The 111161-nt window shown below is 55.3% G+C and overlaps 6 protein-coding genes across 11 annotated transcripts; 5 read left to right on the forward strand and 1 right to left on the reverse strand.

The window, feature by feature from the left end:
* The first annotated feature begins 1562 nt into the window (after positions 1 to 1562).
* ZBTB7B (zinc finger and BTB domain containing 7B) lies at positions 1563 to 17458 on the forward strand. The gene is made up of 4 exons (XM_032651495.1): positions 1563 to 1589; positions 1764 to 1864; positions 13599 to 14765; positions 15157 to 17458. The coding sequence occupies exons 1-4, from the start codon at positions 1563 to 1565 to the stop codon at positions 15620 to 15622; spliced, it is 1761 nt and encodes a 586-aa protein (XP_032507386.1). The 3' UTR covers positions 15623 to 17458.
* Positions 16089 to 29311, reverse strand: DCST2 (DC-STAMP domain containing 2). The gene is given in 17 exon segments (XM_032628408.1): positions 16089 to 17559; positions 17562 to 17618; positions 17621 to 17697; positions 20732 to 20872; positions 20978 to 21071; positions 21432 to 21559; positions 22889 to 23019; positions 23665 to 23765; positions 23896 to 24063; positions 25529 to 25693; positions 26432 to 26589; positions 26767 to 26980; positions 27472 to 27537; positions 27864 to 28061; positions 28302 to 28403; positions 28697 to 28867; positions 29044 to 29311. Coding segments are annotated over 17 exon segments (2316 nt in total). The 3' UTR covers positions 16089 to 17482.
* Positions 29312 to 29619: 308 nt separating this feature from the next.
* DCST1 (DC-STAMP domain containing 1) lies at positions 29620 to 44669 on the forward strand. Of its 2 annotated transcripts, XM_032647451.1 has the most exons (16): positions 29620 to 29680; positions 30041 to 30166; positions 30452 to 30526; positions 34722 to 34850; positions 35197 to 35336; positions 36090 to 36306; positions 36408 to 36551; positions 37201 to 37322; positions 37675 to 37832; positions 39904 to 40003; positions 40129 to 40224; positions 40363 to 40489; positions 40877 to 40993; positions 41478 to 41620; positions 41742 to 41855; positions 44357 to 44669. In XM_032647451.1, exons 1-16 carry the CDS (start codon positions 29620 to 29622, stop codon positions 44609 to 44611), a joined length of 2124 nt encoding a protein of 707 aa, XP_032503342.1. In that variant the 3' UTR covers positions 44612 to 44669. The 2 variants fall into 2 exon arrangements, with proteins under 2 accessions (XP_032503342.1, XP_032503352.1); XM_032647461.1 differs by lacking the exon at positions 30452 to 30526.
* A 344-nt stretch (positions 44670 to 45013) lies between these two features.
* ADAM15 (ADAM metallopeptidase domain 15) lies at positions 45014 to 55326 on the forward strand. 3 transcript variants are annotated; one of them, XM_032605836.1, is made up of 23 exons: positions 45030 to 45212; positions 46398 to 46504; positions 47142 to 47218; positions 47622 to 47700; positions 47877 to 47953; positions 48044 to 48236; positions 49012 to 49077; positions 49159 to 49227; positions 49305 to 49474; positions 49626 to 49710; positions 50162 to 50310; positions 50395 to 50569; positions 50817 to 50909; positions 51039 to 51343; positions 51431 to 51632; positions 51898 to 51975; positions 52428 to 52500; positions 52706 to 52844; positions 53250 to 53319; positions 53966 to 54040; positions 54451 to 54522; positions 54789 to 54913; positions 55003 to 55326. In XM_032605836.1, the coding sequence occupies exons 1-23, from the start codon at positions 45134 to 45136 to the stop codon at positions 55043 to 55045; spliced, it is 2601 nt and encodes an 866-aa protein (XP_032461727.1). In that variant the 5' UTR covers positions 45030 to 45133; the 3' UTR covers positions 55046 to 55326. The 3 variants fall into 3 exon arrangements, with proteins under 3 accessions (XP_032461745.1, XP_032461727.1, XP_032461737.1); XM_032605846.1 differs by having other exon boundaries at positions 53969 to 54040; XM_032605854.1 differs by lacking the exons at positions 53966 to 54040; positions 54451 to 54522 and having other exon boundaries at positions 45014 to 45212.
* A 1104-nt stretch (positions 55327 to 56430) lies between these two features.
* On the forward strand, positions 56431 to 60632 carry EFNA4 (ephrin A4). Of its 3 annotated transcripts, none has more exons than XM_032613744.1 (4): positions 56431 to 56620; positions 58753 to 59048; positions 59450 to 59518; positions 59911 to 60632. In XM_032613744.1, exons 1-4 carry the CDS (start codon positions 56508 to 56510, stop codon positions 60045 to 60047), a joined length of 615 nt encoding a protein of 204 aa, XP_032469635.1. In that variant the 5' UTR covers positions 56431 to 56507; the 3' UTR covers positions 60048 to 60632. The 3 variants fall into 3 exon arrangements, with proteins under 3 accessions (XP_032469635.1, XP_032469652.1, XP_032469642.1); XM_032613761.1 differs by having other exon boundaries at positions 60054 to 60632; XM_032613751.1 differs by having other exon boundaries at positions 59453 to 59518.
* An 8953-nt stretch (positions 60633 to 69585) lies between these two features.
* Positions 69586 to 78237, forward strand: EFNA3 (ephrin A3). The gene is made up of 5 exons (XM_032613729.1): positions 69586 to 69713; positions 75779 to 76092; positions 76561 to 76626; positions 76817 to 76894; positions 77107 to 78237. Exons 1-5 carry the CDS (start codon positions 69586 to 69588, stop codon positions 77235 to 77237), a joined length of 717 nt encoding a protein of 238 aa, XP_032469620.1. The 3' UTR covers positions 77238 to 78237.
* The last annotated feature ends 32924 nt before the right edge of the window (positions 78238 to 111161 follow it).

Raw genomic sequence — 111161 nt, forward strand, 5'->3', positions numbered from 1 at the left:
CGAGGCTGAGTCACGGCCGGAGGGAGAGAGAGGGAGGGACCGGGACTCCGCCCCTCCCCCTGCTCGGGGATCCCGGGTCAGCCCGGGTGAGGGCCAGGGCCCCCCTGGCGCCGCCTATTGTGGTCCAACAGGTTGAGCTGGTGTCCCGCGGAGCCACCTGCTGGAAAGGGAGGGAGGCCCTCTGCGGAGGGGGCTGGGGTTGGAGAAAGCAAGTTCGACCCGGTTCGGCCCGGCCGGCCTCGGGGAGCGGAACCTGACCCGCCGGAGCCGGATTTGAATCAGTTTTACACTAGTGGGAGGGGCTCTTTGGGGTACGTAGCGCCGCAGGCCCAGTTGGAAGCGTCCCAAACAGGCTACCTTCCTCAGTTGGGGGGCACTTAAGTACGTATCCTGATCCGCCCCCCCCCCCAAATCCACATACACATCGTAAAACACTCAGACCCCTCTCGCCTCCCAGGTCTCTGAGCGAACCCAAGTCCAGAGGTCCCTCCTTCGCGGAGACTCAGTTTCTCCACTTCGGGAACAGCGGGATGGAGGCGGGGAGCAGGAGCGTGAGCGTTCCTCCCCCTCCCCCTTCACGGACCTGGCCCCTCCCCTCCGACAATGCCAAGGCCGCATCGGGCACCGGCTGGAGCGCAGAGGCTGCTTGCCCAGGGCGCCGTTCCCTCCCCGCGAGGCGCCGTCACGCGTGGGGAGGGACGCAGGGTGCCCGCACCCTCAATTCCCCCGCCTCCAAGGGGTGGGGTGGGGCGTAGGAGCTGGAGTTGATGGCCGGGTGGCTCCCCTCCCCCTACCTCCAGGGGCCCTGACCTGATTATAGCCCCTCACGGGACCCCCCTCCCTCAATCCCCTAAGTCCCCGCCTCGCCCCCACCTAGTGTATCTTTAACCTCCTAATACCCTTCCCTCCCGAGGTGCTGACCCTACGGAAGCCCCTCTTGTAGGAGTGCGAGCCCTTGATGGGGGTGCTCGGTTCCCCGGCCGCTGCGGACACTGCCCCCTCCTCTTCCCCTCCTCCAGGTTTCAGGCCAGCCCCTCGGCTCCGCCCCCTCCCTGGCCGAACGCAGGGAGGGACCCACTTGGGATGGGCGGGTGTTCAGGCCAATGGGCGGGCCGGGAGGTGGAGTGCAGGGGGCGGGACGGAGGAGCGGCGGAGGGCTGGATGGGGGTCGGGGGCGGAGCTCGAGTTAAGGTGGACTGGGAGAGATAGGGGCTAGAGAAAGAGAGAGAGAGAGAGACGGAGAGGGAGAGGGAGAGGAGGAGGAGGAAAGGGACCGCGGCAGGTGAAGGGAGAAAGAGAGAGAGAAGGAAAGAAGGAGGGAAAAGAGGAGGGTGGGAAAAGCTGAGAAAGCAAAGTAAGAGCTTGGACTAAGAGAGCGAAAAAGGAGGGAGGGATCCATCTGCGCCCTGCAGAGACTGGCTGGACCAAGGGGTTGAAGTTTATGTCCTTATTGGGCGGAGGGAGGGGGCCTGGGGGGGCGGGTGAAAAACCAGGAAGTGACAGAGGGTGTTGCTAAGGGTTGGGAGGGGGAGTTTGGGGGGTGGCAGGGGGCGGGGGGAGGGATGGGGGGAAAGCAAGCAGGAGGACAGGTGAGACAGCAGGACAGGTGAGGCGGGCCCTGAGGGGGGGGGCGGGTGGGAGCCAGGTGAATGTACGGTTCTCGGCGGCCGGGGGGGGGCGGGCGGCAGGAGGAGGCAGAGGGCTGCGGAGGAGGAGCCCCCCAGCAGAGAGCAGCGAGCCACTGACCGCGGCCTTCTGACCAGGACCGGAGCAGGGCCCCAAGCCCCCGGGCCTGGCGGGGGACGCGCTTCTCCCCACACCCGGAGCCTCAGCAGCTCCAGCCAGCGGACCCAAAGGCAGAGAGGTGAGTGTACCCCACTTTTGTCTCCTGGCTAGAGGTCCCCCATACTCGAGACTGCTGCAGTGTCCTTCGTCCGTCCTGTAAGTGGGACCCCCCCCCACACACACACACGCACGCAGACCAGATTCCCACCACTCCCCTTCCCTGTGCCTTCCCAACACTCCGGGTCTTTGGAATTGATTTTAACTGGGAGGAAAGGTAGAGAAGGAACTACAGCCGCCCCCAACCCAGGGCGGAGGGTCCCCAGAAACTTTCTCTGCACTTCTGGGATCAGACAGACTGGCGGCTCCGGGATGGAGAGAGGGTGAGGCGGCGCTGAGCGCTCCCCCAGTCTCCTTCGTGACTTTAGGGGGAGACCCCCGACCCGTCCGAGTAGAGGGAATGGAAACGCTGACGGATTCTAACTAGGACAACGCTCCCCCCCCAACTCCGCGCCCCCTGGCGCGGTGGGTTGGACCCGGGCCAATTGCATGGGGGGTGGGGGGAGCACAGGAGGAGCCGCGGCTTGGGGGAAAGTTACCGGCTGGACTATTCGGTTTCTTGCGCTTCCAGAGTCGCGCTCTCTCGCTGGTAGTGGGACTCAGCGACAACCTTCGAGCGAATGTAGAACGACCCCTCTCTCCGCCTCCCCTCAATCCCACTCTCTTCGTTCAGGCTCCAGTACCGCCGCCACCTTTTCAAAGCCAGCTCCGGCCCCCAGAGCCCAAGAGCGAGGGTGGGCGACTGGGAAGAATTCTACCTACTACCCGTCCCCCCACAGGCGCCGGCGCACCTGCCCCTACCCGGAGTGGGGGTCGCTACTGTGTTGTTGTAGAACCTACTCTGAGCGCCGCTGGTAGAGGGCTGCCATTCAAAGGGGTGGGGGGCGCTGCTTTCAATTTCCAGCTTTCTTTCTCTCCTCCCACCCCACCCCAAGTAAGAGAGCGACGTGTCCCGGCCAGAGCGAGGGGGGGCCGGGAGTGGGGGGGGCGGCGTGGGCAGCGGGTTGTGCCCGGACACGTGCCTGCCCAGGCGCCCCGGCCCTGCTGGTGTTTGGAGAGAGGGCGGGTCCCCTGCCCCCCGCCCCGCACAACCCCCACGTATCAAAGGGCGGCTGAGACGTGGTGAGACCTCGGGGCGCCCTGGGGGGCGGGGGGCGGGGAGTCTGGGTCCGGAGCAGGGGAGGGGCAGAGGCGCGGGTGCTAGCTGACCCACAGGAAACGAGCGCTGCTGACCTAGTTTGGGACACCGGAAGTGGGTGCTGGGGAGAGGGGGAGACCAGCAGGCTGTCCTGGCTTCCGGGCCAGGTGGAGGGCGTTCTTGAATTGACCCCCACCCGAGTGCCTTGGAGACCCCTAGCTGCAGCTGAGAATGGGAATGAGTCAGCGCAGCTATTCCGCCTTCCCCCAACTTATTCTTGGAGGAGGGAGACAGTTTATCAAGGGGCAGGGGGAGCCAGATTGGGCAGTGAGGGGTTAAACCAGGATGGGAACTCTGTTTCCTGAGGGTGCATGTGTATAGGGGGGTGAGCCTTGATGATTATGGGGTTGCCTTCTGCTCCCCACACACACACCAACTGGTTTGGTCACCCCTGTACCCTCCTGGCACTGCTGGGAGAGCTGGCATGGAGTGGGCATCAGGTTGGGAGGGGACAGTGGGCATATGGAGTGTTGTGCTGGGCTGGAGAGGGACATATTTGTGACTGAGTTTGGGTAACATTTAGTGTTCCTCCTCAGTGGTGACTGGGGAGAAGGGCAGGGGGCTCCCCCTGGAGCAGCTGATGAAACAAGAAGAAATCTCTGTCAGTGCCTCCTGTCCCTGGCCCTCGGGACCCCGGCTCCCCCAGCGTGCCTCTGTTACATGGTTGCTGTGGGCACCACACAGCCTGCTGGCACCCCCAGACACTGTCCCCTCCCTTGGGTACCACACCCCCCAACCTTAGCACAGGGGTGAAGAAGGGGTTAATACCACCCGAAGGGGGCTCTGGGGAAGAAAGAAGGCAGTGCCCACTAGGCTCAGGTGTCAAGGAGAGAGGCCTGCTCTAATGGGGTACTCTCATCACTGCTCAGCTCTGGCTGACATGGACCCCAGGGACTGGGAGACAGGTGCTGACCTCTTCCCCCTTCCCCATGGTGCCCCCTGGCACCCAGGGCCCCCAGCTCCTCCTTGGCCTAGTGCCTGCCCAGGGAGGGCGAGGCGGGCAGCGGGGGCTGGGCTAACAATGCACCATCGGGCCCTTTGTGTGCTTGCACTTGGCACCCTGGGGAAGGGTGGGGGAGGGGGCCCAGCGGGCATGGGGGGCGGAGCGCCTCTGGGGTGGGGACAGTGAAGGCTGGGGGAGAAAAGCAGAGAATGAAAGCAGGTGGGGAGGAAAGGGAAGTAGGTCAGATAGGGTGCTGGCCCCTCATTCCAAGTCAAGGCCTAGAGAACCAGCCCCTGATCCTATGGCTGCCCAGATGGCATCATGCTGCCTGTGGCACAGCCTAGTACTGGGCATTTGGGGTCAGAAGTCACTGCCCAGGGGACTGGTCAGATGGAGGAGGCCTGGCCTGGTACTGCCCCCTTCTTGGTGGCTAAGAGACCCAGTTCTGGCCTAAGGCCGAGGTCCCAAGACGGGTAGTGAATGGGCTCCAGGCAGGGCACTGCCCTCTGGTAGAAGCCTCTGGGCCTGCTTCAGGGCTTCCTGCCTCCAGCCTGCTTGGTTCCCTGACCTTCCGAGAGTTAAGACTGCCCTGCCACCAGGCCTTGGGACCTATGCCTGTTTTGGCTTAGGACTGAAGAGGAGGGTGGGGGAGGAAGGTGGGGAAAAGCAGACGGATAGGACCCTGGCATGGGGTGTGCCTGCCCTGGCCTCTTCCCCCTCCTTCTGCTGAGTAAACTCGTGAGTAAACTTGACGTTTTGCCCGGACAGTTTGAAGTTGCCTCGCCGCCCCCCCCCTCCACCAGTCCTGCCAACACACAGGCGGCCAGGCGCCAAGGCGGGCCTGGGGGACTGGGGGGAAGGGGTAAGAGCTACTGTTGCCCACCATCAAAGGTCTTGGAGAGGCAAGAATGACCCACCACCCAGCTAGACCCAGGTCTTGGCAAGAGTCTTGGCTGGGGCCTATAAGCATCTGTCCCAGAACCTTGGGGAGCCCAGGGAAAGTGGCCTGGAAGCAGAGCCTCTGCCCACTTCTGACCTCCACCCCCACTAAGAGAGGGCACCCAGCTGCCATCTGGTCCCCTGAGTTGCCACCGTTAATGTTCACAGGCTGCCTGGCACAAGGGGAAGAGCTACCTTTAGCAAATTCCACAGGGACACTGGAAAGGGCTGCCTTCTTCATTCTGTCCCACAGCCTGGGATGGGTGGGAGGCTGGTGGCCTTCCTTGGCATCTTAGCCCTCTCTTCACTGAGGCCTCCCAGTTGCCATGGCCTCAGCCCTAGAGGATGGCATCCTCATTTGCCAGCACAATTCCTTGACCTCACACCTGGGCCTAACCCCATACATGTCTCCTTCCACCATACCCATCAGGCCTGGCCCTAGCCTCCCCCAACCCCTTCCTCTTCCTGCTAGCATCCTAGAACCTAGTCAGCTTTCAGAGCTCTCCAGCCAGCAGATACCTGTGCCAGATCCAGGAGTTGAGGGTGCCCTAGACAAAAGAGGGCTGGTGGCAGGTAAACGGAGCCAGTGACCCCCACAAACACACCAGTCTACTGTTACTTGACATCACTAATTCCTCTTATGCCTCCCCAGACCACCAGAATGGTGCGGAGGCCCAGCAGGGGGAAATGCCTTCCCAGTCCTTGCTGAGCCTCGGAGTGGGGCTCCACCAGGCCCTTGCTTTCGACCTCATGTCTCTGGCTTCAGTTTCCTTCCTGTTTCCACCACTCCCCCCAACTCCTCCCCACCCATATGCCCCTTTCAACAGACATCCTCTCCTCCTTCCTTCCTCCTTTCCTCCCCCTTTGCCTGGGAGGGGGTCCTCTCCCCCCACCATGGACCTCCTGCCTTGTACCTCTTCTAAACACAGTCCCCTTGGAGATTCATAACCAAGTCCTCTGCTCTGCCCTCCCCACCCCATCAGCAAGGCTCTGGGGAAGAGGAGAGCACTGGGCTTCTCAAGGGAACTACAGCTCCCAAGGTACATGCAAAGCAATTGTGGTGCATACTGGGAGTTGTAGTCCTCCTTGATCTCTCAATTTGGTTAAGTCTGGAAATTTTTCTGGATGGGGCTAAAAGTGGACTGGGATGATTTGGAATGTGGGGACCCTCTGCATCCCCCCACCTTGTCCTCACCATCTTGTTCCCACATGACACCATGTACCCATGATTGACATCCATCCCCCCAGCTGAGACATGCTACCCATTCTCACCTGAGGGCCCCACCCAAGAGATGCCCACACCCTGCCCTGCTGCCCCTGGCAGGGGTGAAATGGAGGGGCCCCATGAACTCCCTCCCTGCCCCCTGCCCTCTAGGCTGGTTCCCTCCCTTTATGGGGATCAAAGGGCAGAGAGCAGCCCCGCCCCACTCCCTCACAGGCTGCAGGCACTAGGGCACTCAGGAATATCAGGGACTTTGGTGCCCAAGCAAATGCTTGGGCAGGGGGAATGCCGGGAGGCTGGCGCCTGGTGGCAGGGAGAGACACTGGCCCCCACCTTGGGGAGTAGAGCCTTCAATAACTGCTCATCAAGCTGGCCATAGCCCCCTGGGCTCTCTTTGTGTAGGCCCTAACCCGTGAGCTGCCTCTTGAGGAGATGGCTTGAGAACAGGGTCTTGTGCCTTATCTGTAGGACCTAAGGGCCTGGGCCCGCCTAGCTGGCACCAAGGCACAGGGGTAACCCTCCCCCACCCGAGGCCCACAGTTGGCATGGGGCGCTGGGAGCCAGGGGGGTAGGAGGGAGAGGAGGGCAGGACTGCCAGCATCCTGGTGGGTAGGTGCCAACCGGGCCGGGAGCTGGTGAGGGGCAGCAGGCCAGCGGCATTGAGCCAGCAGCTGTTGGGGGGAAAGGGGAGGGGATATTTTAGGGGGCATTTCTGTGGTGCCCCCTCCCAGCCCAGTAGGACTTGGGATGGCCTAGTGTCTGGGGGACCTAGGGCACACCTCGTTCCAGGAATAAGAGACCCCAGAAGCTGTTTAAGTGGAACTTTGTGGCCCACCCATCTCTGGGCTCAGAGCCCTCCTGAGTTACCCCTCAGGCCCAGGCGGGTCCCACCCAACCAGCCAGGGTGGCAGCAGCTTACGCAAGGGGTGGGGCTAGCTGCTTCCCAGCAGATGCCCCCTCCCGGCTCCTTCCTCTTTCGGTGCCCACAGCTCCCCGCATCTGTCCACCCCCCTCAGGCCAGCTCTGTCCCCCTGATCCTCTTGGCCATTGGGGGCTGGCACAAGTGCTGCCCCCTGGCCTGGTTGGCAGGGGTTGGTGCCCGGGCAAGGAACTGTGGTATGTGAGTGGGTTTGGGGTGAGGCATGGGGAGGGCGGGGTGCTGCCTTGCCCAGCCCCTGAGGGCCCCAGCCCAGTACAGAGTGGGGAGAATTCGGCCAGCTCCCAGGGGTGCTGAGGGACATACTGGGGTCTGGAGGGCCTCCCTGTGTTCCCCTATTATACCATATGCCCTGAGGGGCTAGGACCTAGGCACCTGTCACCCCTGGCACTGCCTGTCCAGGGTTCCCCTCCTCCCGCTTCTGGCCACTGCTGCCTCCTGTCCCCTCCCCTCCCTTCTTCCTTCTCCTGGTCCCACCTCCAGCAGCCTCTCCCATTGCTCCTCCTCACCTCTGTCCTCCTGGACTGTCCCAGCTCCTACCTTTCCTACTGCTCACCTTTTTCCCCTTTTAGGACTGAGAAAGGACGGGCCAGGGTGGATACAGCTGGGGCTTCGGGCACCACAGGCAGAGACTCTAGGCCCTCTCCCACGCTGCCAGGCCTCTGGTAACCCCTCCCTCCATCTGGGGGGAGGGGGACAGCACCCAGAGGGTTAAGGCTGTAGGGGGGAGGGGCTGGGCCAAGTCGTGGGCGGCCCCTTTGAAGGAGGGAGCTGGAGCGGGGAACAGCCACCCTACCTCCCCCCCCAGCCCGGCCCTCCCCCACCCCTCCCAACCTGCTCCCCCCAGGGGCCAAGAGGAGTTGCCGGCAAGGCCCCTCAGCGTTCAGGTGAGTAGGCCACACTCTGGCTTGGGAGATCAGGCCCCAGGGGAGGCTTGGAGGCCTAGAATTGGCCAAGGGTCAGAGAAGGACTGAAAAACAGGCTAGGGAGAGGGTGTCTGAACTTCACAGGGGGCAGTTTAGTAACTGAGGGGCTGAGGAGCTGGAGCGTGGGGAAGCTTCTGTGTCTGGGGGACCCAGGAGGACAGGAGAGCAGAAGAAGGGGCCTACGGGAGCCGAGGGGTTGCTGGGCCAGGACAGGAGGTTGGACAGGCTGGCAGGGAGCCGGGCTCCGGGGATCGGGCCGGGGTGTCCTCTGGGGCTGGGGGGCTCAGGTTTCTGCTGGCGGCTTGGCAGGTGTGGGGTTACCAGCCGGCTCGGTTACCCAGCCGGAGACGCTTAGACTGGGGGGAGGGGGTGGGCACAGGGCAGACCCTGGCACCTGTGTGGTCTCCTCAGGCCCTAAGGGTATCTGGCACTTGCTCCGGCAGACCCCCGCTGGGAACCCTGATGACCAGGGTCTGTCCAAGTGCACAGTTTGCCTGGCCTAGGGTGGGCAGCCTCTGGGGAAAGTCCAGCAGCTCCAGGGCTGAAATTCTGACGGGCAGAGAGGCCTAGGCTGTCCCCACTCACCCCCACCCGACATCCGCTCTCACTGTACCACCCCCTCCCATCTTCCCCAACTGTCCCCCAAAGTTTGGCCCTGTGCTTCATCCAAAATGGGGCCGTGGGTACCTTAAATGTGACCATCTCATGGCAAGACCAGGCCTTGGAGGGCAGGCTGGCATCTTGATTTAATTCCTCTGCCCCTCTCCACACTGCGCCTGCCTGGGGAGAAGAGAAAGGGATGCTCAGAGCAAGATGAAATGGAGGAAGTGAGGAGGCTGAGCGAGAGAACCAAAAGGGAAAAGAAAGGAGAGGTAGGGATGATTCCTCGGAGGCCTGCGGACATAGACGCGGTAGAGAGGAAGCGGGAGCCTCGCAAGGGCTGAAGGAAGAAAGCAAAGGATGAGTCGCGGAGAGGGGAGACAAGGGTCCCGAGAAGGCGGTAAGGGGACAGGAAGAGGCCAAGAAAAGGGGCCAAGAGTGGAGAGGGCCTTGTTCCCAAAGGACAAGAGGGGAAGGCTGGGGAAAGACGGAGTTGCCCCCATTCCTTCCTCCGCCATCTTTTATCTCCCTCAGATTTACCCTGATGCGGCCTGAGAGGCTGTGGACTAGGCAGTTGTCATGGAAAGAAAATGTGGGGGGAAATTGAGGTCTCCCTCCTGTCAGGAGCTAAGCACCAGGAATTGGGGATTTTGAGGGAGGAGAGGCTTAACCCCCACGGCACCGGGAAGCAGCCAACTCCCCTTGCCTCCTTCCCCCTTCGTGGCTTGCGGTCTCTCTTCCCCGCCTCGGCCCCCAGGAAGTGTGAGTGCTGGGGGTGGTGAGGTTAGGAGGGGGAAGCGGCCTATGGGGGATGGGGAAGGCATGTACTAGCTTGGAGGGGCTGGGGTGGAGAGGGAAGGGCTCCATAAATGCCTAGGGCATCCCTGGGCCAAGGGCCTCTCCTTCAAAGCCATTCCAATCCTCAAGGGGATTCACCTCAACCCCTCACCCTGACTTCCCAACTGGGCAGGCCAGATGGCTTCAGCCCCTGGGCCTCAGAGGCCCTAAGAAGGGGTGAGAGAAGCTGGGGAACTAGGATTCCTGGGTCCCTGAGGACTTTGGACTGGCTGTCCTATTTCCCCACCCCCCTGGTCCAGCCACAGGCCAAAGCCCTGGCTTCGTGCAAACTTAGCTCCAAAAAAACAGGAAGAGAACCTGAGGCTGGAGTTGGGGTGGGGGTTGGAGGGGGGCAGAAAGGAGAAAGAAGTAAGGGGGAAGGGTGGCCGGCTAAGGTGGGAAGAGTGTCAGGCCTCTCCATCACCCTGGCAGGAGGTGTCACAGCCTGGTCCTCAACCTCCCTCACCCCACGTTGCTACACCTGGAGAGGACTGGCCAGGTCCCTCTCAGGCTCTCTGGCAGAGCCGAGAGGTGGGGGCCTCCAGGTCTGAGGAGGGGTGGCTCTGTGTGCCTGTGTCTCAGGCCCATATCTATTTTCTCCGCCGCTAATCCTGTTTCCGCCTGCTGCCCCCCACACTAAGCCTTACTCCCCTAATCCCCAGGGTGTAGGGAAGTGGGGCCAGCTTTATTCAGCTGCCCTGTTCAGGGCCTCATATCCCAGCTCTTCAGCTGGCTCGAGCCGGCAGTGTTGGCCCTGGTGCCCCCAGCCCTGCACTGGACACTGCTGGAGGTCAGCACCTGGAAAGAGTTCCAGCCTCCTTTTCCTTCCCATGCCAGGGCCAGTGCCCTCTACCTTTTGGTTTCTTGGTGATGGACACACCTTGGCAGGTGCCCTTGGGCACTGAGGGGTAGGTGATAGGGGCTCCCCCCTTTGCCCCCTCCCACCTTTCTAACCCCAAAGTCTTCCCCCCACCAAAGATGGGGCAAGCTTGACTCAGGGCCCAGTTTCAAGAGAGCTGCCCACCCGCTTGGCCGGTCTAGCAGGCCTGACAGTGAGGGGAGCCTGGGGGGTGGTGGGAAAGTGGGGAGAGATGGGGTGGGGCCCCCAGTTCTTCCCCCTACCAGGCAAACAGACCAAACAGACCTTGCCTGGCTCCCTGGCACAGCTGCCCCCCCAGCCACCACACACGCCCATGCCCACAAGGTCTTAGCAAGAGGGGGCATGCCAGGCTGGGTGGGGACACTTATGGGCGTCGGGGGGCTGGGCCCTCTGGGATACAGAGGTGGGAAGGGTGCCCAAGGTGGGGTGGGCATCCTGGCACCAGTGCCCCACCCTGGCAGAAAGAAGGGGGAAGCCTCCACCCCAGCAACCCCTCCCAGATGATGGGGCTAGGAGTATCCCCTTGGCCTGGTTGGCACCAGCCTAGTTCCAGGTGGCACCTAAGTTAGCATGGGTGCCAGAGCCCTGGGTAAGGGCTAGGGGAGTTTCCCAGAAGCTAGAGAACCATGTGAACACCTCCCCTTTCCACGTGTGTCCTCTGCCTCTCCCTTCCTTTATTGGTACCTCGTGGCCACAGGGTTAGGCCCAACGGGTTAAACACCCACCCCTGCCGGAGCCCTGAGTGAGTTGCATCGTGAACCAGCCAGAGCCTGTGACCTGACAGCGGGGTCAGCCAATCAGCGCACCCGCCACACCAAGTTGCCTCGGAGACGGCCCTGGGGTGGGAGAAGGGAGGCGGGCTTAGCAGCGGGAATGGGTGGGGTGTGGAGGGAAGGAGGGAGAGGGATGGGGTTAGCCACGTGCCTGCGGGTGCCCAGCTCCGGGCCAATGGACATCGAGGACAGCCCCACCCATCCCCCTCAGGAGGGACAGGATTTGCTTGGTCCCAGGAGGGAGCCCACTGCTGCCTGAGTGGCCACTGCTGCTGCCCACCCGATTTTGTTTGTTTCTAAGTCCTGGGGCCATTTGCCTCTTGTACTATTTGTAAAGTACAGGTAGGAGAACCAAAGGAAACTGGGAGTGCTCCCAGACTGCTTGGCCCCTAGGGAGAGAAGTGATTTGGAGACTTAAGGTGGGAAGGGGTGGGCTATCTAAGGGTGTCTGGCTGTGGCTTATGAGCCACATGGGTGCTGCTCACTCATGGCTTCCGCGCAGGCGTTCTGGTGCTGGGACAGGGAGGCAGGCAGAAACAATGCAGTTCTTGTGTCCTCAAGAGGAAACCTGTAGCCCTTGACTCCTCCAACCCCCCCTCCCAAAATCTTCCCTGTCAATGGCCAACACTGAGCAGCTGTTGGGAGTGGCAGAGAAGACACTGACAAAATGTCAGTGGGACTTGCCCTAAGGATCATCTAGGTCAGTCTTTAATTTTACAGATGAGGAAACAGGCCTCCTCAGGAAAGGAAGTGACTGGTCCAAGGTCATATAGCTAGTAGTAACCTGACTTCCTGGGGTGATTTGAGGGAGGGAGACAGACTTGTTTCCCAGCAGAGACCATCTGTGTAGTGGAATCTGCCTCTAGGTGAGGCCTTGTTTCTCCTTGCCAAGGCCAGAACATTTATTGAGCCCCTACTGTGTGTGTTAAGGCGTTGTGCCACCCACGGTCTCATTTAACCTTCACCACAGCCCTAGGAGTCAGGTGGAATGATCCCATATTAGAGATGAGGAAAGAGGTCCAGAGATTAAATCACTTGTTTAAGGTCACAGAGCTAATCAGCCGCAGACTGAGGATTCAAACTCAAGCCTGGATGACTCCAGAGCCCAGCTCTTTCCAGGCCCCAACTCTGTCTCCAGTTGCTCCAGACCCACCAAATGTCAGGGCTGAAGGGCTGAACCCATGGGGCATCCATTCCCAGCCCCTCCTTGTACAGTGAGGAAATTGAAGCACAGAGAGAAATGACTTGCCCAAGGTCATTCAGCAAGATAGCAGCAGAATACTTATAAAGATGTTAAAAAATAATAATAAATAAATATTAATGGTATGGTTAAAAAAAAGATAGTAGCAGAGCCAGGACTTAAAGCAGATCTCCCCACTTCCAGGCCAGACTCCCTCTACTACCCCACCCCTCCCCTCCCCTCCACCAGCCTCGGGATTGCTGGCAGCTCTGCACCTTCTGTGGCTCTGCCTTGGAGGGGAAAGCATAGAGGATGAAAGATGGTCCTCTGGAGAGGGGGTACTCTCCTGACTGGATGGGAATGGGGACGGAGAGGTGGTGGTGGTAGCCCAGTGGGGGAGGGGTGGGACTGGAACTTGGCCTATTGGCAGTGGGAGAGGGGGCGGGGACGATGCTTATCGGTGCGGGGCAGGAAGCACCCGCGCCAGCCAGCGACACCCCAGCAAAGGGTGGCTGCTCCTTGGCCCCATGGGGGAGGGGAGGATGTGGGGGGAGGGATGCTGGGAGCTGTGTTTCCCTTTTGGCCTCTAGAAGGGGGGATCTAGAAGGGGAGATGAACTTTTAGTGGATGGGTCAGGAGGAGGAGGAGGGTGCTGGGAAGCCACCTCTCAGGTTTGCATAGTGTTTTACTGTACACCAAATGCTTTAGGGAGATAACATAAGTTAAAGCACCTGACCTTGCCTTGAACAGTCCTTGGCGCAATGTGAATCTGAACTCTCTCATTGGCCTCTCTCTGGGCTGAGAGGAGGTTCCATCACAAAGGCTGTTACCCCACTTTTCAGATGACTGAGGCTGGCTGCCAGAGCCACCCAGAGTCCTTCAGCCAATTCTTCATGAAGCCTGAACCAGAACCCAGGCATCCTTTCTCCCAGTCCAGTGCTTCTTCCAAAGGGATGGGGAATGGGGCAGGTGAAGCAGACGGGTCTCTAAGAAAGGCCAGAAAGGCAGGGCTCCTGCTCTCACAGAGGCAGAATAGTGCACAGTGCTTAGGAACACGGACTCTGGGCCCATCGCCTGGCTTTGAACCTCTTCTGCACTTAACATAGAAAGTCGCTTCACCTGTCTGCACCTCAGGTTCCTGTCTGTGAAATGAATGATAACTGTTACTTTAGAAGGTTGTGGAAGATGAAGTGGGTGTAAAGTACTTAGAAGACCGTCTAAGTAGTCTGTAGTCACCTGGCCAACTTTGGTATATATCCCTTCCCTGGACCACCTTGCAGGGCTGAGCGCTCTTAACCTCCCTCTCTACTTGACTCTGCAGGAGAAGATGGGAGCCCGAGGACGACCTGATCGGGATTCCATTCCCAGACCACAGCAGTGAGCTCCTGAGCTGCCTCAATGAGCAGCGCCAGCTGGGCCACCTATGTGACCTCACCATCCGGACACAGGGCCTTGAATACCGCACCCACCGGGCTGTGCTGGCTGCCTGCAGCCACTACTTCAAGAAGCTCTTCACTGAGGGCGGTGGCGGGGCGGTCCTGAGCGCTGGGGGCGGCGGGGCGGCTGCCGGGGGAGCAGGGGCCGGCGTGTGTGAGCTGGACTTTGTGGGGCCGGAGGCACTGGGTGCCCTGCTCGAGTTTGCCTATACAGCCACACTGACCACCAGCAGCGCCAACATGCCGGCAGTGCTCCAGGCTGCGCGGCTGCTGGAGATCCCGTGTGTCATCGCTGCCTGCATGGAGATTCTGCAGGGGAGCGGACTAGAAGCTCCCAGCCCTGACGAGGACGACTGTGAGCGAGCTCGCCAGTACCTGGAGGCCTTCGCCACAGCCACAGCTTCAGCCTCGGGAGTTCCCAACGGTGAAGACAGCCCTCCACAGGTGCCCCTCCCACCGCCGCCGCCGCCGCCCCCTCGGCCTGTTGCCCGCCGCAGCCGCAAGCCACGAAAAGCTTTCCTGCAGACCAAGGGGGCCCGGGCAAACCACCTAGTGCCTGAAGTGCCCACAGCGCCCACCCATCCCTTGACCTACGAGGAGGAGGAGGAGGCGGCAGGCAGAGTGGGCAGCAGCGGGGGCAGTAGGCTGGGGGACAGCTACAGCCCTCCCACAGGGACTGCCTCACCCCGTGAGGGGCCCCTGAGCTATGAGGCCTATGAGGGTGAGGAAGAAGAGGAGGAGCTGGCATATCCCCCGGCCTATGGGCTGGCGCAGGGTGGCGGGCCCCCGCTGTCCCCAGAGGAGCTGGGCTCAGATGAGGATGCCATCGATCCTGACCTGATGGCCTACCTGAGTTCCCTACACCAGGACACCCTGGCACCAGGCCTAGATGGCCAGGACAAGCTAGTGCGCAAACGCCGCTCCCAGATGCCCCAGGAGTGCCCGGTCTGCCACAAGATCATCCACGGGGCTGGCAAACTGCCACGCCACATGAGGACCCATACTGGTGAGAAGCCCTTCGCCTGTGAAGTCTGCGGTGTCCGTTTCACCCGGTGAGCACCAGTGGGGAAGGGGTGCAGCAGGGGCCATGTCGAGGGGGAGGGAGGAAGGGATTATGAGACCCGAGGTATGGAGGCAGGTGATCCTGGAGGGACTGGGGTGGTGATGCCCAGGGTGAGGAGAGAGACCAGATGAGGGAGACCAGGAGAAAGAAAGTCAAGGGAGGTAGGTCTGGGGCATGAAAGATGTGGCTGTGCTGGAGGCAGAGTGGGTGATGGCCGGGCCCAGTTAAGCTGCAGGCACGTCAGCAAGGGTCTCCTGGGGCAGTAATAGGGAAATGAATGGTGGGGGACGGGAGTGGGACGAGGCCTGGGAACCCGGCCAGGATGACCCAGGGATCGCATCCTGAACCGTTTCCTTGCCCCTCCCCCTTGCCTGTGCCAGGAATGACAAGCTGAAGATCCACATGAGGAAGCACACAGGAGAGCGCCCCTACTCATGCTCGCACTGCCCAGCCCGCTTCCTGCACAGCTATGACCTCAAGAACCACATGCACCTGCACACAGGGGACCGGCCCTATGAGTGCCACCTGTGCCACAAGGCTTTCGCCAAGGAGGACCACTTGCAGCGCCACCTCAAAGGCCAGAACTGCCTGGAGGTGCGCACCCGGCGGCGCCGCAAGGACGATGCGCCCCCTCACTACCCCCTGCCCTCTGCCGCCACCCCGACCCCTGCTGGCCTCGACCTCTCCAATGGCCACTTGGACAACTTCCGACTCTCTCTGGCTCGATTCTGGGAGGAGCCAGCCCCTACTGGGCCCCCAGTCTCCACCCCGGGGCCCCCTGATGACGATGAGGAGGAGGGGGCACCCACCACACCTCAGGCTGAAGGTGCCATGGAGTCCTCTTAAAGAGGGACGAGTGGCCGAGCTGGAGCAGCACGGGGCCGGGACGCCCATGCTGAGCAGCGGGAGTGTGCAGCAGACGGCGCTGGGGTCCGGGCACTGAGCCTCCCTGGCATCGGAAATTGGGCCCTTCCCTCAGAGCTCTCATTCCAGTTCCAAGCTGAGAAGGTTTTGGGGCAGAGGCTCCCCAGATTGGGGTGCTCTCCCAAGGAGTGATACATACGATATTATGTATATATTTACAGCTCCATTGTAAAGGTGGGGTCCCTGTCCCCAGCTGCTCCTGGGGAGTAGAAGCAATAATGTATTTCTGATTTGTGGGGTCCCTCTTCGGCTATGCGGGTTTCTAGGGGGTGGGGGGCTTGGGACCAAAGCCTTGCCCTGCCCCCATGCCCCTTGGGGTTTTGGCTGTGTAAGGGGGTGAAGGACTGCCCCTCCCTTTCGAGACCCCTCCTTCCTGGTTTCTGTTCCCTTTTCCTGGCAGTGAATTATGCAAAGGGGGGCGGCAAAGGAAGGGTAAGTGGGGGAAAGCAAGGTAGAAGCTTGAAAGACTGGGGGACTGGGCCTGTAAGGAAGGAGCCATCCTAGTCCCCCTCCGCCCTGCTCCCAGCGCTGAGTCATGGGGTCCTGGAGAAGGGGGCGGGGTGGCCTGATTGGTTCGCCCGCCCCTGGGGGCAGCGGGAGGGGCCCCGCCCAACTACGGGAGCTGCTGCTGGTTCTCCTCCCCTCCCCTCCCCTCCCGAGTCGCTGGGCAGGGAATGTCTTGTTCCCGCCGCTCCCTCCCCGGGGCCAGAGGGCAGGGCGGGCCGGGCGGTGGCCTACCCTCTTCTCCTCCTCCCCGCCCAGGTGCAAGCCGGAGCCGCCGACACTGCTGCCGCCCCTGACTCACGCCGCCCCCGGGCTGGCGCGGTGCAGGGTGTGGGACCGGGTGAGGGGTTGGGGGCAGCCTTGCGGAGAACGGGCGAGCCGGCGCCATCTGGCGGCTGTGCCCTGCGCGGGCGAGCGCCCCTGGCGGCCACTTCCAGCGAGCCGTCTTCTCTCAGCCTCCACCACCCCAGCTGGTGAGCGGCGCCCCCTTGCCAAGGCCGGGGCAAATAGCTTCTTGCTTGGCCGCAAGGAAGGTGGGCTGCGGACCTGTGGGAAAGGGATCCTTTCCCCAGACCCTTGCCAGCTGGGCTTCCTTTTGGGTCGGGGAGAGTAATCCCCTCACTCTACCCTTAGGATTGAATCCACCCCCGGTCTGTACATAGCCTTTTCTGTTGGTCTTATTGAAATCTAGTTTCAGATTTTTAACTACCCAATTATGCTGGGGGTGGGGGTATCTCCTCCCCACCTTCCTTGCTGGGTGCTGGACCCTATTCTGCCTGGGCTCTGCCTTGCACTATTTACCCTCCCTGGCCTGGCGGCTCTTCCCCTTCCTTAAACGGGGCAGGTTCAGGGGCCCGGTGCTCTCCCGCCCCCCCCATGCACCCCCATGCCCATTTGCACAGCTGCCCAGGTACCCCCAATAGTGGGGGGGGGTCACAGGGAGGGGGTAGCGGGACCAGTCCTTGTATCTATTTAAAAAGTGATGATGTAATATATTGGGGTAGGGGGAGGTCGGGTTGCCCTGGGCCTCGTCTTAGCATTTCAGGTGATGGGAGAGCCCAGGGCTGAGGAGACCTGGGGCCTAGCCCCAGGGAGTGAGGACAATGTGGCCTCCCCCCTCCCCCCTTGCGGCTTCTCCACTCAGTGCCTTACGGGGTGGGGGGGAGGCAATCCCCCCTCTCCTGTTCCCCTCCCCTTGCCCTGCCCCCCCACCTCGGGTGTAAGTGACAGGAAGAAATAATAATTTAAGATTCACACTTGTGTCCACCTTTGGTTTCTTTATTTTGGAGATAGGTGGGAGGGATGGGGAGGAGAGGGAAATGAGAGACAGAGGGACTGGGGTTCTGAAGCAGGGAAGGGGCTGCTTTGGGGGCAGAGGATTTCTGAGGTGGTCAGGAGGGCTGAGGGGGCATGGTATGCTGACAGACTGGGCCTCACGTGGGCGCTGCTACCTGTGCCTCCTCTTCCAAGGCCCCTTTTCCTCATCCAGGTCACTAGCGAGGAGAGGAAGGGGGGTGGCCCAGTCACCAACATTCTGTTTTCACAGGTGCATTCCTGCCTCCTGCCCCTGCCCCATCTGTTCAGATTTGGCTTCTGTTATCTACCAGCCACTGCTGCTCTCACAGGCCCCCCCCCCCCCCCCCCCCCCGCCCCAAGGCAAACCAGCTCATGGCTGTAGATAGCTTCTGATTTTAGGCTGAGAGATGAGTGGGCAGCGATTTGCCCAAGGTCATGTGGGTAGTAAGGGCAGAACCAGCAGTGACCTTGGGAATAATAGCTGCTCAAGGCTCAAGCTATCCTCTCTGGCGACCCAGCTTTTAACTTCACTGAGCCCTCTGGAACCTCAAAAAATAAAACTTTGCTTCCCCTTCAACCCCTCAACTCATTACTACTTCCAGTGCCCCATTTGCCCTGGAATGTGACCACTGGAAAGTTTTCTTTGCAGTCCTCCCGAGTGGAGGTTGCTTGCCTTTCTCAAACTCGGCAGGCCTGTGGCGTATTGCAAAGCCCCTGGCTGCCATGGCAGCTACACCCCTGGCCTGCGGCTCTCCCCAGGCCTCGCAGACACCCTGCCATACCCATCCAGGTGTTGGTACCAGACTTGGGCTGTTGGCAAGGCCCAGCCGCCTCCTCACTAGTGGGTGGACTCTTCCAACACTCTGGCCTTTCAGTCCTCAACCTCCTTGGCCATAAAGACCTTCACCTCTGCTCCCACTCGGACCTCACCCTCAACCTTGGCCACTCTCTTCATTTATCCCCGAATTCTTCCCAGGCATGGCCCATCCTCAGTGTCCCTCCTGGCCTCTGCTCTAACACCCCCATCGAGACATAGACCTAGGACTGCCCCCTGGGGTCTCAGTACCTTCTCTTCCCCAAAGTCAGTCATCTCAGACACTCTTGACTAAAGACACCCCAATTCTCTCCCCATCTTATCCTCCTGACCTGACCAGAAAAAACCTTCAACCCTGGAATCCTGTTCATGGCTACCACATTTGCTCGAAAAAAACCGCATAACCAAGCGTGCTGGAGTCGGTCATTACACGTTATGGTTTTCAACTTCATCTGAGCCTGTAATGCTACCTGGAAATCTCTTAACCTCCCCCGCTGGCTCCTTTGCACAGTCCCCAAGGCAGATATTTCAGCCTCCACCACCCACTCCTTGAAACTTTTATTCCACTCCCAGACCCCTTCTTTGCTGTCTTAGCAGGTGTGCTTGCCTCCTACCCCCGCCCCCCACCCTCCCTGAGAAGAGCAAGGCCACCAGACTGGAGCAGGCTCGGCTCTGCTCAGAGGAACATACCCTCTCCCCTCCTGCCTCAGGCGAGCCCGCTCCTATTTGAGGCCACCCTGTTCACCTGGCCTTAGATCCCATCTCTCTGGCATCCCTCTCTCTTCAGCGCTCTCTTTTTCACCTCTGAAATGCTCAAATCTCCCTATACTTGGATAAAGAAAAATCCTTTAGGTTCCCTTCAAGCTATTCTTTTGCGGTACGCGGGCCTCTCACTGCTGTGGCCTCTCCCGTTGCGGAGCACAGGCTCCGGACGCGCAGGCTCAGCGGCCATGGCTCACGGGCCCAGCCGCTCCGCGGGATGTGGGATCTTCCCGGACCGGGGCACGAACCCGTGTCCCCTGCATCGGCAGGCGGACTCTCAACCACTGCGCCACCAGGGAAGCCCCAAGCTACTCTTTTGTTCTATGAAGATAACTCCCTCCTCTTTACCATCAAGCTTCCTTTTTTTTAACTACAGCAGGTATATTAAAAAGAAAAAGAATTCTCAGACTTCTTGCAACAGTGACACAGAGCTGCATACCACATTTCTGTTTCTGAGTCTTCTCTACCAGTCACCGCCCCTCAACCCATTAAGACTGGTGTTGGCCTTCCCCACACCATGAGAAATGTTCCCACAAGCCACACCAAGGATCTCTCAACTGCCAAATTCAATGGCCAATCTTCAGGCTTCATCCTGCTTGATCATCTCACAGCGTTTGATATGCTTGGCTCTCTGTTCCTGAGCCTCTCTCCTCCTTGGCTTGTGATTGAGCCCCTCAGAGTTCTGTCCCTGTCCCCTACTCTCCTGCCCTGCCCTCTGCCAGGGTGATCTAGCTCATCCTCTCTCTTACAGTCTCTAAGTCAACACCCGCCACCACCACCACCAAAAGACACCTCTGGCCCAGAGCCCTGCCCTTTTCTAACTGTCCCCTGGGCATCTCCCGCTGGATTCCCTACAGATACCTCAAAGGTCTCGAACTGGGCCATTCCTCTTTCTGCAGAACCTGTTTCTCCTCCTGCCTGTGTAACACCGCCCAGTCCCAAGCATAAACTCCCTGTCATTCTCAGCACCTCAATCCTGAGGCCATCACCAACTTTTCCTGAGATAAGACAGCCTCCTCTCTGGTCTCCCTGTTCCTGCCCAGCCTCCATTCTGCCTCCTTAGCTTACTGTCCTAAAAGACAAATATGATTATATCACTCTCTGACTGAGGATCTTCAGATGGCAAAGTGAGGCCCTCTCCCACCTCTCCCTGCCTCATCTCCCAGCATGCTCTGCGGTCTCCACCCGGCCACACATACACATCTCCCTTAGCTCCGCCCACCCCAGAGCACCCACGCACCTCCTAAATGTCTCACGTTCTCCAAACTCACACAAAAGCCTCGCCCTGGAATGCTCTCCTCCACTCCTCAGCCTAACAAACCCCCAGGGTGCCCCCAAACCCACCTCTTTTTTCACTTCTTCTATGAAGCCTTCATTAATATCTCCCCATCCCAAATTGGTTGTTCTGTCCTCTGTGCTGCCCAGAGCCTGCTTCACTCCTTGATCGGGGCGCTCTCCACATTTGTCACTGATCTATTTGATGTCACTCTCCCCCACCATTTGGTGGGCTCCTCCAGGGCAAGCCTCCCTTCCCTCCCCTCCCATTACCTCCATCTCCAGCTCTAGCAGAGCACCAGGCACCCAAGAAGCCCTTGGTAAATGTGACAGAACATCTTAGGCCTCCCAGGCCCCAACTCCTTCAGCTTTCTGCTCACCTGAGTTCGGAGCTGGAATCCGATAAGAGGGGCCTGCCCAGCGTTTCTTGGAGCCATTGCTGCAGTAACACTTCCTGCTCAGGACCCTTTCTGCGAGCTGCCGCCAGCCATAGGCGGGGGCCGTCCTCATCACTGGAGTCCCTGGAGAAGCCTCCCGTCTCAGTAGCCCACAGAGGTCCTGGGGGAGGGGTGGCTGCTCCCACTGCCCCCACAGACTCCGGCCACCCCATGTCACTGGAGACTCACAGCTCCAGGTCCAGCTCCTCCTGGTAGGAGAGGGGAGACGCACACACGGAGCAGGTGTTGTCCAGGAGGCGAAAGCAGGTGAGACAGAAGAGACCTGGAGAGGCCCGGAGGAAAGGAGGTAAACTTGTACCCCCGCAACCACTGTGCTCCCCAGCTTTCAACCCTTGCCTCCCCGACCCCACCCTTGGGAGGACCATCCTCATCAAGCGGTGCACACTAGGGAGTTGCTGCAACGCCACTTGCATATAAATTCTATTTGCACCGGAGGATTAAGGCTCACAGAGAAAATGAGCTACCTGAGGGTTCTGTGTAAATGAGGACATGCATAGTAATGAAGGGAGGGGTACAAAAGGTAAGGTACAGGAGAAGTCCATAAAAGAAGGACAACAGCTGATTGTCATATGCAAATGTGGTGAGTCCCAGAAGGGAGAGGCATACTCCCCAGAAGTCTCACCTCGGCAGCCCGGGGTACTGCAGGACACCGAATTCTCTGTGTCCCCCTTATCCTGGGGCTGCCCGCAGCCCAGGCAGTAGGCCTGGTGCTGCCTAGAGTGGCTGATAAACGGAGCCAGGCAGGAGCACCTGAGGAGAGGGGTCCCAGACACTAAGCAGGCCAGCCCAATATATCCAGACAAAAATGTAATTCAAAAAGATACATACACCCCTGGGACTTCCCTGGTGGCGCAGTGGTTAAGAATCTGCCTGCCAGTGCAGGGGACATGGGTTCGAGCCCTGGTCTGGGAAGATCCCACATGCCATGGAGCAACTAAGCTGGTGTGTCACAACTACTGAGACTGTGCTCTAGAGCCCGTGAGCCACAACTACTGAGCCTGCAAGCCACAACTACTGAAGCCTGCGCGCCTAGAGCCCCTGCTCCACAACAAGAGAAGCCACAGCAATGAGAAGCTCGCACACTGCAGCAAAGAGTAGCCCCCACTCGCCGCAACTAGAGAAAGCCTGTGTGCAGCAATGAAGACCCAATGTAGCCAAAAATTAATTAATTAATTTAAAAGATACATACACCTCTATGTTCATAGCAGCACTATTCACAATAGCCAAGACATGGAAACAACCTAAATTTCCAAGGACAGATGAATGGATAAAGAAGATGTGGTACATATATACAATGGAATACTACTCAGCCATAAAAAAGAATGAAATAATGCCATTTGCAGCAATATGGATGGACTTAGACATTATCATACTAAGTGAAGTAAGTCAGAAAGAGAAATACTATGTGATATGGCTTATACATGATATCTAAAATATGACACAAATGAACTTTTATGAAACAGAAACAGACTCACAGACATGTGGTTGCCAAAGGGGAGGGGGGTGAGGGAGGGATGGAGTGGGAGTTTGGGGTTAGCAGATGCAAACTATTATATATAGAATGGATAAACAACCAGGTCCTACTGTATAGCACAGGGAACTATATTCAATGTCCTGTGTTAAACCATAAAGGAAAAGAACATATATTAAAAAAGAGTTTATGTGTGTGTGTGGCTGAATCACTTTGCTATACAGCAGAAATTAACACAACATTGTAAATCAACTATATTTCAATTTTAAAATTAATTAATTTTTTAGAAAAAGCAGGCCAGCCCAGCCAGCATAACTAACACTTGTCTTCTCTAGCACCACCCTCCAAACCAAGGGTAGCGCTTCCTGTAGGCAAACCTCCATCCCTCTGACTATAGCAACAACATCTCTGCTTCCTGTCCTCCTCCTTTCACTCCCCACCCCTAAGAATTCTCATCCGCAATCCATTCATGCATGAATGCCATGGAATGAGCACTGTCTTCAAACAAACCTCTGGACACCTAGGAAGGACAGTGATCCATTCTGACCTCTGGCTCTTTTTCTACCCCCTCTCACTCCACTTCATATAAGGAAGGACAGTGGGCTCACCGCCTGGCCAGCACCTGGAGGACACTCATGTGGCCCTGGTCAGCTGCCCGTCTCCTCACCGATCGGTGCAGGGCAGGCAAAAGCTTGGTTCGGCGGCTCAGAAGTACATTGTAGAGGTAGGAGATCCTCTCCTGCTGGAGGGGAGGTCAAGGAAGGGGTCCCCTTGATCTTGTTTCTTCTACCCGGAATGCCCTCTGCTCCCGCCTCACTCCCTACCTTTGCCTTCTGTCCAACTCCTATGAATCCCTCTAGGCTTGGCTCAATGCCCCTTCCTGGGGGAAGACTTTGGGACTTTCCTAGGTGGATTCACCCATTCCCTACTCTGGATTTCCATAGCACTTTATTCATTCCTTAATAAAAACACTTTTTTCATTGTAACATCTGGTTAAAAGACTGTCCGGCCTGCCTCAAGACTGTGTCTGGTTCACCTTGGCATCCTTGAGGCCAGCACGGTAACTGGCATACGGTAGATGCTCAGTGAGTGAGACATAAATGAGTAAACAAATGGTGAGTTTCCATTCACACCTCAACATGTTAATATGGCTCCTGTCCCACCAGGGTTTTAACAAAACTTTGGAGGCAAGCTTTGTCTCAGAAAGCCTTGCCCCAAGAGGCACCATTTCTGCCATCTGCAGTCCAGATCATTTGCTTTGGGGTTCAACCAGAGGAGAGAGAGCTGGGCTGCTGAAGACCTCTTAACTCCCCCAAACCAAGACAGACAGCCATGAGCTTAGCAGCCTGGGGAGGGGGGCAGGAACTGGCCACGGACCCCTCACCTGCTCCCGGGATGGGTAGTAGGAGGCACAGATGACCCGCCGCAGGCGACTGACATAGCTGCCGAACAAAGTGACGAAGAAGCACAGGCCATACATGACACCTGGGGGCACAGCAGACACAGTAAGCCACTGCTGGAGGGCACGAGGTGCCAGCCACGCTCACCCTCAGCAGTCTGTGCCTCCTTCCCTGAATGGTGTCTATTCCCCCAGTGCCCTCAGGGGTGTGGATACCGATGACTATGTAACCAGTGGTGTTGGGCTCCGAGGGACGCAGGAGGCAGCGCTGGGACAAGATGGTGATGTTGCCTTGCTGCAGGACATCAAATGCCGACACCAGGTCGCGGTAAATCTTCCCAGTAGAGCCAGTGCCTTCCACAGTTATGGATATTAGCACAGGGCCTGGCACCAAGACACTGTGTGAGGGATGCTCTTGGCAGCTGCCCACTCCACCATGCCGGAAAGGCCATACTTTCTGGAGGGTGGAGAGTGGACAGTGCAGGGCATAGAGATGGCCCCCAGGCCCTCAGCCAGGGGCCTTGGACACCCTAGGCACTCTCATGGTGCCCTGGGGCTTAACATCAGCCCTTGGCACCTGGGACTGGCTCCATGGTCCAGAGCTGGCTGGCACTGGTGCCTGGTCTGCCTTCCCAGGCTACCAGATTTGAAATGACCTTAATGGTGAGTGAGTCCATCCCCTGACTCTGTGACCACCCAGAAGCATTTATTTTAAAGCATTTGCCTGGGGGAGGAAAGGATTGGGAGTTTGGGATTAGCAGATGCAAACTATTATATATAGAATGGATAAACAAGGTCCTACTGTATAGCACTGGGAACTATATTCAATATCCTGGGATAAACCATAATGGAAAAGAATAGGAAAAATAATATATATATTATGCATAACTGAATCACTTTTCTGTACAGCAGAAATTAACACAACATTGTAAGTCAACTATACTTCAATAAAATTAAAAATTAAAATTGAAAAGAAGTATTTGCTCAGCATTGACTGTGTAGCGGGTACTGAACTAAGTGTTTTATGCATTGTTTTTGGGTTCTTTTGTTTTTTGTTTTTTTTTGGCTGCATTGGGTCTTCGTTGCTGCGTGTGGGCTTTCTCTAGTTGCAGCGAGCGTGGGCTACTCTTCGTTGCGGTGCGCGGGCTTCTCATTGCGGTGGCTTCTCTTTGTTGTGGAGCACGGGCTCTAGGCGCGCGGGCTTCAGTAGTTGTGGCATGTGGGCTCAGTAGTTGTGGCTTGTGGGCTCTAGAGTGCAGGCTCAGTAGTTGTGGCGCACAGGCTTAGTTGCTCTGCGGCACATGGATCTTCCCAGACCAAGGCTCGAATTCATGTCCCCTGCGCTGGCAGGCGGACTCTCAACCACTGTGCCACCAGGGAAGTCCCATGTTCTGGGTATTTTTTTTTTTAACTTTTTCTGTTGGGCCTCTGGTATACAGGATTAGATTAATTCTATTCTGTGGTTTGTGGCACACACTCAGTCAAAGGTCCACCAGCCACTTAGCACATGTGGTCTCATTTACTCCTTACAGCCACCCAGAGAGGTTGCTACCATGATTGTGTCATAGTTCAGATGAGGAAACTGAAGGTCTGGGAGGTTCAGCAAGGTTGCTCAAGGTCACCACCTGGTAAAGGACACTACTGAGATTTGAACCCAGGCCAGTCTGACTTTAGAGCTTGTGTTTTTAGCTATTCTGTTATGGTATAATCTTGAACTGGACACAGGGGTTACCAGGCAGAGGATAGAGCTGGAGGAGTGGCAATGCCAGGGGCTGGTAAGTATGAGTGACATGGGGACATTCAGGCAATCCCCCAGGACTGAGGAAGCTAAGGAGGTTCAGGCACTCACTGCGGGCCACGATCTCCCCCTGCAGCTGGTACCGGGCCAGGTCCAGGACCCAGAAGATGGCATAGTCCAAGAAGACCAGGAGGAAAATGAGGAGGAGGTGCCGGATTAGGTGGAAGGTTGCTATGATGTAGAAAATCTGCTCCCACTGGGACAAGAAGATGGAGCCTGGGTAGGGGAGAGCTGGTCAGGACGACGCTCCCCAGTTTTCCCACCCACCAGAACCCAGCTCCTACAGAGATATCCCTCCTGGAGGCAGCTCCTGCCCCTGATCAAGCTGGAGCCTGTCTGCTCATCTGGAAGATGTAGAAGCTGTGAGGACCCCTGGGCAAAGGTGGGAAGCACTCTTTGTGGGCAGGGGCACCGTGGCTAGAGGTGCGGGTCTAGCATCTCTACCTGGGCCTGGTGGCCTATTTCCAGTCTCTAGGAATCCTCTCTCCTGAGGCATCCTTGATACCTTTACCTGGCCCCCCACTTCACAGACAGCACTGCCCACCCCGCCCAGCTGCATCACCTCCATATCAGCAGAGGCACACTTCCTGCTCGCCACCCTGCCCCCCACCAAAAGCCTCCCCAACTTCACTTCCCTTGCTCCATATCCACTCCCTACCCATCCTTCCCTCTGTCCTGACATCCAGGGTGCTCCCAGAAGCATCATCTTCCCCTTCTCTCTCTGTCTGCATGCTCTGAGGGACCCTACTTTCCCTTTTCAGACTGAGGGCTCCCCAAAGACAGGGTTGTGTCTCCCCCCAGCCGGAAATTTCCATCAGCTCTGGCCTGTCTCCCCTACCTCTTGTCCTGCCCTGAGCCTGGCCTGTGCATGGCACTCCTGGGCAGGGCAGTAGGGTTGGGGGAATCCCTGGCCTCCCTTAAGGGTCCCTGTCTCCGGGTCCTCAGGGCCCTCACCCGGCTGGATGTAGTGTCTGGCCTCACGGGCACTGAGTGGCAGCACCGTGGGCAATCCCGCCATGGAGCGGACATTATCCATGCGCAGGAATCGGCTGGTGATGTAGAAGTTGTCGAAACTGTCCCAGTTCAGGTAGCGGTACCGGTAACACAGGGCTCTGGTGGGCCACACGTGAGGCCCCTAAGCACCCCCCGACCAGACCCCCCAGGGCAGGGCACCCGCCCCCGCCCCCAACCCTGCCCCCAAACTCCAGCCTCCCAGGATGCCATGGGCATGGGCTGGCCCCCCAGCAGCCCTAGCTCTCCGCCCTCACACCCGTCTTCCATCCCCTCACTGGAGGTAGAGAAACACGAGCAGCAGAGGCGTGGTGTAGCCCATCAGAGCCAGGGCCTCTCGGACGCGGTACAGCTTCATGCCGACAGCTTCGTGGAGGTCCAGAGCCACCTGGGACAGGCTCCGAGAGGCATTGAGATCCACAGAGAAGTGGTGGGTGGCTGTCATGTTGAACTCGAACTCGTGACGCACCTGGTTAATCAACCTCCTCACGGCTGAGGTGCGCGGGTCCAGGGGAGAGGCAAGCAAGGAGAGTTAGGACGGGGTCGGGCTGCGCTCGGGAGGGGCCCGGTCAGCCCAGGGGTCCCACGGCTCACAGGCCGGCCGGGAACCCTCAATGTTGGGACCTACAGTGGACTGAGGAGGGGACAAAGTCTCCACAGTCTATGCCCCTGCCGCTGCCTGCCTAGCACCAGCCTTACGTCTCCACAACGAACATCTCAACGACCTGCTGCGGGGGCAGGGGACCCTGCTTCTCTCCCCAGCTCCCGCTCTCAAGTCAGGCTTTGAGGAAGCACCTCCTCTTCTCTGGGCCCCAATTTCCTAATCTGTACAGCATGGACACTGGCCTGGGTAACCTCTTGAGGTCCTTTCCTGCATTTTCATTCATGGTCTGGGAGCACTCCTGGGCTGGCACATCCTGGGAGGAGGGAGGGAGACCTCTCAGGAGCAGCACATGCAGCAGGGCCACGAGGGGATCACTCACGGGTGACGATGCTCTCACGCAGGAAGGTTTGGATGTACCCGGGGATGATGCAGAAAACCTGGGCCACTGAGAGCCGAGACCGAGTGTCAGCAGGGGCAGAGACACACAGCCTGCCTCTCCCACCTCCAGGGACCTTGCTCTCACAGGGCGCCCTGACTTTTCACTCTTCCTACTAGCCTCCACACTGGCTCAAAACATTTTGGCTTCTCCTTATTACCCCACCCTCTACATTGGTTCCTCCCTATCTGCCCCCACCCGATCCCACAAAGGGCGCATCATCCTTATTGGTCCTGTATTTATTGCCCCCCATTGGGCCCCTGGGCCCACCCTCCCACCTGACCCCTACATTTGCCGGGCCCCCAATCCTGCCGGCGAGCCCCTGGCTCTCTCACCACTGGCAAGTCCACAGAGCATCAGCTTGAAGGGCATGAGCACAAAACACAGGTGGTAGGCTTGTGGTATGACCTGCATGCAGCTGTCCTTGGCGTCATCGAAGACCCGAGCACACTTCAAGTAAGGGTTGCCCAGCTCCGAGTTGCACACATCGCCGATGTGCAGGAGCCAGTACCACACGTTGCGCAGGGCCCTGGCTGGGGATGGCTGCGGGGCTGGTACCCAGGAGTCCTGCAGCACCTTCTCGGGGGGTGGGTGGGGAACACCAGGACAGCACCCAGAGCTGGAGAGGCTCATGGTCAGGGGCCTGGCTGTGCTATATCCAGTGGGAAATAGTCAACACCCAGGCGGGGCCCAAAAAGTCCTGGACGGGGTGTGAGGGTGAGGAGACTGGGTGAATTTTGACCCTCCACAAACAGACATGTTAATGTACTGACCTATGTGCTTCACGCCATCCATGATCGACCGGAAGAACTTTCGGACCTGGTCAGCCACCTCCTTGGCCTTCTGAGCAATGGCTTTAATCTTGTTCAGGGCACCTGAGAGGTGGGGGCAGGGGTACTGTTGGAACTCCTCTGGGGGCTGGTTCTCACCATTGCCATGGAGTAGGGAGTGGAGGGGGCCTGCCACTCGGGAAATGGGCAGCCTGGATGCTTGGGTCTGGGAAATAGTTCATCTGGCGGTGGAGCAGGCCAGAGAGCGAGGGTCAGGGGGTCTAACAGGGTGCTTTGAGGTTAGGACCCAGGACCAATGGAGAGGAATGAAGCCAGAGGACTGTAGAATGTGCAGGATGAGGGGGAACTTGTGGGTCTGTGGAGATGGGCGGCCTTACTGACGAGGGGCTGCCTGGCCCTCTCCAGCACTTCAGCGGTCTGGTTCAGGGCCAGTTCTGCCCCACAGGCCACAGCCTCGCTGGCCCGGGTGAAGTTGCGCAGGGTGTTGGCACAAGGCCCTTGCAATACCAACCCAAAGGTAACCACCAATAGCAGTGTCCGGCCCTGCTCTGGGGAGAGAGCTCCCTCAGAACCAGGCCCCCAGCCTGACACATGGCGGCATATACCATACAAGTGCCTTATAGAAGCCTTGAGAGTACTTCCCTCAACCGCCCTCTCCCTCAAGATCCCTCCTGCCCCAGCCCCTGCCCCAGGGCCCACCCCTTCCACTGGGTGCCAAGCTTACTGGAGAAGGCCTGGGGCAGCAACAGGAGGACGGTGACTCGGACCTGGCGGGAGAATCCCATGCCCAGACTAAGGAAGGTGGCCAAAGTGAGGGTGCCCACCAGGCAGCCCCAGGGGTTGTGCCCTTCCACCAGCAGCTCCAGGAGCCCATAGGCTGTGGCCAAGGACAAGCCCAGGATAAAGGCCCCCGTGCTGCGGACCACGGCCCGCGCCATGCTCGGCTCCTCTGCCCCCAAGGGGTGCACAGCATCCTTCATGACTTTGGGCATGGCTGCGGAGACTAAACGTTTCCCTGTCTCCAGGAGACGCCCACCAGGTTCTGTGGCTCTTAAAGGCCCTAGAATTTCTCACCGAATTCTAAGGTTCCGGAGGGCTTTTGCTATATCTTGGAATTCTTTATCCAGTTGCAAAGGGATAGGTACGTCTCTAATCTCCACATTTCACGGCACAGGGATTCAAAGACACAGACCCCAGACAGGCTGTGGGTGAGGCGGTGGAGACAGAAGCAGAACCTCTCGTCCAAGGACATCTTCGAGGAGACTTCTGGGATGAGAGAGGGTTCATCCAGAGCACACTTATGGCCATCAGACCTCATCAGAACGGAGCAAAAGGGCAAAAAAGGAAACTACCCCACACCAGTGAGTCAGTCACCAGAGACCCCAACCCTTCCCAGTGACTCCCAGCGGCTCCCAGCCCCCACTCCTCTCACCCAATCTCTCCTCCAGGACCCCAGCACCTTCCCCCACTTTGGGGTCCCCCAGCCTCCACCCCCTCATCCAGTGCCCTCCTCCGGGCTAGCCCTTTCTTCTTCTCTAGCTCATGTCTGCCCCATTTCCCCAGGGTCCCTCATCCTCCTTCAGGATCCCCCAAGTTCCTGCCACCCTCATCCGGGTTCCCCCAGCCTCTACCCCGCTGCAAGCCCCTAAACCTAATGAATCACGCCCCAGCAGGAAGAGTAGTATGTTGGCCTTGTTGGGCTAAACTCTTCGACCCTTCAGCGGTGCAGAGGTTCCTGAGCTGGGGGCTGCCCGTCTCCTGTAGCCGATTCCTGTGGCGCCAGCGGGGCGAGTTTCCGGTTAGTGCTCTCCTGCTGGGGGCAGGCGCCGGGGGGCTCCTGGCCATAGGTGAGTACAGGGCAGACGTCAGGGATGGGGCCCATCTTTTTTTTTTTTTGCGGTACGCGGACCTCTCACTGTCGTGGCCTCTCCCGTTGCGGAGCACAGGCTCCGGACGCGCAGGCTCAGCGGCCATGGCTCACAGGCCCAGCCGCTCCGCGGCATGTGGGATCTTCCCAGACCGGGGCACGAACCCGTGTCCCCTGCATCGGCAGGTGGACTCTCAACCACTGCACCACCAGGGAAGCCGTAGGGCCCCATCTTTTGACCTTTGGCTTCACCCTGTATCCTTAGGTCTCTTTCAGCTCCTGGTGAACCCTATGAACATCTATGAAGATCAGAAGATGGTGACGTTGTACAGCTTGGTGGGTTAGTGCCGGGCTAGGGACAGGGACACAGCCCAGCTCTGGGTGCACTTGTTTCTTCCGTTCCCAAGTGTCCCTTGTAGCCCCAGCCTTGTTTTGGCCTTTGAGAGGAGGGAAGAGGCCCCCAGTCTACAGAAGAAGACACAGTCCTTGCCCACTAGAGTCTCCCCAATGTGAGGGACTCCCTATTACCCCCATGATATGGTCCAAACCCCACGACCATTCATAATCCCCATCTCTCCTGACCTCTCTGGTCTTGTTTCCTGCTGCTCCTGATACATTCGATTCATTCACTCATTCATTCATTTAGCACTAACTGAGCACTTGCTAAGGATTCAGCAGTGGACAAGGTTGACAAACACCCAGCACTTTTTAAAAAAATGTCACACTCCTAGAGCTTATAATATATATAACACATATTACACACACATACATACATTGTAATATATAGTGCATACTTGTATATATACATGTGCAGTGACAGCTACAATATAAATCTAATGATTTCTTTTTTTTATAATGATTTCTTTTTTTTTTCTAATTGACATATAGTTGCTGTACAATATTATGTTAGTTTCAGGTGTACTACACAGTGATTTGACATTTTCAGACATTATGAAATGATCACTGTGATAGGTCTAGGAACCATCTGTCCTTGTATAAAGTTACTACAATATTATTGGCCATGTTCTTTTTTTAATTGAAGTACAGTTAATTTACAATGTTATATTAGTTTCAGCTGTACAGCACATTGATTCAATATCTTTATAGGTTATACTCCATTTAAAGTTATTATAAAATATTGGCCATATTTTGGTCAATAAGGATATTGACCAAATTCTTTATGCTATATATTATACCCCTGTGACTTATTTATTACATAGCTGGAATTTTGTACCTCTTAATTCCCTTCAACTACTTCCCCCCTCCCCAACCCCACACCTGCACACCCAGCTCTTTGAGAGTTTACGTTCTCTTTCAAGTTTACATTCTAGTGGAGAGAGTTAGACAACACATGAACAAGAAATAAACAAGAGCATTTCTGATGGTGACAAGTGTTATGAAAAAAGTAAACCAGGGGGATGTGATAGAAAGAGATTGGGAGCTAGCTTGAGTAGTCAGGGAAGGCTTCTCAGAGAAGGTGACATTTGATTGGAGACCTCGTATCAGGAGGTGTTGAGCCACAAGAACAGAAAACCCACCTAAAAGTGGTTTAACCATAGAGGGAGTTTATCATCTCATATAACAAGTTTCAAGGTAGAGTGGTTTTGGAGTTTGGATAATTCAGCAGCTCAGTAAACCCACCAAGACCCAGCTTGCTTTTGACTTTTTTCTCTGCAGTCTTTGGTCTGTACATCATTCCTCTTCGGGTCATGAAATGGCTGCAGCAAATCCAGGCATCACATCCTCATACAGGAGTGTCAAAAGAGCAGAACATTCCTTCCTCATGTCTCTTATAAGAACAAAGAAAACTTCCCATAACCCCCCAGCCAACTTCCCCCACACCTCTTTGGTCAGAGCGACAGCACGTGACCCTTCCTAACACTGTCCCAGGCAAGGGGCTCCGACATGGCATCATCCCCGGTTCACTGAATGATCTACCTCTATGGGATACCAACAGGAAACTACTTTTTCCCTGACCACTGTATTCCAACCTTTCTCCCACTGATGACCTCTCACACAGACCCTTAGCTTTCTGGTGATTTTAATCTAGAAGACCTAGTCCTGCTTCAGTAATTATGACTGTTTTTAGGGTTTAAGAGGTCCAATCCAGTCTACGTCAAGATTTCAATCTCACGTCCATTCTCAAACATCTTCCCTCCTTACCGCCCCCTTGCCCCGCAGCTCAGGCCTGATCCCTGGCGTGAGGTCCCGCGGTGGAGAAGGGGGCACGGCCTGCTCACTCACTGTTTTTCTCCACTTCCTTCCCCTTCTGGTTCTTCTGATGTCAGAAAGGGGATTAGAAGAATTAGAGGAAAAGGGACAAAAGTCTGAAGTCATCGATACTGCTTGAATTCCACCGCCTCTGTGTGGCGAGTGCTCACATCCTGGCTGTCTCGGGGGCCCATTCATGGTCCCGCTGGAGGCTCTGTGTGGACCGCACAGTGCCCAGTTCCCTGCTGAGGGCAGTTCTCTTTGACAGACTTCGAATGAAGCTCCCTGTAGCTCCTACAGGCCACCTGCAGCCTCTTACCTTTAGATGCCTCCACCCAAGCAGGCAGAGGGTTCCCATCCCAGAGGCTTGAGGCCTGCTGCCCTCCACACGTCTGCTTGTCCCAGAGGAAATGCACACATCCTTGCCCTGCCAAACTGGGAAAGCAGGGCCCCTTGCAGCTGCCCCCTCCCCTGTCATGATGAGAAGCGAGTACCACTCTCCATGTTCATGTTTCCCTGACACTCCCGGGAGGCCCTGCTGAGCACGTCTGTGAACTCTCCTCCCTCTCTGTGCTCCGGTGACAGCCCTGGGGTGGCCCTGCCAGGCTCTGCAGCTCAGCGGGCGTCCAGCTGGGAGGGATAGGCCGGGTTCCCCTTCTTGCAGCACCAGCTTCAGAAGGGTTCTCTTGGAGTCTGTCACTGGGCATGAGGAAGTGAACACCCATCCTCTCCTCAGACTCTCCTCCCATGTCTGCCTACTCTAACCACTTCTCTCTACATTCAGAGAACTCAGATTTCTGGTGTTGCCTTTGTATAGACTGGTTGGGGTAGAGGGGTGAAGAACCAGTTTTGCTCTTTCGGTAAAGCCCAGACTGGGATCAGCAAGCTCCATGGGGCTCTCTTTAGAATGTAGAGCAACGCTTGGTCAACAATCGTCCTCAGAATGTAGGACAACTATTTATCCACTATCGTCCTCAGCTTGAGTCTTGGCCAAAAGGCTGGTGGAGCCGGCCAGGTGAAGACTCTAGGAGGACGAGTGCTCCTGGCAGGGGGAACAGCGAGGGCAAAGACCTGAGAGGAGGAATGAGCTTGGCAAGTTCTAGGAACAGCAGTAGGCCAGCGTGGGCGGACATGGTGGGCAAAGGGCTGAGTAGCATGAGATCACTTCAGAAGGTAGTCAGGGGCCAGATCACGAGAGTCGGTCGGCCGTGTTAGGAGAGTCTGGATTTGTTCCCAAGTGAGATGGAAAGTCACTGCATGGTTTCAAGCGGAAAAGGGACATGATCGGATTTCATTTTTACAAGATCCCTCTGGCTGCCTTGTGATAATTGAAGTTTAGGTTAGCAAGAGAGGAGCTAGGGGACTAGTTAGTCCCAGTGAGAGACGCTGGGGACTCTATGAGGGCAGTGCAGATGGAGGGAAGAGTCAGGACTTGGGATTTGCTTTGGCGATCCTTGGGAGAACGCTCTATCCGCACAGGAACCTTCTAGGTTCCCTGACCAGTTTATGCTGTTCCTTTGGCCTGGAATGCCTAACAACACTTACTCATCTTCCAGGCCCAGCTGACACATCACCTCCTTTGTCCAGCCTTCCCAGCCCCACCCACCCCCCAGAAATACCCGCTCCCTCCTTGGCTCCCACAGCTCTGTATAAGCACCTCCCTGTGCATTTAGCACTTGTTGTTGCAGTCATTTGTTTACCCATCTGTCTCTCTCCCTGGATTACGAGCTTCAAGGAGCTCACTGTCTCCCTGCAGAGACCACAGGGAGACACATGTGAAACTGCTAAAACATACCAGGAGGTACACGATTAAGGGCTAAAATTAGGGACCGAGATGGTGAGTGCTGTAGGTGTCAGAGCACGGGGAATATTGAGGTGGCTGTGGCCTCTCTTCTCACTGCTCTGAGCACCAGTGCCTGTTTCCAGAATTTTTCTCTTGCTCTCTCTTCTCCCTCAGTACCTAGGGTTAGTGTGAATCCAGCCTGGAAAAGGGAAGTGTTGGCCCCCTTCCCTAACACAAACCCACACACTCATACACACAGCAAGTCAATCACCAACCATGGCTTTTCAATCTCTAGCCATCTCTCCAAGCCCTTCCACAGGCTGCCACACAGTCGAACTCCGTAAATGGTTCTTCAACAAATGAATGAATGAGTGGTCTAGAAGGCCTATCAGAGTCAGTGTAAATGGGACAAGGGCAGTACAGTGATGGTTCTAGAAGGGAGTTGTGCGGGGCGGGGGGGCGGGGGGCGGTGTGTGCTCTGCTAAACCTGGTGGTTTAGCGTCCTGACTCTGCTTCGCCACCTCCTGGGCTCTCCTGACAGGCTTGGGGGCCATAGGCTGGGGTACCTCCCCTCACATCCGCTGCGCCAGCCTCCTGCTAGTACCCAAGATGCTGGGCAAGGAGGGCCGGCTCTTTGTGCTGGGATACGCCTTGGCCGCCATCTATGAGGGTGAGTGTGTGCCCCTGGGTACCAGTTAGTGACACTGAAGCAGTGACCCTGGGTGGGCCATCCATTGAGAGCCAGGCCTGGTGAAGGAGAAAGAGTGGGGGTCTAATCTCAGCTGTTCCAACTTGCTGTGTGTCCCTGAGAGAGTTCCTCCACATCTCTGGGCCACCTTAGTTTACACAGAGAAAAAAATCAGGGGTTGAATGAGATGACCTCTCACCAGCTTCTGAGCCCCATCAGTGTACAGTTCTAGAAGGTGGTCACTGCCCGCAGAGCAGGAGCTAGGGATGGGCTGAAGAAAGTTAATTGGCTCTAGAGGGAGATAATCTACCAGGGCATCTTCCCCCAGGACCAGTGGCCAACCTGCGGCACAACCTCAATGAGGTGATAGCATCGCTCGGCTGCACTGTGGAACTGCAGATCAACAACACCCGCTCGGCTTGGCGCGTCTCCACAGCCCCGCTGCGGGCAGTGTTCAAGGACCTGCTGGTCAGGACCCTACACAGGCAGGGCCTAGGGGTCCCTCTCCCCGCAGGGCCTAGATGACCTGAGCTGGGACCCTGGACTTACAGTTTCCCAATGGGGGCGGTACTGGCATTTTTTGGCAGAACTGTTCCCAAACATTGCAGGATGTGCCCTGGTCCCTGGACACTCAATGCCAGGAGAGCCCCCGCCCGCAGCCACTGGGACACACCACACACACACTTCCAAACACCTGAGTAGGTGGTACTCTGTGCAGATGAGCTAGAATGTCAGGAAACTGGGGGCCCTGGCCTTGAGGAGTTTGGAAACTTTGAGGATCAGGGGATGAGGGAATTGGGTACTGGAATTGGGTACTGGAGATTAGAAGAATTGGAAAGTTGAGGAGTGGGGGAGAGAAGGGCTGAGGGGCTTGGGAGTCGGGGACATTGAGATGGCACAGTGGCCTGAGAGGTTAGTGATGAGGGGTGAAGTCCAAGGACCTGGGGAGCCCTTCCTTGACTAATCAGGACCTGGGATGAGAGGCCTCAGGAAGAGCTGGGAGCCTGGGGTGTAAGCGGAGCAGAGGCACCTGGGGAGGAGAGAGGGCTCCCAAGCACTACGAACAGTGGACTGTTTGAGGCGAGAGTCCATCTCTGGGCCTAGGTTCCCTATAGGCTTGAGGTAAGAGCCCAAAGCTTGGCTAACAGGGGAATAACAGGCTGTCTGGCAGCAGAAGCTCTAAGCTCGCATGCCTGACCCCTTTCCTCCCTCCGACCCCAGAGCAGCAAAGAGTCATTGAAAGCCAAGACTCAGAACATCACCAACTCCTTTGAGGAACTGGATGCCCAGGTGAACAGTGAGAGTGGATATGCGCCCGAGGATGCCGAGGGCTCGGAGGAGACAGCCCCAGGCAGAGAGACCCTCCGCGCCTCAGCCTTCAGACACCACCTCTCTACACAGAAGATGTATGAGCTGAAGACCAAGCTGCGTTGCTCCCGTGAGGGGGATCCCTGGGCAGGGTAGGGAGGGGAGGGCCGCCGGGCCAGGGCTCCGGGTCAGGGTGTGGGGACCTCAGACCCACATTGCCCCTTCCCGCAGATGTGGTGAACAAGGCCATGCTAAACTGCCGCCGCTGGTTTGACCAAAAGCACAGAGAGTGCATTCAACGCATCTGGGTCCCACTGCTCAGCCACCTGCTCTGCCTGCCCATGAAGTTCAAGTTCTTCTGTGGCGTTGCCAAGGGTCAGCATAGTGGCAGGAGGGAGGGGAGCAGCAGGGCTAGGGATCTGAGTCCTTGGGGACCACTGGGTAGGTGTAGGGCAGGAAGGCATTCAGGAGGGGAGGCTTTTGGCTCTGAGGACACAGCATCCTCAGGGTCCAGCCCTTCCAACTGACCAGCTTTGTGACTCAGGTGAGTTTACAGCAAGGCTCTCAGCTTCGTCTCTTCATCTGAAAGATGGACATAATGATAGTACTCATGCCATTAGGGGTTTTGAGGATTTAAGGGGATAATACATGTAAAGCAGGTAACAGAGCTGGCCCACAGAGGAATTGCTCTATTAAGTATCGGCTATCATAATTAGTTAGTGTTTGGTATGGTTATAGACAGGTGAAAAAAATGGAGGAAAGAATTCAAGGAGAGTGAAGAGGGGAAAGACTCAGGCGGGGACTTTCAGTAGTTAGGACTCCGCACTCCCACTGCCAAGGACCCAGGTTCAATCCCTGGTGGGAGAACTAAGATTCCACAAGCCACATAGTGCGGAAAAAGAAAGAAAGAAAGAAAGAAAGTCATGGGCAGAGAGACAAAAAAGCAGCATGAAGAGGATCACGGGAAGAGAGGACTGGAGGCCGGGCCCAGGGAGGCCCCTAACATGGCCCCCCTGTCCACCAGTGATGGAAGTTTGGTGCCGTAGTCGCATCCCAGTGGAAGGCAACTTTGGGCAGACCTATGACTCCCTCAACCAGTCTATTCGCGGCCTGGAGGGGGAATTTTCAGCCACTATTCACCTCAAGGTAGGAGAGGGGCAGTGTGAGGGTGGGGGGCACAGGGAACAGGGCGTGAGGAAAAGAGCAAGGGAGCCGGCACAGGAGGGAGGTGGCTGGCTGTGAGGGAGGGGGAAGAGACGAGGAGTGGTGCTGGGATTGTGTGACAGGAGAGGGAGGGTGCCGACCTGCCTTTGGATGGGTGGTCGGCCAGGTGTGAGGAGGTGTCAGCTCATACAGGTCGACAAACAGAAGGCAGCGGCAACTCCTAAAGGTCCTGGGAAGAGCTGGGGACAGGAGTGGGGCATCAGGGGAGAGAAGCCACAGAGAGGCTGGGAGGCTGGGTCTGGGCCTCTGAGTCGGCACCCGGGCCGTCCACCAGGAAGAGAAGCGGGCTGGGGTGCTGGGCCTCAACACGAGCTGGGAACACGTGAGCACCGAGGTGCGGGACTACGTGAGACGCCAGGAGGCCCGGCTTGAGTGGATCCTGGGGCTGCTGCACGTGCTGCTCTCCTGCACCTTCCTGTTCGTCCTCCACGCGTGAGTCCTGACCTCCACCCAGATGCCCCTTCCTCCGCTCTGGATTGGAGCCCTGCCCTGAGGGAGGCCCTAAGAACAGAGCTGCAGGGCCCTCCTCCGACTCTGAATGTGAATGTTCTTGCGCCTTTAACTTTGCCTTTTTATAGAGCTGGGATCGCTGTTTACCCAAAGGTAAGGGAAATGTGGACATTTTGTCAGAAGAAACAGTTACCCATGTTCCCACCACCTTAATAGGGCGACCGTCTTCATTCATCTACCTCCTTCCGGCCTTTATCCCAACGCTGACTTTTTTTTTTTTCCACTTTTAGCTTTGACTTTTGATTTTTTTTCTTGCCCTTCATATTCCCCTTGGCTCTGACTTTGTGCCATTTTTATCGTCCAACTCTGCTTTCATTTTCTCCCGCCCGCTGCGTTGGCTGCTACTTTCCCTCCATTTGGACCAAAGTCCTCAACCCCACCCAGCCTGGCGTCCAGCTGGGCTGCCCGGAGCCTCACTCGGCTTCCCTGCTGACCTCTGGACCCTTTATTTCCTGTCTCCACCCCCAAATGCCTGAGATGGGCAGTGGCTGGGCAAGGGCGGCCAAAGGGGCGCCTGCTCTCTCTGCCCCTGTTTGTGGGGCTTAGAGTGACAGCAGGTGAGTGGTTATGTGTGTGCCCAGGGCCCTGTGGGACGACGAAGATCAATGAGCCATATTCCTGCCTTCAAGAAACTCAGAGTCTGGGGGAGGCAGGCGAGGCACCCACAAAACAGAGATGGTTCAAGGGCTGTACTATGGACTGGCTCTCGGGACTGGTATGGGAGCTGAGGAGGGGCCCCTGCAAGGGCCATAACTGGGCTTCAAAAGGCTGCAGATGGGGAGCTACGGTCAAGAAGAGGAAAGGTGTTCTCTTGGACCAGGAATCTGGCATTTGTGGGATGTGGAATGCAGAGGCTGGGGTTGAGGACTGGGCTGAAGTGGGCATGGCCAGAACAGTCTGGAAATCCCTGCAGGAGGGCCCTGAACTGCCCCACAGTTGCAAGGTTGCAGGGTGGACTGGGACAGCCTGGAGGCAGGGAGGCCAAAGTGGGTCAGAGATTAGGGAGCCTGAGTGGAGTGGGGCGTGGCAGGAAGTTGGCCTAAGATGGAGGGAGGTAGGGGGAAGGTGCAGCAGGTCTCAGAGCCAGCTTGGGGAGGGAAGGAAGGAGGCACAGAGTCAAAAGCCACTTCCAGGTTTTCAACCTGGGTGAGGTCACTCACTGAAGGGGCTGAGCTGGCTGAGGGGCGGAGACCAGACTCAGGAGGCCCAGGCCCAACAGTGCTAGGTCTCTCCACAAGGGGGCGCCCACAGTCTTTCTTTGCATTTATAGTTACTTCTGAAGGCAAAGATGTGGATTTTTACAGGGTCCCAGAACCAACAGCATTGGGACTTATGTTTCACAGTTTACAGAGCTTATTTAATGTACTTATACAGTTTTAAACACATTTCCAACAATTAACATTTTTTCCTCAGGAAACTGAGTCATTATGTGGGACTTTGGGAGATACACAGAGGAGAGTTACATTTGCATGGGCACACACACGCACACACGGAAAACATCGCCTTATGCAAGGGTGTGTCAGAGGAGAAGGGAAATGATGCCTGAGACAAGTTTTGCTTGAAGTGACCTCCGGGAGATGTTTTGAGGGCTCGGCCAAGAGGCAGGGCCTTGAGAGGTGAACGTGGGAGTCAATGGATCAGGTGATTTCTGCAACCTCGAGGGGTTTCCTTGTCTCCGTTCCTTTGCTCCTGCTGTTTCTTCTGCTTGATATTCATCCTGAAAGTTCCATGCCTGGGAAACCTTCCCCTACCTCCCAGGCACACGCATGCACTTACACGACGCTCCCTCCCCTCCTCACCTCTGTTATGTCTCATCAGTGTGTATGTGCATGTCTTTCACTGGACCGTGGACTGCTGGAGGGCAGGGCAGAGCCTTCTTCTAGGACGCAGATGGTGCTCGGTGCATGCTGGGTGGCCAGCTGACTGTGCGTCAGGGAAGCCCATGGTTGGGGGTGGGTGAACCTGGAGGCGATGGAGACACCCTCATCCACAGGTGCTTCTCCTATGTGGACAGCTATAATGGGGACATCCGCTTCGACAACATCTACATCAGCACCTACTTCTGTCAGATCGATGAACGCAGGAAGAAGCTGGTGAGTGGGCACGGCCCTGCCCAAGGGTGCTCTGCTCTGTGCCCTGTGTGGCTTCACGCTCCAGGAGGGCAGAGGGGAAAGGGAGAGGGCGCTCAGTGCTCTCACCGTGTGGGCGTTTTTCCCAGGGCAAGCAGACTCTGCTGCCGCTCCGCAGCGCTGAGAAGAAAACCGTCATCTTCCCCTGGGACCCCACTCTCCAGGCCACAGAAATGAGAAATGTGGTGAGGATGGCACGGAGGGGAGGCCCCTGGATCCTACTAGAGGCAGGATCTGCAGGAGGGAGGGCAAAGGCGTCAGAGGGGACTCCATGCCAGGGCCAAAGGCGCTGCCCAGCTCTGACCCTCCTGCTCCCTGGGCAGATGAGGGAGCTCATGGAGACACTGCCGGTGCTGCTGCTGCTACTACTGCTGTGTGGCCTGGACTGGGCTCTCTACTCCATCTTCGACACCATCCGCCACCACTCCTTCGTGCAGTACTCCTTCCGCAGTGAGCCCGGTCCCCACTCCAGGCTCCAGGCCCAAGAGACACCCCCCTGGAGAACTCCCACCCTTGTGCAGACACCCCTCCCCAATTCTTCCAATTTCGTCACCTCCTTCTGCATCTCGCCCCCCCCCCCCGTCCTCCTTAGGGTCAAATATCAGCCCTGCAACCTGACAGCTATCACTGGGGCCCTCTGTTTCCACCCCCCTTTATATCTACCCAAAGGAGGAATTAGTACTCAGTGAAGGGAGGGAAAGTCCTGGGCAGTTGAGAAGTATTTGTATGCCTTGACCTCTCCCCTACATCCAGTCCCCAACCTGCCCCATCCCCTTAACTCCAACTCTTTCCTGACTCCCCGCCCCACACACACCACGTCCCCTATCCTGGCTTCAGGCAGTCATAAACTGGAGGTGAAAGTCGGGGGGGACTCCATGCTTGCCCGGCTTCTTCGGAATACCATCGGAGCCCTGAACACCTCCTCGGAGACGGTGGTGGAATCCAACAACATGCGTGAGTGATGCTGAAAGTTTGGATCAGAGGAATTGAGGGCTGGGAGGGCCAGGGTCTTTCCAAGACAAAGAGTTGGGGGACTGGGCCTTGGCTGTGGCAGGATGGGGGTTGGCGTGCTTGCATTGGAGAAATTAAACTAGGGAACATCAGGTCAGGCTTGAAGAGTTGGAGGATGACAGACTTGGGTCAGAAGAGTCTGAGGTCTGGGGCTTTGGGGCCAGATGGTCCCAGCCCTCTGGAGCAGTGCTGTTTAACAGAACTTTCTGCCGTGATGGAAAATTTCTACATCTGTGCCAAGTTGAGCAAATAGCCTCATGGGCCTAGTGGCTGTAGTACCGACAGCACAGCTCTGCAGGGTGAGGGGCAGGCAGGAGGAGAACAGGGTAATCAGAGATTTAACCCACACCCCACTGGCATGGGGAATTCAACCCAGAGCCGCGGCCAGTCCTGGCCAGACCCCTGACAGGCCTGCCTCCTCTGCCAGCCTGCCTGCCCCAGCCCGTGCCCCTGAGTACCAGGGCCTATTTGAGGGCTGCACTACCAAGCGGCCTGCTAGTGTGTCTCTGCCTGCTCCAAGCTTTCAGCTACCGGCTCCGGAGGGTCATCGTAGCCTTCTACTTCCCCAAGGTGCGCCTCACCCCGCCCTCTCCACCCCTGCATGCACAAACACACCAGCCTGAGCCCAGTTCCCCACAAGCCCCATCTTTGGGGAATGTCTTACTCCTCTGTACTGTCTCCCTGGCCCCAGCGTGAGAAGAAGCGGATCCTTTTCCTCTACAACGATCTCCTGAGGAAGAGAGCAGCCTTCACCCAACTGAGGAGGGCCACCATCGTGAGGCGGGCGCGACAGCAGAGGGCTCCTGTAAGTCCAGGCCTGTGCCCCTGGCTGGGTCTGAGAACTGAGGGGGAGAGGCATCTCCCCTCAGTCCACCCAGCCCCCACCAAGGCCCCAGGCCTACTGATGCTCAGTGAGTTCTGATGGGATGCATGCCAAGGGCCCTGGTCATCCAGCTCCTGGAGGTCAAGGCTGTGTCCATCTCTGTGTCTCAGGATTCAGCCCAGCCTGAGATCCTAAGTGGACCATTGGGGAGCAGGCAGAAAAGGGGAATCAGATTTGATACCATCAGGTCAAAGGAGAGCAAGAGCGGTTCCTCAGAAACAAGGGACCCAAGACAAAGCCACAGGTTCTTCTGAGAGGGCTTCAGACCAGAACCTCAGTGCAGTCCCATCGGTGGGTGGGGTGGGAGATTGGTGGATGAGGGGAAGCAGGTGGGCTGGGGATCAGGGAGGCTTCATGAAGGGGCACGCAGTGTACAGAAAGGGCACACCGTGGGAAGAAGCAGGCTCCAGCCCACACTACCTCATTAAGCTGTGTGACCTTGGCCACGGTCTTCACTGGACCTCAGTTTTCCCTCTGAAGAATGGGGAGTTTGGACAGATCTGTAAGGCCTGCTCACTAAAGATCAGTAATAGAGTGGTGGTCAGGTGTGGGGCTCTGGTGCCAGAGAGCCTGGGTTTGAATCCTGGCTCCTACCCTTATTACCATGACAATTGTGTGATCTTGAACACACATAAATGCTGAGCCTTGGTTTTTCCCTTCTGTAAAATGGAGTTAACTACTCCGTCTAGTTGTAGTAAGGATTAAATGAGTTTCACTGTCACATAGCAAATTCTGTACGCATGTTAGTTGTCACTGTGTGATCCTAGGCAAGTGATCACCTCTCCAAGCATCAGTTTTCTTGCCTGAAAAAGAGATGATAACAACAATATCTGCCTTACGTGGTTATTGTTTGAATTGAGTTAATTTACTTACAGTTTCTTGGTACAGTGCCCAATACAATTTAAAAAGCAAGTGGCAGTCACTCTTATTTAATCAGCACTAACAAAGCTCATAAAAGTGAGAGACTGTGTTTGCTTAACTTTTTCCTCCCGTGCCTAGATCCCTCAACTCCCATGACACACAGCAGGGGCTGAATGAATGTCTGATGAAAAAATAAACATATTACAGGATGAGGTGAGCTCCATGTCCTTCTATTCCACCATCTTGATCCAGCCTCCTAAGAAACTCACTGAAAATGAACATACTATGATTCCATGACCAGATCATGGAGTTAACTGGATTTTGATGGGTAGGTGGAAATGTGAAGGGCATTCATTCCAAGCTAAGGGAACAGAATGTGCAAAGACTCAGAGTCCAAAGGGAATGCCAAGTGCCAGAGCTAGTCTAAGGAGAAACTGGCACAGAGGATGCAAAGTTCAGGGAGGGGTAAGTTGGAGCAGAGGCTAGAGAGAGACCAGACTGTGGAAGGCTCAGAAGGCCAAGCCCAGGAGTTCTGCCTTTGTTTGGCAGGTAGTGGAGCCCCTGGAGTTTCTTTCTTTCTTTTTTATTTTTTAATATTCATTTATTTATTTGGCTGCGCCAAATAAATAAATGGCTCTTAGTTGAGGCACACAGGATCTTCGTTGCAGCATGCAGGATCTTTAGTTGCGGCATGTGGGATCTAATTCCCTGACCAGGGATTGAACCTGGGCCCCCTGCATTGGGAGCATGGAGTCTTAGCCACTGGACCACCAGGGAAGTCCCAACCCCTGGAGTTCCTTTTTTTTTTTTTTAATATGTATTTATTTATTTGGCTGCTCTGGGTCTTAGTTGCAGCACACGGAATCCCTATTGCTGCCTGCGGGATTTTCTTTGCGGCATGCGGGATCTTTTAGTTGCAGCACGCAGGCTCTTAGTTGTGGCATGTGGGATCTAGTTCCCTGACCAGAGATCAAACCTGGGCCCCCTGCGTCAGAAGCACGGAGTCTTAACCACTGGACCACCAGGGAAGTGCCCCCTGGAGTTTCTTGAGCAAAGAGCATCTGGTAAGGTGGCCTGAGAATTCCTGGCAATTGTGTGGAGAGAGGGTGGGAGAGCGAGAGAGCATAATGAGCCAGGCTTGTGATTTGGAATCAGGGTACCTGCGTCCAGGCAGGTTTGATTGTTCAGTCTGTGCCTTTGGGGAAGTCACTTAACATTTATGAGATTCATCTTTCTCATCTGTAAAGTGGGGGGGAACACAATAGTTATAGTCTTATCTGTCCTACTCACTTCTCAGCCCCACGGTGAGAATCAAATAAGGCGTTTATGGTAACGTGATGCTGGTAGTTGCTGTTACTGGCTGGGACAGAATCGAGGCTTCATCCTCCCACTCTCCATCACGGAGGGAGGGAGGCTCTCTAGGACCCACTTGCATAGCACCCTCGCCCTCCAGGGGTCTGCTTTGCCCAATCTAGCTTCCTCCAACATGTGGGCATAGTCAGGCCTTGAGACTTCAGACAAGAAGCGCTAACAGGCTCTAAACCCCCCTTGCCTCCCAACAGCGCCGCCACTTGGCGGACATCCTGCACCGCCGCTGCCTGCCCCTCTTGCGCCCCTGGCTGCGCAGGCGATGCGTGGTGTGCCAGGCACCCGAGACGCCCGAGTCCTACGTGTGCCCTACGCCGGATTGCGAGGCAGTGTACTGCCGGTCGTGCTGGAACGACATGCGGCAGCGGTGCCCGGTCTGCACACCCCGCGAGGAGCTCTCCTCCTCCGCCTACAGCGACAGCAACGACGATGCTACCTACGCGGAGTGAAGAGGCGTCCTGCTGGCTCTCCCACCCGCTCCTTCCTGTTTAATAAAATGCTTTGTACACGCCTGCTGCCCGCGCTTCGCAGGGGTCCGGTACGGGAGGGTGAGCCGGGCAATCGGGAGAACTGGCCCGCCTGATCCGACAGAGCGGGGCGGCTGACTTGAGGGCAGTGAAGCTGCTAGGAAGGCGTCGGGACCCAGGGCCGGGTGGAGGCGCGGCTCCCAAGGCGGTCGGACCGGGCCTCGGCTCCTATTTTGCACAGTAGCCGGGAAGCCGCTGTGCAGATCAGCGCTGGCCGTGCGGGAGTCGGAGTCATGGGCTAGGTCCACGCCTCTTTGGGACCCGGCGCGCGGTGGGGGCGGGGCCTTCCGAGGGCGGAGCCTGGCTCTGGGGGGTGGGAGGGGGCGGGGCGGGGCCTGGTGGCTGCGCCGAGCCGCTAGGTGAGCGAAGCAGACCCGGCAGCCGCGGCTCCTCGGCACTCCGCCCAGCACCTGCTGCCCTCGCCCGACCCCGGGCGCCGCTGCCATGCGGCTGGCGCTGCTCTGGGCCCTGGGGCTCCTGGGGGCGGGCAGCCCTCTGCCCTCCCGGCCGCTCCCAGATATAGGTGAGTACCCTGCCAGCAGTGGGCCGGGGGGCGGACTGGGAGGACGCGCAGGGAAGTCGGGAAGCACTGGGGTCCTGGGGTCGGCCGGAGACCCCAACCAGAGTGCAGCCCGCCCTGGTCGGCTGTCCTGGGCCGAGGGCCCAGAGACTGGGCGATGGAGTGGGAAGGGAAGGAGGAGGGATGCCGGCGCCCCCTACTCTGTCATCCTCTGCGCAGTCCCCGCGGACACTTTCAGGCTCCGGGACCAGGCACCGCAGGGCCTGGCCCAGCGCCCCCTCAGGATCGCGGTAGAGGGTCTCTGCTCCCCAGGACTGATGTCTTCGCTCCTCTGGGGCCTAGCTGACCGTTCCACCCGGTGCCAGGGCGCCGAGTAGGCACGTCTCCTAGGGTTTGGCGAAGAGGATACTTCCTGGCCCCCATCCCAGACCTGAGCGGCCAGGCACCCCTCACCCTGGTGCTGATGCCACCAGAAAGCTGGCTGAACGGGAGGGGGCCCGGGAGGAGCCAGGAGTGGGGAGAATTGGCCAGGAAAGAGGCTGGGACACCAACTCCTCCTTGGAACTTTCACTTCCCGCTGCTGTCTTGGGCTGGGGGCCGAGAGGGCAGGCGGGGGTGGAGTGTCCGGAGGAGAGAGGGCCATTGTGGGGATGGGGGGCGGACTCCGGGAGGAAGCGGAGGCTGTGGGGAGCGGGTGTGCCTAACTGGGCATGAGGGGTATTTAGGGAGGGGGGTGTTTGCAATGTTCACCCAGAAATGGGCGTTCCCGGCATCTCTGATGTGAGGAAAGGGAGGGTGAGTGGGCACCGGGCCACAAGTCTTCGCCCAGTCCTGAGAGGGGGCGTTCCTGGGCGGAGGTGGTTGGGAGCGGGTAGGAACAGGCGGAGGGTCCCTGTGAGAACCTGGGATGGGCCTGAGGGGGACAGGGGGGGCCACAGACTGGGCAAACTGAACTTCTTTCTTTGGGGACTTGTGGATGGGTTGGTGGGATGAAAGGGAAAAATTGGAGAGAAGCCCCCGCCCCCTCCCTCTAGTATTCTTTAAGTCCCAGCATGCAATGCAGGGGTCCTTCAAGCAGAGAAGGGCCTTGATGTGCTGGGAGCCAGGTGGGTCAGAGGGCACCAGCCACCCCCAGCCGTGGTGCTGATTCTCTCAGCACTCTCTTGGGGTGTCCTGGGAACCTTGCAGGTGGCACTGAGGAGAAGCAGGCAAGGCCAGAGAGGGCCCTGAATGGGTCTTCGGAGCCCCAGATCCTTCAGGACAACCTCACGCTCAGCCTAGCAGAGGCACTTCAGGTGAGCCTCTCTCTCCCCTCGAATAAAGAAATACACCCGCACCACCCACCACCCTGAATAATCAGGTGTCTCCAGGCAAAGACTGGCTGAGGAGTGGGTGAATGGACCTCATGGTAGCATGGCCATTCCAGGTCTGGCTGCCTCTCCCTCCGCACCCCAGCACCTGGCTTCACTTATCTCGCTCTCCCCACTGCACACACTTCTGTCTGCCTCAGCCCCACCCAACCCTTCCATCTCCACTGGGAAATTCTGAGGCCAAACTTGCTTTCTTGGTCTCATGTTGTCAGCTTTTTCAGTGGGGAGACTTGGAGAGGGTCAGGGCCTCACCAAACACCCTCCCCTCCCAATTCTAAAGCTGAGTCAGAGGAAGGGCTGGGGCCTGCACTGGGTCCTCCATGATGCTTCCTCTCTGGGCAGGAAGCCGAGAAGGGGCGGCTTGGATACCTTCCTTGACCTCCCCACACAACCCCCCAGAACAATACCCCAGGCCAGGCAGGGCTTCCTGGCCCCTCCCTCAGGATCCCCCCACCAATGATCTAATCATTGGTACTCTCCTAAGGGCCTGAGGTTTTCTGGTTAGAGAAGATAGGAGTTTCAGACAGGGCCAGGGAGGTGACATGCCCTCTGGTGCCCACAGACCAGTCTGCCTGAGGCTTTGCGGATCAAATTGGAGTTGGATGGTGAGAGTCACATCCTGGAGCTGCTACAGAATAGGTAATAATGATAGTGGTAACATTAACAATAACATGGCTAACAACTTATATAGCATCCACGATGTACCAGGTACTAAGAGCTTGAACTCATTAAATCCTCATAACAACTCTATAAGGTAGATACTATGATGTATTATTATCGGCCTCATATATGAAGAAGTCAAGGCACAGAGAGGTTAAATAACTCTCCCAAGGTCACATAGCTAGTGGGTGGTGAAAACTAGATTGGAACCCAGATAGCCTGACAGAGTTTGTGGCCCAACGACCATACTCTGCCGTCTCCAGGGGAAGCAGGAAGCTTGCAGGGATTGCCCAGCCCCCAGCCACCCCTCTACCGCCTCCAGGTCTCAGGCTGTGACTGCACCACCCTGGGAGCACTGCCCTCCTTCTTCTTCATTCCACAGGGAGCTAGTCTCAGGCCGTCCAACCCTGGTGTGGTACCAGCCTGATGGCACCCGGGTGGTCAGTGAGGGACACACTCTGGTGAGTCAGGTCATCTTGTGCCCTGTTTCTGGCCCGAGGGAAGAAGGAGAGGGGCGACTGGAAGGTGCCATCCCTGGAGAATGGGAGGACACTGCCTATCCTCACCCACAGGCTAGCCTCCTGGGCTCAAACCTTGGCCTGGCCTTCCAGTTGGCACTCATGTTTCTCTGCTGTAGGAGAACTGCTGCTACCATGGAAAAGTGCAGGGCCACGCCGACTCCTGGGTCTCTGTCTGCACCTGCTCCGGGCTCAGGTACAAGGGGTCAATTCCACGAAGGTGGAGAGAGTGAGCGTAAACGAGGCATGGAGCTGAAAAGTTTTGACTTCCTGCATCTTTGCATAGGGGCTTGGTGATCCTGTCCCCAGAGAGAAGCTACTCCCTGGAGCTGGGGCCTGGGGACCTCCAGGGTCCCCCTGTTATCTCCCGGCTCCAAGACCTCCTCCTGCCAGGCCACACTTGTGCCCTGAGCTGGCCTGCATCTGTGCCCACTCAGGCTCCACCAGAGCAGCCCCTGGGACAGCGTCACCTTCTCCGGGTGAGGATGAATGGCAGGAGGGCTGGGCTTCTGTTGTCCCCAGGGCTGGCCCCCGGGCCCTCAGAGCTATTTGTTCACAGTAACAACTGCTCCTGCTAATGGAGCAACTTCCCAGTACCAGGCACTTTGTGAACATTATCTCCTTTACTGATCCCAGCAACCCTGGGAGGTAGGTGCCATCTGTAGCTCTATTTTAGTGAGAAAAGTGGCTCAGAGAGGTTAAGTGACTTGGCCAAGGCCATTCAACTAATAAATGGTATATCCAGGGTTTGGATGCAGGTACTTGACTCAAACTCCTCATCTGTCTTATGATCCAAATGCAGAGAGCTCTCACTGGGATATAGCAAATACATAGTTACTGATCATAAAGCAATAAGAAGCCAATTTCCTAATTTATTCAATGGGGATAATAAAACTACTTACCTTATAAGATTACTGTGAAGATTAAATAAATCTATATACATACATATATATATGTAAATGCTTAGAACTCTGCCTGGCATACGTTAAGTATTTGATGGTGTTGGCTGTTATTCTTTTTTAATTTGGAAAAAGCACTGAATTTGAAGCCGGAAAAGCAGGGCCCTACTCCCAGCTTCTAAACCTCTTCTTTGTCTATCTTGGGCAAGTCCCTGGCCTCTCAGGTTCTCTGTAAAATGGGCTCTTCACTCTCTTGTCTGACCACACAGTGGTTGTGGACACAGCCTGGTCAGCCCTACGCGGCTGCTGGTGGGGTGTGGTGGGTGTGTCTGATGCGCCTTCCTCTTGTCCACAGTGGAGGCGGGACGTGGTGACAGAGACCAAGATTGTTGAGCTGGTGATTGTGGCTGACCGTTCCGAGGTGAGCCTGCTGACCCCTGCAAGTCCTCCCCGACCTCTGCCTGCCCTGCTGCCTTTCACGGTCACCTCTCTTGACCCACAGGTCCAGAGGTACCGGGACTTCCAGAACCTGCTGAACCGCACCCTGGAAGTGGCCCTCCTCCTGGACACAGTGAGTATGGGATCCAGCAGCGTCCTTATGGCCCCCGACCATGGGAACCCCTCTCCTGAGCCCCACTTCTCTTTCAGTTCTTCAGGCCTCTGAATGTCCGGGTGGCGCTCGTGGGCCTGGAGGCCTGGACCCAGCGTGACCTGATAGAGATAAGCCAGCACCCAGGTGTCACACTAGACAGCTTCCTCCGCTGGCGCCGGACAGACCTGCTGCCTCGGTTGCCCCACGACAGTGCCCAGCTGGTGACGTAAGACCCACCAGGCTCAGCCAGCGGGGCCCAGCTCTGCTCCAGCCCTGCCCCGGCCTGGCAAATTTCACATCCCAGCTCCCTACCTGAGGCCCTGAAGCTCCGGCCACCTTGGCTTTGGGGCCTAACCTTCGCCCTCTCAATCCCGCAGTGCCACTTCATTCTCCGGGCCCATGGTGGGCATGGCCATTCAGAACTCCATCTGTTCTCCTGAATTCTCAGGAGGTGTGAACATGGTGAGCTATTTCCACGTCTCCTCCCCATTCCCGTTCAGCTCCTCCCAAATGCGGTACCATGTATCTGCTGAAACCCCCAGCAAAGTTACCAACCCCAAAGCTGAGGGTATAGAGGGCCAGGGTGCATGACGTGGCCTCTGCTGTCAGGATACCCTCCGCCTGTGGCCCGCCCATTCGTGTCTTCACCTATGAGCTCTTCCCATTTCTTGGGGGCGGAGGAGGTAGCTGAGGCCCAAAGAACAAAGGTGCTCTCCCAGGGCCATATAGTTACAGAGGGGTAACAGAGGTGAGCTAGAACCCGGGTTTCCTGCCACCCAGGCCTGGGCTCTTCTACTTTAGAAGCACTTAAGGAGGGAGGCGGTGCTTGCTCAGTGCCCAAGAGGTCAGATGAGGAGAGAAGAGGAGCAGTCAGGCTGGTGCTGGACCTGGGGTATCCCCTCCCCAATGACAGGACCACTCCACAAGCATCCTGGGAGTCGCCTCCTCAATAGCCCACGAGTTGGGCCACAGCCTAGGCCTGGGCCATGACTCACCTGGGAATAGCTGCCCCTGTCCAGGTCCAGCCCCAGCCAAGAGCTGCATCATGGAGGCCTCAACAGAGTGAGTAACTGCAGGATGGAGAGGGCGGGGGGCAGGGGGCAGGGAGCCGTCCGCAGCCCCAACCTTCCTTGCCGCCATCGCCAGCTTCCTGCCAGGCCTGAACTTCAGCAACTGCAGCCGACAGGCCCTGGAAAAAGCCCTCCTGGGTGGGATGGGCAGCTGCCTCTTTGAACGGCTCTCCGGTCTGCCCTCTACGGCCAGTGTCTGCGGAAATATGTTGGTGGAGCCCGGCGAGCAGTGTGACTGTGGCTTCCCAGATGTGAGCCCCTCACCCAGAGCCTTGCCCCACTCACTTCTGTGCCCTCACCCTGGCTCATCAGCCATCTCCAAGCCTCAGGAACCCCTCTCCCCACCTCCCCGTCTGCGGGGACTGCACATAGATTGTTGGGCTCTGGTCTTCATTCGCTGTGTGCATCCTTTTGGGTTCAGGCTCTGGGAGGGGGTTAGGGCATGCTCTCAGGCCCAGCCTGCTCTGACACTCGGCCCCTCTGTGCCCTTGCCCATAGGACTGCACTGATCCTTGCTGTGATTACTTCACCTGCCAGCTGAGGCCAGGGGCACAGTGCGCGTCCGATGGACTCTGTTGTCAAAATTGCCAGGTGGGCACAGACTGGACTGGCCGCCCAGAGCCCACCTGCCAAGGGCCAGTGTGGAAAAGGTCATTCTGACTCCCAGGGCCTGGCTGGATTGGCCCAGCACCCACATTGATGCTTACCCACCCTCCACAGCTGCGCCCGGCCAGCTGGCAGTGCCGCTCTACCAGAGGTGACTGCGACTTGCCCGAGTTCTGCCCAGGAGACAGCTCCCAGTGCCCCCCTGATGTCAGCCTGGGGGACGGTGAGCCGTGTGCTGGTGGACAGGCTGTGTGCATGCAAGGACGCTGTACCTCCTATGCCCAGCAGTGCCAGGCTCTCTGGGGGCCTGGGGCCCAGCCCGCCGCGCCACTTTGCCTCCTTACTGCCAACACTCGGGGGGACGCCTTTGGGAGCTGTGGGCGCAGCCCCGATGGCAGCTATGTGTCCTGTGCCCCTAGGTAAGTGAGGGAACCTGGCTCCTCCTCTGGGTTTGTGGGAGTCTTGGCTCTGCCCCCACTTACCCTACACCTCCTCCCTAACCCCAGAGATGCCGTTTGTGGGCAGCTCCAGTGCCAGGGAGGGAGGGCCCAGCCTCTGCTGGGCTCAGCCCGGGATCTTCACTGGGAGATGCTGGAAGCCAACGGGACCCAGCTGGAACTGAACTGTAGCTGGGTACACCTGGACCTGGGCAACGACGTGGCCCAGCCCCTGATGACTCTGCCTGGCACAGCCTGTGGCCCCGGCCTGGTGAGCAGCCTAGGCGGGCAGCACCAGGTGGGGAGGGATATCTGGATGCTGCAGGCAGCGCCCAGGCTTCACTAGCCACCGGTGAAGAAGGTGCAGGCTCCGGGGGGAGTTCAGATTCTCACTTCAGATGGAGCAGAGTCCCGTCATCCTCTGAGCCTTGGTTTCCCCATCTGTAAAAGCGGGGTGGGCTTCGTTTGTGTTGGCCTCCCAGTGCCAGTAAAGCTCCTGAGAAGGTGATCTTTGCTCTTCTCTCGCCATCGGGCAGGTGTGCGTCGACCATCAATGCCAACCGGTGGAGATCCTGGGGACACAGGAATGTCGAAGCAAATGCCATGGGCATGGGGTGAGTTGGCATGGGGGGAGATGAAAGGGGAGCAGGGAGCCTCTGGGAAGGAAGAGAATGGTGGGCTTTGGAAACAGACACACCTGGGTTCTAATCCATGCTCTACCACATCTTAACTGTTGGATCCGGGGCAGGTTATTAACCTCTCTGAGCTCAGCTTCCTCCTCTAACTAACGGGCATAATAATAGTACCCACTTCCTGGGGGCACATGAGATGAGTATGGAAGCTTCTAGCACAGTGCCTGGCAGATAGAAGGCACTCACAATGTGAGTTCAATCTAATTTTCTCTGGCCCAGATAAAGAGTCTCTCTCTCCAGAACGCTGGCGCCCTCCACACTATCATTCTCAGCACGCCTTCCAGTTGCGGACATCTGAGACCTTGCAAAGCTGGGGACAGGGAAACACGGCCCCAGAGGGCACAGCTCCTCACTGTTCAACCTGTACCTCCTAGGTCTGCGACAGCAACAGACGCTGCCACTGTGAGGAGGGTTGGGCGCCCCCAGACTGCACCACCCACATCAGAGGTAGCATGAGGTGGGGGACAGGGGCAGCTGAGACGGCATCCTTCACCGCCCCTCTTTTTCTGACCCCTACGCTGCCGATTCCCTGCCTCTGTGTGACCCCTGACCCCTTCACCTTCTCTGATCACCTGACCTCCCTGCCCCCCCACCTCTTCCTGGGTGTAGAGTTCTTAGCCCTGCCCACCTTCAAACCTGCCTTTACCCACAGCAACCAGCTCCCTGACCACAGGGCTGCCCCTCAGCCTCCTGTTGTTGCTGGTCCTGGTGCTGCTTGGTGCCAGCTACTGGCACCGTGCCCGCCTGCGCCAGAGACTCTGCCAGCTTAAGGGACCCAGCTGCCAATACAGGTACCAGCCTCCCCACTACTAGCTTTCTCCACATCTCTGTTAAGGACAACAGCTCTGGAACCCCACCCCCGCCCTTGGGCAGCCCCTGACACCTGATTCTGAACCCAAGCCCCCCAGACCACACCCCACACACATCTCCCTTCCCTACATGTGCCCCATAACCCTTCACCTCACATGTAGACCCAAGTGGGGAAGCTGGGGTGCTAGGATCATTTCTCTCCAGGAGCCCCAGTGCTGAAGTGGGGCCCTCCCTCAGGCTGATCAGCTTCCCCTTCCCACTTCTGATTTGGCCTACACCGTGCTCCAAGGGGCCACAAAGGGTTAACCCCACTCAAAGGCTGCAAATGGGTGGAGAACAGGGTCTGAGGCTGGGCCCTCTCTCTCCTTGCCTTTCTCCATGTTCAGGGCAGCCCAGTCTGGTCCCCCTGAACGCCCAGGACCCCCGCAGAGGGCTCTGCTGATGCCAGGTGCCAAGGTAAGTCTGCATGCCAGAGGAGAGAGGGACCAGTCCTGGCCAGGCATCCAGCTTGGGCCCTGGTGGGGGGCGGGTATTGAAGGCTCTAGACTCAGAGAAAGACTTGCATTGCCCAGGAGTCAGTCAGAGGAGTCAGGGCCAGCCCTCCCCTCCCGTCCCCTGGCTGCAGGCTGAGAAGCAGGGTCCAGCCTGGACTGGGGAGGGGCAGTCACCTAGAGGAGGGAGTGCTGTGCTCTTTGCGCTGGCCTAGCCAGTGGCTTTGAAAGGTGGGTCTACCTGTGCTCCCAGCAGTGATGTCCCCTGGAGGGCATGAGGGGGTGGTGCTCAGAGTGGCCTTCAGTGTGCCAGGACCTGATGAGGCCCTGGTCGCCATGTGTAGAAGGGCTGGTGAGTGCCCCTGCCCTGAGCCCTCTGGATCTGATGACAGAAGTGTGTGTGTGGAGGTGGTCTGCACACCCACTCCACCACTTGTCACCCCCTCTGCATGAAACTGAATAACCGCATGCACAGCCCCACTGCCCCCGGGGCCCTGGCTGCCCATCCCTGAGCACTAACACCTCTCTGCCCACATCTGTCTCTCTGCTCCCTCTCCCCCCACCCCACCCCCCGCCCCCACTCTGCCTGTCCGCTCCTCCTGCTCTTTCAGCAGGCTAGTGCTCTTGGCTTCCCGGCCCCTCCCTCCAGGCCGCTGCCTCCTGACCCTGTGCCCAAGAGACTCCAGGTAAATCTGGGCCAGCCCCTACCCTGGCCCAGGGCAGGTGGGAGGCTTGGTGCCCAACTGCAGTTCTCCTCCCTGTTCCCTGCCAGTGGCGCTTTTCACTAGGGGACCAGGGTGCCCCTCAGCCTTCAGACACTCCCCAGAAGTAGCAAAGGGTGAGCCTCCTGCCTTGGTTTCTACCACCATCTGGTGGTCAGTGGTGGGACTGCAGTCTGCCGGGGACACCACAGGTGACCCACACCTTTCTCCCCTAAGGCATCTACTGGCATGCACTCAAGCCCCATTGCGCATGCCCCCGTTCTCTCCTGCCCCCTGGCTGACTTTGCATGTTGACCTGAACCCCTCGGGAGACCCACTGCATGCCCACTGCTCCTGGCTGTTCTCTCACAGTCACTGCCCCTCTCTCTGTTCAGGCTGAGCTGGCTGACCGACCCAATCCCCCCACCCGCCCTCTGCCCGCTGACCCGGTGGTGAGGTACCCGAAGGTAACAGTTGGGGGAGAGAAGGGCACAGCCTCTCCCCCCACCCAGGGCTGTGGTGCTGGTAGCCTTGGCAGTGGTGCTGGTAGTAAGATGCCCCCTGTGACTAAGGGCACATACCCCAGTGGCATCTTTAATGGTGACAGGTTTGTTTGCAGACAAAGGTGTCCTCTGGTGCCGCCCCTCAAGCTGGTATTCCCCAGCACCAGTGTGTGGGAGGTGGGCAACATGATACCCCCTCCCAAGCTGGCCTCCTGCCTTCTCTCTCTCAGTCTCAGGGGCCCACCAAGCCTCCACCCCCGAGAAAACCACTGCCTACTGACCCTCAGGGCCAGCACCCTTCGGCTGACCTGCCTGGCCCTGGAGCTGGAATCCTGCCCTCAGTGGTACCCTCCAGGTAGGGGAGGAGGGGCGCTGAGGATGGGCTCGTGGGGCGAGTAGTCTGGGGGGACCTCTGACCTTTTTTCTCGGCCTCCCACACCCCAGGCCTGCGCCGCCGCCCCCAGCAGTGTCCTCGCTCTACCTCTGACCTCTCCTGAGGTTCCGCTGCCTCCAACCTGGACTTAGGACTTCAACAGGCAGACCCCTGGAGTCCCTTGCGGTGACCGAAGGAGCTGGGGCCTGGACACTACGGAACAGGAGTCTTAAAACACTGACACCAGGCACTTCCACTTGCTGTCGAGCAGCACCCTGGGGACCCGCCCACGCAGTGGCATCTTGGGGTTGGGGAGTGTCTGGGAGCTGGACGGAGCTGAGGGAGGTGCGCACAGCCTGTCTCTGCAGAACTGCAATAAAAGTGAGGTCTTGGGAGCGCGCCTCAAAGTTTGTCTGCTTAGGGAAGGAGGGTCTCCCCTGTCGCGATTCCAGATCTGGCCGCCAGGAGACGCTGCTCCTCAGATGAAGACAGGATAGGGAGGGCGAGAGCCCCAGGCTGGGTCAGCGAGTGTCCCTGGGATGCTCGCGGCTTGTTTCTGCCCAGTCTGGGATGACCTTCTGCACAATCCAGTACCACAAAGGGCGCTGTACGCCCTCTGCCACCCCCAGTAGCCAAGTTCTCGCCCCCAACGCTGCGCGGCCCCTTGGCGGCGACCATCGACAAACCGGCCAAGCTGTTGGACTCGTTGTCCCCACCCTCCGACCAGCAGCTGGGAAAAATGGAACTGGCTGGCGTTCTCAGAGCCCCGGAGCCGGGGCGGGGCGCGGCGGTGGCTCCCACGATTCCAAGGCCGCGCACCTGCCTCTCCCCTCCCCCACCCCACCTAAGGGTTCGGGAACAGAAGTGCTTTGTATGGGCCGCAACCACCTCATTACTTCGTCTTTGAGACTATGGCCTTCGTTCGCCGAGAACGAAGGTGTGGGGCGGAAAGGGACAGGGCCCAACCCCAAGGTGGACATCGAGCTCGCCATCTGAGGTTCTGTAAAGGGGGGGTGGGGGTGAAGGGGTGGTCCCAGGAGGTGATTTGTCCCTTCCCCTCGCTATATCCCTAGATGTGCAAAGAAAAAGGAGCAATGGTGCCTAAGATGGCTGGACAAATTCGTGGATCCTCTCCCGTGCCTCACTTGCCTCTTTCTGGGCAAAAGGCGTGGGCCCATATTTAAATCTTCCAAAGATTTAATAAGGCTTTCTACCCTGTACCAATACAGACACGAAAGACACGACCTCCCTAAAACAACTCCTAGACAGTGGAATACGTCCCTCCTCGCCGCCCCCTTGAAACGCAGTCTAGCCTCAGCAAGACCTTGCCTAAACTGGCGCGCGCGCTACAGCGCACAGAAGGTTAACAAGAGTTGGCTTTGAATGAAGAGGCGGAGACGCGCCCACATTGGTGGAAAGTTATCCAGGGGCGTGGCCTGTGAGTCTCAGCACCCCACCCCCCTTCCCGCAAGTCCCCCCCACCCCCACCCCCCGCACTTTGTACCTTTCTCGGCGCGACTGTGAAGCGGGACGGGCCGGGCCCGCCCGGGCCAGAGCAGACCAGACCCCGGGGGCGATGCGGCTGCAGCCCCTGCTGCGGACTGTCCTCTGGGCCGCGCTCCTCAGCTCCCCTCTGCGAGGAGGCTGTGGCCTCCGCCACGAGGTCTACTGGAACTCCAGTAACCCCAGGTAGCAGGGCTGAAACCTGCGGGCTCCGAGCCGGGCCTGCGCGCTCCCGGGCCGGGCGCGCGCCCGACACTCGCACTGTGCGCGGCGCCGCCTAGACCCGGCCGCGCGCCGGGGCTCCTTTGTTTGAGGCGGCGGGGGAGGAGGGAGGGGCGAGGCGTGCTCGGGGTCCCCCACCCCTGCCCGCACGCGTTGGGGGCCGAGAGGGGGACCCCAGCCCCGAAGGCAGTCGGTGGGGTCTCGGAGCCGGCAGCCCGCACCCGAGAGACCTCGGCCTGCACTCCGAGCCCCGCCCCTCTCGCTTCTCTCTTGGTGATCGCCAGCCTCCCAACGGCCCGAGCTGGAGCCGGCGGACTTGCGGCGGGGCGGGGGGGGGGGGGGGGGGGGGGCTTTACTCTTGTGAAAGAAGGTTACTCTCCTGCTCGCTTGGCCTTCCCTTTGGTGCTACTCTTTCTCCTGATCTCATTCTGTAACTCTGCTTTCATCTCGTCATTATTAGTCCTATTTCTGTGCAGTCTCGGCCCTGCCCTTCTAGCTGAATCACCTTTAGGCAAGTCGTTTGACCTCCCTAACCTCAGTTATCGCATCTGTAAAATGGGCTAATAACGCCTAGTACCCTGGGAAGTCAGGCGGACTAACCGAGGTCATGTGTGTGAAAGAGGTGCAGGCTGCACAGATATAAACTATTATTTATTTCTCTCTCCTGAGCTGCCTGCCTTTGAATGTCGATATTTTTTCCTGTTTCCATCCTCCTCCCCAATTCTCCCTGCCTCCCTCTGCTTTCTCCATCTGTTTTTCTTTCTGATTTTCACTTAAGGCAATCTGTGACACCGTTTGCTCACTCACATTTATTAAGCGTGTACTCTGTGCCGGGATCTGTGCTAGGGTGCTGGGGGTTAGGGATAAGACCTAGGCTCTGCCCTCTGGGAGCCCAAAGAACCCCTGGGCCAGCAAGCTTCGGGACAGGTCATTACAATACCAATGCTGTGTGATAAGAGCTATTGTTGTCCTCCAACTCTGAATTCCTCACTCTCTGTTCTAGACCTGTGCTTCTGCATCACTTGGAGGTTTTGTTAAAAATTCAGGTTGCTAGCCCCTAAGCCTGAGGTTTCTGGCTCCTTCATTCAATCCACAAATATTTGTGGAGCGCTGTCCTTGTGCAAGACACTTTTCCAGGCACTGGGGATGCCGTGGAACAAAATGTACAAAGGCCCAGCTTGTGTTCCAGTAGGTCTGAGCTGAGCCCAGGAATCTGCATTTCTAATCAGAACTCCAGATGCAGGTGATCTTAAGACCACCCATAGAGAGACAGTTGGGGGCCTTTCATAAGTCAAGCTGGACTCTCTGTATGGTGGGGATGCGGGGGGTGGGGGAGTGATTCATACTCTATTTGATGCTGGAGGGGGACAGCATGTCCCAGGTTTTCCCACCTGTACTGGCTCCCCCAGGCAGGTGGAAGGGAGTCCTGAGGAGGCCAAAGATTGGGGGATATGTGGAGGGGGCCCCCCTCTTCGTATGGCACTTGATTGTCCTGGCCAAAAAAAAAAAGGGAGGTTCCCACTATCCACTCCCTCATTTTTTTTTTTTTTTTTACTATGGCATTCTTTTCAGCATTGAATTGAGGTCTTAAAAGGCAAGCCTTCCTCTTTATGCACCTGTTAATGAGGATACTGTTCCCAGGCTCCATCTCTAGTCTGTGACTGCTCTGTGGGCCCAGATCTGTGCCCCTTGCCTCTGTTCCCCAGCTTCTTCACAGCAGCCCTCCACCTAACATTTATCAAGCACAGGTGCTATACCAGGCTCTGTCTTGAGCACTAGGGCTAGATAGGTGGGTGGCAGCTCCCACCCAAAAGCTAGGCTGTGGTGAGTGGCCTTGTCACATTTGGGCTATGTGGTTATAGGCACTGCAGTCCCTTAACCTCTCTGAACCTGTGAATCGGTTACCTCATCCTTTTCTTGTACTCTGTCTCTCAAGAGGTGTCAGTCTGGAGAACTCAGGCCTTCCTAAGCTGCTCCCTCCCCAGCAGGTGGGGGATTGGCTGGAGGGGACCATTGGGAAGGGGTATTTCTGACCCTCGTGCCGCAGGTGTGCCATGCCGTGAGCCCCTCCGCCCTCACCTACCTTATGCCTGCAGGCTGCTTCGAGGAGACGCCGTGGTGGAGCTGGGCCTCAAGGATTACCTAGACATCTTCTGCCCACACTATGAGGGTCCAGGGCCCCCTGAGGGCCCTGAGACATTTGCGTTATACATGGTGGACTGGCCAGGCTATGAGGCCTGCCGGGCCGAGGGGCCGGGTGCATTCAAGCGCTGGGAGTGCTCCCTGCCTTTCGCTCCCTTTGGCCCTGTTCGATTCTCAGAGAAGATTCAGCGCTTCACGCCCTTCTCCCTTGGCTTCGAATTCTTGCCTGGAGAGACCTACTACTACATCTGTGAGTGAAGATGGGCACACTGGCTGCCTCCTGGGGAAGGTGGGGAGGGGTATGGGGCTACCTGCCATTGCTAGCAGTCAAGGCAGAGATCCTGAGGGGTGGGGGAATGAGAGGACTGGGAAGGAAGGCTAGGCCTAGGAGGGGGGAGTGGACAGGGGGCCTGAGTCCAGGACCAAGTAGGGGGACATCTAGAGTGAACCAATAGAGAGGAGGGGAAAGGAAGAGGAGCCAGGAAAGAGGACATGAGTAGGGTCACAGATGGGCCCCTAGATGTGGCCCCAAAATAAGGAAAAGCTTTCCAGGGAACTGGAGAGAAAAGAAGCTGGGAGGGTTTGAAACGCAGTCTGAGGCATGCAAACTAGCCTGTGCTAACTTCTTCCTCCCAATTTCCCACCACCCAGCAGTGCCAACTCCGGAGAGTCCTGGCCAGTGCTTGAGGCTCCAGGTGTCTGTCTGCTGCAAGGAGGACAGTGAGTGGGTTGGGGCAGGGGAGCAACCCTTCTGGCTAGTGTGGGGCCCTCAGGAATGAGGGGAGGAGTGGGAAGAATCTGGGAGCATCAAACTCTGAGGAACCTCTCCCCCCCCCCCATTTAGCCTGTGGGAGCCTCCCCTACACAAAGGGAATGGCATCTCCAGGGGCAAGGCTGTCCAAGGCCTTAGCTGAACTGGTGGTCTCTAATGGCAACTGGGAGGAGACTTGGAAGTTGGGGCTTAGAGATGATGAGGTGGTAGATTATGGGAAGGGATTGGCCAGTTCGGGAGACCCCTTAGAAAGGGGTGGGAGTGAACAGGTAATGGGGAGAGCAGGAAGGAGGCTGCTGAAGCAGGAGGACCCATCAGTGCTACCCCCTCCCCCTCACAGAGCCTGAGTCAGCCCATCCTGTTGGGAGCCCTGGAGAGAGTGGCACGTCAGGGTGGCAAGGGGGGGCCACTCCCAGCCCCCTCTGTCTCTTGCTGCTGCTGCTGCTCCCAATTCTGCGTCTCCTGAGAGTTCTCTGAGCCAAGCGGACCCTTCCTGCCACCCCCAGGAACCAGAGCCCTCCCAAGACTCCCCGGAGGAGGGCCCCTGCCCCCTACCTGAGCTGGGAGGGCCAAGCCAGACAGACAAGATGGAATAGTGATGGGGGAGGTCAGAGGGTCTGGGGTGACCCTTCCAGGTGCCGGCCTCCTCATCACAGGCTGAAGACGAGCTGCAGGGGAGCTGCAGACAGCCCTGGGCACCCTGGAACAGAGGCAAGACAAACATAGGGTCTCTGTCAGCTGCTTTGATATTCTCATCCCATCCCCCAGGAAGACTGGGATTTGATGGGATCGGATCCTTGAGCCTGCTGGGGGCCAAGGCCGAAGACCTGGGGACAGGTGATTGCTGGACCAGGTCAAGCAGGAAGCCCAGGCTTGCCATCTGTGCCCAGTGCCCTGTGGGCCTCTTCCCTGGGGCAGCACCTTTCCTCCCCAGGGGGTCACCCACTTGTCTTCTGTGAAGACGGACTTGCCATGAGGTCGAATTTCATGCCAATTTGTATTTTTATAAGTGTCTGGACCAAGCCTTCAATAAACCACCCATCTTTTTGTTGCTTTCCCCAACCTACTGCCCTCTGCCTCCTTCCCTGACACGGCGGTGGGGGGGGGGGGGGTGCAGGACGGGGACTCCCTGCAGCCTCTGCTCTCAGCTTGGCTTGGCCTGACCTCCCTGCCAGCTGTGCCCAGACCATCCATGCCAGGCCTCAGTAGGCACCCTCTGGGCAGTGTGGGGTGGGTGCCAGCAGCAGCTGTGGAGCTTGGCACCCTCTACCACCTCCCTAGCTGGCTTCCTGTGCTGGGGAGGGGACAGGTGCTCCTGATAGCCCACCCACTTGGGGCACTGCGGAAGCTGTGGTAGCACCAAGCAGGGCCTTGGGGCAAAAGCAAGGAGTAGTAGAAAGACAGCACCTGGGTTTCAGAATGCCTGGGTCCCTGAGAGCTGGGCGTCCCTCCCCCTCCCCAAGGGCAGTCTGGGCGGTGCCTGGCCTAGAACTGGGAAGGTGGGGTCAGATCAAAGCCTCCTTCCCCAGCGGCCTCTTTGTTCTTCGCTTTTATAAGGAGGAGGAGGTGGGGCCGAGGAGGGAGGGCCCCCTTTGCTCTCAGCCTCACTCTGTCTCTTCCACCTCAGGCAGGCAGAGGTGGCAAGGCTATGATCCACCCCAAGACTAACCGGGGTCCTCTTTCTGAACGGTGTCCTGGGTGCAGCCAGGGAAGTGGTGCCCCTTCCCCCGAAGCTATGCTCTACCCGCCCCGGTGCCCCACAGTCTGCACTGGCACCATGCCGGCCCGCCTGGCACCCAGCCAACGATCGATAGGTGGATGTTGTGCTGATTAGCTCGGCGGGGCTGCGGCGGCTAGAGGCGGCGTGTGAACATGCGCGGGGAGGGGAGGGGCGCCGCGGAGGGTGCTGGGGGTCCAGAGACTGACAGACCAGACCGAAGTGCTGGAGACTGCGAACCGCTGCCCCACCCCCTTGCACACCTGGGTCGGACCCCGGTCCCTCTGGGTTGGTTCCATTGCTCTGGCTGAGGCCTGGGATGAAGGACAGCGCCGCGGACGGAGCATGCATGAGTGGACCCTCCCGCCCCCCATTCAAGGCCACTTTCATAAAATGCCATGTCTGTAGGTACGTGTGCCTGCGTGTCAGGGCCCTCACCCCAAAACAAGATCCTTAGCGGGGGCGAGGGGCTGGAGTGGAGAGGGTGAAGTCTGAGCTGAAGCATGAACTATGGGCTCGGTCTTCTGGTCCTGAGTTCGAGTTCAGCCTCTACTGTCATCCAGGAGGGTGTCTATATGTCGCCTTGGAAACCGACTGTACTGCTACCTCCGCCCCTCTCCAGTGAAAGCAGAGGCGGCGCAGGCCGGGGATGACTGGTTAGCCTGGCGCTGAGGACCGTGCGGGTCACATCCTGCCCCCAGCGGCCCCAGACATGCTCTCTTCGCGGACCAAGCCGGGCCCGCTCGCTCCCGAGTCTGTGGCCGGCGCGCGGATCCGCCGCTCATAACGCATGTCCGAAAGAGACGCGGGGCCCAGTCGGCTTTCCCCGGCACTCAGACACACGCCCTCACTCTCAGGCAGACGCGCGCACTTGACACAGACACACACCCTCGCCGGCCGCCTAAGCTCCCTGCAGGTGTTAAGGGTGGACACCTGGGCAGCCACGCGCTTGGCCTCGGGGCCGGGGTATGGGGGGCGGTGAAAACTCAGGCCCGCCGGCCGCAGGCCTCAAGCCAGCCCCTCCCTACACTCACTTTCCTTACAGCCTGGGCCCTGTGCGGACGACTGTTTCAGTCCTGGGGCGCGTTTCCAGCGAGGGCGAAGTCCGCTCATGGGACCTAGACGGGCTGAAGGCTCTGGGCCCTACCCATCAGAAGTCCTCGAGGCGTGTTCCGGGGCCCGGTTCCAGGAGGCTGGGAGACCTGCAGGTTTGGGGGAGTCACCGATCTCCCCAAAGCTCAGCGGCGCTAGATGGCCAAGGGTGGGGCCCTCAATTTGCTGGGCCTGCCCTGGTCTTTTCGGAACGATGCAAAAACTCCCCTCATCTTTGCATCACGCTATCTTGCTGTCCCGAGAACCTGAGAGCCCGAGTCTCCGACCTGGATCCTGCTCCGCACTTTCTGGGGTTGCAAGTCTTTCCCTAGAGGCTAAATCCTGGAGTTTTGGTCTTTTTATGTGACCCCACCCTCTTTTCTTCTTCCCTTTCATTAATCCCTTCCTTCCTTTCCTTATTCATTCATACAGCAAACTGTGAGCTCCCAGCGCGTCCTTCTTTCAGTCGGCCACACCAGCTGGGGTCGTCGGGGGATCCCCAGCGGTGACGCAGTTGGAGAAGGGCACTCTGGCTTCCAAATAACCAATAGAATCCCGGGGCCTGGGGCATGAGGTCACCAGTGGTGATGCCCATTGGTTCAGGCCTGGACGTGGAGGGGGTCCCCATAGCAACCGACGGTGCGTCCGAGCGTAACCTGGAGAGTGGTCTTTGCTTGTGCTTCAACGGCAGCTTGGGTGGTGCTTGGGATGGGGGCGGGGAGGCGAGGATGGAGCCCTGTTTCCCAGGTCCTGCAGTCCTAGCCCAGCCAAGCTCTTATTTTTCTTGAGATCATCTTTCTCATTCAAAGTAATGGGCAGTGCCACTTAACCCAGGAAGGTTAGGAGGGGAGTATTGGCAACAGCGTTGGGGTCCCGGGTATGGAGCTGATGCCACCCGGAATGTTAATTATGAGCTCCTCGCTTTCATCTGCATATCGTCTGCATCTCATTTGCATTCTCTTCATTTAAGGTCAAATTGGGCAGACATCTCCACATCCCCAGCTCTGCTGCCTGTCTGTATCCCAAATCTATCCCTTAGTGGCTCTCTAATCTACCTCTCAGTTGTCCAGTTCCTTACCCCACCTCTCCTCCCAGCCTCCGGTCTCTCCATGGGTGGGAAGGGGCACAGCCTAGCGAAAGGAGAAAGGATAAGAAGGCCGCCTCTCCCTCTGGATGTTTGGTGACAGATGGGGAGGGCTGGTCTGTACTGCCTAGAGACTAAATTGGCAAAGCAAGTGGTTGGGGGAGGTGCCCCGGGCTGAGATGAGGGTCTCCAGGGCCAAATCACCCACATGCCCGACAGGGTACTGGAACTAGGGATGCCTGCTTCCAGCAAGGGGTAGGCCTGCCCACCTGTCTGGCGCCAGGGCAGCTTCCTTCCTCCAATTAAGCACTAATGAGGTGTCATTAACCCTTACCTTTCCTGCCAGCCCTCAGGTGGTACTCAGATTCATGGGCTCGCACTGAGCAAAGAAGGAGAAAGGAGGGACTTTGAGGAAGCTAAGAGGCAGTAGGGTCAGGGGACCAGCAGACAAGAAGGTGGGACCAGAGGCCTGAGTAGCATGCAGTGGTTATGCTCTGTGTGCTTCTGAGGGATTCTAGGCATGGGTGTCTCACTATCTGAATGCATTTATTCTTCTGTTCATCAATTCAACAATTACTTATTAAGCACCTCACCTATTCCTATTAACTAAATACCAGGCTGCATGCTAGATGCTGAGGATATACACTTGCATAAGACAGGATCTCTTCCCTTAAGGAATCTTCAGATTACTCTAGAAGACAAACTGGCCAGCAAATAATTACAATACCAAGTGCAAATGCAGTTATGGAACAGTGCAGAAAGTGCTATGGGAGCACAGGGAAGATGGACTGTCAAAGACTTGGGTTTTGAAGGACAAAGTTTATGGCATGGAGGAGTGGTGTAGGACTAACCATGCTTGTGTGTTTGACTCAGTGTATGGGCCCATGTTTAGCTGTGTTTTCAGTACTGCCGGTGTCTGCCCTCCCAGAGCTGTATGTTTTGCATCTGTGTGTACGTGTGTGAGTGTGTATGTGTGTCTGGATTTTCTGTGTCTGGAATCCCTTCTCCCGAACACACATTGTGGTTTTATTACAGATCAGTGTTTGCTGTGCAGCTCTGGTGGAGATTAGCCTGAACCTGCCCAGCCCAGGGGAGGGGAAGTGGAGAACTGATGTTGGCTCTTTGGGAAGAGGTGGACAGGCATCATTTTCACACCTCGGGGCCCAGACCCTTGACACCCCAAGTAGCAGCAGGCTAGCCAAGGGAGGCAAGGGCTGGGCTACGGCCTAGGGTGTGCCCAGGCCATGGTCCCCCCTGCCCCTGGCTCCTCACAGGAGATGTGGGGGTTACAGCCACCACTCCCCACCAAGATCTCAGGCCCCCTCCCCCAGCCTGTTCCTCTTCTGTCTGTGGAGGAACAGGCCGGCTCAGGCCTGCCTGCTGGCTCTCTCCCACTGGGACCGGATCCTTTCCAGGGGACACGAGAGGGCTGGGGAATGCTCAGGCCTAGTGGGAGGCCCCAGGTACTCCACCCTGGCCCTGTGCAGCTCTCTCCAGCCTGGATTCTCCCCACCCACTCTGGGGTGCCACTTCTCTGAGTTTTGCCCAGACATAGCCATCTTTGTCAGGGAAGCGCTCAACCAATAGGCAGAGGGTAGGGGCTAGGGCTCTGGCAGTGAAGACTGGCCTGGGGACAGGTGGGGTGAGGAGATTGTGATGCTACTCAGAGACTCTACCCCAATTCCTTCTGTCCCTTTGCAGCCACTTGCTAGAAAGCTAAATTTCGGTGGCAGGAAAGAGAAGAGACTGTGGATCTAAGGAGAGTTTTAGGGGTTAAGGAGAAGCTCTGGGTCTGAGAAGAAGGTCAAGGACCCCTCCTTTCACACTGCCAAGGATGTGAGCTTCTTTTTGGCTGTAACTTCTCCTCCCCCTCATTCTATCTAATCTTTTCCTATCCCATCCCTACTCCCCAAGCCCAAGGTCACCTCTCCCAACCATGATAGCTATTAAGAGAAGTTTGGAGATGGGGAGGAACAAATGAAAAAGAGAGTCTGAAGCTAGTTTAGGTGGGCAGACCCCAGGATAATAATGATGGTGAGACCTCCATCAATCAAGCACCTTGTGGGTCCTAAATTCTGTGCTAAGTGCTTCCCAGACATGGATCTTAATCCTCATAACAGCCAACTCATTATCCCCATTTTACAGATGAGGAAACAGTCTCAGAGAAGTGAGGTGACTAGCACAGCCAGTGAACGGTGGAAATGGAATTCGAACCGAAGCCCATCCTGTTAACTGCCAAGCCCAACTGCCTCCCTCTCAGCTTTTCTAGAAGCACATTCAGAGGATCCACACGCACCTCCATTGTAACACCCCAGAGAAGCCTCTCCATTTCAGGCTTCTGAGCTTGCTGGCCTCATTCGAGGGATCAGGGCATGACTAGAATCAGAGGTTATGACACCTTAACCCCACCCACCAAGCCCTGCATTCTAATTTCCTGTGTCCTGGACCACACATCAATGCATCACGTTCCCTGCTGTCAGTGATGTGTGTGGTTCCATGTCAACTCATGGACATCAGAGCACCATGTAGCCATGCTGACACACACATCACACTTGGAAGTCAGAAGATACGTACATTGCCCTCCTTGTTGGCACCCAGGGTCCCGTGTTAGGACCACGCCAACAGGCTGCCTGCACTGAGGCACACACATGGGCCCTGGGCAAGGTGCGGAACCTGTGAATATTTCATGTCTGGAACTGGCAGCTGCCTCTCCCGCTCACATGCATGCCTGATCCTCCCTCTCACAGGCTCCGTGTTTATTTGTTTAATGAATTATTTATCCATGGCCCCCCCTCTTCCGTCCTGGCCTCCCCCTCCCCCAGGCCCTAGTCTCCATGATTTATTGAACACAGCTCGGCTCTGTGGTTGCCACCCGATGTCCCGGGAGCTGCCTTGGGCCACACAGCCTGAGTACTCCCTCTGCCCTTGACCTGTTCAGCTCCCTGCCTCCTTGGCCCCAGGGGGAGGGGTGGGTGGGGTAAGGCACCACATTCAGAGAACTCTCAAGGGCCTGACTCAGTGCCCCTGGAAAGAACATGGCAGCCAGCAGCATACTGGCAAGCCTGAGGGTCAGAGGGAAATGTAGGCAGAGCCTGCAGGAGAGGAGAAAGAGGCCTGAGGCCCTAGAGAAAGAGGATCAGCCCCATGGAGAGAACCCCAGCTTCCACAGAGGCCCTCACTCTGCAGAGAGGTGTCAAGCAGGGCCCAGGCCTTAGAGTGTTTCAAACTATAGATTGTAACTGATTAAGGGTGATACAATCAAGGAATTAATTTTCTGGGTCTTAACGAGCTTTATACTTTATTTAATAAATTTTTAAGAATAGAACAGAAGAAAAATATGAGTGCATCTTCTGTAATACGGGTAAGTATTGCTTCATGAAACATTATTTCAGTTATATGTGAATGTGTGTGCGTCTGTGTGTGTGTGTATGTGTGTACTGTATTGCAAATGCAAAATATACATCTTATTGTGAGTCACAGTCAGGAAAGATTTGAGTCACTATTATAAACTGAGGCCCTAGGCCCCATTGATGGAGGCCTGGGTCCTTCCATGACCCAGATGCCACAGAAAGAGGCTTAGGCCTCAGATCCGGTTCCAGGCCTGTAGACAGTGGCCCGGATCTTTCTTACACACAGAGACCCAAACCCTAGAGAAGTCCAGACCCCATGAATAGAAGCCTATTGACAGGCCTAAGCATTACAGCTGGAAGCACATATCCTATAGTCAGAACTGCCACATACGGGTGTGCGGTTTGTGCCTGGCACAAAGGAGCCACCCAAGAAGTAGTAGAGGCCATCAGCCCAAGCTCCCTCACTAAGATAGAGAGACACCTCCCACAGAAGGAAGCAGCACCTTTGTTTTTGCACAAAGGCACTGCTTGCCAAGAGATGAACCCTAAGGACTGGGTCTGCATAGAGGGGTGGTTTTTCTAATTCACCCAAAAGCCCAAATCAGCCAGCACCTAATTTAGATAGGGGCCCAGATAGACAGAGCACCATATCCCAGAGACAGAGGCCTAGGCTCTATAGAGAGTGTCTCAGAACTTAAAAACCAGAGGCTTAGACCCCATAGAGAGACCTGCTTAAATCCTGGAGAGAGAGCTCCAAACTGCAGAGAAAAGAACTCAGTTATTATTGAGCAGGGGTTGAGGGGGAGCATGCTAGATTCTAAAGAGGAGTATCTGAGCCCTACAGAAAAGGGCCTAAATTGTTAAGTGGGACCCAGATTCTATAAACAGGGCTTCTAAAATGGAATTTAAAGTCCTAGGCCAAACCAGCAAGCTCCCACTCCCCATGAATACGGGCAGCCTCTCTGCCAACTGTGGGCCCAACAGAGAGAAGCCTCCCTTTGCAGAGCAGGGATGTGGGTAGGCAGGGAGGAGGCTGGGATTTGTGGCACCTGGAGTAGGCAGGTCAGCATCATTTGGGTGAAACAAATCTCCCTGGGGATGAGGAGTCTGGGGGGAGGAAGAGCTGTTTGCAATGTCCCCCATTCCCACCCCAAGGGGCCTAATTTATTTTCTGGCTTCTGAGAAGAGAGAGGAGATCTCCTGGGGTGAAGAGGAGCCCAGAGAGGACAGAGCCTGCTCTTGCCTGGCAGCAGCTAGGCACAGGGCTTTTTCTCGTTGGCACTGCCCCTCCCCCAAACCCAGCATCTGAGGCCAAATTGTGGTCAGGATCCCTTTCCCGCCAACAATAGCAGATAAAGAGTGCCTGTATGTCCTCTCTCCTGCAGTAAGAAGAAAAGGGCATCATGCCTGTCACCCTGGGCACAGGTGGTTGGATTGGTTTCTGAGAGTCTGGTCTGAGACCTGGTCCTCCTGATCACGCTTAATCTGAGCCTCTCCAAAAAAGGGGATGAGGGGTGGATACCCCCTAGGTCCGGATTCTAGACCCTTTCCCTCAACTTCTACTTCATAGGAAAAGAGAGAAGAGGAGAGGGCAGAGCTGAGTGTGTGTCAGAGTGTGTGCATGGTCTTGTGTGTGAGTCACTGTGTGTGTGTCTGGTGTGTGCTCCTAAATCTATGTGTACCTAATCCCTGTGTTTCTGCAGATCTCTAGTTGTCTGATAGTACCTTTACCTGTGTGTGTCTCCGAAGGGTTATCTGTGTGTGTGTGTGTATGTCTGTATCAAACACCTGTGTTTCTATGTTCTCTGCCTCTGGGCGTCTGTGCCTTTTCTCCTGAATGTGTGAGTGCCACTGTGAGGACGGTGACTATGGTGAGAGCTGGAATACAAGGTGCTCTGCCTGCTGCCCTCTTGTTAGCATCTGTAAGAGTAGGAGTGAGAATGCCTGGGGACACCACTGGCTGCGCTGGGAGGGGGCTCTGGTTGAGTGTGAGTCAAGAATCCTTTGTAGGTGTCCTAGGGAAGCCTGTTTTGCTCTAGCTGACTCCTTGGTCCCTCCTCTGCCTTGGGCCCTGGACTGCCGAAGGCCCTTCCAGCACCCAGTATCGACATTCTTGGGGGCTGAGCTACTCTACACTACCTCCAAGAAAAATAAGCCGCCTGCTCAGCTGGGGGCTTCAGGTCAACAGCTGTCAGGTCCTAGGTGGCAGCTGAGGGCTTCTCAGCCACCCTCTAGAACCCACTTGACTCCTCATGCACATGGGAAGAGGGGCATAAAGGGAGCAAAGGACCAGACTGTTCAGAAGGGAGGGGGGCCTAGTTCTACTTATTAAGGGGTCCTGGACCCCCAGCTTCTTTTCAAGTCTCCTTCGCCCCATCCCAGAAATGAATGTTCACAGGAGATCAAGATCCCTGTCTTGGCCTCCCTAATTCTTCTCCTGGGAACTCCAGATTGGGGAGCTGAAGGCCCAGGGCCGGCGGTAGCAAATTAAACCTAAGAGTGAGGGGTGAGTAGCGCTCCGGTTGTTCCCGAGGGGGCAGCACGGTCCTCACCTCCCACGCGCCGCGCGCGCTCCGGTCCCGAGCGGGGCGGGGCCTGGCGGGAGCGCGCCAGGGGCGGGGCTTCAGGGGCGCGCCCGGGAGGGCGGAGGGAAGGGCTGGGGGCGTGGCCTAAGGCTCTGGGGCCGGCTGCGGCGGCAGCAGGGAGCTGGGAAAGCAAGAAGCCGGGAGCGCGGGGCTCAGTCGGGGGGCGGCGGCGGCGGCGGCTCCGGGGATGGCGGCGGCTCCGCTGCTGCTGCTGCTGCTGCTTGTGCCCGTGCCGCTGCTGCCGCTGCTGGCCCAAGGGCCCGGGGGGGCGCTGGGAAACCGGCATGCGGTGTACTGGAACAGCTCCAACCAGCAGTGAGTCGGGGGCCCAGGGAGCCCATGCGTCCCGCGTCAGTGAGAGGGGGAGGCCTGGGAAGTCCTGGGGGAACCTGGGGTGGGAGTCCTGGGAGACCATAGCTGGGGACTAGGAGGCGAGGAAGAGGGGGAAACACTCTGTAGGCATCTATGACACTCGGGGGGTGTCTGAAAGAGGCTGTTAAGGTATAGTAACCAGGGCTTGGGCCGTGCTGAGGAGGCTGCTCGGGGACACCCCACCCTACCTTGACTTCTCTCCACACCCGCCTCTGGAATAGCTTACCCCCACTCGACAGTCCCCCCATCTTCCTCTCCTTCGGCCGGGCTGGGGTTTGGGAGTACCAGTGTGCTGGGAATAGGCCGCCGCACTTGGGGGACCCAGGGATGACCTGTTTTCAGCCGTGAGGGTTTCAAGGGGTTCTATGACTCCTGCTTTTAAAAGTGGAGTCCAGAGCTGAGGCAAGGAGTCCGACCAAGCACCTCCTCAGAACGAAGGCGAATGGGTTGCCCTGGTTGTATGGATAAGCCCGGTTGGGGTGAGCTGGGGCTGGGCCGCCAAGTTGGGGGGCTCTGGAGGTGCTGCTTGGATAGGATGGGAACGTGGGGTACCGGCAAAAGGGAGGGAGGCAAGGAGATGGCGTGTCACACACGCACACACACGCCCGGGCTGGGGACGGCGTGTGGCTCCAAGAGTGAGCGGGCGTGCGCGGCTGTCAGTGTGCGTGTGTGTCTGAGTGTGTGATTTGTGTGTCTGCGTCGGCGATTGTCTGGGGGTGGGAGCGGGCGACGGGTCGGGGAGGGGGCTGCGGTCGCTGTCCGCGTGGCCGGCCGCTTCTGAGCTAGGGTGGCTGGCCGCGGTCTGGGCGGGTGTCAGGGCGGCCGTGTGGTTTCCCGGGGTGTGTGAAGAAGCGGCTGGGTGCCGGCTGCGGGGCCAGGTCCTCATTCTCCGCAGTCCTTGCTGCCCTTGTCTTCTCCTCCCCGCCGAGCCGCCGTGTGTATCACCCCGGCCGCCTCCGTGTGTGTCTGTGTGTGTGTGTGTGGAGGGGGGGAATCCCTGGGGACACGGGGGTCACTGTCACACCTACCCAGGCGGCGGCGGTGGCACTGTTTCTGGCTCCCCACTCCAGGGGGCGACTCGGGAGCAAATGGCGAGGCCCACGGGAGGGGACTGAGAAGGCCGGGCGGCCGCGACCCCCAACCTCCCTGGGGAGGGAGTGCCGCTCGCCGCTCCGCTCTTTGTTGTTTGGGGCTCTGCGCCTCCCCCTCTCTCTCTCCTCGCGCCCGGAGTGTCAGACTGGGGGTGGGGATGAGCCAGCGACGCCCCCCTCTCGCTTCCCATGGAAACCTCGGGGGTGGGGATACGGCCCGTCCCCCCCGGACCGGGACTCGGAGAAATCCGAGGGGCACTGGGGGCTGACTCCCCTGCTCAGTCTAGCTCGTCTCCCTCCCCCAGACTCACACGTCCGCCCCCCGCCCCGCTAGAGTCTGGCGGGGGGCGGGAAGCAGAGAGCGCGCAGGTGAGGGGCCCCTGGTTCCCCATCACCGTCAGGGCACCCTCATATTCTTAGGAGAAGCCGGAGCCAGGGGGATGCGGGAATGGCGGGGGGGGGGAGAGGGATGTTGTCAATCATGTTCCCCTCCCCTCATACACCTGGGCGCAGGTGAAAGCCTTGGGAGGGGGTGGGGAGCCCAGGTTCCGAGAGCCTCCTTTCTGTCTTCCCCGCTCCCCCACAGGTCTGGACCGGCAGAGATGGGAGGGGGCGCGCACCGGGCCGGGAGGCCGCCGCCGCCCCCGCCTCGCTTCCTCCGCCTTTGTTGCCGCTGTGCCCGGGCTCCCCAGCTCCCTCACTGCGGCAGCCGCGGCCCCATAAATCGTGAGAGCGACGTGCTCCGGGGCCGGGAGTGGAGAGGGCCAGGGAGCTGGGGGCGGGGCCGGGCCGAGCCACAGGCTCCCGCGCCCCCTCCCCCAGGTCACGTGAGCTGGGCTCCTGGCTCCCACCCCTCGCCACTTGCCGAGGGTCTCTGCCCCTTGGGATCATGTGGAGAGGGTCTGCGACCCCGCCTTCTGGGGGTCACGTGGGAGTGTACTGGTGGAAATTGTGCGCTGGTCTCTTTGACAGACCTGGGGGCAGTGCCCTGCACAGCGACCGTGATCTCGCTTCCTATCTCCCACTCGGCCCCTCCGTTTGGTCCTCTGGAATAGGCGAGATCTGTTCCCAGCCTGCCCAGAAACTAGGGATTGGGCGAACTGTACTGGAGGAAAGCGTGAGAGTGTGAGGTCGAGGGGTCCCCTGAGCCCGGAATCGAATGGGGTGTCGGGATTGGCCAATGGCCAAATATATGCGCCCAGGCCCGTGTTCCATTTCTTTGCAGAAGTGTGCAAAGGTGCTGGTCTTCACCCCTATCTCAAGAAGTGTACGGAACATCTTTCTCTAGCTGTCTCCCTACCTGTCTCTTTATCTCTGAAATGTTTCTGTTGCTTATCTCTCTTTCATTCATATATTTATTGAACAAATATTTATTGAGGCTATACTACCTCCCTGTTGGTCTTTCTCTCTCTCTCTTTTCTCTCTGTCACCGAGTCTCTGCCCTGAACCTCTTCCCCGTCCCTGATATTCTGCTTTGCGTCTCTCCGTCTCCGTCTTTGCTGTCTGTGGGCCTCTCTGGAGCGGCCTCTACGTCTCTCCCTTTCTCCAAGCCTCTCTCCTGTCTCATTCTCTTCCCTCTCTCTCTCGGTTTCTGGATCCCTCTCTTTCGCTGTGTCTCACTCCCTTTCCCCTCTCAGTGAATCCGGTTTCTGTTCATCCCCCTCTCGGTGTGCGTCTCCCCCTCTCTCCATTTCTATGTGTCTCGCTTTCAGCGGGTTTCTCGCGCTTCTCCGCCGCTGCAGATCAATAAACCTTCGCCGCCGCCGCCGCCGCCGCCGCTGCCGCTGTCGCAGGGAGGAGGGGCGGGGATATGGGGCGCGCTGATTTTCTCCCATCCGACGCCGTCCGGAGAAGCCCAGGGCCCAGTCCCGGGCTGGCAAGACCCAGTGCGGTGGGGCGCAGAGGCCCGAGGCGCCGGAGGGGTGAGGGGGTGTCAGCGTGCACGCGCCGCCCCGCGAGCGTTCTCTCCAGTCACCCACCCAAGCCCGGGTGCGCGGACCCCACGCCGCACACACGTGGTCAGGCCTAGTCGGCTAGGGTGAGTGGCGCGCAGCCTCGGGGGCGCGCGCTAGAGAGAAGGAGAACCGGGGTCCGCTGTCTTTATCCCTCCTCCACTTCCTTAGCTCTGCATCCTGGCGTCTGGGGTGGGGGCAGGGATTTAACAAGTTCAGCTCTCTGGGGATCCTTTGCCTACTCCCTGGTCCGTTAGACACCCTGTTTACCTGCCCCTAATTGCCCCAGGGGGAGAGGTTTGCTCCTTCCCCACTCCCCCGCCGCCCACCCCACCAGGCTCGAGCAGGTAGGGCACTGAAGGAGTGAAAGTGAGGGGTGGGAATGGGCACCGGGGGCGGTGAGAGCCGGGAGAAATGAAACAGGGTGAGGGGGCACCCCCTCCAGGTGGGGTGTGTTGACACGCCTTTCTGGAGGAGAAATGGGAGGCTAGGAGGGGATGAAGTGAGGAAGAATAGAGAACTGTTTGAAGGGGCAGACATGACCCAGCCCCCAGATCCCAGCCTATCCTCTTCTCCCGTGGGGCGGGGGGTGGGGTGTGGCTCTAGGTTAGAGAGGTGCGGCCCTGGAGGGGGGGTGAGCTGTGGCGCTAAGCCGGGGCCTAGAGGCACCTCCCTCTTCAGTGCCAAGGCTGGGAGGATGACAGATTCAATTAAAGCGCCCAAGCCAAGCAGACACCTCAAGTCTCCCAGGGGGTGTGGCTCGGGATTCCTGGCACCCAGCCCTTTGCCCCCTGTCCACCAGCTACCAACTGGGCACAGTCATTCCACAAGCAGTTCTTTCTCCCACATGCCCAGCTTGGGGAGGGAGGTGCATTTCAGGGGCTGTTCCACTCAGCCCAGGGATGGGAAAGAGGTGGCTCCTCTTCAGTTGTGGTCGCCCAGCAACCTTTGTATAAGGCTACTCCCCTCTGCGTTAAGGAAACTGAGGTACCTGTAGGGATAGCTCTGGCTTTGGCTTCCTCTCTGCTAGAGCAGGGTGTGTTGTGGAGGAACTGGGCAGTGCCCTAGGGAGGCGCTGCTTCAGAGGAGGGCTGGAAACCCGGGCGAAGCTAATGGACAGAGGCCCCAGTGTGCCTGTGCAGCTGCTCCAGGCCTGGCACTGGTGGCCCCCTCCTCAAAGCCTGTGGAGAAAACAGTAGACTTTGGGCTTGGGGATAGAGAGGCAAACCTGGGGTGGTGGCTGGGAGCTAGGCCTGGTCTAACCCGTTTTCCTGCTCCCAGTGCCCCAGGCAGAGACTCCTGCCCACCTGAGTGCCAGGGCCAAGGAGGGGCCAGAGTGACCCATCACTCCCATGGGAACCGAGTGGGGCTGGTGGCATTCCTGATGATTCAGGGAGGCTGTGCCCATTCTTACTGGGGTGCTCAAGCACCAGCTCTTACCTGTCTGCCCTACTGCTAGGCTTGGAAGGGAGTATCTGCGGAGCGGGTGGCACAGGCAAGGCCAAGGAAGTAAGGTGAGGTGAAGAGGGACTCTCAAGGCCCCATGCCATCCAAAGGCCTCCAAGCTCGTTTCCCTAATGGATCTAATTACTGTTTGTGGAACTGGAAGGTGCCTGGCGACATGGGGAGTGAGTCTCTCCCCTCAGGGAGTTCCAGGGACCAGGGACCCCAGTGGTTTGATATTTTGCCAAGTACCCCATGCCTTCCTGTGTCCACCACACTCCCCTCTCACTGCCAAGATGTGTGCATTCTTATGCTAAGGAAATTAGGGGAAACTCCTGCCTACTTCTCTGAGTTTCTTTCTCCATTCAGATGTTTCTCCCATCCCCACACCACTCAGTACCACCATGGAGAACAGTAACACCAACATTTTGATGGTAACTAGCAAGGCAGGTGGGGATTACAAGGGACCCAGCATCTGCTTCTCTGCTCATAGAAGGATCAGGGAAGTAAGAGGCACAGCCATCTTGTCTGGGCACTATGCCCACTACTCTTCCCAGCATCACCATCACCTGGGGCGTTGGCGTCCAGGTTGAGGAGGGAGGTGTATAGAGACAGAAGTTTTGGCTGGTTGGCGTGACACCACACGGAGCCTTGGTGTTGAGTCCCTTAGCTCCCTGACCTATTGTGTCACGTTATTGGGGACCTAATTGTCTGTGGCCTCAGGGTGGAGGTCAGTGGGACTCAAGGTACAGAGGCCAGTCATACCGTAGAGAGAGCAAGTGCCAGTGTGTGTGTGTATGGAAAGAGCAGGAAGAGAGCTTGCGATTGCTGGGGTCAACCAATACTGGCATGCCAGTCCAGCACACATATCACCTACTTTTTCTATGTGTATGCCGCCTATGAGTGGGCGGTGAACATATTTGTGTGTGTGCCATAGAAATTGTGCATGTATATGCATGAAGCCTCCATACATGCGTCTGTGAGGGCAGGTCCTGTCCGACTCGCCTTTGGGGCCGACTGGCAGCAGCAGGAAAGCATGCTGGGAGAGGCGATGGAGAGCGCGCATCCCTCGAAGGGATCCCTCCCACTTTCACACTTCCATTCCTTCTATCCTTCCTCCCTACTAGTGAATTATGGGGGATGGACAGAGGAAATCCGGGCCTGGGTCTGGGAGTCGCTGGGGCCTGCGCCGTTTCTGTGGTAACCAAAGCATACGTTCCCTTCTTCCCTCCACCCTTCTCCCCCGCCTCTTTTCCTTCTGAGGCCGGCAGGGCTTCCCTGTGCCTTTGCTACCCTCTGGTGGCCACCATGAGAAGGGCAGAACAAGGAGTGGGCCTGGAAGGATAGTTGGGGGACTGGCGGCACTAGGGCCCTGGGGACAGAGACAGGGACTGAGAAGGGAGGAAGCTCAGAAGAAAAACCGGGAGGCTCCGAGGACCCTGGGGAAGGTCTGCGGAGCGGTGAGGTGGAAACTGGGTTGGCTTTGGGTTTGTTCTCTCTGACCCGCTTCCTCTCCCCACAGCCTGCGGCGAGAGGGCTACACAGTGCAGGTGAATGTGAACGATTATCTGGATATTTACTGCCCGCACTACAACAGCTCAGGGGTGGGCCCGGGGGCGGGGCCAGGGCCCGGAGGCGGGGCGGAGCAGTACGTGCTGTATATGGTGAGCCGGGCAGGCTACCGCACCTGCAACGCCAGCCAAGGCTTCAAGCGCTGGGAGTGCAACCGACCGCACGCTCCCCACAGCCCCATCAAGTTCTCGGAGAAGTTCCAGCGCTACAGCGCCTTCTCTCTGGGCTACGAGTTCCACGCGGGCCACGAGTACTACTACATCTGTAAGTGACGGCCAGGCGGCGGACCAGGGCGGTACCTAAGAGTGCCAGGGGGTGGAGTCCCGAGGGGCCGGCGGCGGGCCAACGCTGCAAGGCACTAGGTCTCCGTCGCTTGGAGTGATACCTCGGGATGAGGCGTGGGGGCTGGGGCCTCAGGGTTCCAGCTCAGAGTCTTGAGGCTAAGAAAGAGGTTAGTGGCATTCCGAACTTTGGGTCGCAGAGTCACTGTTTCTGTGAGGGCCATTTCTGGGCCGGGACCTCAGGGGTCATTGTTTCTTGAGGGATGGGACCCAAAGGGCTTCTAGGGCTGACGGCGGAGCCACCACGACCAATGCGCAAAGGGTGGAGGAGGTACTGAAGGACACTGCCCAAGAGGGGCAGTTTGGAGGGGGTGAAAAGGAGAGTTTCTGAGCGAGGAGGGCACGGGGTGTAAATCTGGAGAAAGCCACTCAGGCCCAATCTCTTCCCCAGCCACGCCCACCCACAATCTGCACTGGAAGTGTCTGAGGATGAAGGTGTTCGTCTGCTGCGCCTCCAGTGAGTATAATAGGCTCCCAGCCGCGACCCCATTGTCGGCTCCCCTGCTTTGGGGCTCCCCTGGCTTCCTGGGGGTGGGGGCGGAGGGCACAGGCGAGGGGGACTCGCTCCTCAGCTGTAACAGGGGGAGGGGATCCTGGCCCTGACTATCCCCTCCTCTCTCCCCCACCCCGCACCCCCCCCCCCGCAGCATCGCACTCCGGGGAGAAGCCGGTCCCCACTCTCCCCCAGTTCACCATGGGCCCCAATGTGAAGATCAACGTGCTGGGTGAGTCTGCGCAGCGCCCTCTGGTGGCCACTGCTGGATCCGCAGCCCCCTCCCCGGTGCCTGCTCATCTTGCATGTCTTTCCTGGGGTCACCGATCTTTACCACCCCCGTGGGTGGTCACGTCCCCCGCTCCACTGCTGCTGCCGCTGCCGCGTGCCCCGCCCCAGCACTCAGCACAGCTCTCACCAGTCTGTCTATTCATCTATCCACAGAAGACTTTGAGGGAGAGAACCCCCAGGTGCCCAAGCTTGAGAAGAGCATCAGCGGGACCAGCCCCAAGCGGGAACACCTGCCCCTGGCGGTGGGCATCGCCTTCTTCCTTATGACACTCTTGGCCTCCTAGCTCTGCCCCCTCCCTTGGCAGGGAGAGATGGAGTGGGACTGGGACAGAGCAGGGAGGCTTTGGCCTCTCCAAGGGAAGCCTAGCCTTGGGGCCTAGACCCCTCCTCTGATGGCTGGAAGTGGGGTCTGCACCATACATCTGTGCCCACCCCTTCTGCCCCCTCCCCACCAAGTAGGGCACTGTAGTGGACCAGGCACAGGGACAACCAAGGGTTCCAAGTGGCCTTGTGGCTCTGGTAATGTTTGGTACCAAACCCGGGGGGCCATAAGGGGCAGTGTTCAGGACTCCCTGCCCCCTGGTACCTTTCTCTGACCCCTGGTGCCCTCCCCCCTTGTCCCCCCCGAGAGAGAGACAAATGTGCCCCAGAGAGAGCAAATCGAAGTGTGGGAGACACCCCCAATCACTCTCTTCCAGGGGCAGAACATGGGGAGGGGACTGGATGGGCGAAGGGGTGGCACCGCCTGCTGCCCCCTTCCCCTGTTTACAGCAATAAGCACGTCCTTCTCCCCCTACTCCCACTCCCAGGACTGTGGTTTGGATTGACTCCAAGTTTACAAGTAGACACCCCTGGGGGGGCCGTCAGTGGACAAGGGTGACAAGGGGTGGGCATTGGGGTGCCAGGCAGGCATGTACAGACTCTATATCTCTATATATAATGTACAGATGGACAGAATCCCTCCCCCTCCTTAACCCCCTGACCTTCCTTGACATCCCCTTCCAGCTTCAGACCCCTTCCCCACCAGGCTAGGCCCCCCACTGGGGGACCACCTGGCCCCTCTTTTGTCTTCTGTGAAGACAGGACCTATGCAACGCACAGACACTTTTGGAGACCGTGAGACAACAACGCCCCTCTCCCCTCCAGCCCTGAGCGGGGACCCAGCTCCCAGGACCTTGCCCTGCCCATCCTCTGTGGTCCCCACCCATTCTCCTGGGCCTTTTTCAAGTGCTTTGGCTGTGACTTTCATACTCTGCTCTTAGTCTAAAAAAATAAACTGGAGATGAAAATAACTGAGTGTGTGTAATTTCCAGGGGCCATCACTCTTCTGTACACTGGTTAAATAAACCCCACAGATCACAGGGCCTGGGGAGGGGACAGGACTCTAGGGCCAAAGGGTCAACTGAACACCTTATTCTGTGGCTCATCTCCCCTAAGGAGGCAGCTCTGAGTGGAGGGAGCAACAAGGGCTTCTGAGCATGGCATGGCAACCTCTCTGAGCCTCAGTCAGAAAATTTAGGTTATAATACACCTCTCACAGGGTTGGTGTAAAGATTAAATGGCAGAGGGAGTATAAGGCTCAATCAGTGATGGTTTTCTCCTTTTCTTCCCATTCCATTCTGTAACCAGAAGTTCTTGACAGGGGTCTATGGATTTCAGGGGGGTGTGAACCTAGATAGGAAAAAATTATATCTTTATTTTCACTCGCCTGTAACTGAAATTTAACATTCTCCTATGTACTTGGGCAATAAGCCACAGTGGTGGGCTTCCCTGGTGGCTCAGTGGTTAAGAATTCACCTGCCAATGCAGGGGACACAGGTTTGAGCCCTGGTCAGGGAAGATCCCACATGCCACGGAGCAACTAAGCCCGTGTGCCACAACTACTGAGCCTGTGCTCTAGAGCCCCTGAGCCACAACTACTGAGCCCACGTGCCACAACTACTGAAGCGTACGCTCCTAGAGCCCCAGCTCTTCAACAAGAGAAACTACCGCAATGAGAAGCCTGCGCACCGCAACAAAGAGTAGCCCCCGCTCACCGCAACTAGAGAAAGCCCGCGCGCAGCAATGAAGACCCAACACAGACAAAATTAATAAATAAATTAATTAATTAAAAAACAATGTGAAGGTAAAACAAAAGTTTAAAAAAAAAAATAGCCACAGTAGTTTTAAGGGCGCCTGTGACTTTGTAACAGACACAGATGTGTTCAGACTGCGTTATAGTTTTTGAAGATATCTCAAAATATCATTTACTCTCATCACTACTTTGAAATAACCGTGGTTGTTAGATCTTGTTTTTAATGTGTTAATAAAGAAACATATATATTACTATACCAAAAAATGTAAATGTTTTGATAACTGTGTTTCAATATAATTGGTTTCCTTTATAATCCTTTGTAATTTTATTTCTTTCATTTAAAACATTATGGCCAAAAGGCTGAGAGTTTGCGGGTGCTGTAGCCGCACATAACAACAGCACCCGACATCCATCAGGAGAGTGAGGGGACAGAAGGAAGAAGACGTGACAGTGGCTGAAGCCGTCAAAGGTCACAGCCCCACCTAAGCCCATTGAGGTCAGGGTTGTACAGGTGGGCACTTCAGGAGGGTGGTGAGGGGTTGCTGATAAGGGCCAAGATCTATCCAGGCTTCCCTTGCCCAGCCAAGCTCCCTGGCCCACGGAGGGGGTGCCTTTTTCCTCATTGCCAAGCAGTGACTCCAGCCCAACCAGGGCACTGTGTGGGCAGGCTGGGTCCTGTGTGAGTGCCCCTCCTGTGTGCCCTGTGGCTCTTGCCAGCTGCACTGTGAGTCTCTGAGCAGCAGGGACTGTGTCTTCTCCCGCTCTGTACTCATAAAACATGGGAAACGGAATTTCGACCAGACCGTGGAGGGTGGGTAGGTTTCCCACTGGCAGAGCTGGGAGGAGTGGGGGTGGGAGGGCAGGTGTGGAAAGGATCAGGGGTAGCCAGTGCACTAGTCCGAGGCTCCCTACGTGGAGACAGGACTTGAAAAGGTAGGCTCATCGATCTAGTCATTCATGGATTCAATCGACATTTATTTATTTTTTTTTTTTTTTCAATCGACATTTATTGAGCGCCTGCTGAGTGCCAGGCCCTAACCTGGGTACTGGGGATACAAAGAAGACAGTCTCTAGCCTCGGATAAGCTCATAATTTCGCATGTGTTGATATGTGATGAGGAATCAGTGACACACACACATATGGCAATGTAACCAGGTGTAACACGGGTAAATGCCAGGAAGCTATAGGAACATGGGGGAAAAAAAATCACACTCTAGCCTGGGGACGTAGGAGGAGGAGGTACACATAGCTGGGGCCCTACTAGGCAGTCTTGAGGGCCTTGAAGGCTGAGGAGTGTGGGCTTGTCCCAGAAAGGAGCCCAGGCTGCAGGCTCCCTCCAACCCCAGGGCTACGTGGGGTAGGAGCTGGCAGGCTGGGATGGGGAGGATCTAGTGGGTTCAAAAATCCAAGAATGGGCGGCTTCCCTGGTGGCGCAGTGGTTGAGAGTCTGCCTGCCGATGCAGGGGACACGGGTTCGTGCCCCGGTCCGGGAAGATCCCACATGTCGTAGAGCGGCTGGGCCCGTGAGCCATGGCCGCTGAGCCTGCGCATACAGATCCTGTGCTCCGCAACGGGAGAGGCCACAGCAGTGAGAGGCCCGCGTACCACAAAAAAAAAAAAAAAAAAATCCAAGAATGAGAAGGCTGCAAGAAGGCCAGGCATTTGGGAGCAGGAACTAGAGCAAGCCAGCTTCCGTTCACTGAGCACCTACTACGTGCCAGGCACTGTGCCCAGTGCTTTACATGCATTGTGTGCATCGTGCCCTTGAAAGCCTTACTACCCCAATAGCACAGATAGGAAAACTTGAGGGCCTAAGAGGCTATGTCCCTCAAGGCTGACATTCAAAATGGGTCTGTCTGTCGCTGTATTCTGACCATTGGACCCTGCACCACCACCTGGAACCCTTTCCCACAAATTCTGATTGCCTCCTGTCATCCCCTGCATCAGAGTCACTCAGAGTTTTTGGAGAAAGACATCAAAGGACTTCAGCTCTGGATTGGGGGAGCCAGTCCAAACCCCGCATTTTACATATGTGAAAACCGAGGCTCAGAGAGAGCAAGTGACCTGCCCACAGTCACTTAGATGTCCATGGCAGAGCCAGGACTGGAACTCAGGTTTCCTGAGCCCCCATTTTTTCCTATCATATTGTGATGCCCCAGAAGGGAAGATCTGCACCTTCCCAGGAATTGGAGACTGGTCTTTGAAACCCCTTAATCCCCCACAAGCAGGGATTAAGGAGGAAGCACGACTCACTTCAAAGATCTCTTTTCATTTCCCCTGAGGCTGGGGCTTCAGGAAGTTCTGGGGTGCTGCTGGGATCCCCCTCAGGGAAGGCTTTAGTTCCCAGAGCACGTGAGATGGAGTGGGGTGAGGGCTCAGCATTTAGATGCACAGAAGACATGGCCCTGAGCCCGCCTGGCACAGGGCCTCTGCCTTGTGGCACCAAAATCTGCATAGACCAGGGTGTCCTGGCCAAGGCAGAGGTGAGATGATGCCAGTGGTGGGCCTGAGGGCAAGGGCTGGAGGTGCGAATGAGGGCAGGGGTGGCAGGAAAGGAGGAAGGGAGCCTACGATCCAGACTCAATACCTGTTGATGGAGAGGATAAAGCAGGGGAGGAGTGCACAGAACCAAATAGAACAGTTTGGGATATGGGACTGAGCAAGATGCTGGGGGGAGGGGGGCAGAGAGCACCAGGGCAACAGCAGGGCATGGGAAAGCCAGGCTAAGCCACCTTCTTCCTGCTGCCACATCCCAGCACCTGGGACGCCCCTAGAATCTGCTGATGGCTGCCAGATGGTGCCCCAGGACCTGACATTCTGCTAGTGTCCTGTCCCCACCCCAAAGGACAGGGCCCTGAGGCCAGGGAAGTTCAATTCAGTGAGCTGTGCCAGCTCCAGACTGGCAAATCCAGCTCCACATGGCAGCGTGCCCACGCTGAGCAGGGTCCTCTTCCTCCTTGTTCTCTTGTCCTGGCCGCCTCCACAAGGGCCTCGAGAGGGTTCATATCAACACATGCTGGAATTCCCAGAGGGTCCTCATAGGGACATCCCAGGACACAGCCAGACAGAGACTCTCACATGGCCCCTTCCTTCCTGCCCTCCCCAGGGTGAAAAACTGCAGCCACAACAAACAACTCAGAACAGATTTTGGCTGGTGGAGTGAAGTTCAGAGCCAGCCGCTTCCTCCCCTTCTGGACACGAGGTCAGCAGGGCCGTTTGCAATCCAGGCTGGGTTCAAAGCCTTGTGCCCTGGGTTGGGGGCCTGCAAGGGTGGGTGCTGGCCCTTGAGGGGAGCAGGGGGCTGTGCTGGAGGATGCTTTAGGCTCAGCCTGTTCTGGAGCCTGGGGCAGAGTGGAGACATCCCAGTCCATCCTCCATCTCAGAACTTCTCTGACCCCTTACCCCCTTCTCTCCCTCCCTTCAGTTCTAGATGCTATGGGGCTGAGAGTGGACTTGGGCCAAGTCCACACCTGTCCAGCTTAGAGCTACTCAGCCCCAAAGCCTTACGCAGTCTCCCTTGCCATCCTTGTTCTGCCTTATTGGCAAACCCAGGAGCATGGGCTGAGCTGGGGGGACATGGGTCATGGGGTTAGATGTGGTGGTGACATGGGCTGGGATGGGACAGAGATTGAAATGGAGGGACATGAGCTAGGACCAGGAGACATGGACTTGGATGGGGGGAAACAGGTGTGGATGAAGGACATGAGCTAGGTGGGGGGGGGTGAGGGCTAGCATGAGGGACAGAGGTGGGAAGTGGTGGGGACACATAGGCTGGGTAGCTCAGCCCCTGGATGACACACTGGCAAGTGTGGTGCTGACACAGGGAACAGCCCAGATGTGCTGGGGCCAGGCCAGACAGGACACTTTGGGCCCAGAGCAGGAAGAGCAGCTGCAAGCAGAACCCAGAGATGCTGGCCTGAGATCTGAGCCAGGGAAGCCTGGCCTCTGGCTTAAACAGAGGTTGGGGGGAGCGGGGACAGATACAGCCCCTCCTCCAGAGGGTCAGCGTCACACGCTTGGCTTTCACCACAGCACCTGGCCGGGGTTAATTACAGGGCTGTCGCCAAGCCTGGCTATAAGAGGGTGGACGAACCGGCCTGGGGACCTGCGAGAGCTCAGCTCAAGTGGCTTGGGGTCCCCCAACCTGCCCCTGAGAGGCTGGTGTTGGCCAGGGGACGCTTCGGCTTCACATTCGCACTCACGCACAATTTTGCACACTTCAGTTCACACCCGGGCATATAACCTCACAACCTTGCAACCCATGCATTCAATCAAATTCCCTGCTCTGAGATGGGGTGGGGGAGGGGAATGACAACCCTGAAGGGGCCTCAGAAAGGAAGGCAGGGGCTTTGTTTACACAGCTGAAGTGGAAGGGTTCTCCCTGGGCCAAGGGAGCAGCTCAGGCAGCAGGGGCCCACCGGCAACCCCTGCCCCTGCAGCCGCCCCGCGGGCAGGCCCCTGACACACACCCCTTCGCCACTTCCACACACATTCCGGCGTGCATGCTCAACACACTTCAAAGCCACACTCCCACCCTTCACGGGCACCAGGCACACACAGGAAGGTCACACTGTCTAACACACTCAACAAACAAGAGCCCACACACAGGTGGAGGGGCTTACAGGCACCCAAGCCACACTTGCACCCAGGTTCACACAGGGTGACACGCTTGAGGACTGGCATCCGACAGATGACAGTTGCCAACACAGACCACGCTGACGGTCCCAACTAAACAAACAGTGTTTCCTGCCCGGAAGGGCAGCAGCCAAACCGGCTGGACAAAGTCTGGAGTCCAGGAAAATCTAGGGGAGGGAGTGGGTGGGGTGTGGGAGAGAGCAGTGCCACATTCACGCCCTCTGGAACCTACAGGTTCCTAGGACCCCAAGGATATGCCCAGACACAGGGCGAGGCAGGGGCTTCTCACCCACGTCCATACGTACACAGAGACATGAGTCCACACTGGCATTAGACACAGATGCCCACCGCAATTCCTCCCAGGGGCCCTGAACAACCCTCCCACTCCTGTCATATGCTGATCAATAAGGAGAAAACAATGAAAGGGACCCCTCTCTGCACACCACGGACACGCCTTCACACACACGCACCAGACCCTGAGCCTGGGGTAGGGACCCGGGGAGAGACCAACAGAGCCTGCCCCGCTCTTTGTGGGCCATGTCCCCACACCTACCACCCTGGGCACCAGCACTGCCCACTCTGGGCACAGACCCCCCTAGACCCAGCCCTGGGCCTGGAGGGTGATCCTGGCACCCCTCTGTGTCCTGAGGCCTGTCACCTGGGGGCTCTTCTAGGCCTGCCAGCACCTGGTCTGACCCCTAGAAAGGGCTCACAACGTGCCTTGGGAGCATTCTTCACTCCTCGAGGGCTAAGCACGCCCCATGTCCTGTGCTAAGCCCTGGGTGTACGACCCAGAGCGAAAGGGCCACTTGGCTGGGCCTGTGGGCAGGGCCACCAGGGACGGCTTTTGGAGAGATGAGAGGCTTGAGGGACGGGTGGTGGATTGCCAGCTAGCGTGTGGGAGTTGGCTGGCGCACTAGGAGGGAAGACAGGCCCGGCAGAGGGGGCGGCTGACCAAAAGGGGAGAGGCTGTTATGTTTATGTTTCATAGCATAAGCAGTCACAAAAACATTCACACTCGCAGCAGAGCACATCCTTTTCACACAGTGCACCTTCATGCACACACACACACACACACACACACACACACACAAACCCCTCGGGCACAAGTCTGCGGTCCCATTCCCTCCCGGACTACCCTGCCGGCGCCGCTCCCACAGTCTCTGTGTGCATGGCGCCCCCTAGAGGTTCTCTCGCACATCTGCGTCCGCGCTGAGGGGCCGCCTATCGTGCGTGGGTGTTCGCCGTGACACCCGCAGCGAAGGAGCCTCTTCTCCTGGGACAGGTGGCTGGGCAGCTGGGAGCATCGGAGCAGCCCGTGAGCCTCCCGGCGCTGGGGACAGCGGGGAAGCCAGGGAGACTGTAGCCGCTCGGGGCCTCAGAAGCGGCAGGTTCTCTTGTAGCCAAGAGCACGTAAGCAGAAGCCTGAGTTAAAAATAGGCTGGATTTCCTGCCAGAAGGTGGCAGAAGAGGAAGCGCTTTTCTGACAGTATTTATTCTGTCCTAAACACCCGGAGGCTCTGTGGGACATCCCTCCCCCACCCCGTGCCCCCTCCCACCCCTCTGGTCTGAGGAACCCAACCCAAACGCTCAGTTTTTAGAGCGGGCAGCCAACATGCCCCTGTGGATGCTTGTGACAGTGACTCCATTTTTTGTCTCCTTTATTATCTTATTAAGCTATACTTTTAAACGTGTGTGTGTGTGTGTGTGTGTGTGTGTGTGTGTGTGTGTGTGGTTCCATAAGATTACAGAATGTATCTTTAATTTATCATAGACTATATTCTTCAAGTAATATGATACCACTTATAGTGTAAGCACCTTACTTGGTCTATTTCCCACCTCCTAGCCTCTGTGCTACTGTTGTCCTGCATTTTATTTCTACATATCCCATAAATCCCACACATATGACTATTTTTGTTTTAATCCCTCCACTATCATTTAAAGAGAATTTTACAATAAGAAAATAGTCTCTATGTTTACCCATATATTTACCATTTCTGGTGCTCTTCATTCCTTTGTGTAGATGGAGATTTCCATCTGGTATCGTTTTTCTTCGGCTTGAAATTTTTTCTTATAGTGCAGGTCTGCTGGTAATGAATTCCTTCAGCTTTTGAATGTCTGAAGCATCTCCATTTCATCTTCAGTTTAGAAAGACATCTCCACTGAATTCTAGGTTGACAGCTTTATCATTTAGTACTTTAAAGACGTTGCTCCACTGTCTTCAGGCTTGCGTTGTTTCTGACGAGAAGTCTGCTTCTCTTTTTCCTCTTTACTTAACATGGTTTTTGCACTGGCTGCTCTTAAGATTTCCTGTTCATCACTGATGTTCAACAGTGATTAAGGCAGATTATGATGTGCTTTCATATTTCTCGTGGGTTTGTTGAGCTTCTTGGATATATGTGTTTATAGTTTTCATCAAAAACACAAAGTCTTGGGCTTCCCTGCTGGCGCAGTGGTTGAGAGTCCGCCTGCCAATGCAGGGGACACGGGCTCGTGCCCCGGTCCGGGAAGATCCTACATGCCGCGGAGCGGCTGGGCCCGTGAGCCATGGCCGCTGAGCCTGCACATACGGATCCTGTGCTCCGCAACGGGAGAGGCCGCAACAGTGAGAGGCCCGTGTACCGCAAAAAAACCCCCCAAAAAACAAAGTCTTTTGGCCATTATTTCTTCACATATTTTTCTGTCACCCCTCTCCCCACCTTTCTGGTTCTCCAAACAGGTATATATGCTGCTTGATATTATTCCAGAGCTCACTGATTACTGCTACTACTACGGATACATCCTCCTCCTCTCCCTTTTCTTCTTCTGTTTTTTTCCTCTCTGTGTTTCATTTTAGCTTTCTATTGCTAAGTCTTCAAGTTCACCCAGCTGTTTTCTGCAGTGTCTAATCTGCTTTTAATCCCATCCAGTATATTTTTCATCCCAGGCACTGTAATTTTCAATTCTAGAAGGTCAATTGCTGTCTTATCTTACATCTTTCACATCTATCCTTATCATGTTCCTGTGTTTCTTTATCTTCCCGAACATATGAAACATATTCATAATAGCTGTTTAAAATCCTTTGTCTACTAATTCTATCATTTGTGTCATTTCTGGATCTGTTTCGATTGGTTGATTTTTCTCATTTTGGGTCGTATTTTCCTGCTTTTTTTCGTGTGTGGTAGTTATCGGTTGGATGCCAGACCCTGTGAATTTTATGTTGTTTGGTGCTGGCCTTTTTTTTTTAATTGCTTTGAATATTTTTGAGCCTTGTTCAGGGACACAGTTAAGTTACTTGGAAGTAGACTGATCTTTTAAAACTTGCTTTTAAGTGCCATTCGGCAAGACCAAAACAGCCTTTCATTTGGGGCTAATTTGGTCTGGCCACTGAGACAATACTTTTCTGAGGATGCTACTTGATGCCCATGTATTAGCCAGGAACAGGGAAAGTTTAATATAAGGAATTATTGGAACTTCCCTGGTGGTCCAATGGATAAGAATCCACCTTCCAATGCAGGGAACACTGGTTCGATCCCTGGTTGGGTAGCCAGGATCCCACATGCTGCAGGGCAACTAAGTCTGCGCACCACAGCTACTGAGCCCACATGCTCTGGAGCTCGCACCACAACTAGAGAGAAGCCTGTGCGTGGCAACGAGGAGCCCGTGTGCTGCGAGGAAAGATCCCGCGTGCCGCGACTAAGGCCTGACACAGCCAAAAATAAATAAGTGGATTTTTGTTTTGGTTTGGTTTGGTTTGGTTTGGGTTTTTTTGCAGTACATGGGCCTCTCACTGCTGCGGCCTCTCCTGCCGCGGAGCACAAGTTCCGGACGCGCAGGCCCAGCGGCCACGGCTCACGGGCCCAGCTGCTCTGCAGCACGTGGGACCCTCCCGGACCGGGGCACGAACCCACCTCCCCCGCATCGGCAGGCGGACTCCCAACCACTGCGCCACCAGGGAAGCCCAATAAATTTTTTTTTTTAAAAAGAATTATTAACCGTAACAAGAGATTGGTCCGTAAGAGATAAACAGAACTCTAAAGGCATATAGGAATAGCAGATATTCAGCCACTACTTCTAGGGCTGAGAAGGACAAGCCCTCCCCCAGCTGCATCTGAGAAGCTGTGTATGCTACAGAAACCTGTGGAGAGAGCACACCAGAATCCAGAAGGAAAACTTCTTCCTCCTGCAATGTCTCTGCAGCATCCTCCTTTAACAAAGCCTAAAATCATGCCCATAATGTTTAGTGGTGATCATTTTGTACTGTATAGAAATATAAAACCACTGTATTATGTACCAGGAATTAACTTAGTGTTGTAGGTCAATATACTTCAAAAACAAACAAACAGACTCGTAGAAAAAGAGATCAGATTTGTGGTTACCAGAGGTGGGGGTGAGGGGAGGGGGAATTGGATGAAGGCAGTCAAAAGTTACAAACTTCCAGTTATAAGATAAATAAGTCCTAGGGATGTAATGTACAACATGATTAATCTAACTAACACTGCTGTGTGTTATATGTGAAAGTTGTTAAGAGAGCAAATCCTAAGAGTTCTCATCACAAGGAAAAATATTTTTTCTTTTTCTTTTAGTTTGTATCTGTATGAGATGATCGATGTCCACTAAACTTACTGTGGCAATCATTTCATAATGTATGTAAGTCAAATCATTATGCTGTACACCTTAAACTTATACAGTGCTGTATGTCAATTATATCTCAATAAAACAGGAAGAAAAAATAATTTTAAAGTAACAAAAATATTTAAAGAGCTCATCTCCATTTTCACAGAGCAGGAAATGAGGAATCAATTTATTTTATTTTATTTATTTATTTTTGGCTGTGTTGGGTCTTCATTACTGTGCGTGGGCTTTCTATAGTTGCAGCGAGCAGAGGCTACTCTTCGTGGTGGTGCACGGGCTTCCCATTGAGGTGGTTTCTCTTGTTGCGGAGCATGGGCTCTAGGCGTGCAGGCTTCAGTAGTTGTGGCACGCGGGCTCAGTAGTTGTGGCTCGCGGGCTCTAGAGCACAGGCTCAATAGTTGTGGCGCACAGGCTTAGTTGCTCTGCAGGATGTGGGATCTTCCCGGACCAGGGCTCGAACCCACGTCCGCTGCAACGGCAGGCGGATTCTTAACCACAGCGCCATCAAGGAAGCCGCTGAGGAATCAATTTAGAGCTGAGAGGCAATAAATTAATAACCGGCACAGAGTGATAACTGTTAGGAGGTCTTTCTACTTTGGTTGGTGAGACTATAACTGAGCAGGACCCTCTGGGGCCTTCCCAGGACAGACCCCCACCATGTCCTCCACCTGCCTCTTGTTTGTAGAAAAACGTCAGACTCCTAGGCCTTCTCCGAGTTCCAAAGAATAAATTTAATCAGAGAAGTGAGGAAATGTAGAAACAAAGGAAAACAGTCAAGTAAGACCAAATAATAATAGTTTAACCATTAAATAAAATCAAGGACTTTTAGTTCCTCCTCAAGGGCTACAGACAATACTCTGAGCCATACCCTTTGAGCTGTTTTGTAGATAATGAAACGCCCACAGGTAGAAGAAGTTAATTGTATGCTGCCCCAGACTGGTTGGAACCAGAAGGTTGATGATGTTGACTCTGGATTACCTCATCACCAACCAATCAGAAGAATGTCCACCAGCTGATCACATACCCTACAACCCCCCTCCCTTACCCTGTCTTTGAAAACCTTTCTCTGAATGCCACCCAGGAGTTCAGGTCTTTTAAGAACTTGCTGCCTGGACTCCTTGCTTGGCACCCTGCAATAAAAACTCCACCCTCCTTCACCACAACTTGGTGTCAATAGATTGGCTTTACTTCGACCAGGCAAGCAGACCCAAGTTTGGTTTGGTAACAGGAACACAAAGTATTCCTGGAGTTGTCTAAGCTCTGAGGAATGCCTCCTTTCCCATGGTTCTTGCCCTACATGTGTACACTGCTCAGCACACAACTGAACACCTGGAGGGGACGCTCTGCAGATCTCCAGAATTCTGTCTCCGTGCAGCTCTCTCCTCTTCAGTGCCCTGACCTGTGAACTGCCCACCTTGGCCTCCCCAGACCCCCGGCTCCCTCTCCTCAACTCCGGGAGATCACCAGGCTCAGCCTGGGTGACCCTCTCTACACCACTGCCTGGAAATTCTCTTCAGGCAGTAATCTTGGGAAATCTTAGAGCTCACTTTGTTATTTTCCTCCCTCTCAGGGATCACTGTTCTGTTCTGCCTGTTGTCCAATGTCTGAATATCATTGTTTCATAGAGTCTGTCCATTTGTTTAGTTGTTTAATGCAGGAGGGTAGAGGATGGTCCCTATTACTCCATCATGGACGGAATTAGAAGTTGGCCTATGATTGGAAGAGACTTTCCTGCAAACATGACTTTGTTTGCTTTTTAAAAAGCCCTTGGGTGCAGTGGTTAAGAATCCGCTTGCCAATGCAGGGGACACGGGTTCGAGCCCTGGTCTGGGAAGATCCCACGTGCCGCGAAGCTACTGAGCCTGCGTGCCACAACTACTGAGACTGCGTGCCACAACTACTGAAGCCTGTGTGTCTAGAGCCCATACTCTGCAACGAGGGAAGATACCACAATGAGAAACCCGCGCACCGCAACAAAGAGTAGCCCCCACTTGACGCAACTAGAGAAAGCCCATGCGCAGCAATGAAGACCCAATGCAGCCAAAAATAATTAATTAATTAATTTGTTAAAAAAAAGACCTGTTGGGTCTTCTTCAGTCTTTTAACCCCTTCTGGCTGCAATAACTAGCATAAACACTCCTGTGTATCACATTCCATTATATCCCTCTATTGAAAAGGGGGAGGCTTTATATTGTAATGTATATACCACCCCCTTTTAATTGTATATAATTAATTTTGTTTTATCACAGGAATGCATTACATAGTTTAGAAAGTCAAATAGGACTAAATAACTTTGATGAAAAACAATAACCCCTGCCACACCCTTCCCCAACTCCCAATCCCCATTCCCAGAGGCAACCACACTCAAACTTTCTTTGCTTCTTTTATATTTACCTTCATATTTCGAAACAATCTGATTTAGCTGGTACTGCTGTTGTTATTTCTTTCTTTCTATTTTTTTTATTTTAGACTTTATCTATGACTTCCTCTTATGGAAGGTATTTAGTTCTCTATGTTCTACCCCTCAATGCACAAACACACACACTTTGCTTCTACCTTCCCAATATAGTCAAATCCAAATTTTTGGTAAATTCAATATTTAGATAGTTATGAAACTGTAATAATTATTCAGAATTGAGCCTTGTAATATACTATGATCCATTCTAGAATTTGCTTCAAAAACTTTTTATTTTCTTTGTAGTTAATAATTATCTGGAAAGACCAACAACCCAATAGAGAAATGGCCAAAGAATATGAATATTTCACAGAAAAGAAAGGCAAATGGCTCTTAAATGTTTAAAGAGGGCTTCCCTGGTGGTGCAGTGGTTGAGAGTCCGCCTGACGATGCAGGGGACGCGGGTTCGTGCCCCGGTCTGGGAAGATCCCACATGCCGCGGAGCGGCTGGGCCCGTGAGCCATGGCCGCTGAGCCTGCGCGTCCGGAGCCTGCCTGTGCTCCTTGACGGGAGAGGCCGCGACAGTGAGAGGCCCGCGTACCGCAAAAAAAAAAAAAAAAAAAAAAAAAAAAAAAACTATATTGAGGTAGCATTTCTCATTTATCAGCTTGGCAAAAATCCAAAACTTTATAACACAGTCTGTGGATGAGGCTTCAGGGAACAGGCGTTTTCATATATTGCCAGTGGGAAGGCAAAACAGTGTAACTCACATGGAGCGGGATTTGGAGATATCAATCAAAATTACAAATGCATTTACCCTTTCACCCAGCAGTCTCACTTCAGGAAATTGGTCCTGCAGCTATATCTGCAGACATTTGAAACAAAGTATGTATACAGTTACTCACTGTGGCATTCATTTACAACAGTAAAGTATTGGGGAAAAAAGTGTCTTTCTATAGAGAACTGGTCTAATAAATTACTGTACATCCACACAGTGGAGCACTAAGCCACTTGATAAAAGAATGAGGAAACTCTCCGTGGAAAGATCTCCAGGATATAATGGAAAACGAAAACAGCAAAGTGTAGAACAATGTATAGAGAATATTTTTAAAAATAAGATAGTCTATTCATATTTACTCATACCTTATGGAAAAAACACTGGAACATAACAATGTGAATATAATTAACACTACTGAACTGTACACTTAAAAATGATTATGATGTGGGACTTCCCTGGAAGTCCAGTGGTTAAGACTCTGCGCTTCCGTGCAGGGGGTACGGGTTCGATCCCTGGTTGGGGAACTAGGATCCCACATGCGGTGCAGTGTGGCCAAAAAAAAAAAGATTATGGTGGTAGATTTTGTTATGTCTTTTTTACCACAACTTAAAAAAAAGAAAAATCATTGGAAGTGTCCATGAGAAACTAACATAATATGGTTGCCTATTTGGGAGGAGACAGGGTACGTGGAGTCAGTTATTTTGCTTTTTATATCATTTTGATTTTTCAACCATGTGAATGTATTACCAATTCAAAAATGAATTTAAAATTAAAATATTTCCTGGACTATTTTATTTATTTGTTTTCTTTTCCTGATTACTAATTTATCCCCAAACTCTCTGATCGATCCTTCCTCTCAATGCGGTCAAACTCATCAATAGCTCGGCAGTGCCCTTTTCCTTGGAGACAATCTTCCAGGAGTCATTCACTCCTTTGCTCTAATCTGGGTTGGTTGGTCTTTAGTTCTTTTGCACAGCTGCCACCTTGGAGCTCCTCTTCTTCAACAGTCTGGGAATTCCCTTCCCCTTTATCCTGTGTTAGAGTCCTGTTTCCTGGATCCCATGTCGCATCCTCTGTGTTTACTTCTCCTTTGTGGACATATTTCCAAGAACTTCCTGAGAAACATTTGCTTTCTTTTGTGTGTTTGAGTGACTTGTAGTGCTCTTTATCCTAACCCCATCCTTCATTGCTAGTTTGGTTGGGGTAGAATCATAGGTTGGAAAACGTTTTCCCTCAGGACATCAAGGCCTCCTAGTTTCTAGCGTTGCTACTGAGAAGTCTAAGACTAAACCGATTCCTGATCCTTTGTGTGAATGCAAATCTTTATCACTCTCATTCTAAAATTTTGGTTCTTAGAAAGTTTCTAGCATCATTTCTTTTTTTTTTTTTTTTTTATCTTATTTTATTTTTGGCTGCACTGGCTCTTCATTGCTGCACACGAGGCTTTCTCTAGTGGCAGTGAGAGGGGACTACTCTTCCTTGCCATGCCCGGGTGGCTTCTCTAGTTGCGGAACACAGACTCTAGGTGCACAATCTTCAGTAGTTGTGGCTCGTGGGTTCCAGAGTGCAGACTCAGTAGTTGTGGCACTCAGGCTCAGTAGTTGTGGCTCACGGGCTTAGTTGTTCTGCGGCATGTGGGATCTTCCCAGACCAGGGCTCAAACCCATGTCTCCTGCATTGGCAGGCGGATTCTCAACAACTGCGCCACCAGGGAAGCCCTCTAGTATTATTTCTTTGATATTTTCCTCCCATCTCCTTTCTCGTATTAGTTGGATGTTCAGTCTCCTGGGTTGTTTCTCTAATTTTTATATTTCCTCCCCTATTCCCCAACACTTTGTTTTCTTCTGCTTTCTTAGAGACTTCCTCAGCTAAACTATTCATTCCTTTGGTTAATTGTTTTTACTAACGTATGTCTAATTTCTGATTAATTAAATGTCTAATTGCTTTTTAACATAATCTTTTTATTTCATGAATCCTCTTACCTCTCTAAAACTGTCAGTTACCATTTTTTTAAAAGATTTCTTCTACTCCCTACATTATTCCTATTTTCTTTGTGATTTCTTTTTCTCTGTGTGCTTTATCTCTGTCTTTTCCCCATTGGAGCCTTCCTCAAATGCCTGCGGAGGGCTCCCCTGGTGGCGCAGCAGTTGAGAGTCCGCCTGCCGATGCAGAGGACGCGGGTTCGTGCCCCAGTCCGGGAGGATCCCACGTGCCGCGGAGCGGCTGGGCCCGTGAGCCATGGCCGCTGAGCCTGCGCGTCCAGAGCCTGTGCTCCACAACGGGAGAGGCCACAGCAGTGAGAGGCCCGGGTACCCCAAAAAAAAAAAAAAAAAAAAAAAAAATGCCTGCTGACCCTCGGCTATCCATTCATACTTCAGCATGAGGCACAGTAAAAGCTGTTGGGTAGCTGTACGTACAAGCCGATAGAATACTAGCTCTTCAAGGCAAAGATCTACCTCAGTTTTCTTTACAGATAGAGCCCAAACACCTAGAATATTGTCTGGCACATAGTAGATGCTCAACAAATATTTGTGGAAGGAAGGAAGGGAGGAAGAAACAGGGAAAATTGGAAGGAGTGAAGGTTGGAAGAAGGGAAGGAAAAAAAGGATATCTAGAGGCTTTCTCATCTTTTCTAAAGGTTAACCTTTTCTTTGGGACCATTCTCTGGAACTTTATCTAGAAAAGAGTCCTCTAATCTTGTTTCTGGGAGTGCAGCCCTAGCTTTCAGGAAGCAGGTAGGGAAGGGGGCAGGAATTTCATCATTTAGCACACAGACTATTTTTATCCATATACTCCTTTTACCTATTTTTGCCTAGTGTTCCTGAGGCTAGATTATTTTTTCAAATCCTACTATCTTCCTGGCATTATTCTCTACAGTAAGGAACAGAGTCCTTGCCCCATTAAGCTTAAAATCTACTGGGAAGAAACAGAAAATAAACAGAAAATAATATATACATATTTAATAAATACATAATATCTATTTTAAATATAAATATATATATATGTATGAATATAAATGTCAGGTAATGACAAGTGCTATGTGGAAAAGTAAAGCAAAATAAGAAGGTGAAGAGGGGACAGTTTGGCAATGAGGATGGGATGGTTGGGACTTCCAGCTTGCTCCAGAGACTGAAGCTGAGACCTCAGGACCACTGATGAAGCTGGCAAGGCCTCAGATGGAGTGGGAATAACAACCATGCCATGTTCATCTTGTATTCATCCAGTGGAGCCTTCTCTTTACCAGTGATAATAAGCATGGTGACCTGGGATGCCATAGTTTGAAGATAACAGAATCGCAAGATAAAGGAAGTTCCAAATCTTCACTTGGAGGAGAGCCACCTGCCAATCAGACGTCTGTTTTGGACTTTATATGAGTAAGAAATAAGCATCTTTTGGATTATGTCCAAAAAAAGATGACGAGGAACAAGAGTGCATGGGTGTGACCTTCCTTGTGCAAGTTCTTGCGAACTGGAGTCATCAGAAAAGACCTCTCAATGCAGGCGACATGTGACTGACTAAGTGTATATCTTGGGGGAAAGTTTTCCAGCCTGACATTCAAAGTGCAAATTCTCTGAGGCTAAAGCAAGCTGGGGAGGTCAAAGAGCATCAAGAAGGCCGGTGTGGCTGGACAGTGGTCAGTAAGGAGAAAAATGGTTTGAGATAAGGTGGGGGAGGGAGCCTGGGGCCAGATAATGAAGGGCTTGGTAGATCACAGTGAGCACCTGAATTCCATTGTGTGACTGGGAGCCACTGGAGGGTTTGGCCAGGGGAGCCCAGGATAAAATGTACGCTTACAAGGATCTCTTAGGCTATCTTGTAAAGAATAGGATTATAGGGGCGAGAGTGGAAGCTGGGAGACCGGAGCGAAGGCTGTTGTCTAGATCCAGGTGAGGGGAGGGGATGGTGGCTCGACCCAAGTGGTCGAGGTGCAGGTGGTAAGCTGGGGTCAGCTTCAGGGTGTACCGGAAGGCAGACCTGACAAGATGTGATGAGGACTGGATGACGGTTGAGAGATAGGACAGTCAAGGATGACTCCCATTTTGCTCTGTTTTGGTTTGGTTTTTCTTGGCAATTAGGTGGTGCCATTTGCTGAGCTGGGAGTCACTAGGGGGAGGAATGGGTTTGGGGGTGGAAATCAAGAGTGCATTTTGGCCATCCCAAGAGTGTGGGATGCCAATTAGACTTCCTGGTGGAGATGTCACATAAGCAGTAGATCTGTGAGTGTAAAGTTTAGGGTGAGGGATGGGTTAGATAGAAACGTGTGAGTCGGGATTCCCTGGCGGTCCAGTGGTTAGGACTCTGCGCTTTCACTGCTGGGGGCCCGGGGGTTCAATCCCTGGTCTGGGAACTAAGATCTCACAAGCCACAGCGCACGTGTGAGCCAGGAGCCTGATGAGATTTCTTAGGGAGTTCATTCACTCAGGGCAGTGGGGAGGTTTCCTATGGGGTAGGGTTTACAGGGGTGTAATTGCTTCACTTCTGGGGATCCGGGAAAGACCTGGGGGCCTAACTGCCCCAGACCCCCCTTTCCTAACCCCATCTGCATTTCCAGCCCTGGGCCAGATCCTGCCTTGAGAGATGCCCTACTCTTCCAAAATCCTTTGGCAAGAGTCCATTCTGCAGGCACCCACCTTAGAGCTTTTTCCTTTCTCAAAAAATCAGTTCCCACTCCCCGACCAGCTGCCCACCTTCCAAAATGTGTTAAACCTCTCACCTTTGGAGGAGCTATATTATTATTATATAATGATTCACAGCCATTCTAGTGTGGTTTTAAGAAATAGACATGTGTGATTAACCCCTCCTGTTTCCCCAAGTCTTTTAAAGGGCAGAATTTGTGCATCAGCACGGAAAAAGCTGAGGATTCAAAGTCAGACAGACCTGAGTTCAGGTCCCAGCTCCACGATTTTCAGGCTTGCAAGCCTGGAAAGGCTTTTAAACCCCTCCATCCCCACTCTGGGATGGAGATGATACCTACTCCTCGGTTATCATTAGGAGAGGCTAGTTCCTTCGCTCTCCCCACCCCCTTATAAAACCAACTCCCCAGAATTCCTATAAACTAGAATGGGAATAAAAATAGAAAAAGGGGTAATGAGAAAAAAGAGGCAGCCTACCTATCGGGGTGAAGATCCGCCCCCTAGCTCAGGTATATTCACAGCTATAACCATTCATGCTTATCAGTCACTTCCTTCTATCCCGGGAACGAAATGTGCTTGACCGTGATGCATTTGTCTAACTTCGAAGCACAAGCAAGGAAGTAACATTAATATGGTAATTGAGGTCCAAACCACAGAAGGAGCTGCATTTCCATTTGGTGATCATAAACCTATCTACCGCTCACCCACACTCCCAGATCCTCTGCACCTGGGAGAAGAAACCCCATGGAGATTGGGTATCGGAAATGGCTGCTTAGTTATGCTTAACACCTTTTCCAAAAAGGACCATAGCTTCCTACAGTTGCTTCTCAAGCTTAAACCAAAAAAACTCCCAGAGGAGTATGGATGTCCTCGGTCCTGGCCAGCCCCAGCTCTCTACCACATGCCACGTATACACTGTGCATCCCACACATGCTCTATCACAGGCCGTGTCAGAGAGGACTTTGCTCAGGAATGAGTTTCACAGTACTGCAGGGAACAATGCTAGAGTTACACACGAAAGCAAACAGCACTTTAGAAATTTCTAGAAGTTTAGAGACTTTCTTGTTCTTGTGTGAAAACCTATGTCTTTGCCATAATGTTTTCTTTTTTTTAAATTTTTATTTATTTATTTTTGTCTGTGTTGTGTCTCCGTTTCTGTGCGAGGGCTTTCTCTAGTTGCGGCGAGCGGTGGGCCACTCTTCATCGCGGTGCGCGGACCTCTCACTGTCGCGGCCTCTCCCGTTGCGGAGCACAGGCTCCAGACGCGCAGGCTCAGTAGTTGTGGCGCACGGGCCCAGTTGCTCCGCGGCACGTGGGATTTTCCCAGACCAGGGCTTGAACCCGTGTCCCCTGCATTGGCAGGTGGATTCTTAACCACTGCGCCACCAGGGAAGCCCTGCCGTAATGTTTTTAGGACTCAGGAAACAGGTCGTAACCCCTCCGTCCCCACATCAATTCTGATAGTGGTGCTTCCCCTTTGGAGCAGCACTCTCCGTAACAATAAACGTGGGCAGCTGCCACTGTGGGCCGGGCACTGACAGAGACCTAGGAAGCAGAAGTGTGGGGTTTGGGTTCAGTCCTGCACACTTGGGCCTGAAGGATGATACCACTGTGTACCCGCTGGGCTGTACTGATGCTCCTCGGGCCTCTGAGGACACTAATTCCAGCCATGTAGGGTTAGTGGGAGGGCTAACATGGCAGGTTGTGTAACCCTACATGCCTGGTGCACCACAGATGCGCAACAAGTGATCATTATTATTAGTGATAAGTAAAAGTGGTGCTGTTTCCTGGATGCCAAGGAAGTGTCAAAGTCATGAAGGGTTACAAGAGTTCAGAGGGTGGAGCTTACTAAATTGACCCAGGAGGCTTCACAAAGGAAAATGCACCTTGACACACAGTTGTCAGATAAACTACAGAACCCCCAGTTGAATTGGAATTCCAGATAAGCAATGAATACTTTTTTAGCATACATATGTTCCAAATATTCCATAGGACATACTTATACTAAAATATTCTTCATTGCTTATATGGACAGAAATTCCAATTAAATTGGGCATGCCCCATTTTTATCTGCTAAATCTGGTAAGTCTAATCTGGAAGAAAGGGTAGCATAGACAGGCTGGGAGGAGAGGATGGGGGACCCCCACAAGCTAAGTGGAGGAACTACCACACATATGCGCTTACATCTGTCAGGCGCTGTGTTGGGCAATTTACAAGAGTATCCCAAACCCTTGTAAGGTATTCATTATTCCTTACATTCTGCAGATGAGGGAACTGAGACTCAAGAACTGAGACTCAAGACCACTTAAATCCCCACCCCACACCCCACCCCCATCTGCCTGGCTCCTAAGCACCTGTCTCTTCCCAGGCACCACATCTTCCCGGGGGCAGCCAGGAAGCAAAGAAAAAAAAGCGTGAATACCCACCTTCATGAGAGAGCCCACCCCAGGCATCTGTTCCAGTTCTGTTCCAAGACAGCCTCACTACTGAACACCAAGGAGCCTTCATCTTTTGCTTTCTGTAATTTTTTTTTTTTTTGAGAGCTGAATACAACAGCTAAACTTATAGATTGCCACTCCCTTTAACATTTCTATTTAATCAGGCTACATTTGGGGTGCCTTTCCATTAGTCACACTAATCAAGTGTTTTTTCCATACCCAGTTTTGAGCTCCCCATTATCCATCCCAGAAACCACTACAGGGAATGGTGCCCAGTTGCCAGACTGTCACCATCCTTCATCACTCAGATGCCAGGAAATTTCATAATAAAGACAAACTTACCACAGGCCATCTTGCCCTCCCACAAAAGCTGTCCCCAAACAAAGGGTTTCCTAACAAGATAAACATTATGTATCAGAACTACAGTAACATAATACCACATTTTCTTCAAATTAGATTTTGAATTCCACCAATCCCAAATCAGTACACTCAACACTCTACATGAGGCAAACTTCAAAGAGTAGGAAATAAAAATATCTTAAAGTGTGATGGCTTTTACCAAATTAGGTCTGTGCCAATGCAGAGCCTTTATTTTCTGCAAAGTAACCCTCTTTAAAAACACAAAAACAGAAACAGTTTAATTCAGCAAACATTGACTGAGAGCCCACTCTGGGCACAGAGCTGCAGGGAAGACGTTGAGAGCCAAGTCGGTTCTGGTCCTCAAAGGATGTGTGACGGGGAACGGACACTTATTCAGCTAAATTTCAGAAAGGAAGGAACAAAGTAAACATTGTAAAAGACAAAATGTCATGGGGGCCCAGAAGAGGGAGTGATTAATTCGCACTGTGGGGAGGTGGTACTGAGCCAGCTGGGAAGGATGACTAGGGTTTTGACAGCTGGTGAAGGCATCCAGGCAGAGGGAACAGCTTAAGCAAAGGTAGAAGGCCATGACGTGCGGGAGTACAAATCATCATCATCTAATTGATCAAAATGTGTATTGCGACATTCTAATTATTATATGTTGTCAAATATTATCCCACCTAGTTTCTTTAGAAGTAAAAATCACATACCTGCATGATTACCCCTATAGGCCTTTAACTAATGATGTATAAGTATGGTGGTTTTTAAAAAGATGCTAATTTCCCAGACTAAACCACCTTCCCAGGTCCCACGGCCCTTTACACGCATTCCAACACGAGGAACACACACCCTGACCAACAACAGACTCCTTTCTTGCCCCTGATTCTCGTCGGCTCCTTGGCCATCACTACTTCTAGACTCCCTCATTAACACATACTCCAGGCCACACACGCACACATATTACCAAGACCCCATATGCAGTGCCAGACAGGAAACACATTTGGAGGACTTTAAACAATTTTAAAATGTGCCTTCAAATTTTACAACTTGCTGTACTTGCCCGAGGGAGGAACCAAGCCCCTTGTATAAATATCACCCCAAACAGGCCTGCTCTACATCCCACCCAGCTCAGGGATCTTGGTTTTTCTGTGTGAGGCTCAGGGTGGGTTTGGGGGTTTTGTTTATTTTGATTTTGGGTTTTTTTTTTCATTTCCTCTGTGTCTACTGTGGTCACCGGCTTTTTCAGTCATGTTTATTTTATAGGCATTCCCGGTAGCCAGTGGGAAAGAAGGAACAGTCCTTGCTCCTCAGAGCACCAGCCACACAAGCAGCCCAGGACAAAACCATTTATCAGGCTCCGGGTGGACCTATGAGGAACCTTCTCAAGGACGTAGTTTCCTGCCATGAATCGGACAGTTCCTAGAGCGAGCCTGGCTGTGGGCAAAGGAAAGGACCTCATAGCGGGGACTGGGGCACCCAGAGGATGCTGGCCGAGACAGGCCCCTCTCAGTGCCCCAGCCCCTGGCCCAGCGCCTTCACCCACAGGGGACCCTCAGGAAGCCACCCCAGCTGCTTCATCCACTGTCCCTGTCACTGGTTCACAAACTGGAGTCTCCAGTTAATCTTTGCTGTTGTTTGTTAGCTATCTTTTTTTTGTATCGCCTTTAGAGAAGTATAATTTGCACACAATAATATTCACACATTTTAAGTGTATAGGTTGATGATGATTTTCTCGACAAAGGTATTCACCCCTGTAATCACCACCCCTGTCAAGATAAAGAACATTGCCATCTCCCAAGAGAGTTCCTTCACGCCCCCTTCCAGCCAGTACCCCCATCGCCACCCCCACCCCCTATCCCAGGCAACCACTGAGCTGCTTTCTGTCCCTGGAGATTAGAGCTACTGGTCCTAAAATCAATTAAACTCTTCTGGCGGGGCATTGTCGCTGGCTGGTACCCTGCCCTTCTCCACTCCTACAGAGGATCCAGGTACTTCAAATGACATATGGGGATTTTTTTCTTTTCTTTTTCTTTTTCGGAAGAAGAAAGAGGAGAGAGTTCTGCTGAAACAGGAGTCTGGAAAGAGATGGGGACTAAGCAGTGGGGGAGGTCTTGGGTCTGTCCTTAGCCTGGTAGAAGGGTGGGGGCAGAAGGCGGATAACTGGCTTTGATAAGGGCCTTGGGGCCTCAGGGCTGATTTGGGCCTTTGGTGACTGAGCACAGCCCAGAGATAGAGAGACGGCCCACTCCCAACCTGCCTTGCCAGGGGCCCGGCTCTGAATCTGCCGCTGTGTCCTTGGCCCCTCACCATTTTCCTTGTCTGTCCTTGCCTGGGGCAAGGCCGGTCTCTTTGCCCAGGCTTTCTGCTGGGGACTCAGCTGGGCTGCTGTGGCAGGAGGGGCTGAGGCAGGTCGCTCAACGGAGCCTTGTGTGTGCACTGGGGTTGGCAATCACCAGGCAGCCAGGAGAGAACACCTCACAGGAGTGCCCTTGCCGGAGGGGCTGTGGAAGCTCCCCAAAGGCTCCGTGGCAAAGCTGTCATCCTCAGAGAGGACTAGAGGTCCCAGGACAGTACAGCAAGGTGGCGAATATGCACACCATCCTCAGCCCAGCCCCGGGGGGGAAGCCTGTCAGGCCTCATAGAGAGAAGCAGCTGCAAATGAAAACTGAAGAGCTGACCCACCAAACCACATGGAGACACCAGTGGCCTTTCTCAAGGACCTTCCTCCCCTCCTCCGACCGAGGTCACACAGGAGAGGAGAGGGAGATGCCTGCCGCCCCACTCCCACCAGCAGAAAAACACTGTACCCCACAGAACAGCTGCAGCGCTCAGGGCGCATAGACACAATGATGAACCCACTTGAAACACCCTGTGGGGACCATCAGCAATATTTGAGGGGGACTTGGCAGGTGGCTGGAGGTCCTATGTCAGCAGGTGGGAGCCAGAGCCAGCTGTACTGGAATTCAATACAGTTACTGTGAGCTCTCTGCAATAAAAATCATAAGAATTACCATCATAATAGCTAATCCTGAGGTCTTTCCGTATGCCAGACACTAGCCAGCTTTTCTAAGTACTTTACATACATTATCTCATTGAATCCTCTCTGTGACCCTTTGGGTGGGCCCTGTTATTATCATCTTCATTGCATAAATGAGAAAACTGAGGCTCCGGATAGGATTTGCCCAGCATCACATCCTAATAGGCGATAGAGTTGGGATTTGAATCTCTGCAGTCTGTCTCCAAAGCCCAAGCTCTTAGCCTGGGTGAGGCCTGGGAACGGGTTCCCTAGGGACTTCCTTCCAGTACCTCTCGGCCCTCCTCCCACCATCATCTCCCTACCTGCCTCGTCTCGGAGGAAACAGCTGTTCCTCCTTTCGCCAAGATGGACTCCTACCCTCCAGCCTGAAGGCCATCTCGACACGTCCTTGCCGGGGCCTGCTTCCTCAGTTTCCCCTCTGTATCTCCAGACTCTTTCCAGTAGTTTTCTCCTCTTTACCTATAACCGGGCCCAGATTTCTCCATCCAAAAGAATCCTTCCCTCCATTCTGCAAACTTCTCAAGCTACCAAGCTCCCTTAGTTGACATCTGCTTGTTTGCTCGCCCAGCTTCCATTTCCCCTTCTGGGGACAGAAGCCCAGTTTTCCTGGGGGACCCCCCTCATCCTCAGTCCACCTCCCAGGTCCAGTAGTGAGCCACTGTCCTGAGCCTGGCTAGTGCCAGCACAGCAGCCCCAGGCCACAAGGATTGTTTGGGGAATGGGCGTGTGGCCCAAGGAAGGATGGTGAGAGTTCTCCTTGGGCTCTTGCTGAAACAGTAAAGATGCTCTCCCTCTGCTGGGATGACTAAAGCAATGGGATGCTTGCCTGAAGCCTGCATTTTGCCTCCCTGAGAAATATACCTGGGCCCCCTCACTCTTTCATGATTCCTGCCTGGCTCCCTGCAGGCACTGTTTGCAAACCAGCTCTCCACTCTCTCATGTCAGTTCCAGCGCCTCAAACCCTAATTCTCTGCTCCATCTCCACACTTCTAACTCAAAGCACTGTCCTCAGGCCCAGTGGCCAAGAAGAAACTTCTTCTCAACCCATTCTCCAGGCTTTTTCTTTCTCCTTCTTTTTTAAACAAATTTATTTATTTTATTTATTTATTTTTGGCTGCATTGGGTCTTTGTTGCTGTGCACAGGCTTCCTCTAGTTGCAGCGAGCAGGGGCTACTCTTTATTGTGGTGCACGGGCTTCTCATTGTGGTGGCTTCTCCTGTTGCGCAGCACGGGCTCTAGGTGTGGGGGCTTCAGTAGCTGTGGCACACGGACTCAGTAGTTGTGGCACACAGACTCAGTAGCTGTGGCTCACGGGCTTAGTTGCTCCGCAGCATGTGGGATCTTCCCGGAGCAGGGCTCGAACCCATGTCCCCTGCATTGGCAGGCGGATTCTCAACCACTGTGCCACCAGGGAAGCCCTCTCCAGGCTTTTTCAAGTTTTTTTTTTTTAATTTATTTATTTTTGGCTGTGTTGGGTCTTCGTTGCTGCACACGGGCTTTCTCTATTTGTGGAGAGTGGGGGCTACTCTTCTTTGCGGTGCATGGGCTTTTCATTGCAGTGGCTTCTCCTGTTGCAGAGCAGGGGCTCTAGGCACGTGGGCTTCAGTAGTTGTGGCACACAGGCTCAGTAGTTGTGGCTCACAGGCTCTAGAGCGCAGGCTCAGTAGTTGTGGCACACGGGCTTAGTTGCTCCACGGCATGTGGGATCTTCCCAGACCAGGGCTCGAATCCATGTCTCCTGCATTGGTGGGCAGATTCTCAACCACTGCGCCACCAGGGAAGCCCTCTCCAGGCTTTTTCAAGCACTTTTAAACTTAACCTGCTGAAACAGAACTCCCTGTCCTTCCTCCAAAACATACATCTGCAACTGACCCTTCTGGTCTCCCAGGCTTTAGACCTTGGTATTATCACCGACTCCCTCTGTACCCATCCAGGTCCTGGCTTGCCAGTGACAGAAACTGACTCCAGGTCACTTAAAGCAGAAAAATGATTTATTGGAAGGAATTCCAGTAGTTCACACAACAGATGGAAAGGCTGGGAACCAAGGTACATGGGGCAGCCAAGCCTACAGCCAGGATCACAGGAAGAGTCTAGGGAGAAATGAATTCTAAGCCCTCACATCTCTGAGTCCTTCCTTTGTAGTAAGAGCCCTGGGTGGAAGCACCTGACTGACTGAGCTCTAGCAGAAAGGCCTGGGAGAGCAAGGATTTTATCTGGAGGCTTTCATGGCCCTGCCTCCCACCTGGGTTCCAGATGCTGAACTAACAGCTCCATCTTTCCCCCACATCCAAACAGCTGCTGCATCCTGTAGAGATCATTTCCAGAACGGCCTTGCATCCCTCTGCACCCCCAGTGGCCTGCACTAGTTGCCCCTTTCTAGGAACAGCTGGATAGTACCGTGCAGTGGTTAAATCAGGACCCTTGAGCCAGATTGCCTTGTTTCAGATTCCAGCTTCACCGCTTTACCAGCTGTGTGACCTTGGGGAAGTTATGAACGTCTCTGTGCTTTCACTTTGCTCATCTGTAAATTGTGGATGATGATACTACCTGTCTCTTATGGAGATTGTGAGCAGTGAGCGCTTAATGTACACAACGTGCTTCAGATGGGCCTGGAATGGAGAACATGTTCTATAAACGCGAGCTGATGTTATTATTCCCAGGGCAACCTGCCCATTATCCACTCTCAAGTCTCCAAACCTCCCCTCTCTCTCTGCCTTCCCTCAGCCTAGGGTTCCCCAATGAAATACAACCCCCTCGGCTTGTCTCTGAGGCCATTCTGGGTTGGCCAGCTCCAGCCCAATCTGGAATGTCCTCAGCCCATGTAAAAGCAGTTTTCCTGTAAGCCACATCTCCAAAGAGCCTCCTCCAGGATGTCTATCCAGACACCTCCCCACACAGGGACTTCTGCCCATGTGAGGCGCTTTTTCTTCCGAGTCACAAAGCACTGGGAGCCCGTCTCCCCGAGGTATTTACCACATTCCGCCTGCATTCCAGCTCTTTGTACACTCCTGCCCCTCCTCTCTGCGTGGTTCCAGCCCCCTCCCTGTGCCCAGCTCCAAGCTGTGTCACCCTTTCATGCTGTGTGCCCTTCCCCCCTACCCCTTACTTCATCAATTCCTACTCCTCTTTAAGACCCAGCTCGGGATCTCCAGGACCCAGCAGTGCCTGGCCCACAGTTAGTGGATGGAGAGTGTGATGGAGGGTACTAGATGGAGCCTGGGGGGCAATAAGGAACGTGGAGGGAGTAGATCCTCTCCCCATCTCCTTCCCCTCGCCCCTGCAGTCAGGGGAGAAAGGCCTGCACCTTCCCTCTGGGCATGGAATGCCCTTACCCACCATCCCTACCTGGGGAACCCTCAAAAGGATTTCCCCCATTCATCTCTGCCCCCACTGCACCTCAGAGCTCTTGGCTGCCTTGTCCCTGGGGCATTTATCAAGTACTACCTGGAGGAACAAATATTTGTGTTCCTAAGGCTCCTCCTCCATCACCTTCCTTGTATCCCAAAGACTCCCCTTCCTCATTCCCAGTGTTAGCACATTTACCCCCAGTCAGTCCAGGAGGTCAGGCCCAGGTAAAGAGAAATATACACCAGTCCTTACTGACAGTCTTCTCCCCCAGGCTTAGCACCAGGCCCCTCACAGCAGCTATTTCCTTTGATCCATATAATAATTCCAGGAAGAAAGTAGCCTTGCCCCCATCTTACAGATGAAAACAGTGGAGGCTCTGAGACGAAAAATGCCTTTCCCAAGTTTCCATATCTGGGACTCAGACCCAGCTCTCACAGCACCACTCTCTCTCCTGCTCACAGGTTGCCTTATCTGGCCTTCCCTGCAGTGCCTAATAAACAAACTGACCTCAAAAAATATTTGGTGAAGTGGAAAGTAAGCCATTATCCGGACATCTACTGCCTGCAGGGACAGGCCAGGGCAGGTTTCAGCGCCGGAAGACTGCATCTCACAAGCCTGACCCACAAACCCCCTCAGGTCCCTCCCGTCCCACCTCCCCAGACCCTCTCCTCCCTCTCCCTCAAGGGCTCTGGTGAGGGAAGGAACTGCCCCCTCTCCACCCCCTTCCTTTCCCTTCTCCATACACACTCCCCCATTTGCCCACAGCAAATTCAGCACTTTGGGCCCAGGTCTTTCCTTTATACCCAGGAGAGTTGGGCAGTGAGGTGTGGAAGGAATAAGGTGCTGTGGACCCAAGCCCCACCGAGGCTGAGGCTAACCATCTGAGTCCTGAATACCATCATGTCTAATCAGTGAGGGCATAATTCCTGCTTTTGCCCACCTCAAAATGTGTAGGAGTCTATAAAGATGAAATAGTATGTGATAAAATACACAGCCGAAAACACTGGAAGAGTGTAAAATGTTACACAAATGTAAGGGATTCCGAGCTGGCCGTAACATGGGCATTAAACTGTAATCTCTCAAAGATATTTACCATAAAAAATTCCAGAGCCATGGGGAAAAGAACTGTGAATTGTGCTTGCTTCTGAGATTTAACTTCTTTGGGTGATTTTTTTTCTTTCTTCATTTGTGCTTCTCCAAGTTTTCTGCATTGATCATGTATTCCTTCTGTAATTAGGAAAAAAAAGTTATGTAAAAGTAATGTCTCTGAAATAAAAGTGTCTAAATTCCTGCTTTTACACTATGTTATAGTGAAAGATTAGGGGGAGGGGAGGGGGAGGGGGACAGGGAAGTGGAAAAGAGGTTTATCAGCTGCATTGAGAGTAAATGTCTTCTCGCCCACCCTCACACAGCTGTTCTACCCTGGAGGACCAGAGGACCAAGGCTGGGTAGCTGGGAAGGAAGGATTTCTCCCCAGTCAAAATCACAGGGAAACGATTCCTGGCTCCCATCCCCAACTGCCTCCTTTAGACACCTCCACCTGGAAATCCCACTGATCTTCAAATGCAACATGTCTGCGCAGGCACCTTTCAGTGCTTATCCTGCTCCCAGTCTAACAAGACTCCTGTTTCTTTGGGGAACAGAGCAGATCCCATTTGAGGGAGGAGGGTCCCAGGCCCAGCCCCAGCCTTCCAGCACTGTCCCTTCTCCTGCACAAATGCTGCTGTAGCCATGGACACTGAACCAGTTCTCTCCCGAGAGTAAGTTGTCTAGGAAGCTGCTAGGAAAGATTTTCTTACCAGATAGAAAGAGACCCTTAGGAGGAGAAACCCTCTTGCTCCCACCCTTTCTTCCTGTGGCTCCTGCAGCTTGAATGTAGCTCTTGTACAATCAGCCATCTTGTAACCAGAGTCATGAGGACAGCAGAGCAGAGAGGCGGACAGCATTGGGTCTTTGACGACACTGTCGAGCTGCTGTCCCACATCAGAGGGCTTTGTGTTGGGGGAAACATAAAACCTCTTGCTTAAACCACTAGTAGTTGGGTATTCTGTTATTTGCAGCCAAAATCACTCCTAATTGATACAATGTCCAAAACTGTCCTCTTTATTTATCCTTCCTGGGTCTGTTCCTCGCCTCCATTTCCTATATGTAAATGGCACTTCTGCCCACCAAGCCTTCCCAGACTCCTCCCGGCCTCCTGCCCATGGCTCAGCTCTCATCCAACTCTGTCTAATCTGTCCTCTGCTCTCCTCCCTCTGCTGCTCCTCAGCTTCAGGCCCGTCTCACTCCCACCAGAACTCCTGCAGCTCAGGCCTAACCAGCCCCCCTACCTCTGAGCTTCCTCTTCTACCCACATTGTTACCCACAGTGATTTTTCTAAAATACAAATCGGATTGTTTCCTACTTAAGCATCTATGGGCTACAGAATAATGTTCAAACTCCTGAGCATGGCAGTCAAGGCCCTTGGCAACATGGCCCCCAAACCTCCTTCTGCTTTCATCTCTTGCCACTCCCCCAGACCCATTCTGTAATTTTAGCTATACCAGAGTATTCGCTGCACATACCCTAACCCCTCTACTTGTGTTTTTTTCCCCTCATCCCTGAATATGAATGCCTACTTATCCTCCAAAACCCATTTCAAATATCTCCTCCTGAGTCAGCTATGTTGGCAGACTCAAAAGCAGGCAGAGGAAAAAACATATATATCCCCTCCTTTGTGAAGCATTCCTGACCCCAAATAAACCCTCCTTCCTCTGTGAGCCCACAGCCTGTTGTTCCTCTTATACCACTATTATAATTCTTATTTTATATTCTCAGTACATATTTGCAAGCAGATTAGATTCCTTTAGGACAAGGGTATATTTCAGAGCCCCCAGCACCTCCCAGTACAGTATTTGATATAAGTGATTAATTTTTGGTGGCATCATTAACAAACACCTTCTGGTGTTTTCTGTGCAGAAACCACGGTCCCATCCTTCTTTTTTTTTTAAATAAATTTATTTATTTTATTTATTTTTATTTTTGGCTGTGTTGGGTCTTCGTTGCTGTGCGCGGGCTTTCTCTGGTTGCAGCGAGCGGGGGCTACTCTTCCTTGCGGTGCGCAGGCTTCTCATGACGGTGGCTTCTCTTGTTGCAGGAGCATGGGCTCCGCAACAGGAGAAGCCACCGCAGTGAGAAGCCCTCGCACCGCAGAGAAGAGTAGCCCCCGCTCACCGCAACCAGAGAAAGCCCGCGCGCAGCAATGAAGACCCAACACAGCCAAAAATAAATAAATTTTAAAAATATATAGAGAGAAATATCTCATAAACAATCACAACAAATAAACCTTAAAAATATTTTTAATATTGTTTACAAAGAGTTTATACATGAAAATATCTTCTGTTGTAAAGTTAAAGGGGAAAAAAGAATTACAAGATAGAAATGAGTCATATTTAACACAATATCTAAAAGCAAGCAAACAAAACCTTACAAACAAAAAGCTGCCAGGGAAGGGTTGAAGATGTTCACAGTAGCTGGTGGTTCCCCTTTATTCTCCTGTTCTCTGTTCAACTTTTGAAAAATATACACACATTACTAATAAAATGGGAAACATACACTTCATTTTTCATAATGACATAGGGAGAGGAGCAGAGACTGCTTCAAGCTCTGTATCACCTCCTCTGCACCCTGCCTCATCCCACTGCCCAGTGATGCCCTTAGAGGCTGTGCCAGGTTGGCTGTGTCCCAGGGCCTTGTGGTTCTGGCCTTCCCCACCCCAAACCACAGGGCGCTCAGCAAGGCAGTAGCAACCAAGTAGCTCTGCACGGTCCAGACTGGGAATGGTACCTCCAGGCCAACAGTGCCCGACAGGTGGACAGCACCTACCTCCAGAGGCTGGGCCTCCCCCACGGCCCTCAGAGGGTTACTCCTGTCCCCGAGGAATTTCCAGAAAGGACTCATGAGGGGAATTTCCCAGACAGGCAGGCAGACAGACAGACACCTCAGACGGCTCCCGCCACTGAGCACAGATGTTTGCCTGAGGGTGGCGATGCTGAGAGCCAACACAGGCGCACAACTTTGTGGTGAGAGGTAGCCCAAAGCAAGAACCAAGACAAGACCCGCCTGGGCAGGCTGGGGGCTGGGATGGGGGAAGGCACGGGGCTGAGCTAGTTTGCAGGTCGAGTCTCCGAGCCAAAGTCCCTTCTGCGGTCTCGGTCTGGGTCTCTCAGTACCTGCAGCTCTCCTCCTGGTCCACCAGGAGTCGCAGCGGCTGTCGGAGTGTCCAGGCAGCGCGAGGGAGGTTGTGGGTTTGCAATCTCGGCTTTTCCTCGTAGCAAGTCTATTGTATAAATGGTGGCTTCTCTATCTCCCCTACTGGTCTGAGGGCTAATCAAGGGCAGGGATTTTATCCTAGACGCACCCTTACCTTAGGTGCTCATCACAACAGCTGGGGTCTCGAGGTGTCCCATTAGTTCGGACGAAAGACCCCCATACGCACAAATACTAGGATAGGAGAAGAGTGATTGAGCTCCAAGCCTTCAGAGAGAATGCTGGGGACAGCGCCAAGCTGGGGAAAGAGGGCTCCGCGTCCCGTTCGTGCCTAGAATTTCCCCCCACCTCTTCTCCACTACACGCAGGCAGGGCGGGAACGGACATGGCCCCGCCGGGCTGGGCCGAGCGAGCCCGAACCTGCCCGGCCCGAGCGGCGCAGCCCAGGGGACCCCACACTTTCCCGCCCAGAAATCCCGGCGGTCAGAGAAATGGGGGAACGTGCCCCAAACTGTCTCCTCCAGGGGGCAATCCTGGGCCACCCTCTCTGAAGAACTACCATCACCCCTTCCTTCTCCAACCCTTCTGGTTTCTTTTCAGAGCAGTACGTGCCGCAGAAGTAACACTGAACAGAGATTTCACTCACTCAACAAAGATTTCTTGACCACCTACTACGCGTGCTGGGTGCTGTGCCAGGCGCTGGCAATACAGCAGTGAACCAGCAAAACTCCCTGCCCTCGTGGGACTTCTATTCTTTGGGACACGAGCAGAGGGGTGGGGTAATCTCGCCTGGGACACGTGGGTGGCCGACACCCAGGTGCCCTCCCAGGTGAGCAAAACTCGCGTGAGGCGCCGTCCTGGGGCTGGTTCGGCGGGTAGACTTCGGCCCCGGCGGGAGGGGCGGGCTGCACCTCGGGTAAACGCAGGGCCGGGCACGTCGCCTGGGGGCAGGTGCGCGCGAGGGGGTGGTGGTAGGGGCCGTGCGCAACGCCTGGCCGGGACCCGGCCGTCAGGTCACCGAGCCAAGCCCCTAGTTCGCGCGGGGTAAATATTTATCCTACGCGCGGCGGAATCCGGCTGAGTAGGGCCTCTAGCAACTTGCGTCCCCCACGGGGTAGGGCCGGCCCAGGCCCTCCGCCGTCCCAGGCTCCTCCCCGGCGGGGCCAGCGCCGGACTAGCAGCTGCGTTCCGGCTCCGCGTAATTACAGGGGCTGCGGCCAGGCCTGGCCGTAAAGGAGGAGGATGAAACAGCCTGGGAACCGGGGAAGCTGGGTTCTAGCCTCAAGGGGGCCCCGGGTCTGCGGCTTCCCGCGTTGCTCAGCCGCTTGGAACGGCTGGCCAGGGGTGTGTACAGACTCGCAAAATCAACTCCGGACGGGCATGCAAACAGCTACACAATTACACACATGAATCACCAAACGCACGCAGTCATACAGCATTAGGACTTCCAGCTCCAGATACACACACACACACACACACACACACACACACACACACACACACACACAGACACACGAACCTGATCAAACACCTGCCCGCCCTCTCCGCCCCAAGATCTGGGAGGCAGTCACTCACCCGCCAACCCCTGCCCCAGACGGTGCAGATCCTGGCGGGAAGAGGAGCCCCGAGAGGCGAATTCCAGCGGGT

The sequence above is a fragment of the Phocoena sinus genome, chromosome 1, assembly GCF_008692025.1.
Source record: "Phocoena sinus isolate mPhoSin1 chromosome 1, mPhoSin1.pri, whole genome shotgun sequence".
NCBI lineage: Eukaryota > Metazoa > Chordata > Mammalia > Artiodactyla > Phocoenidae > Phocoena > Phocoena sinus.

Bases quoted from the DNA above. Each gene is read 5' to 3' on its own strand.
- ZBTB7B (XM_032651495.1), top strand. From the start codon at position 1,563: ATGGGGGGAAAGCAAGCAGGAGGACAG. The intron at 1,865-13,598 runs GTGAGTGTACCC...TTGACTCTGCAG, and splicing joins GCGGACCCAAAGGCAGAGAG to GAGAAGATGGGAGCCCGAGG. The intron at 14,766-15,156 runs GTGAGCACCAGT...TGCCTGTGCCAG, and splicing joins TGCGGTGTCCGTTTCACCCG to GAATGACAAGCTGAAGATCC.
- DCST1 (XM_032647451.1), top strand. From the start codon at position 29,620: ATGGCCATCAGACCTCATCAGAACGGAGCAAAAGGGCAAAAAAGGAAA. The intron at 37,833-39,903 runs GTGAGTCCTGAC...CCTCATCCACAG, and splicing joins TTCCTGTTCGTCCTCCACGC to GTGCTTCTCCTATGTGGACA. The intron at 40,004-40,128 runs GTGAGTGGGCAC...CGTTTTTCCCAG, and splicing joins ATGAACGCAGGAAGAAGCTG to GGCAAGCAGACTCTGCTGCC.
- ADAM15 (XM_032605836.1), top strand. From the start codon at position 45,134: ATGCGGCTGGCGCTGCTCTGGGCCCTGGGGCTCCTGGGGGCGGGCAGC. The intron at 50,311-50,394 runs GTGAGTAACTGC...CGCCATCGCCAG, and splicing joins ATCATGGAGGCCTCAACAGA to CTTCCTGCCAGGCCTGAACT. The intron at 50,910-51,038 runs GTGGGCACAGAC...CACCCTCCACAG, and splicing joins TCTGTTGTCAAAATTGCCAG to CTGCGCCCGGCCAGCTGGCA.
- EFNA4 (XM_032613744.1), top strand. From the start codon at position 56,508: ATGCGGCTGCAGCCCCTGCTGCGGACTGTCCTCTGGGCCGCGCTCCTC. The intron at 56,621-58,752 runs GTAGCAGGGCTG...TTATGCCTGCAG, and splicing joins TGGAACTCCAGTAACCCCAG to GCTGCTTCGAGGAGACGCCG. The intron at 59,519-59,910 runs GTGAGTGGGTTG...TCCCCCTCACAG, and splicing joins TGTCTGCTGCAAGGAGGACA to AGCCTGAGTCAGCCCATCCT.
- EFNA3 (XM_032613729.1), top strand. From the start codon at position 69,586: ATGGCGGCGGCTCCGCTGCTGCTGCTGCTGCTGCTTGTGCCCGTGCCG. The intron at 69,714-75,778 runs GTGAGTCGGGGG...CTCTCCCCACAG, and splicing joins TGGAACAGCTCCAACCAGCA to CCTGCGGCGAGAGGGCTACA. The intron at 76,895-77,106 runs GTGAGTCTGCGC...ATCTATCCACAG, and splicing joins TGTGAAGATCAACGTGCTGG to AAGACTTTGAGGGAGAGAAC.